The 138,878-nt window shown below is 50.5% G+C and overlaps 5 protein-coding genes across 15 annotated transcripts; 3 read left to right on the forward strand and 2 right to left on the reverse strand.

The window, feature by feature from the left end:
* Window positions 1-3,922: 3,922 nt before the first annotated feature.
* Window positions 3,923-42,826, forward strand: TMPRSS6 (transmembrane serine protease 6). Of its 3 annotated transcripts, none has more exons than XM_020879731.2 (18): window positions 3,923-4,136; window positions 9,741-9,937; window positions 14,712-14,845; window positions 16,256-16,323; window positions 16,883-17,067; window positions 17,356-17,397; window positions 21,106-21,310; window positions 24,055-24,191; window positions 25,558-25,670; window positions 25,964-26,073; window positions 34,371-34,516; window positions 34,898-34,996; window positions 35,931-36,044; window positions 37,384-37,500; window positions 37,814-37,982; window positions 39,322-39,593; window positions 41,342-41,478; window positions 42,011-42,826. In XM_020879731.2, the coding sequence occupies exons 2-18, from the start codon at window positions 9,742-9,744 to the stop codon at window positions 42,167-42,169; spliced, it is 2,403 nt and encodes an 800-aa protein (XP_020735390.2). In that variant the 5' UTR covers window positions 3,923-4,136; window position 9,741; the 3' UTR covers window positions 42,170-42,826. The 3 variants fall into 3 exon arrangements, with proteins under 3 accessions (XP_020735390.2, XP_020735392.2, XP_070310043.1); XM_020879733.2 differs by lacking the exon at window positions 3,923-4,136 and adding an exon at window positions 4,143-4,301; XM_070453942.1 differs by lacking the exons at window positions 3,923-4,136; window positions 9,741-9,937 and adding an exon at window positions 10,897-10,969.
* A 3,015-nt stretch (window positions 42,827-45,841) lies between these two features.
* Window positions 45,842-56,636, reverse strand: KCTD17 (potassium channel tetramerization domain containing 17). The gene is given in 10 exon segments (XM_020879724.2): window positions 45,842-46,727; window positions 47,658-47,680; window positions 47,682-47,749; window positions 48,078-48,152; window positions 48,346-48,415; window positions 49,763-49,888; window positions 51,681-51,776; window positions 52,708-52,799; window positions 55,142-55,250; window positions 56,424-56,636. Coding segments are annotated over 10 exon segments (924 nt in total). The 5' UTR covers window positions 56,619-56,636; the 3' UTR covers window positions 45,842-46,657.
* A 15,480-nt stretch (window positions 56,637-72,116) lies between these two features.
* On the reverse strand, window positions 72,117-83,592 carry MPST (mercaptopyruvate sulfurtransferase). 8 transcript variants are annotated; one of them, XM_070453945.1, is made up of 4 exons: window positions 83,399-83,486; window positions 76,611-77,370; window positions 75,632-76,253; window positions 72,117-72,694 (listed from the first exon to the last, which is right to left on the reverse strand). In XM_070453945.1, exons 2-4 carry the CDS (start codon window positions 76,677-76,679, stop codon window positions 72,396-72,398), a joined length of 990 nt encoding a protein of 329 aa, XP_070310046.1. In that variant the 5' UTR covers window positions 76,680-77,370; window positions 83,399-83,486; the 3' UTR covers window positions 72,117-72,395. The 8 variants fall into 8 exon arrangements, with proteins under 8 accessions (XP_070310046.1, XP_020735398.1, XP_020735397.1 ...); XM_020879739.2 differs by lacking the exon at window positions 83,399-83,486 and adding an exon at window positions 83,309-83,381 and having other exon boundaries at window positions 77,140-77,370; XM_020879738.2 differs by lacking the exon at window positions 83,399-83,486 and adding an exon at window positions 83,309-83,381 and having other exon boundaries at window positions 77,135-77,370.
* Window positions 83,593-83,671: 79 nt separating this feature from the next.
* On the forward strand, window positions 83,672-90,892 carry TST (thiosulfate sulfurtransferase). Its single transcript, XM_020879730.2, has 3 exons — window positions 83,672-83,773; window positions 84,443-85,058; window positions 90,426-90,892. Exons 1-3 carry the CDS (start codon window positions 83,678-83,680, stop codon window positions 90,722-90,724), a joined length of 1,011 nt encoding a protein of 336 aa, XP_020735389.2. The 5' UTR covers window positions 83,672-83,677; the 3' UTR covers window positions 90,725-90,892.
* A 1,653-nt stretch (window positions 90,893-92,545) lies between these two features.
* CIMIP4 (ciliary microtubule inner protein 4) lies at window positions 92,546-110,328 on the forward strand. Of its 2 annotated transcripts, XM_020879746.2 has the most exons (7): window positions 92,546-92,641; window positions 92,753-92,839; window positions 94,956-95,015; window positions 98,034-98,485; window positions 100,564-100,708; window positions 109,871-109,981; window positions 110,175-110,328. In XM_020879746.2, the coding sequence occupies exons 3-7, from the start codon at window positions 94,994-94,996 to the stop codon at window positions 110,261-110,263; spliced, it is 819 nt and encodes a 272-aa protein (XP_020735405.1). In that variant the 5' UTR covers window positions 92,546-92,641; window positions 92,753-92,839; window positions 94,956-94,993; the 3' UTR covers window positions 110,264-110,328. The 2 variants fall into 2 exon arrangements, with proteins under 2 accessions (XP_020735405.1, XP_020735403.1); XM_020879744.2 differs by lacking the exons at window positions 92,546-92,641; window positions 92,753-92,839 and adding an exon at window positions 93,280-93,397.
* The last annotated feature ends 28,550 nt before the right edge of the window (window positions 110,329-138,878 follow it).

A 138,878-nucleotide genomic window follows, 5' to 3' on the forward strand; every position in this document is an offset into this window, starting at 1 on the left:
ACAAAGGAGGGCATTGTATTTGAGTTTCTATAGCATCAAATTGTCCGGTGCCAGCTAACATTTCAAAAGTAATTTGGTTTTGGGGAGCACCAGCTCGAGCATTTTTGTTAGCATGATCTCTGGCTATATCTTGAAACCACATTGTCCATTGAAGATATTCTCCTGATTTAAGGAGAGCTTTTATTAAAATTCGCCAATCATAGGGAATAAAGGTTCCAATAGAAGACACCTTAGCATTTAGATTTCTCTAGTAAAAGGCGAATGTGGGCCATACATAGTTACAGTCTTTTTCATTTGTTTCATGTGAAAAAGGTTAATACCTTTATATTGAGGAATTATTTGCCCCTGAGCATTAGCATTTCTAAAAACGGAATGCGGAAAAATCATCGGCTTCAGAGACTTGTGATTGCAAAGCCAGCAATTCAGAGAGCCTCTGTCGCGAAGGAGAGTGAGTAGGTAGCAATTTTTTGCAAATATGAGTTTGTGCTAAGGACTTATCATTATTATCCAGAAAAGCATTCCCAGTTTTGGTGTCACAAAGTATCTCAGGAGAGTAGTCAGAATCACTAGGTTCTAGAAAAAGAGAGACTTTTGGATTTGTGCCTGTTGGCAGAGGAGGAGCATTTGGAGCAACCGGGGCAGGGCTTGTAGGAAAATTCTGAAATACTTTATGTTGTTCTAATTGGGCCTTTTGTAAAGTTTCATCATCTAATTCATATTCATGTAATAAGCATTCTGTCGTCGAATATTGGGAGGGCTAGAATTGCCTTGAAATAGCAGAATTACAGCTTTAGTGAGAGCCCACAGGGGCCAGAAATCAATTGGAATATTTTTTCCCTGTCTGGCGGCTCGTTCAACATTTTCTTTGACCCAATGCTAAATTTCTAAATCAAAACTGCCTTCAGGGAACCAGGGATTATGTTCAGCTATTGTTTGAAGGCAAGCCTCTACTCATTGGCGTGAAACCGAGAGTCCCTGAACTTTAAATAGATGATGAAGTAAAGTAGAAAAGTGAGGGGCCTTTCCAGGCATTTGACCCATGTCCTTGTACTTACCAACCCCAATAGATCCCGACCTCAGTAGGTCCTGTGTCACTCCGTCCGAAGTGCCGCGTATACCAGGCCCCTGGTATATTCTGGGTGCCACTTGTTGGGATCCTTTAATGGACCGGAACTTGGTGGTCCAGAGTTGACAATAAGAAAGTGAAAGAAGGAAAGAGGCTAATATTCCATGGGTTACGCAGCTGGCCTTCGTGCTCCAGGGAATCTGCCAGAAATAGAGAGAGAGAGAGAGAGAGAGAGAAGGACACAGGGACCCAAGTCTCTGGTGGAGTGAGGGTGCTTTACGGAATTCAGTAAGAGTGTATATACCGTATTACAAGGTAGCTTCTTCAGATAAAGATCAAAAGACCTGACTTTGCAAGTTACCAAGGAAACAAGGAGCAATAGAGGCCATAAGGCCAAAAGGCAATCCATATCAAAAGAGGGTCGTAAACAATCCCGATCACCAGATGGAAAAGCTAATGAAGGAGATCCTAAGCAAGCATCCCATCTCTATGATCTCAGTCCTGGGAGTGGCTTGCCAGCTCCTCTCGCCCCATAGGGACTGATAAGGAACAGAGGGCTCAAGAGAGATAGGAAACAGCACACAGGAATCCTCCATTAAACATTCCCTGACACAAGGGTCCCAGTGTTAAGTGTGAAATGCAGATTCCCAGGGAACAGCAAGACCTCTGTCCCTTGTTGGTGACTGTGTCTCGCTGCCTCAGGGACGAGGTGCATACTGTTGCCCCGTTGACACAGGTTTAATCAACGTTTCTTTCTTTCTTTGGACTGTACCATGAGGTGTGAGGGATCTTCCCTGATCAGGGATTGAACCTGCTCCTCCTACACTGAGAATGTGGAATCTTAACCACTGGACCACCAGGGAAGTCTGCCAGTTGACAGAGGGAAGCCTGTCTCAGTGGTGGGCAGCCCCGGCCCACAGCTCTCTGAGCTCTTGGGGAGTTGGCACACAGCCCCTGCTTTCAAACACCTCCCTTGGCACTTTACTGCCCCCCCCAAGTCAGCCCCTCCCCCCAGGCTGTGACCAATCGATGGCTGGGTGCCGACAAGTACAGAGGACTGATTGCACAAGATCTGCTTTTCAAAGACCGTCCAGCTCCCAGGGGGAAGGGGTGGTGGCGGGATGCACCAAGAGATTGGGATTGACATATATACACTGTTCATACTTTGTATAGAAGAGATAGGGATACCCTGGTAGCTCAGCTGGTAAAAAATCTGCCTGCAGTGCAGGAGACCCCAGTTCAATTCCTGGGTGGGGAAGATCTGCTGGAGAAGGGATAGGCTACCCACTCCAGTATTCTTGGGTTTCCCTTGTGGCTCAGCTGGTAAAGTATCTGCAATGTGTGAAACCTGGGTTCGAACCCTGGGTTGGGAAGATGCCCTGGAGAAGGGAACAGCTACCCACTCCAGTATTCTGGCCTGGAGAATTCCATGGACTATATAGTCAGTGGGGTCACAAAGAGTTGGACATGACTGAGTCACTTTCACTTTCACTTTTCATAGAAGAGATAATGAAAACCAACCGTATAGCACAGGGAACTCTACTCAGAGCTCTGCGGTGACTTAAATGGGAAGGAAATCCAAAAAAGAGAAGATATATGTATATGTATAGCTGATTCACTTTGCTGAAGAGTGGAAACTGACACAACATTGTAAAGCAACTATACTCCAATTTAAAAAAAAAAAAAAAGACTCCCGTTACCAGCCTGCCTGGTCCAGGGCCCCGGGCTACTTTGGAGAAGGACAGAGGCAGGGCTTGGGTTGTCTCTGTCTACATCCCAATTTTCCTTGTTCCCATCCTAAGCGCCTCTCCCTTGGAACGTTTTCTGGGAGTGGGGTACCAGGGCCTAGCAGGAGGGCAGATTGGAAGGCGGAAGGAAAACTGCCCTGGGGCTGGGGCCGATGGAGGGGAATCAAGGCTGAGGTCCTTGTCTTAAGTCAGGGTTAAGACTCGCGGGCAGGGTCAAAGAATAGAAGGAAGGGAAGGTATTCCAGACCCAGAATTCCTAACCAGCCCCTCCATGTGCCCTCTGCTGGAGCCTGAGCCAGTCCTTCTCCTGCCTGGAGGTAGCCAGCAGCCTGTACACAACCAGAAAACCCTGGTTCCCAACAAGTGCTTTGGAGCACGGTCACATCCAATCCACCATCTATGTTGCATTCCATTCACTACCACACTTGTGGTTCTTATAGTCGTATAAAAATGTAAAATTAAGCAGGTGAGATGAATTTTAACAATATATTTTATTAACCCCATATTGTAAGTTATCATTTCAACATGTGATGAACCTAAAAAATTCTTCTCAGCTATTTTCCTTTCTTCACACCCAGTCTTCAGTACCTGGTGTGTTTCTTGCCCATGTGGCACATCTCAGTTCAGACTGTCCATGTCCCAGGGGGATCAAGAGCCACATGTGCCCAGAGGCCACCAGAGTGGACAGCACAGCTCTCCAGAAACAGACTGCAATTCAAATAATTTCCAGCTAAACAGAAGATAGCATCCAACCCCACCCCCACTCCACCTTCTCCCTTCCCGTCCCCAGAGCACATGGGCCCTGGCTCCTTTGCTCTCTTGGGGCCACTGACTCCTCTGGTGTCACCTGTCCAGGTAAGGAGACCCGTATGAGCCCCTACCTGCACTGCCTGGGCCCCTGCCCAGACCCCAGTCTTTGGCCAGCCCCACCCCATGCTCCAGGGGACCCGGGGATGTAGCCAGGCAGGAACATCACCAGGCAACGGGCCTCGAGGGAGAGCTCAGATCTCCTGCACCTGCCTGCCAGCCTCCCCGGGTGCTCACGGGAGGGGTGAGGCGGGGCGGGGCGCTGCCTGCCTCCTGCCTCCTGGGTTGCCTCTGGCCTGTTTACCTGGGCTCAGTCACAGTGCTGTCCCCCACCCAGCAGAAAGCCCATGGAGCCTGGGGCCACAGGCCACAGGGGACAAGGGCCAGACACCCCGGCCATGGCTGTGGGTCATTGATCCCAGGCTGGCTGGGTGGGGGTGGGGAGACGTTGGCCTGGACAAACAGAGGCTCTGAGGCCTGTGTGCAGGCCTGGCACCCACCCGCCACTCCCAAAGGTAAGCGGGGACCTCCAAGACAGGAGATCAGGACCTAGGAATGAGCCGGTGACCGCATCCACCTGGAGAGTCGGGCCTGGTTCCCTGGGGCAGCAGCCAACTGCTCTGCTCTGAGACCTGGTCTGCTGGGCCTCATGGGCCAGAGAGTGACCGGGTGAGCCGAAGGTGAGGAGACTGTAGAACTGGGGAGAGGCACAGGGCAGTGGAGGGGCTACAGGTTCTGGGGTCTGGAAGGCCCAGGGCTCAGCTGTGGCTGGTTGCCTTTGGAGCAGGCACGGGGCAGGGGAAAGGCCTGGTTGGCCAGGCTGAAGACCCCACCCTCATTGTGGGCTGGACAAGCTGCCCCCTCCATACTCAGGTACCCCACCTGGGGTTTCTGGTATGGGAGACAGGCCCAGAGCTCCCCACTGCACTAAACAGGCAGCGGGCTCAGAGCTGAATGTAGCTCTGTGTGTGTGTGTGTGTGTGTGTGTGTGTACACAAGCATGTACCTAGCCATTTGTATATCACAGATAGCTATGCATGGACTTCAGCCTGCTTCCGTTGGTGTACATCTGTGTGTGAGTTTGGGAGTGTGTGGAAGGAAATTTCACCCTTTCCCCTACACTTGGGGACTCAAACAGAGCAGCTCATGGTGGGGGTGAACTCTAGGCCTGAATGGCCTCCCCAGTAGGTCCTAGATCAGAATCCCTGCCCCGCTCTGCTCTGTCTATCCTGGTGGAGTGACCCGAGTAAGTCCTTTTCTCTATATATATACTTTGGTTTTCCCAACCATTAAGTAGAGAAAACAAGGCTACTGGAGGAGAAATAGAACTGGATGATGTCGATGTCCAGCAGGGGCTGGCACACAGGAGGAACAACCGTCCGGCCCTAGAGAGCTCAGCCTCCCGTGGGCAGACCGAGGACCTGCAATGACCAGAAGGGACGGAGGGAGTGAGGAGCAGGTTCCGGGCTAGTGTCTAGGTTCTTGGATCAAGGGAGAAGCCTCAGATCCTGTGGCAGTTGGGGTATACCCAGTCCCTCCCTCCAAGGGCTCTCCGACAAGGGGGACATAGAGAATGCCTCAAGATGAACTGTGCATTGATGGGAGAAGCCCAGGATGCTTCAGAGGAGCACTCTGGGAGAGCTGCCAGGAGTGGGTAAGAGCTGAGCAGAGGTGTTAAGGGGCCAGGTCAGGAGGTCCAGCCCAGAGAGAAGGAAGAAAGTCAGGTGGTGAGCAAGAACTTTCAGGGTTCAAAGCACAATCCTGTGAAGCTCTTCACCCAAAGCTAGTTAAGAACCCTAGATCTGGAAAAGCTTTTTACCATCTTCATTTTCAGAATCAATCATGGGGAAGCCCAATATCATTAGGATGCAACAAAGGTCAAGTGGAAGAGGGGCTGAAGGAGGCAGAAAGAGTTGGCCAGGCCACACGTGCACCCAGCACCCTGGCTGCACGGGAAGGAACCATGTTCTGCTCTCTGAGCAGGGTATGCAGGGCAAATAGGATAAAGCCCCTGCTCCAGTACAGCCAGGGAGGAGACTGACCAAGGACACAGAAGCGTATCAGGCAATTTCAGTCCTGAAAAGATCCATAAAGAAAGATGCAGCCAAGAGAGGGGAGCAGTCAGGGAAGGTCTCAGTGAAGAGGTAACATATGAGTAAAGACTTGAAGGAGTTAAAGGAGCAGGTCATGAGGCAAGACAGAAGGAAAATCATTTCTTGCAGAGGGAACAGCAAGTGCAAAGGCCCTGAGGTAGCCTGTACTCCATCTGGTGAAGATCTGGCCAGGAGCTGGGTATAGCTGCAGCCAAGGGAGAGAGAGGACAGAAAGGTACACAAGGGCCATGTCACGGAGGCCCTGGTGGGCTGTGACAAGGGCTTTGGGCTCTGTTCTAGGCGGGGATTGTGAGCAGGATACATGGTGAAGACCACTCTGGTGGTTGTGTGGGAACTGGCTGGTGAAGGTGGCCAGATGACTGGCTGGTATAGGAGTCAAGGTGATAGATGACATTGACCTGGGTGGCGGTGGGAGCCACAGAGGTGCCAAGAAGGGGTTGGGTTCTGGGAGCAGTTGGAAGATAGAGCCACAGACTTTTATGGTGACTGGATCTAAAAGCAATGGAAGAGTCATCATATAATAATAGTAAAAGACAGGAGGCTGGGGTCATCTTCACAACTGTCAATTGTCACAATTGTCCACTTCCTGCTGGACTGTCAGCCCCAAGAGGCTGGGAATGAGGTCTCTTATATTCACCACTGTGACCCCTGGTGCCTAGCACAGAGCCTGACACCAAGCACGTGCTCAATAGACACAGAAGGGCCTGACAGCTGAACCCTGGACCCCAGAAACCAGCACCACCTCCGCGACCCAGCTCCAAGCCTCACACGTCCTGCTTCCCAGAGGCAGCAAGACGCGAAAGAGAGCACTGCACTGGGAGTCTAGATAACGGGGGCTCTACTCATCCAGTCTTTTTCTTTAAGTTTTATTTTTAAAAAAATTTAATGCAGTTTTTGCTCACCCATTCTTTTATGAACTATTCATTCAAGTGGCAGGCCCTGTGCGGGGTTCTATGAGGATCCAGAAGTGAATAAGACACAGACTTGCCTTTCTTGTAGAGAAGAGGAAACAAAGCCAAAAGCCAGGCAGACTGCTGATCTGGACCAAGGGCTGCCTAGGGGAGGGAGTGGCTTACTCTCCAAGGTCCTGGGCCCCATCGCTGGGCAGGTGACCTTGGAGCTGGCATTGAGGGGTCCCATCGTCCTTCAGGCAGAGGTTGTGGCTGTACAAAGGCACCCCTTGTAAACTTGCAGGGTGATGTGTGTGATGAAAGTAGGGCCATGGGGGTGAAGGCAGCAGCCTGTCCATGGAGGGTCTTGGGTGCTTCAGCTAGGGGTTTGAAGGTGGCTGGGGGCCTTGAGAGGACTCTGAGCAGGTGAATGGTTGGAGGTGGGCAGGGAGAGCTCTCTGCTGACAACATGGAAAAGGTGTTGGAGGCAGAGATGGGAGGCAGAGGGGGCATTAGGAGACTGCCCTGGGAGTCCAGGTAGGAGGTGATGGGGAGCCCAGGTGTGTTCCTCATCTGCCCCACCAATTTGGGCTGTGTCAGATCTTGGGTCTCACACAGGGGATTTTCTGTGATACTCAGAGTTCCCCCAGATGAATGTAAGTGTCATTAATGAGGGAGGCAAAAGCCAGGGAGTAAAGGCAGTGTTTGGGGTATGGGGGGAGGAAGGGGGCGCCTGTCTGGGACTACTCCCCTCTGGGCCTCCTGTATCAGATCTATGACCTTCTATGAGCCTCACTTTCCCCTTGGACCCTGATGATGTGTGAGGCAGTAAAGCATGGTGGTGAGGGCATTATCCTGGAGATAAATAGCATGGGTTTGCAGCCTGACTCTGCTGTTGACCAACTGCAGGATCTCCGTCAAGTTCCTCAATCTCTCTGTGCCTCAACTTTCTCATCTGTAAAATGGGGATGGATAATAACAGACTCTATCCCCCAAGAGTCCGCAGAAGGCTTACACGAGACAGTGCTTATAAAACACTGGAAAGTGAAAGTGTTAGTCACTTAGTCATGTCTGACTCTTTGCAACCCCATGGACTGTAGCCCACCAGGTTCTTCTATTCATGGAATTTTCCAGGCAAGAAGTGGGATGCCATTTCCTTCTCCAGGGCATCTTCCCAATCCAGGGATCAAATCTGCCTCTCCTGCACTGGCAGATGTATTCTTTATCTTTTAAGCCACCAGGAAAATCACTAAAACACTGGAGAAAACAATTCAAATAAATGTCAGTCGTGGTCACCTCTGTGCTCTCCGAGTCCCCAGTAGGTCCTTGGTGATCCAGACTCAGTAAAATAGAGATGCGGCTCTCTGGCAGAGGGAGTGGACTTAAGGCCTAGAGAGGGAAGGAACTAGCCCATCACAGGGCTTTCCTGGCTCTGCTCACTCCACTCAGCTCATGGGGGCAGCCACTTTCACCTGGGGTGCCTTGGACACTCTGAGCAGTGGGAAGGGCTGTCCACTCATTGCGGGATCTTTACCACCCATGGTCCTGGCCCCATGAAAACCAGCAGGGCCTGCCTTGTGTGTAAGAAGTCCTCTGGTGGAGGGGAGTCCTGCACCCAGTTGAGAATGACTAACAGTCGCCTCCTTTCCTTGCATCCATGGAGGCCATTTAAGAGATCCATGTGCCTGGAGCCAGACATCTTTGCCTGAGAAACTTCAAGCACCACAAATGAGCCCTGTTTTCAGAAACCCTTTGTGTGAAAACCCAAGACACAGCCCAAAGGACTCTTCTGCACACACACACACACACACACACACACACACACACCTGGGGATGTATTTTAAAGGTGCAATGGCCTTTGGGTTGTGGGAAGAAGAGGCTAATTTCTCAGAGGTGTGGGATCCTTGCTCTGCTGGTGGGCGGGTGAGTGAAAGGCCCTCTGGACTGTGGAAAACCTGCCCAAGAAGCCAAATAGCTCTTAGCGATTTCCTGGAGAGTTTAGAAGGAGAGACAGCTGCAGGCCTGGGGCACAGAGGGGTGACATTCAGGTATTATTTCATCATGATTTGTTATTTAACACCTCATTTCCAGGAAGTGGCCCAGAGTAGCGGAAAGATCAGGGAGTCAGACATCAGGGCTTGACCCCCACTTATCTGCTACGTAACCTTTGGTGAGTGGCTTAGCCACCCTGGGCTTCAGTTTTTCCATCTGCAAAATGGGGCTGGTTGCCAACATCAGACATTCATATTGCATTGATAAAAATGAGGCTAGGAAATCCCTGGACTGAGTTGTCGCTAAAACATTCTGGGTCTCAGTCTCCTCCTCTGTTCAATGGGTGCAGAACCTTGAAAGGCATTTGGAGGTTAAGCAAGAAAATACAAGTAGAGGGTCTACAGAGAGAGGACCTGAGGAAGAGGAATGCATGGGGACAATGGTCCTCACATCCCAGAGACCAGAGGATTAAAGGGAGTGATATCTATGAACTGTCTTGTGCAGACACTACATGAATATTAGGTTTTTTTTAATATTAGTTTTTATCTCCTTCCTCCACCCCGAAGATACTTTGGACAGTGGGGGCACAAGAAGGGTGCTGCTCCTTGGAGGGCAGTCCCTGGCTTGACACAGAGATGACTCAGGACTTCTAGGCAGGAAGGGCCAAGTAAATGAACTGCACAGATGTTGTGGAGAGCTTTGCTGTTGAGAACCAGGAGCAAGGAAAAGGCATCCCCTTAATGGAAGAGAAGCCAAGGCTAGGAAATCCCAAGAGCAGGAGGAATTGCTTTATAGAAACATTTATGCCATTTATGCACCCCAGTTCCATCTGAGGGTACAGCCTTGGGGGTGGGGTTTAAGTAGTGAAATGTCTTTCTCTCCCCTGATGCCAGATGCAAAGGTAGGGGTTCCAGCTGGCCACCTGGGGTGAGCTACTCTGAGGCGTGCTTCCCTCCTTTGGGAGCTGGCTCAGGGCCCACTTTCAATTACTGGTACCTGGCATTATGATCCTGCTCCTCCAAAAGGCAGAGGTGCTGTCTTACTTCTCTGCAAGGCTAGCATTCAGCAAAGGCTCCCTTGCAAATGCCAGGCTGTGTCCAACCCTGGTCTGTTTCCTTGCCAGGATGCCCACGGCCAAGGCCCCCGAAGCGGCTGGCGGGCAGGGCGATGGAGGTGATGGTGAAGAGGCAGAGCCGGAAGGGATGTTCAAGGACCCCAAGGACATGAAGAGAAAAGTCCGAGGCTACCTCCGCCTGGCTCCCCTGTGGCTGGCTCTGGTCGCGTTGGTTTCAGTGGGGGTCCTGCTCTGGTATTTCCTAGGTAACCACATGGGCCCCTGGGAGAGGCACCTGGGGAGAACTTAGGGTGGTCGAAGGGGCACAACAGGACAGACCAGGATTCCAGGCTCAGCAACACCTGGAAACTCACTGTGTGCCCTTGGATATGCACTTCTCTTGGAGTCTCCCTTCCTGTCTTATAAGATGATAGTGCAAGATCCTTTCTGGGGCCAAGTGCCCCTAACTCCCAGAAGCTGAGGAAGAAGCGCTCTTCCAGTTCTTGTAAACTGACAAGCTATAGGAGTGTAAGCATTGCCTCCCCTTACCTGCAGCCCTCCTGGGTTGCCCCTGGGCTTGGAGCCAACTGGCTCCGTTGGAGGAGGCCCAGCGGTGCTAGTGGTGCCTGACACCAATTAGTGTTTCTGCTCACTTGAGTCCAATCTAGCAGCTCTTCTGGGCGGGGGGACCTTGGCTCTATCATCTCTGAGTCTCTAGGACCCAGCAGGAGTTGGGATTAAGGGGAGGGGCACCCAGGACTCAGGTGTCCAGGGCAGTGTCCATGCATGCCGATGGCTTTATACCCCAGCCTGAAGACACCTGGAATTCAACCCAGAGGGAAATGGGGGCAAGAATGTCCAGAGCAGGTGCGTCTCCCCATGTCCTGAATTTAGGCCCTCCATCTCTGGTATCACAGCTCTCAATCAGTCTGTTGGGGCCCCAGGAGCAACTAGCCTCTATTCTGGGTCCATTCGTCCATCCTTCATTCATTCAGTACTGACCACCTCCTATATACATCAGCTCTGTGCAGGTTCCGGAGACAGTCCCTGCCCTCAGCATAAAGTCTGCCATGTGTTAGGACAGAGCAAGCTGAGGGGACCCAACAGAACCCTAGCAGGGACAGCCCACCTTGCCCAAGAGATCAGAGACCTCCCATTACACATTCTGCAAAAGTTAGACCATTTTCTTACTGACTGCATCTCCTGGTGGAATTTCAGGTCCATTGAAAGGAATGGGGACCCACTTTGGAGCAGCCATTGGGGAGAGCAGCCTACGCCCGACTCCAAAGGGAGTTGAGGTAGGGGGTGTTCTAGAACCAGCCCCTGGGCCAAAGCTGTTAGGAAGCCTGGGTCTAACGCTCACCCACTTGCCGTCATGCTGGGTGGATTGTGATTCTGCTTAGAACCGAGCAACGCAGGCTAAGAGTGGAAGCTGTGTGCATTTCACCACCGGCAGGAAGCCAGCATCCCAAATAGCACAGGGCTGCCAAGGCCTCCTTAGGCTGCAGGATAATTAGTCTTTAGGGGAAACTGCAGAGCACCAAGCTGGGGCGGTGGGACGGGGTGGGGGGGAGGGCAGGAACTCACCTGGCAATTGTCTTCACAGCGTCTGATTTCTCCTGGTTAGACTTCTGGAGTGAATCACCCCAATGGGGGTAGAGGATGCTCCATGGGGCTGAGGACCCAGGTGGTGAGAGCTCCTTCCAGCTGGGGGAAGGCAACCCTCTCCCCAGAGGGATGCAGGTAGACGAGCACTTTAGGAGATGTTTGAATAGTTTCTCCCATCCTGGGCCAGGTGGTGCTCTGGATATTGGGCACTGGGGAGGGCATGGGCCACAGACATGCCCTGTCTGGTCTGGGAGGAGAGATGGACAAGAGGCCTATTACACTGGATCAGGATAAGCCTGAAGTGAGGCGCAAACGTCTGGATAAGTGGCAGCCTGACCCAGTGGCCCAGGAGAGGATAGGGTGAGGGCCAGCTTCCCCAGCCCAGTGGGCCCTAGCCTGGCCCACTCAGATCCGGGTAGCGAGGCCCTTCACGCTGCTCAGCTGTATTGCCCTAGTCCTTTCCCTCTCCTGCTCTCCTGGGCCACAGTTTTATACTTTCTTCTCAAACTCTCCCATATCCGCCACCCACTCTGCCTCCTGCTTCAACAAGAAAATGGAACCACTCAGAAGAGAGGCCCCATAGATGCTCTCCCAGCTGCACCCATGTGCTCTGCCCACCACCAACTGCATGGGTGAACCAGCCCTGCCTTATCTAAAGCCAGATGTGGGACATCCCTGATAGTTCTGTGGTTAAACTCTGGGCTCCCCATGCAGAGGGCGCAGGTTTGATTCCTGGTCAGAGAACCAGATCCCACATGCTGTGTGGTGCGTCAGGGGGTGGGGAACAAACCAACCAGACAAACAAAAAGCCTTGTAAAGCCTGCTGTCCTCCCAGCCTGCCCATGCAGTGGCCCAGCTCCAGCCATGACCCCTCTCTCCTCTGGGGGCCCCATGATCAGTGGACAGTGCTTCTCTTCGCTTCTGTATTCTGTCCCTCTGGTCTCCCCACCCCCGCCAGCCATTTCTCAGATTCCTTTTGTAGCAAACTCCTGGTGTTTCAAAACACTGTGCCCTCCAGTTCCACACCTCTGTCTGGTACCCTTTCCAATCTGACTCCCTGCCCCCCACCCCCCATAACCCCAAGAGTACTTGTCACGGTCAGTGCTGAATCCGGTGGACAGTCCTCATGGCATTTGACCTGCAGGCAGCACTTGACTGGGTACCTCATCCCCTCCTCCTCGAAACACTTTCCTGACTTGGCTTCCGAGGCACCCACACTTTCTTTGTCCTCAGCTCGTGATGGCTTCTCCTCTGTGTCTTTGCTGTTGGCAGGACTTTCCTCCCCTCTGCCTCCATTTATTCCCTTACCCCTTGAAGATTCCCAAATTTGCATTTCCAGCCCTTGAGCTCCAATGTGCACCGGGAGGGTGGGGGTCGGGGGGGGGGGGGGCGCTGCTCCTCCTCCAGGATGTCTAAGGATATTTCAGACCTCACTGAGAGTTAACTTTTATAAATTGTCAGTCTGCCTTTGGAGTATATTTTGAAGGGGGCTTTAACTTTTTAATTGATTAGTACCAGTTGTTAACATAAAATGATATTGAACTATTGATTTTCATATCTCTGAGGCAATGTGTCTTTATAGACAAGTTTTTCAGAAGTTTGAGATTTTGAGAAATGATTGTAACTTTATCGTATCATCATTAGTGACCTGGACTTTGCTGGTGGTCCTGTGGTTACGACTGTTTCCACTGCAGGAGGTTTTGGTTCAATCCCTAGTCAGGGAAATTCTGCATAACTTGCAGTGTGCTAAAAAATAAAATAGAAAATCGTGACCCAAGAAAATCCTTTAAAATCAAGAAAAATGGAGAGAACACCCCAGGTGGTGGTCGTTTTATCCTTCCCATGTTTCCCCTTACTCCCCTTTTTTTACTGCCCAGCCCCCATTTGCCCGCCAGCAAACCCAAAATATACCCTGACTCCAATCACTTCTCTCTTCTCTGCGCAGCCTGGTCAGGCTCCCCTGGACCACTCACATTGGGACAGCTGCAGGAGCCTCCTGTAGGTCCCCACACTTCTGCCCTGGCCTGCTTACAGCCTGTTCGCAACACTAAGGCAGAAGGATTGTTTTGTAAAGTGAATCAAATCATCCGACTTCTTTGCTTAAAGTCTCCCATGGCTCCCATCTCACTCAGAGCAAAAATCAAAGTCCTCCCCAGGTTGCAAGGTCCTATGTGACCCTTCCCCTACCATCTTATCTCCTTCTGCTTTCCCCTTGCTCAAATCTTTGCTGTTCCTCAAACACAGCAGACAAGCTCCTGCCTCAGGGCCTTTGCACTTGCCAGTATGCTGCCTGGAATACTCTTTCCGTGGGTTAACATCCACTTGGCCAACACCACTTTCCTCCTCTCTGGCCTCCATGTTGCAGCAACCCTTGATTTCCACACCACTTGACACCTCTAACATGTTATGTCCTGTGTTCGCTGTTTATTGTCTTTCTTGTTAGACTACGAGTTGTTAAGGACAGGTTTGGTTTTGTTTTTGTTATTTGTTCACTGTCCTACCAGTATATTCCCATGTATTCTAGGCCAGTCCCTAAACATAGCAGGTTCTCAATAAATATGTGTTGAATGAATGAACAAATGACTGAATAAGGATAGAAGAAAGTCCGGGCTGTGAATCTGTTGTCTTCACATCAGTCAAAATGATCTTTGTAAAACGGAAATCTGATGACATCATCCCTGATTTTAAACCTTTCATGGTTTCCCTTGTTCATCAGGGAAAGACCAAAATCCCGCCCTGTTGATGTCTCAGCCTCTTATTACCCTGGTCTGATTGCTCCAACCAAACAGCCCCATTGTGGAGATTTTGCACATGCTATTCCTTCTGCCCTGAAGATATTCCCCTGCTTCCCCTCTTTTTAATTTACTCTCTATTCCTCCTGTCTCAGATGGAGTGTCACCCTGGCCTAGGGCTTTCCATGTCACCTCAATAGCACCTTGTGCTTCTCCTTTAAGACACCCTGGCAGATGAATCCCACAGGCTGTATGGCTACTGGGGGAAAGTCTATCTTACCCATCACTGTCAGGGCCATGTGGGGACACCTGTCTGTCTTGGTTTACTAGTGTACCCTTCATAGTAGGTGCAGCCTGGACAACACAGAGGTGTTAAATCAAGAACTTGACCTTCTGGGCCCATGTGGGTTTCTTGGTATCCATGTCCTGGACTGATCACTGGGTCAACTTCTGCGTGGGAGCCCCTGGGACACCACCCACCTGTGGGCCTCTGTCCTCCCTGGTTCCGTGGGGCCAATTTGTTACTACACAAACTCTGAATGACAACGACAAAGATGATGGTAGTGATGATGGTGCCTTGGAGGCCCAGGATGCTGGAGGCTGTGCTGAGAGTTCAGGGTGGCAGGAGAAGGAGTAGGGCACACAGGAACCATCCCCATCTACTCCCTTGGTTAACCTTTGCTGGTTTCTTCCTGGGCAGGGTACAAGGCAGAGGTGACGGTCAGCCAGGTGTACTCAGGCAGCCTCCGCGTGCTCAATCGCCACTTCTCCCAGGACCTTGCCCGCCGAGACTCCAGTGCCTTCCGCAGTGAAACTGCCAAAGCTCAGAAGATGGTAGGAAGGATGGCGGGGACGAGAAGGGAGAGGGGAGGAGCCTGATCATGTCCAGCCAGTGGGTGAAACCATCCAGAACAGTCATTAGGATCAGAGTCCTGCTCTAGGCACTACGGAAGGGAGACGGTGGAGACTGGTTGGGAAAGCTTGTGGACTCTGGGGTCAAATTGCACTTGGATTAAATCCTGATTTTGCCACTTAGTAGAAGCATGACCTTTGAAAATTAGGGCAGCATAAGGATGCTGCCAGGACCCACCCACACCCCTTCTCCTCCTAGCAATGGCTTACTGTACTGGGGATGGTCTCCCTCGCAGCCAGCACCCTGTCCAGCAGGGTGGGCTGGAAGTGCTGAGGAGTAATTCCCAGCAGCAACCCTCAGGCACAAGAGACAGAGAAAGTGGAGCCCTCAGCTGTTGGTGAGAGCAGTTCTGAAGATGCCCCCATAGTCTCTCAGGCCTCCCTCAAAGCTCAGTTGGTCTCGGCAATGCAGGAGACCCGGGTTCAATCCCTGGGTCGGGAAGATCCTGAAGATCCCCTGGAGAAGGAAATGGCAACCCACTCCAGTATTCCTGCCTGGAGAATTCCATGGACAGAGGAGCCTGGTAGGTTCCCAGTCCATGGAGTCGTAAGAGTCAGACATGACTCAATGACTAAACCACCACCTCCACCACAGTCTCTCAGAGATCCCTGCTGGATCTGCTCCTCAGCCACCCACAGCTCTGCCCAGAACCTTCACAGCCTTGTTGGCTGCCTTCCTGCCTGTCTCCTTCCCCACTAGTGTGTCTTGGAATCACCTGCAAATAAACCACTTGCCTCAGGACCTGCTTCGGGGAGACCCACCCAAGACTCTCTTTCCTTTTCTACAGAGTGGAGAGATAACAACAGTGCCTGTGTGCAGGGCTGTCGTGGGGTTAAAATGAGAGCATGTGGATGTTAGCTCTGTGCCATTCAGAGTTCTTTAAGAACCCACGATCCTGCATTCCACCCCGCAGCAGCACTGCCATTGAACATGTGCAAAGACCAACTGTCTGAGCCCCTGTGGCTGGTGGTTAGGCCTAAGAAGGGGACTCAGAAGCCCAGGGGGAGCTTCTCAGAATCAAGGAGTGATTTGCTGGAGGGGGAGAAGCCACTGGTAGTCTGGTCAAGTTCAGAGCTAGTGGAAGGGGCAGGCAGATTCTTTACCTCTGAGCCACCAGGGAAGCCCGCCTGTGTGCAGGGGGAGGGAAATAGACTGAATGAGGTTTCTTCCCTGTCGTGGCCATTACCGGCCGTGTGACCATGGGCAAGCCTCTCTATCCCATAGATTCCTCAGTCAAGGAGGGCTGTGGGAGGGTCAAAGTGTATCCCAGGGTAGGAGAGGGTTTCTGCCGAGCGTCAGGAGGGGACTCTGATTGTTTTCCCTCCTTGTAGCTCAAGGAGCTCATTGCCAGCACCCGCCTAGGTACTTACTACAACTCCAGTGCCGTCTACTCCTTTGGGTGAGTCTTCTTGCGCACCCCCCACCCTCATCAGCCTTTGCTAGAACCTTTGACTTGAAGAATGGGAGGGGATGCTGTAGGCTTCTGATGCAACATCTTCATGTTTTAAAATGGGAAACTGAGACACAGAGAGGAAACTTGGATTCCTGCATGTGACCTCCCTTCACTGAACTTGGTTTTCTCATCGATAGAATGGAAACAATGGTGTGGCAAGGATTATACTAGACAGTGACTGTGGTGTGTCTTTATCAAGGGTCTGACAGGTATCAGATGAGACCACGGAGAAGTAGTTAGGGGTGGGGAGTGCAGTGGTCTGTGGCATATAACCTAACCTCTCATGCCTCAGTTTCCTCATCTGTGAAATGGGTGGGCCTCTCCAAAGCTCCTCCCTCAGAGGGTGTTAGGTTTCCACGTGAAGATGAAGAGGGATGCCTGGCTCCGTGCCCATCACATGAGCCACAGGTGCCATCCCCCTCTAACTCCCACCAGGAACAGGGGGCTGGGTGGGGCCCACACTCCAGGCTCCTCCCCTAGCCCCTCTCACTTCCGCCTGCCCCAGGGAGGGACCATTCACCTGCTTCTTCTGGTTCATCCTCCAAATCCCGGAGCACCGCCGGCCAATGCTGAGCCCCGACGTGGTGCGGGCCCTGCTGGCGGAGGAGCTGCTGTCCGCGGCCAACAGTTCGGTCCCCGCTCCCTACCGGACCGAGTACGAGGTGGACCCCGAGGGTCTGGTGATCCTGGGTCAGTACTGGAGATGAGGAACATGGGACGGCCTGGCGAGGCCCAGCAAGCCTGCCTCCAGGGATGGGATGCTCTCGGGATGGCCCCTCCCACCCTGGGATGCTCTCGGGATGGCCCCTCCCACCCCCCAACCCCAATGGTCAGGAGCCAGGACTGAGGGGTGGGTCATGGGGGACGGTGGGCAATCAGGGTCAATCTCAGACAGGCTCTGATAACCTCTTCTATTTTTATTTTCATTTTGTTTATTTATTCTCTCTGTTCATTTGTTTGTTCATTTCCTTTTAACAGAAGCCAGCGTGAAAGACATAGTTGCACTGAATTCCACGCTGGGTACGCCACTTTGGTTTTTCCTTCCCACTTTCCTTTTGAGTTGGTATTTTTCTCGGTTTGGCTGAGTGTCAGGGATCCACATGGCTTCTCTGGGGGCAAGGGGCACTGGTCTGGGGTCACCCAAGGGGCACGATAATAGACTCAGTGACAGGTCCTGAGCAGGGCTGGGGGCCTCTGGGGGGAGGAGGTGTTGTGCACATGTGAACAAAGTGTGTATTTGCACAAAAGCGTGTGTGTTTCGTGTGTGGGGTGTGACTGAGTAGCAGATTTATTTGCACATCAATGTGATCCTGCTTTTCTCTCATGGAATTCCGTTTCTTCTGTTTTGAAATCTTATGTTTCCACTGATGGTAGAAAATAATCTTGTCGATTTGAGGTATATCAGTCACTTTGGCTTTGAAACTTGGTCTTGGAGCTCTTTCTGTCACAGGTAAGGATACTCCCTCCATCTTTTCCTTCCCTTTCTCAGGCAGTCGGGCTCATCTGTCTTCTCCTCCCACCCCATCCCATGCCCTATTGCTAGAGTCACCTTGTGCTGGAGCCAAGAGGCTCCAGTCTTCCTACTGAGCCCTGGGAATCAAAGCACTTCTTCTACTTAGGGAGGCAGAGTTGAAATCCTTCTCTGACCTTCCTGTTCTCCCATGTGGCTAGTCAAAGGCTTATTTCCTTGGTAGATGGAGGTGATGGGGTCAAAGAACAGTTTTCAAATACTTAAAATCATGATTTTCATACAAAGATATGAGCACATATCAAAGATTTGTTTAACTCACTGATGAGGGAAGCAGTAGGGTTTTCCCTCATGTCTAAAGGAGAGCACAAGAAATTAATCTGTCTATATTTATTGATATGCACCATCTAATACCACATTAGTGCACACACTGCCCTGATCCTTGGTCTCAAACAGGCCTTTCCATTGCACTTGCCTGTGCTGAGTGTTCACATGTCCCCAGGTTTCTGGCAGTTGCTTTATAATTATCTTTATTTGGTTCAGTACACGTCTAGAGCCCCTGCCCTCCCAGAGCACAGCGTCTCATGGGGCAAGGATGACAATTCAAGTCCTCTAAGTAGGCTTTGGGGGCACTTTCTCCCTGCCAGGCCCCATGCTGGCCCTGGAGACACCAGCTGACCGTGTCCTCACCCCTGCCCTCAGAGGAGCTCCGAGCCCCCACGAGGGAGACAAACACATAAACAGAATCTCACAACACCAAGTGCCAGGGCAAGAATAGAGGTCCCGGGGGCAGTGCAGAAAGGGAGCCATTCTGCCCTGGGACAGAGGTGGACCCCCGGGGCTGTGATCCAAAGCAGAGGAAGGACTGTGTTTCTAGAGGGAGGAAGGAGTGCTCCTGACTAGAGAGGTCCTGGAAGGCTTCCTGGAGGAGGGAGGCTCAGGATTGGAGGATAGGTAGGAATCTGTCAGATCCAGCCGGGAAAGGACACTCTGGGTAGAGGGAGGAGCATGAGAAAAGGGCAGTGAGGGGAACAGACAGAGCTTCATTTACTTTCTCCCAGGCTCCCTAAAGGTGTTTCTGATGATCAACAGAGACCAGAACTCCCCTGAATCAGCTTCATACAAAAAAGTGATTATTAAAGTGGCAAAAGTAAGCATCAGCTTGGAGCAAGATTGAAAGAATACAGATGTCTGGGAACAGCCGGGAACCTCTTCCCAGGCTCCCTCTCCCTTCCCCTTGGCAATGTCAGAGGTTTCTCCCTGGAGAGATCAGCTCCACAGCTGGGGTCAGGATGGCCAGGGGTCAGGATGAGGGAGCTGAGCAAGTGGCAGCAGTCAGAGCAAAGCCTGTTCCTTCACCTCGGTACCCTTCCTGGTCCTCAGAACCACGCAAAGAAGGAGGTGGGACAGGGATTAGCATTATGTCCATTTGACAGAACTCAGAGTGGCTGAACAACTGATATAGAGTCACACAGCAGATGGGAGGTGGTGCCAGAACAATCACACAGAGGGTGAACTCCCTGCACACCAGGCTGCCTCTCACATCCGGGGCTCACTCCCACATCCCTTCTGCTTCCTGGCAGAGCATGCATCATCCCTTCTTCAAAGCTCAAGGTGAGGTTTAAATGACATACTTATGGCCCAGGTTCACTTCTGGTCCTTGGAGCCTAAGTCAAGCACATTGTAGATGCTCAACAACTATGATGAGTGAATGAATGGTATAGCTGATACCTCTATGCAAGGTCTAGCACTGCATTCAAAGCTCATGGAGAACCGCTAGAGAGGAAGGAAGCACAGTGGGGGTGTGGATGCAGACAGGTGTGATGGAGAAGGAGGTGTGGAGCGAGGGCAACCAGTGGGACAGGCTACATCTGAGCCTCAAGTGTAACTGACTGAAGGGTGAGAAGTCATAGAAGTTTCTTCCCAGCTCCACCTTCTCCCTTTCCCCCACACCTACCTAAAGAAGAACGGTCACTACATGTATTGAGCACCTGCTATGTGCAAGGCTTCCCAGGTGACTCAGTGGTAAAGAATGTGCCTGCAATGCAGAAGACCCGGGTTCGATCCCTGGGTCAGGAAGATTCTCTGGAGAAGGAGATGGTAACCCACTCCAGTATTTTTGCCTAGAGAATTCCTTGGACAGAGGAACCTGGTGGGCTACAGTCCATGGGGTCGCAAAGAGTCGGACACGACTGAAGCGACTGAGCACGCGTGCATGAACAGGGCACTATGCTGAGTGTTCAGACATGCACCTTCCTTAAGCTTTGTGACAGTCTAGCAAGGATCGTCCCTGCCTCCATTCTACAGAGGAAAAAACTGAGGCCCAAGAAAGATCAGGTGGAGATTAGGTGAACCTAGATCTGCCTGGCCCAGGTCTGTAAAATGGGGACAATAATAGAAACTATTTTGTGGAGCTATTGAATGAGATGGTGAGTGTATGGCCCTTGGTTCACTTCTGGGCATGTATCAAAATGCTTGCTAAGTGCTATCTGTTTCATTCCTGCTGTTTGATGATCACTAGCTTGAGCTGACTTCCTCTACCTTGCTGCCTCCCAGCCCCACTGGAACACACTCCTTTCTCTCCATCCGAAATGCAGCCCTGAGCCCGCTCCCCTTAGTGCTGGGCCATCCTGCTGGTCTCCTGGTTTCCTTGACATTGCTCTCAGCAGCCGGAGGAGTCTGTGACCCAAGTCCGATCATGTCCCAGCCTTACCTAACCTTCCATGGTTCTCATGGCCGCAGGACGAAAAGGCTTCTCCCTTGGGCACAAGGGGGGCCCTGCCTCCCTCCTCCAGCTTGCCCTCCTGCCTCCAAGTCCCCTGACTACCCTAGCCTGCAGACCTTTGCTCACTCTGTGACACCACCTTCCCCCCTACCCCCGCCCCCCGCAGCACCGGACTTCCCTGAGAGCCCTCACTTCCGAGATATTCCCCCCAGTGTTTGTATATTTCCCTGCTGTTCTCGTTACTCCCGGGCAGTTGACTGAAACTTTCTCTAGCATTCGCCTGGTTTGGTGAGCTCAATAAGCATGAAGGGAATGAATGAATGAACCAATGAACGAATATGTGGATGAGGAGGCTGGAGATGGAAGCACTGGGGAAACAGGAACTTAGGACAGAGGGCCTCTGGGCTGACCCCCATCCAGCTGCTCTCCCCACCCAACCCCCCGGATGAGGACCTGATGGGGCCGCCCCCCCCCACACTGGGTCCCTCCTCCCAGCTAACAGGGGTCAGGGGGCCTGTCCGTCTCCCCACTCCAGGCTGCTACCGCTACAGCTACGTGGGCCAGGGCCAGGTCCTCCGGCTGAAGGGGCCCGATACCCTGGCCTCCAGCTGCCTGTGGCACCTTCAGGGCCCCCAGGATCTCATGCTCAAGCTCCGGCTCGAGTGGAAGCTGGCTGACTGCCGGGACCGGCTGGCCATGTATGACGTGGCGGGGCCTCTTGAGAGGAGGCTTATCACCTCGTGAGTCCCTGGGAAGGTGGTGGGTGGGAGGTTGGGAAGGGGGTGATGGTGTGAGGTCAAAGCCACACCCAGTGCTTTGAGACAAGGGGCTGGGTGACCCTGGGCCCTGTATTTGGCATCTGGGCTACAGTGAGGCCAGAGGGAGATGGCGAGAGAAGAGTGGAAGTGCTTGTGTACTTTGGGCAACCCCCTTCCCCTCCGCCAGCCTGTTTCCCCATCTGTAACAAAGCAGTTGTACTAGACGATCTCTAAGCTCAGCTCTGGGAGGTGACATGATCTTGTAAGAATACTCTGAAGGCTGGCAGTCCCCAACTTCTAACCCTACACTACTGCTTCCTAGCTGTGTGCCCTAAGGCAAGTTACTTTGCCTTTCTGAACCTCAGTTTGCTCACCTGTAAAATGGGTGCACAGCCATTCCTACCTTGCAGGGTTATTGAGAGGATTTCAATCAGATTCTGGGCCAAGATCTTTACATACAGTAATGCTGTCCATTATTACCATACATTTGATGTATCCACTAAACCTCCAGCAGCTGCTAGCCATTATTACTTATCATTATATACAGTTTAGCTGGGGCTAGGTCACAAAGGGCATGGAATGCAAGGGATAATTTGATCTTTAATACTTGGTAAGTGGGGAACTAATGGAAAGTTCTTGAGCAGAAGAGAAGAACTTTAGGATAAGATGTGGAATGCAGAAGACAGGCAAGTAGTGGGCCATGGGGAAACCACGAAGGGGCTGGAAGTGGCATTGGCCTCCAGGAGCCTGATCACCTCCCCACAGGGTGGGGGTGGGGGTTGGGCAGGGGACTACAGGAGGTTGGGGGAGACCCTGGGGCACCGGGCTGCTGCCTCCTCTGTCCTTCTTGGACACCAGCTTCCAAGCCCGATGGGGGGTACGACCTGCATGTTCAGGTTCAGGGCAGTCCTGAAGGGTGAGCTGAGTGAGTTCTCCCCAGCCCCCTCCCCCAGGGCCTCTGTGATTCTCCAGGCTCTGAGGCTGCCTTCTCATCTGCGGCCCCACCCACTGCCATGTGCTGACCGCAGTCTGGGGTGTGCGTAGGCTGGGTTCCTGGAGGGCTCTGGGAAGCAGAGAAGCCAGACACCAGCTGATTTCCAGGCCTGATGAGGGTGGGGACACTTCAGGGCTTTTCCTGGGGCTTCTCCAAGTGCCCCCTTCAGCCTGCTGCTGGAGAGGGGATCTGACTGCCATCTCAGGCCCTCAGAGAAGGTGTAAAATGATGGATCAGACAGGACTGGGGTGTCCTCAGACTTCCACCCCGTACCATGCGGGGGGTACTTTAGTGGTGATGGGAACACAGAGCAAGAGGTGTAGGGTGATAGGGGGAGCTGGTGGGGTCTCCATCAACCTTCACCTCGTTTTAGTTACAACAAGGGCTCAGCTGCTTAAGTAAATAAAAGAAAAGAAATCCCCAATATTACAAGTGAGGATTAAAGGCGACCTCTTATATCTTATCTCCCACCTCCTGAAGGAGAGGAGTAGTGGAGGCAGGGAGGGCGTGGTATAGGAGGGTGGGGGGGCCCCAGCAGTGAGAACAAGCTGGAGATGGTCAAAGCAGGAGGACCAGGGAGGGGTGAGCACCTCCTGGGCGAGCTGAGGCCAGGGCAAAGGACCCTTCCAGGACCCTGGGGCACCAAGACTTTCCTGGGGAAATTTCTGGGATTGTTCACTCTTCCCTCGTCAGTTGCAGGGTTCCCAGGGCTGGTGTGGATGGTGCTTCTGAGTCTGTACTTAGGTTTCTCACATTTGCCTGGGTGCCTGGCAGTCCCCCCATTGCCGTCCACTCAAACCGGTCAAGTTCAGAGCTGGCACAGGGCGGGTAGGCAGTACCTCCCTGGTGGATGCTGGCGCACCCCCTCCAGGGGAGGCAGGGTTACTAGCTTCCTAGGAATTGGTCTACTGATGAGCACGGCTCCAGAGAATTCTGAATCAAGAGGAAGTTTGGCAGAGGTTGGCCAAGAGTGAGGGAGGGGGAAACCGGGAGCATCCTACCCTGAAATGGGTTGAACGGGGTCACAGATAGCGGGAGTGCCAGCCGCTATCACAGGCAGTGCCCAGCATGGGTCCGTCTGTGCTGTGGACCCAGAGTGGGGCCTTGGCAGCTTCATGAGCCTCAGTTTCCCCACCTGGTAACCAAGCAGTTAACCTTGACAATCCCTTAAGAACTTTATCATGGTTGACATTCCTGAGTCTAGAATTCTAAGATATGGTTATTTCTCCTGCACCTCCCCCAAGCCAAGCTCTGGGTAGAGTCCTGGGGCACCCAGGGGACCACCAGACTGTACACCTGTCTTCTCTCTGTTCCAGCCAGGAGAGCCAGGAGTTAGGTATGGTCATCTGGAGGGCATGGCCACCATAGGTGCCAGTCTGGTCTCCTTGCAGGGCATAGTCTGGGCACTCAGGGGTCACGGGGATTCTGAGGGGGCTGGAGGGGTGCTGTGGGACAGGAGTCAGCAGTCACAGTGGAATTGTAAGCTCCAGAAGTCTGGGAAACCCCTTGTCGTCTCTCCCCGAGGAGCTGGGCTGACCCTTATAGGGCCTCTGGTCAGCCCCCTGGCCAGAGAGGGTCAGACACCTGCCTGAGGACACACAGTAGCCTGGCCGTAGACTCAGATGTACAGGCTCCCAGTCCCTCCTCATCTGTTCCTCTGGGCAGCCCACAGCACCCCTGGATATCCTTCCCAGGCCCCGCCCCTCCTCGTCGCCTTTCTCTGTCCCACCAGGGTCTATGGCTGCAGTCGCCAGGAGCCCGTGGTGGAGGTCCTAGCGTCAGGCGCCATCATGGCGGTGGTCTGGAAGAAGGGCCTTCACAGCTACTATGACCCCTTCGTGCTCTCCGTGCAGCCTGTGACCTTCCAGGGTGAGGGCTCAGGAGTCCTTTGGGGAGGGGAGGGGCTCAGTGGCAGAAGTCAGGGGTGCTCCTTGGGCTTGCCTTCCCCTTCTTTGCTCTGGTTGGAGATGGGGAGGGAAGGTTCTGGAAGCATCTCTGCTCTCCAAACTCACACCCGCCCCTCTGACGCCCTTTATCTCTCTTTGTTCTGGCTCCATTTCCCCCAACTGCTCCATCACCCCCTCCCCTGTCCCCCATCCTTTCTCCCTCCTCAGCTCATCCTCTCTCCTGCCCTCTTGAAGACAACCTGTGTCTGCCCTACCTCCTCTCTCTTCTCTCCCTCTTCTTGGTTGTCTCCTCTCCCGGTCTCCTCCCCTGCCCTCCTCCCTCTGAGAGTGGAGAGTGGGGTTCCCCAGACGACCCTCTCACACTAAAGGTCAGTGCATTTGTCCCTAGAGATGGTAGGGGAAGGGTTTTCAGTGGCGGGCAGTTCATGGGAAAGCGTGCCTGGGCTACCCGTCTGAGCCTTCCCCACTCTCTCCTGCTTCTGAATCCCCCTCCACCACCTGCTTTCTCAGGAAGAGCAGGCCCCACCCTTCACACCTGCCGACTCTCATCATCACCATCAATTATCATCCATCAGCCACCTCTAGGAAGACAAAGCAAAACTTAAAGTTTCTCGGGCTCCGTGGAGGGAGGGTTACACCGAGGACACACAGCCTACGCCTTTCCCTTCCTCTGCCATCAGTCTCAATCTCCTTACCCACTCCCCCTTCCCTCCCCTGGTTCCACCCCCTTGGTCTCCTGTTGGTCACCCAATCCACGGGTGACCCTTTTGGAGTCCCTGAGGTTGAAGAAGTGCCGGAGTTGGCCCATTCTCATGGGCGTCTCTGATACAGCTCAATGGGGAGGGAAAAGAGGGCTTTAGGGACCTTGGCTCCATGGGAGGTGGCGGGGAAGATGAGGACACAGCTGCTCCCCATCCCTCGCCCGCTACCTGTGTGACTTCATCCAAATTGCCCCTCTTCTCTGAACCTCATCATCTTTGAAAAGGGGAATGGTTCTTTCTCCCCAGTCCCTGTAACCACGAGGCTGGCGCAGCAGTGAACACGTCCAGTAAATGATCAAGGACTGCACAGCTGATGTCAGTAGCAAACATTTATTGAGCACTTACTACATGCCATGTCTGTGTAATCTGCTCAACTACCCTATGAAGTATGTACTTTTATTGTCCCCATTTCACAGAGGGCCCAAGCTCACGCACTCACACTCAGTCTTTAAGCTGTACTGTTTAGTGGCAGGCAGGGTGGTGGGGTTTCCACTGCCCCCCGCCTGCTGGCAGGTGCAGTGGGGCGGGGCTGAGGAACCCTCTGTAACTTCTGCTCTCTGGACCCAGCCTGCGAGGTGAACCTGACCCTGGAGGGCCGGCTGGAGCCGCAGGGCGTCCTCAGCACACCGTACTTCCCCAGCTACTACTCACCCAGCACCCACTGCTCCTGGCATCTGACGGTGAGCCCACCTACCCTCTGCCCACAGCCTGTAGACCTCTGGGGACCCCAGCTGGGAGGGGAGCACTGTCCTGCCTCTGACCCAGGCTGCCCCCTGGATACTAGTCCTTCTGGGGTGGACGGGATTGCTCCCTTGGCCATAGCGACGCTTGACTGTTGAGTGACTGACAGGCCTCAGCCCCAGCCAGCACTCTGTGTTGGCAGGCCTCCTTCCTGCTTTGGGATCCTGGGAGATGGGGCCATCAGCCCGGCCACAGCCCACGGCCCACCTAGTGACCAGCTCCTCTGTCCTAGGTGCCCTCTCTGGACTACGGCTTGGCCCTCTGGTTTGATGCCTACGCATTGCGGAGGCAGAAATACGACATGCCGTGCACCCAGGGCCAGTGGACCATCCAAAACAGAAGGTACCCACCCCTTGAACCCCTCCCTTTCTCCGCAGGTAACCTCCCTTGGGAGCTCGTGTGGAATCTCAGAGGGGCATCACGGGAAGAGGGCAGAGGTGGAGTTGGTCAGGCCTGTTGCCTTACCCTTGACCCAGTCCCTGTCCACCTCTAGCCCCAGCCTCACCTCCTGCCACTCAGAGGTCTCAGACACACATTTGTCATCAGTCACCTTGGATGTCGATCCTAGTTAGAGTGAAATGGTTTCATTTCTGTAGGTACTGTCACCCCACTGCCTGGCACCCAGAATTCTTAAATGAGATGATGCAGAGTCATAGGATTCAGTGGTGCTGGGGCACCTTTCCTAAATCCATCCCAGTTGCCATCCCTTATCCTGCCCTCCATTGTTGGTCAAAGTAAAGCAGCTTATGGGCCTCAACACTGCTTAGCCAGAGTCCACGTGACTTCTGCTAACCGGACCACTCCCCGAGGCCACCCTGAGTCACCCGCATACCTCGTGGGATGCCGGTCCTGCTCTCTGTCCTACCCTTGGCCCCCTGGTGACAGAGTTCCTGAGGAAGCATTGAGTCTTTTGGAGAGGTGGGCAGGACACAGCAGAGCCAGGCCATCCTCTGGTCAGGGTGAATGCAGTGTAATCAGTAGGATGAGGGGGGCTGGCCCCCTGAGGGCCACAGGTGGTCCTGGCAGTCGCAAAGGAGTGTGGTGTGTGGGGAGGTGGGAAATGGAGACCTTGCAGATGAGCTTCCCCTGGTCTGGAGAGAGTCAGAGAACTGGGGCATTCAGGGAGGGGATGTGTACGATGGGAGGGGCTCTGTGTCTAAATACTGTGTGGGAGCATCCCATAGTGGGAGAGGATGGCTCAAGCACAGGTCGTAACAAGGAGTGGGGTGAGGCGGGAGGGAAGCAGGGGGCACGGAGGGCAGAAGAACACCCTGCCATGGCACCATCCTTGCAGGGGTGGGGCAGAGGCTTGGGGAGAGAAAAGGGATCTCAAAGTAGCCTTGCAGAACTGGGGAGCCCCCTCCCCACCTGGGGTCCAAGAATGCCCAAGAGAAGATTCTACATCTCATTGCAGGTTGGGCCTCTGCTCTTCCTTCCAACCCTGAGATCCTAGGGGTCTATGAGAGGCTGGGATTCTAATGTGCAAGGTTCCTGATTTTTTGGTTTCATGGATTTTCAATATCAAAGATTCTAATACATTAAAATTGGAAAGTTCTGGGACTCTGGAACTCTTGGATTCTGGGGTTAGTATTCGTGTTCACCCATGCTTGGGTTTTGCTTATTGGTTGATCCTGTTGAAAAGCATCAGCCAGACAAAGGGAGTCAGGGATTGACTACACTCATTGACTTGTCACCATCCTTTCCAGGGGTTTGGGAAACTATCAGAGATTTTTGTGATTAAAAGGGAAAAGAAGCCATGCCGAGGATGTGAGTTTGAGCCTGTGCTATTTGGGGGTAATGTCAAGTGGTGTGACTCTGGCCCTCTGCTTTTTGGAGAGCAGAAGGCATCTTGTCCCATAGGTCCCAGCATGTGGGTGGCCTTTCTGGGCATGACTGCCTTGATCCTTCATGGAGTTCCCTCAGGGCCCCTCCCCATCGGCTTAGGGCCACCCAGATTGAGGATGACTGGGCTCACCCCCCACCCAGCATCAGGAGCCCCCAGAGTGACCTGGAGAGTGGTCCTTGATTCATCGTTCTCCGAATGAGGTTAACATCTTTTCCTGTTGCTTTCTCAACCCTAGAGGTGAATCTGATATCTCAAAGAGGAGCTCGGAACACAGAAGGGCCCTGGGTCTGATGCTCCTTCACATACCTCCCACCCCCAAGGCTATTCCATGGGCTGGGAGGTGGACCCCGGCATCAGGTGCCCCATTCCACCGGCTTGCTGTTCAGCACAGGGCATCAGTTCACTGGCCTGATAGCCTGTGATGTCAGCAGTATCATCATTCCATTTCCCAGAGAAGGAAATCAAGGCTCAGTGGGATTAAGTGGTACCCAGATGGGTCCAGAGTCAGGGTCCCTCTCCCATGCACACCATGGGAACAGCGGGACATACAGTGGTCCACACCGTGCTCCCCTGGAGGTCCTCCTTCCTGCCTCCCTGACGCAGCCAAGAGGGTTGGGCAGAGGTGGAGGCATTAGGTGGTAGGACTTCATGAGTTGCCCTTGGGTTTCAAGGGTGGATCACAGATGGGGAGAGTCTTCATCAAAAGGAATGATGCTGCAATGGTGAAATTTCAGGCACTGTGACAGAATTTACCAAAATTGGAGGAGTCTCACTCTCCCTAGTGTCTCATAGCACCATTGAACTACAGAAAAGTAGGCTGGGCTGGCTGTTGAAGCCTATTTTGCCCATTGTACAGGTGGGAAAACTGAAGCCAAAAGTGGACTAAGGACTTGCCCTTTTATTGTTACTTATTTATTTATTATTTTTTGGCTGCACTGGGTCTTCATTGTGACTCTCTCTAGTTGTGGCACATGGGATCTTAGTTCCTTGATCGGGGATCAAACCCACATCCTCTCCATTGGAAGGCAGGTTCTTAACCACTGGACCACCAGGGAAGTTCCTGGCCTCTTGTCCTTGTCTCTTTGTCTTGAAGTAGTGGCAAGGGACCCGGGTGTAGCTGGGTGGCAGGTGGCGTGAGGAGGGTGAAGCCTCACAGGGCCTGGTGCTCCCACCCCCCTCTCTCTTCTGAAGCCTCTTCCACTTTGGCCATCGACGAGAGGCGACAGAGGGGAGGCTGGGGTGATAAAGATGTGCTCAGGGAAGCCTGTCCACTTGTTTTTGCACGTAACTCTGGGTACATCCCGTTCCTTACCTATAAAACAAGCGGGTTAGGCCAGCCCAAGGCCCTAACTTTTTATTATTTACCCATCAGAAAGATGTCTCCCAGTAAGTTGTGTTTGTTAGTTCCTAATGAAATGTCATTCCAAGTTGGGCTGGAGGTAGAAAGAGTATAGCTATTGAAATAAGAAAGTAGGCTCAAGTCCTGGTTCCTCTCCTTCTGTTTGGCAAGGACTCACCTTTTTCAGCCTCAAGTAAAGCATCTAAAACATGGGCATGAAGCAGCCCTCCCATCCAGGGAAGAGTAACTGAAACGATGGGTAGGAGTTGCTGGCTCCTTCAGGCTGGGATAAAGCCCAGTTCAGGAAGGCACCAACCATGCGTTCAGAACTGGCTTCTGACTCTGCGCCAGGGAGGCCCTGAGCTCGGGTGCCGTTTCTTTCATCCCCAGCAACCTGGTGAGGGAGCTGGTCCGGCGATGCCTTCATAGACCTATGAGGGGCCGAGGCACAGAGAGGCAACAGCGTTCCCACAAAATCACCCAGCTCATAACTAGAGAAACCAGAGCATGCACGAGGGCGTGCGGGCCTGTGAGGGCGTGTCGGTGAGAGTATGCGCGCTCACACTTGTGCGGTCTTCCCTCAGAACCTTGGGGCAGCCGTGTCAGCTGTTCCCTCCCATAGCCAAGGCACCCTGCTAAGGGGACTGACCACTGCTGTCTCTCACCACATCTGAGAGCCACCTGGGAAGTCCCATCTCTGTCTTCGCAGACCTTTGTAAGGGTCAGGGTCCCTGGGAGAGACTCGTGGCCCCCTGCTCCGAGGCTCCTGCCCGTGTCTGAGTACGAAAGGGGATGCAGAGGTGTACCTCCAGATTGCAAGCACTGGGCAAACCATTTCCTCTAGTTCTGATCTTTTTTGATAACCATCAGCCCATGTAGTTGCTGGGAAATTCTTTGAATAAGCATTTGTTGGAAAATCTGCTTGTGTGGGTGGTAGAGACACGAGAGGTCTGGGGAAGGGTGTAGATTTCCAGGCACAGGATTTATAAGGAGGGGGACACACAGAATGGCTATTGACAAGGCGACAGAGGATAGGTTGGGGGAGAGGGGGTCTCAACCCTCAGTGCCAGCATAGTAATAAGGAGAGGCTGGCCAGGCTCCCTCCATTAGCGAGGCATCCTTGGGCATGTCACCTTCCTCCTCTGAGCCCTTTCTGCCTTCCCCCCACCTCCCTCTTTCCCCTGCAGTTTCTCCCTGGCCAACAAGGCCTCATGCCCTTTGAGTGGCCAGGAGGCGGGGGAGGGAGCTGACCTCGTGACATCCGGCCAGCAGCAGCTGAGTTTCACAGAACCCACTCTGACGGGGCGTCAATACGGCACAGGCTTCCCCCTTTCCGGGAACCTGCCTCCTGCCAGCTTCCTCTCCTGTGATGTCACTTTTCTTGTGATCTGCCCAACCATTTCCACTTCGCCGATGGCGACGGGCAGAGTCACTGGCTCCTTAAGCCTGCTGGAGCCCCTCAGGCTGGGCCTGGCTATGGGGTAGCCCTTCTGGTTTCCAGAGCTTCTATGTGGCCCCAGAGGCTCCCTGGGCACTGCTGAGGGCTGGCAATATGGAAGGAGGAGCTACTGTTCTCTGTGAGCTCACAGCTGGACGATGTCAGCAGCTAGTTTTCAAAGAAATCCCTTTTCATTCATGCCATAAAACATCCTACGGGGAGCTACCACCCCGTCTTACTACAGACATGAAAACAGAAGCTTGCTGAGGTTGAGCGAGATGCCCAAGGTCACACAGCTGGTTCACGTGGCAAAGCCCAGCCTCAGCCTCAGCTCTGCAGCTTCAGATCCAGTGCTCTGGCCACGTGAGACACTGCTGACCTCCTCTTTTCAGTGCTCGCCTTCTCTGACTCTCTTTCCCATTTAGCCTGTCTTGAGGGAAGGGAATATCTGTGTGTGTATATCCATCCATCTATCCATTCACCCACCTTCAGTCCTTCATCTATCCATCAATCCTTCCTTCTTTCCATCCATTCATCCATCCATCAATACACCAACCCACCCTTCCTTCTTTCCATCTACCCACCCTTCTGTCCATCCACCATCCAATCTTTCTTGAACTCCCTGAATTCAGCTAGAGATGCTGATATGCAAGGTTGACCGGATCCCTGCTTGCTGTCTATTTGAGGCAAGAAGCAAAATTCCCCACATTCAGAGAAGGGAGAAAGCAAGGCAGGCATGAGTACAAAAAATGGTGCCTTCAGACCCCGAGCACTTTGTAGCTGAGAGGAGAGGTGGGCTCCACAGTCTTCAGACTTTTGGCACTCCTTGGAGAGGGTGTATGGGGGTGGGGGGGCAGCATTTGATGGATGAGGAGGGATTGGAGAGTCAGGGGATTTAAACCTTCTCCCAGAAGGCACTGCAGTAAGAACCAGAAACAAAGATGTGCAAAGAGGCCAAGCCAGTGTGTAGTTCCATAAGCCGGGCTGCGTGGGGGAGAGGGAGCAAGGGAGGGAGGAGCCTCGTTAGCTGGACTATACATGCCCTGGCTAATTCGGGCAGCCTCTGATTACTTCCAGACAGTGTTTCTGGGGTGTATTTTTCAGAAGCAAGAATCTAGATCGTTATGTGAAATTAGCTGGCACATGCAGTTTTTAAAATGTTTTTAACACTGCATAGGCTAAATAGATCCTCTTTCGATTGAGTAATTTAGCCTGCGTCGCTAGATTTCAGCCTCTGCCTTGAATTCTTTCGTTCACGTCTGCTAACGAAGAGCCTTGCCCCAAAATGTTCTTAGAGCCTCTGGCCACAGCAACCATGCAGCCCTCCAATTCTTTGTAACCATAACGTTCCCCTCCCCTCCAACCCAGCTTTGGTTCTATCCCTGTCCACGGTGAGGGTGTGGGGACAATGCCCCAGGCCCCTGAACCTTGTATGTTCAGGATGCCCCTGATTTCTCATTTCCCCCTGCTCAGTATTTCCCAACCCCCAGATTCCCTGTCCACTCCTCAGGACAAGTTTCTGGGGATAGCAATCCTTGATAACTTTTAGTAAAATACTTTAAAAACAGATAGACCATATCTGCCCCTTGTTTCCTTAGCTTTGAAAGGATAAGGACCAGGTTTGCTCAGGACGCCCCCTGGTGGCACCGCATCCCTCTCTGGTCCCCCTGGGCTGGTTCTCAAAAATTTCCATCTCAGAACCTTCTACACTGTTTTAAAAATTATTGAGCAACCCAGAGAGTTATATGCCTCATATAAAAACTATATTCGTAATCTATATGTACAGTAGTAAAGATGAAAACTTAAAACATTTAAACATATTTATCATTTAAAATAAGAAACCCATTACATTTTAACATAACACAAATTATATTTTCCAAAACTAAAAACATCTGGTGAAGAAAAATATCCTCATTTTACGTTTTTGCAACTTCCTTTAGTAATTGGATTAATGGACCAGGACTGAATCCCCACACCGGCTTCTTCGTTCAGTGGGTTACTGTATCACATATCACGTAGTCTCTGGAAAATTCTACACTATTCTTATATGGGGGCTTCCCTAGGGTCTCAGATAGTAAGGAATCCGCCTGCAATGAAGGAAACCCAGGTGTGATCTCTGGGTCAGGAAGATCCCTTGGAGAAGGGAATGGCTACCCGCTCCAGTATTCTTGCCTGTAGAATCCCATGAGTGGAGGAACCTGGTGGGCTTCAGTCCGTGGGGTCGCAGAGAGTTGAACACAACTGAGTGACTGAACACACACGCACATCCTTACATAGTCTCTGGAAAATTCTACTTTATCCTTGTGGAAGAATGAGAGTGAAAAAGGTAAATTGTACCTGAGAACGATTATAAAAATAGTTTTCTCTCTGAACCTCCAAGGGTCCCCAGACCACATTTTGAGAACTGTACATTGGCATAGGGGCAAGAATAGGGTTCCCGCAGCCGGACAGTATGGCCAGGTCTGAGGGGGGCCACAGGGAACAGGAGGGCTCAGCCTCTGGAGCTCACGTGGCATGAGGGTCCAGGTGCCCACCTCCCGGTAGAGCAGGCCAGGTAGGGCCTTCTGGGCCCTGAGAAGGCTGCATTCTTGCCTACCATGGCACTTCCCTCACTGAGCCTCATCTGGAAAACAGGATGAGAACAATTCCTGTTTACAGGTGGAGCTGCTGCGACCTCAAAATCCCCATGCAATGAGGCCTCCAACTATTACTGAACCAGTAAGTGCTTGCCATGTTCTAGGAGCTATGAGGAAGCCTCTGACCCCTGGCAATTAGGGGACCTGCAGTGTGGGCTGCTGCATCTGCTGTGAGATGTTCCCATCATGCTTTGGGGCACTCTCATTTACTCTCCTGACTTTCTCCTACCTTCTCTGCTAGGGGCATTTTCACCTCTCCCCGCAGACTTTTCCACCCATATTCTGGGTGTTTCTTTCATCTGTAAAGGCATTCCCAATGGGGGTGTGCATTCCTATGATCTGGTGGGTCTGACCCATCTGTTCCGTGAGGGTGTCCCGCCTGGGAAGGCAGGGTACCCCGGGTTGCTCTCTGCAGCGGGTCCTGCCACTCTGGGGGCATGGCTGCACCTTCTGTGAAGGCATGTCCACTTGCTCTGTGAGGCGAGCTGGGACCAGTGCTGTGTGGAAAGAGCCCTCTGTGCCCCCTGCCCTGGAGTTGGGAGGATTCCTACCTGCTCCCCAAGGGGTGGGACTCCACCTTTCCATGGAGGTCTCCCACCTGCTCTGTGGGAACAAAAGCATCATCTGTGGGGGCAGCGGGGGGCACCAACAGGGATATGAATGTGCTCCCATGGTTGAGGGATGGTCCCACCTGGGTGTGGCCATGCTTGAGAAGGCACTGCCCATCACCTGTTGGTCCTGGAGCAGCACTGGTGCCCACTCATGTCCAGAGAGCCACAGGGAAGCCCCCCCAGGGCTGTGGAGACCTAGTGGGAGAGGAGGGCTTGAATAGAGAACATGGCTGTCTTCTTGCCCCACTCTGAGTACAATAGGAACATCCCTTGCCTATGGAGAGTAGATCAGTCAAGGAATTTTCCTTCCACTGACACATTGGAGCCTTTTGTCAGGCCAAGAGAGAGGCGAATTTCCCTTGTTTACAAGCGAGGAAAGTGAGGTCCAGAGAAGGACTCTGACCTGCTAGAATCTCAAGGCTCCTAGGTTGGGACTAGACTAGACCCATTCTAGTCCCCTAGACCCATTTTAGGATTCTGACTGGGACTAGAATCCAGACGATAAGTTTTATCCTGCCAGCAATGGGGAGGCATTGAAGGCTTCTGAGCAGGGCAGTGACACTGCCAGGCTGCTTTATAGATGACCCTGGGGATGAGCGGTCACCCAGGGGAGAAACCAAGACAGAGGAGGTGGGGGTGGGGCTGGGGTGCAGCTTCCCGTTCATCCCCAGCTGCCCTGTCCTCGCTCTGTCTGTGCGCCGGGACCCAGGCTGTCCTGTCCCTTGGACCAGCCCGTGTAGCCCTCAGTCCATCTCTGGTCCCCCCACAGGCTGTGTGGCCTGCGCACCCTGCAGCCCTATGCTGAGAGGATCCCCGTGGTGGCCAGCGCCGGCATCACCATCAACTTCACGTCCCAGATCTCCCTCACCGGGCCCGGTGTGCAGGTGTTCTACAGCTTGTACAACCAGACAGACCGTGAGTATGGGCAGGTCGGGGAGTGGGGGGGACCCCACAGCCCCTGCAGCTTCTCCCTGCTTCTTAGCCCTCCCTGGAAGCACCGAGAGGCTGGTCTAAAGGAGTGTTGTGTGTGTGTGTGTGTGTTCACTCATGTGCCCACACATGTGCATGAACATAGGCAGCTTTGCGTGTGCCCACATGTGCAAAGCACTCACAGGTGTTTACGAGGTATACACACTCATACATACCCAAGTGTGTGCTGTATGCCTGTGCCCAGACATGTATGTCCACATGGACCGTGTGCACAGGCACATGGGTACACATGTGAGCACACAGGAATAGTGTGTCTGCACGTGTTTTCCTAATGATGTGCGTCCCGATGGTGCTCTCTCCATCCAGCCTGCCCTGGAGAGTTTCTCTGCTCCGTGAATGGACTGTGTGTGCCCGCCTGTGACGGGGTCAAGGACTGCCCCAATGGCCTGGATGAGAGAAACTGCGGTGAGCAGCCTGCCCACCCCGTCCCTCCTCTCTCCCCACCTCCGTGCTGCTGGACTGAGCCTATCATTTCGAGATCTCCCAATGGGCAGCTCCCATTATCAGCATCCAGGAAACTCCTTCGCTGTGTTGAGATGGCAGGGTGGATGCACAGGATGGGCAAGTGTCCTCTCCAGGGCCACTCCGTGGGGCAGTGGCAGAGACAAACGGGGACCCAATTATGCTGCTTCCCAGCTCATGGCTTCTCGCCACCAGGCTATCACCCTCAGCCTTCTGCCCAGGCAGCCGTCTGAGAAGGAACAGAGCAGACGAGGGAGGACAGGACCAGGAGGAAGGCTGTTATGCAGGGTTGGGCAGGCCCAGGGTGGCCGAAGACAGGACCCTGTGTCTGCCTCTTTTGAGCAGGACCCTCCACTGCAGGGGTTCAGACTGGAGCTGCTGACTCTTCCTGGGGCTGTGCTCACTGCCAGCCAACCCTGGCAGAAGGAAATCAGAAGGGGCTTCTGACGGTCTGCAAGCCAGGATTCTCCTGGACTAATAAATCCTGGCTTCTGGCCCCCAGAGTCACCATCACAGCAACCTGCATCCCATCAAAGTCTTATACATGTGGGGAGGGAAGTAGGAGGGAAGGGGGATGTGCCTGCCTCTGGACTGATCCTGCCTTCATGCTGGGGAAGGCACCTCATATTTGGAACCGGAACATCTGGCTTCAAGTTCTCGCTCAGCCAGGTGACCTCAGACAAGTCACTTTGTTTCCATTTTTCCACCAGTGAAATGGAATATCTCACTGAGTTGCTGTGAGACTCAGGGGTAAAGTAGCTGAGAAAGAGATTTGTGATCATAACTTGGGATACCATGCATGGTCTCCAGGCGATGCAGAGTCCCAGCCTGGTGCCTCTGGCTTCCTCCCAATTGTCCCGCCTCTGTGTCCTCACAGTTTGCAGAGCCACATTCCAGTGCCAAGAGGACAGCACATGCATCCCCCTATCCAGGGTCTGTGACCGGCAGCCCGACTGTCTCAATGGGAGTGATGAAGAGCAATGCCAGGAAGGTAGGGCAGAGTATGACTAGGTATCTAGAGGAAAACCAAAGAATGGACTTGGCCAGACAACCTGGCCCTTCTCCATGCTTCTTCCACAAATGTTTCTGCCCTCTTGTCCAAATACTTACCAGCCCATCTATAAGTTTGCCTATATGTCCATCTGTCTATCCATCCATCTGTCCATCCATCCATCTATTCATCCATCCATCTACCCATCCACTCGTTCTTCCATCCATCCATCCATCCATCTTCTGGTCTCTCCAACCATTTGTCTGTCCGTTGATTCATACATCCACTCACTGATTCATCCATCAGCCTGTCCAACCACCTATCTCCCTGTCCACTAAGCCATCAATCTACTCATTTATTGCTTTTGTTTACCCAATTTCCTGTCTGTATGTCTGTTGTTCCATCCTCCATCCATGCATCCATGAATGCACATGTGCATGCATCCATCCAGGGATCTAACTACTTGTTTGTTCATTGGTACTTACATCCACTCATTTATCCATCTAAATAGCTGCGTGTCAGTCTTCTTATCAGACTATCAAACCACACATTTGTTGGTCTGCCCAATATCTTGTCTGAGTCTCTATTGTTTTATCCATCCATCCATCCACCCACCCATCCATCCCTCAGACCAGCCAACCTTCACTTGCAGACTACCCAGTGATATGCAAGGCAGAGTAAGGAAATTGAAATAAAAGGCACCGGAGAAGTGGTCCCTGTCCTCTGGGGATTATCTGATTTAAAATTTAAAAAAAGATGGGTTACTCTCTCTGGGCCAAAGCCTCTGAACATCATGTCCAGTAGTATAGGAAGACTGAAGGGTGAGGAGATGAGGCTGAGAAAACCAGAGAAGGTGGGCTTCAAACTGGGCCTTGAAGAGAAATAAATAGAGGAGGAAAGGAGACGAGGTGAAGACTGGCTGGTGGGGCAGAGAGCTCTTCACAGTGAAGGTAGTGAGGAGCAGGTGGGTGTCTAGGTGGGTCGGGGCCTGGGGGGCTGCCAGGCCAAGGTAGTGTGATGGGAGGGGCATAGCCTTGCTCTTGGGAGCCTCACTCATCTCAAGGTGGAGGCACAGTTCTGACTTCAGGTACCAGGAGCCCAGGTTTGAGAGGGGAGACATCACCTTCTCTCAAAAAACAGTCCGAGGGAGAAACGGAACGAGGGATACGGCCTGCCTCTAGGGAACCCTAAAGGAGCCTCAGGGGACCCTTTAGTGTGATCAAGGGACCCCTCCCCAGTCATCTCCTGGCCTCTTTCAGGCTCCGTCTTCCCTGGGCTTTGTTTTGGAGGCTCCTTCGGGCTCAGGGACCCACTCTGCACCCTGTCCCCCCAATCCTAGGGGTGCCTTGTGGGACCTTCACCTTTCAGTGTGAGGACCGCAGCTGTGTGAAGAAGCCCAACCCAGAGTGTGACGGGCACCCCGACTGCAGGGACGGCTCGGACGAGCTGTTCTGCGGTGAGCCCTGGGCGCTCCGACAGGCTGGGGTGGGCAGGATACCCTCCACCTGCTGGGCTCACGAACATGGGAGGGAGGGAGGTGCCCACCCTGGGGGCTTGGAGGGAGAGCTCACCATCTGTCCATCTGTCTCTTTTTACCCTGCCTCTGCCCCCTCATGCCCACCTCTCTCTCGCTCCCTCATTCTCTTCCCCTGGGCCCCTCTGTGTCTTTCCTCTCTCCTCTTCCACGCCTCCCCTTCTGGCTCTCTCTCTGTTTCTCACTGGATCCCTCCTGCCCCTGTCCCTCCATCCACCCTTGCCCCTGCCCCCAGACTGTGGCCTTCAGGGCCCCTCGGGCCGCATCGTGGGCGGGGCCGTGTCCTCGGAGGGTGAGTGGCCATGGCAGGCCAGTCTCCAGGTTCGAGGCCGACACATCTGTGGGGGGACCCTCATCGCGGACCGCTGGGTGATCACCGCTGCCCACTGCTTCCAGGAGGAGAGGTGAGCCTGGGGACAGAGGCCACGAGAGGTGGATAGGGAAGGTGGTTGCGAGGGGGTGGGGGCAGCGTGTCTGAGATCTCAGCAGACAGAGGGGAGGGTGGTGGGAAGCCCCTCAGACTTGTTGTCCCAACACTCGGGTCCAGCCCTGACTCTACCACGAACACACTCTGTGCCCTGGAAAAGGTTGCTCATCCTTGCTGTGCTCCGCTTCTGGTGTCTTGCTTTCAGCTGGGCCGGTGAGCCATTCATTTACTCCTTCCTCCATTTAGCGATATTTGCTGTGCTTCTCCTCTGTGCCAGGGGCTGTGCTAGACACTGGGGTAGAGCTGAGAACAGAATTCCTGCCCTGGTCAGAGGTCGTGACACCCTCCTCCAGATATGCCTGTCCCCCACTCCGGGGAGGGAGAGGTGCAGAGAAGCCCACAAGAAGGGCCATCTCAGCCCACCCACAGACATCCCCCCATCTCCGTGGTGGGCTGACAGCTCCCACAGCTTTCCACCTGCAGCCTGATGCCCGGTGCTCCAGACCCACCCCCACTCCGCCCCCAGCACGGCCAGCCCTGGACTCTCTCCCCACACCTCCTCCTCTGTCCTCAGTCCAAGCCGAAGGCCTGGAGCCACCCGGGCACCCTTCTGTCTCCCCCCCGCACTCAGCCAGGCAGCAAGCCCTCTCAGTGGTCTGAATGCATCTTCAGCCACTGCACATCGATGCTGCCAGCATCACCCCTGGGTCACTGCAGCAGCCCAGAGTCCAGCTCCCTTCTGCATCCTATGCCTGGGTGCCCAGGTGCCCTTCTGGGTGTGGTCTGACTACCCAGGTTCTTTCACTCCATCCCTGGCTCCCCACTGTCCACAAGGTGGAGAAAGACCTGGATGCTGACCTGGCTTACAGGTGTCTGCACAGCCCAGTCTCTGCCGATTCTTTCACACTCAACTCCCACCCGCTTCTCCTGAGGACCCACAATTTCCAGAGGTTGCTCCATCTATAAAGCATGCAGAAAACGTCTGCCAGTGCCTGGCACTGCGCTGATTTTTTTTTACATTCACAGTCTTATTGAATTCCCCCAGGAACATATGAGCAGAAGATGCTATTCCCACTTCACAGATGGGGAGACTGAGGCCTAGAGAGGTACACACACCTCTAGGAAGGGATGAAGCTGGGGCTGAAGTCAGACTCCAGGGCCAGCACTGAGCACCACCCTGCCAGCTGCACGGTCTCCCAGAGCAGGGTGGGGATGGGTGTGGGGGACCAGGTCCCAGGTGGGGATGCTGGCTATCAGAGGGATCCGGGATGGGATGGGGGAGGTGGCCACTGAGCGAGTCCCCCTCCCGCCCCCAGCATGGCATCCCCGGCGCTATGGACCGTGTTCCTGGGCAAAGTGTGGCAGAGCTCACGCTGGCCGGGCGAGGTGTCCTTCAAGGTGAGCCGTCTGCTCCTGCACCCGTACCACGAGGAGGACAGCCACGACTACGACGTGGCCCTGCTGCAGCTCGACCACCCCGTGGTGCGCTCGGCCGCCGTGCATCCCGTCTGCCTGCCTGCCCGCTCCCACTTCTTCGAGCCGGGCCTGCACTGCTGGATCACGGGCTGGGGTGCCCTGCGAGAAGGCGGTGAGCTAGACTGGGGGCAGGGGGGAGACAGGGTGGGTCTGGCTCACCAAACTACTGAGCCAGGAGGGGAGTTGGCAAGGGACCCTGGGGCTCCCCTTCTGAGTCCTGCTAGTCCTGGATTAAATGAGGTTGGATTTCATAGAAAAAAAATAAAATAAAACTTTTACTGTGGCCATGGGTCCCTGTCCCCCTGGCCCTTCCCTTCCTTGCAGAAGGGCACTTACGGAGAACCAAAGTCATGGGAGGCAATCCTGGGTGATATGTGTGGGGTGACAGGGCGGGCCAGGGACCCCATGGCCCATGGGCAAGCTCCAACCCTCTGCTCCTTGGACAGTGGAAGGTGGCAGTGTATATGTCTGTGTTGGGGGGAGACTTTTAATTATTAACACTTACCACATGGAGGTTAAACTTTAAGGGAACATGATTTCATTTAATCCATCCAACAACTCTAGTTATTGGTTATCATGGACCCCATCTTAAGGATGGGAAAACAGAGACATCTAGCATTGACTCAAAGTCACACAGCCAGGGAGGGTTGGAATAGATAATAGAACCCAGGAATGTCTGACCCCAGAGACTCTGCTGTTCCTGCTACTGCCTCTCAGAAACATGAGTTTCTGTCCTTCCCTCCTACACTGACCGGAGGTTCCTGTGTCTAGGGGCCAGCTCTTAGTTCTGTACATGACTACGGCCATGCCCTGCACCCTTCGTGGTGGTGGCTTTCAGGAGTGTATACTGTGCTTTACAATCTGGAGGTGGGTGAGGTTGAGGGATAATGTAAAGATGGAGAAGCTGAAGCTCACGTGTAAAGTGACTTATCCAAGAGGATGATAGAGAACAGTGGTCAAGCAAGGATCAGTTCACTTGCTCATTCATTCATTCAGTGACACATTTGTGAGCACCTGCTATATGGCAGGCATTGAGTTGGACAAAGTAGTATAAAAATGAATAGGAGACAGTGTTAAGAGCTGACATGGATGGGGGTGTGGGGGCAATGGCAGCCCAGAGGAGGGGTGGGCTGAGCTGAGGCTTGCAGGGTGGGTCAGCAGTGTCCCAGCAAAGCAGAAAGGCATTTTTGGTAAGAGCATAGGTGGCAACCGACCTGAGTACACCCAGCACCAGAGGGGAGCCAGGAGCAGGTGGATCTGGGTGAGGACGGGCGGGAAGGACAGGCAGGGGATCTCAGTCAGGATCTTGAGCCAGGATTCCTACTCCTGACCTGAATGAAGGTCTCGGGTCTTCGGGAAAGAAAACCAGTGTCTGGGTCCCACCCCAGCTGAACAGACCGGATCCTCCAGTGGAGCTAGGCACAGGGTGTATATTGAAACTCCATTGGGGGGGGTGTGGCGGGGCCCTAACACACATCCTTGTGGAGAAGCACTGGCTGGACAGTGAGCAGGCTGACTGAGTTTTAGGTGGGAGCGGAGGCTTGAGGTGTGTGCTCTGGAAAAGTCCCCCAGGGCTGTCACAGAGAAGAGGGGAGGCGGCCAAAAGGCCTCATGGAGGAGGGAGTGGAGGGGAGCCTGAGGAGGACTCTGGCCCTGGTGGGTGGGAGGGAGGCTCTGTCCCTATGAGCCACTTGGAGAGGAGCCAGAACAGTGTCAGTGAGGGGGAGGGCGGAGATGGGAGGGTGGGCAGAGCAGGAGCGAGGAAGGAGCTCTTGAAATGCAAGAGGAATAGCCAAGAGAAGAGCGCGGGCCCTGGGCATCTCAGACCCTCTCACCTTTGCCCGCAACCCCACCCGGCAGGCCCCACCAGCAACGGCCTGCAGAAGGTGGACGTGCAGCTGATCCCGCAGGACCTGTGCAGCGAGGCCTACCGCTACCAGGTGACGCCCCGCATGCTGTGCGCCGGCTACCTCAAGGGCAAGAAGGATGCTTGCCAGGTGACTCCCGCGGAGTGGGCCAGAGGGCGGGGGAGACGGCACTGCTCTCATCACCCAGGGCCCGGCCCTCAGCTCACAGCAGCCTGCAGCAGCCTCACGGCAAGGTGGGCTTGGCTGTCCCCACTTTGTGGATGAGGAAACTGAGGGTTGGGAGGTTGAGAGACTGGCTCCAGATTGCAGACCCCAGATCAGAAGAGACCCTGGGGGCCATGTCTGAGACCCAACCCCAGCTCTGCTCCTTACCCTCTGAGAGGCACTTTGCCCAAGTGACCCAGCAGAGAGGGCTAGATGGAGCCCACAGAAAGGAAGCAGAGCTGGGCAGGGCACTGGGACACACATTCAAGCCTCCATGACAGCCAGGCCCCGCTGGAGGACAGGCTGGGTTGGTTCGGGCTCCCTCCATGTATCAGAGGCTTCCAAAGGGGATGTGATTTTCCTGCTGTCACTCTCAGAATATCCCCAGTAGTCCAGCCCTTTACCTGAAAGTGGATTCCTTTACCCTGATGTAGTCCTGTCTCTCCCTGCCTTACAGGGTGACTCGGGTGGCCCGCTGGTGTGCAGGGAGCCCAGTGGCCGTTGGTTCCTGGCAGGGCTGGTCAGCTGGGGTCTGGGCTGCGGCCGGCCCAACTATTTTGGCGTCTACACCCGCATCACTGGTGTGATCGGCTGGATCCAGCAGGTGCTGACTTGAGGAGCTGGTCCCTGCAGAGCAGGGGCCTACCTCTTGGACTCAGACAGCCCAGGGCATCCACCAGGGTGTCGAGAGCAAGTATTCTGCAGGCAACAGGGCCCGGAGGGGACAGGAGGTGGTATCTTTCCTGTCCCCCAACCTGCTGCCCGATAATCAGCCTCAGTGAGGGTCCAAGGAGGGAGGAGGGCCATCCGCTGGTGGTCCAGACCACCCCTGAGGGCCTGGGATGGTCACCAGTCCCGGATGGGGGGGTTCTCATCCAGGCTGTCCCCTCCTCATTCTCTCTTCTCCTCCCCACCTCCTCTGCTGCTGACTTTGGGGGGAAGAGTTAAGCAGCGATCCTGTGGCTGCCAGGTCCCCCCACCACCGCCCCTGGCCCAGTGCAAAGGCTGTTGGGATGGCATCTTCTCCAGATAGCAGATTCCAGCCTTTGAAGCCCTTGGCCCAACTTGAGTGGTGGAGGAGGAAGGTGCTCCCACAGGAAGGCCCCTCAGAGTCCTGGAGACAGCCAAGTGGGCCAGCCACCACTGCAAGCCAAAGGGTGGGGAGCCTGGGGTCCAGGGTCCTCCCAACCCCACCTGCCCCTTGGGACTTCACTGCCCATTCTCACCAGGAGGTGAGCTCAGCTGCCCTGTGGAATAAAGCTGTCTGACCCAAGGTCCTGCTCTGGGGGTTGAATGGGGCCCCAGCACCAATCTCATGCCCTTGACTGAACAGACCCTTGCTATCTGCTCAGCCTGTTGGCTAAGTGTCCAGAAGGCCATGGTGAGGTCAGTGGGAGCAGGGCCTGCCTCCAGGGCAGCTGCCTAAGTCCCAGGAGCCATCCTGGGAAGGCAGTGGTTGGGTGCCCTCAGGTCAGAGTCGGACGTCCCAGGTGGCGCTAGTGGTAAAGAATCCATCTGCCAAGCAGGAGACGCAAGAGACGCAGGTTCAACCCCTGGGTTGGGAAGATCACTTGGAGGAGGAAATGGCACCCCACTTCAGTATCCTTGCCTGGAAAATCCCTTGGACAGAAGAACGTAGCGGGCTACAGTCCATTGGGCCACAGAGTCAGACACACACAGGTCAGAGTCAGGGCTGGGACAAGTGACGGGCTCCTTCTGGAAGCCTAGGAGGAAACTGAGGGGCAGAGAGCCTCCTGATCGCACCAGGGAGGGGTCAGGAGTGGAGCCTGGGGCGGAAGCCCTGTCTCTTGACTCCCAGGCGACCACTTCTCTGTCTCAGCACTACCTCTGCATTCTGCATCCCTTATTCAGCACCTCACAGGCTCTGATCACGTGCCAAGTGCTGTAGTGGGGTCATGGAGCTGCACAGAACTCGGCTCCTGATCTCGGGAGGGGTGGGATGGTGATCCAGTGTGAAGGGTTCTGGTGGAGGCAGCCAGTAACTTGGAAAGTCAGGGAGGGCTGCCTGGAGGAAACTTGAGTTGGGATTCAAAGGCAGCCAAGGTAGGGAAGAGCATTCCAGGCAGGGGAAGAGGATGTGCAGAGTCCTCAGAGTCCATGGCCTCTTAGGGAAAGTCAGTTGTTTTTAGTTGGGACAGAGGTTGGGGTTAGGGGCACAGCAAAGGAATTCTTTGCAGAATTCCTTTGGGGAAGGGCAAACTGAGATGAGATGGCAAAGAGCTTGGAGTGGAGCTGAAGATCTGATGCTGGGCACTCTTGGGAGCCACGAAAGGTTCTAGAGCAGGAAAGGGACACACAAGTGGCTTCACATTTAGAACCAACACTGACATCAGCATGGAGAAAATGGGAGGCAGGGAGGCTGGTGAGGAGGCTGCTGTAGAACTCAAGAAGAGAAGGAGGAGGCCTGGCCTGAGCAGGGCAGTGGGGATGGATACAGCACTGAAGGACCTTCATTATCCTCCAGGTGCGTTGGTGGTGGGGGTAATCTGAAGACCTCTCTCGGCTGGGCTGGTGGAGGACCCATTGCCTGACCTGGGGCACCTGGGGAGGGAAAGGCTCTGGGAAGGTATCATGAAATTAGGGTGCCTCTAGGAGGGAGGTGTCCAGGAGATAGGCAGAGCTTGAGATTCGGAGGCGGGGTTTTCCAACCACCCTGCATGGAAGGTGGTCCAGGGAAGACCAAAGAGGTAGGGGTGACACATGCACGGCAGAAGTGAGGGCCCAGAGTAGGAGGCTGAGTGCTGTGTCCAGTGGCTGGAGGGGAGCTGAGGGGGTGCGGTCTTAGCAGCCAAGGCTGTGGCCTGAGTGGCAGTGATCAGGGAGGGCCGGGGGGTGGGCCCTGGTGGAGGTGAGGAAGGGGGGTGTCCAGCACAGACAAGTCTTCCTTGGAGCCTAACTGAGTGGGAGGAAGAGGAAGCGGGGAGCCCCGGTGGGGACCTAGTCTCCAGAGGGTTTTCAAAGGGAGAAAAGATGTGGTCACTGGAGCCACGTGTGGGGAGCCCTCCACCTGCTGGGTCCCGCCTGTGGAGATGGAGCGGATGGAGCAGCTGCTATGGGGGGGCACCTTTGGGGAGGGGACAGGACGACTCCGGGGGGCCTCTCAGAGGGGGAGCAGAATACTGCCAGAGGGTACTTTGCTAAACTGCAAATTCCTGGCCTTATCCTAGTCTTAGTGGGAATTGGGGGGGGGGGGGGGCGGGGCATGTAATCTGGTTTTTAACAAGCCCCCTGGTAACCCTTTGTGATACAGAAAGTGAAGTTAACTCCAGAGAGCCACGTGGCCCCAAGAGAAGTGGTGAGGACCCCCTGGTCGTCGAGTGGGCTTGGGAGGGCCTCTGCTTAGGGGATCACAGCTTTGCAGAGATGTCCCCCCGACACCTGCAATGCTAAACTGCTGGGGGGAGGGGAGGCAAAGTAGACACTCAGTAGGACCAGCACATGGTGAAGGAATTGGCCAGGTGGGGTGGGGGCGGGCGGGGCTTTGTTGGACTCTGAGAAGATGGAGGGGAGCCTGGGGATCGTATTTCTTAGGACTTGGGGCAGAGGGTGCAGGTGACCAGAAGGTATCACAGCGGGAAGCAGAGGGGACATCCTGGGAGATTAGGATGGAGCAGAAGTGGCAGGGCAAAGCCAAGGAGCAGAGGGCCAGCTGAATGGTGAGGTGAGGTAGGGAAACTCCAGATGCCCGGAAGCCCAGCTCCCCATCCCTCAGCATTCCAGCTAATCCAGGTCTGCCTGGAGGCTGTGAGAGACTGAGTAACCCCAGGGGCAGGGCCTTAGCAGTCACCTCATCCAACCCCTTGCTTTTACCCATGAAGAAACAGACCAGAGAGGGGCAGATACTTTCCAAAGTTCACCCAGCAAGGCAGCATTGGTCCCTTGGGCGTCCACCCACGGGACAGAGGATCTGGCCATGATGCTCCCCCTCAACACATACAGGAGTGTGACAACAGGCAGGTCCCAGGACTTTAGGAAAAAGCCCCATTACCTTTGGGCTGTCTATCCCACCTTAAGTTTAGCCCCTGATCCAAGGGACTTCCCCGATGACTTAGCAGGCAAAGAATCCACCTGCAATGCAGGAGACATGGGTTCAATCCCTGGGTCAGGAAGATCCCCTGGAGGAAGAAATGGCAACCCATTCCAGTATTCTTACCTGGAAAGTCACATGGACAGAGGAGCCTGGTGGACTCATCCACAGGGTCACAAGAATCGGACACAACAGAGCACTATCCCCAGACGTGGCCCAGAGAAAGGGAGGCAGCCAGGCTGGCTGTTTCTTCAGGTTTTATTACATGACAGGGTTGGACACAACTGAGAAGCAAGTACCTGGCCCAGGAGCCCATAAACGCGAGAGGCCCCTCGCCCAGCCCCTGCCAGCCTCAAACTCTTCCCTGCGTGGAGGGGGGACGGTCCCCTTTCCCTCGTCATCAGGTCCTGAGGGGCCCCGCTGCCCCTGCTGGCTCAGTGCCTGCCTCCCTCCTGGCCAGGTCACTCTGCGCCCAGCAGTACGGATGGCGGGGACGGGGTGGGGGTGGGCGTGGGCGTGGGGAGCAGCCAAGCTGAAGGCCAAGTCACCCATCCCCTCCTTCCGATGCGGTCGACCCCCAGACCTTTCACCCCCACCAATCCCTGCATCTCTGTGCCGGGCCAGCCTGCGTTCTTCACCCTCCCCGAGGGCCTTCAGGGCTCTTGCCCCTCTTGGTAACCTCACAACAACCTTGTGAGGTAGGCAGGGCAGGATGTGACCTGGGTGACACGCAGGGAGACTGAGGCTCAAGGAGGTGACGTGACTGGGCTGCGGGGGAGCGGAGTATTCGCCATGCAGCTGGGGGCCCTGGGGGCAGGGACGTGGGGGCCTGGGAGACACAGCTGGACAACACCACACTTCGGCCACAGGCAGGCAGCTCCGCCCAGGGGTCCCAGGGCCCACCTCAGGACTTGAGAGGTCCCCGCGGGCCCCCTCCCGGACCCCGGAGGCAGGGGTGAATGACATCCCCCGGGGTGTAGACAGAGCTGACAGCGGGGAGAGCTCTTCCTCTGCCTCGGGACGGGGGCCCACCCCGTGGTACAAAAATAAAGGATTTCAGAACGGAACCCCAAGTCCCTGGAGGTGATCTGGGGCCTCACATCCGGGTGCCTCTGGCTTGTAACAGCTAGAAAATAAGAGGGGCAGGGGGACCGGGTGGGGGTGGTCAGAACACCAGGAGGGGGAGGAGGGGGTGGGACCAGTGAGGAGAGGGGAGTGCGGGGCCAGGAGAAGGGCAGAGGGGAGATTGAAATGGAGGGGGTGGGTGGGTGGGTGGGGGAGACAGGGAGAGAGAAAGAGTTAGGTGAGTCACTAGGTCCTTTCTGGGAGGAAGGAGGAGGGCTGAGGCCCAGAAAAAGTGGATTCAGAGCTGAGGAGGAGGGGCTACAGGAAGGGGACCCGGCTGGCCTGTCTGCTGGGAACCCCACGCCCCATGTTGGGCTGGGTGGTGGCCTCCTAGGAGTCCATATTCTGCCAAGACTCTGGCCGGGGGAGTGAAGGCCAAGAGAGGCTGGTCACCAGTGTCTCAGGCAAAAGGTCACGGAGAACAGCTGTCCATTTTAGAGGCAACTGTGGCCCAGAGAGGGACAGTGACTTGCCCAAGGTCACACAGCAGGTAGATAAGATGGAGTGAGGGCTTGCGGGCTCCTGGCCAGGGCTGCTTCTGCCACAGCCCGATCCTTAGCCAGCTCCCGCTGACTCCTCCTAGGCCACGGACATCCAAGCGTGGCCTGTCCTTCCCAGCCCCGCAGAAACCAGGGACCCAGTGCCCCCAGGCTGTGATTAGGAGTCCTGGGCGTCAGGGATGAGGTCTGGGCACCCGGCTTCTTGTCTCCCTTCCTTCCTTCCCAGCGTGGCTCTGGGGCTGATGGGCAGGTGGGAGAGAATCTCCTCCCCCTCTTGTCTGCTCTCAGAGCCTCACACCCAAGGCCAAGATAGGCTGAGAAGCTTGGGTGAGGGGAGAAAATCAGCCGGAAGTCCGGCTCAAGTGCAAGAAGTAAGAGATGAGCACCCTTCTGGCTTCTGCCCCTCCCTCCAGCTCCGCCAGGCTACGAACCAGGCATGGCAGCTCTGGGGGTCAGGCGAGGGGCCCAGGAGAGGCCCTCCCTGCAAGTACCACCTCAGGTCTGAGGGGGTGCTGACAGAAACCTGCAAGGAGGAAACGGGAGGAGGTGAAGCGCTGGAGCAGTGCCTCAGACGTGGCCGGCAGGGGGCGCCGAGGAGGTGCAGCTGCGCCCCTCCCCCCCGGCCCGGGAGGCAGGAGGTGCCAGAAGGGGTGCAGGAGGCGGCAGGCAGGGTGCTCTGGGATGCGGGGCCGGGGCGCCTGGGTGGAGGGCCCAGGAGGCTGGGACAAGGGCAGCCCCGGGATGGAGGTGTGAGCAGGCAGAGAGAAAACCCGGACAGGGGCAGAGAGGGAAGAGGCAGGGTGTAGGTGAGATCCAGGAGGAAGAAGAGGTGGATGAAGATGAGGCAGGACCTCCGGCGGGGAGCGGAGGAGGAGGAGGCGGTGGTGGGAGGGAGAAAAGGTTAGCGGGATCCTGAGATGACTGGGCTGCAAAGAGAAAGTGAGAGAAGGGATGGTTATGCAGGTGAGGCGCCAGGCATGCGGCTGAGCTAACCCTGGTGGGCACCCCCCGACCCCCGGCCGCCCCCGGGACCCCAGGTTCTGCAGCTGGCTCCAGCAGGGAGCGGGCGGGAGGCGCCGGCTTCTACTAGCAATCATTCTCCTCGGGGGTTGGCTGCACCTTTCTCCTGCGTATCTGCCTCCACCTGCACCTCCTGCTCCTGCTGCTGCTCCAGCTGCTCCTCCGCGCTCTGTGAACCAGCCGGCGGACCCAGGGAAGAAAGAGCGCAGAACTGACCGGGGGGCCGGGCCGGGGCCTGCTGGCGGCTGGCCCCGAGGGCCCCGTCTCAGGGTGAAGGGGAGGGGCAAGAGAAGGGGGACCTCCAGGGGAGGGGAGCGCTACAGCCACAGAAGCCGGGGCATCGTGTCCGGTCCGGGAAGCCTGGGGAGGGGCCTGGGGGAACCAGCGGGAGGGTAGGGACCTGCTGAGGATGCTGGCGGCTGGGTCCGGCCGCTATGACAGCGGTGGAAGACGAAGAGCGTGGGTGTGTGGCTGGGGTATCCTCCAGGGGCGCCCGGGAAGGCCTCATTTTAGAAGGACCAACCCAGAGTACATAGGAGGCCAGGGAAGGCCCAGCTAGGGCAGACACCAGCCAGATCTGCGATGCCAGCACCGGCTCTGACATCCCAGATTCTGAGGTCTCTCCCAGAGAGGCAGGAGCAGCCGGCTCACCCTGCACCCCTGCAAGGCCACGTCAGCCACTGGCCCCGCTGGGGGTGGGGTGGGCACAGGAAGTCACAGCACAGGAAGGCAGACAAACAGACGGGAAGCAGAGTTCCTAAGTCTTCACCACACAGGGACAGGCTTCTAGAAGGAACGCTCTCCTTTCTTCCCAGCCTGCCTGCTGCCTGCCCCGCCGGTTCCACCCTGGCTCCTGAGGCTTCTGACCAACTCAGGGTCCAGGGTGATAGGACCGTCGATCAACCCCCTCCCTGCAGCCAGCTGAGGCTGCCTCATAGGCCAGGATGGAAACACAGGATTGGACCCTGAAGGCTCCAGACCCCTTTGCGGCTGAGTCCTATGTGGGGAGCCTGCAGGAGGGGCAGAATGAACAGATTCGGCTTCCCTGCCCCAGCCCTGGTCCCTGGGAACTAAACTGGACCCTTGGATCCCAGAAGTTCCAAGCTGGTGGTCCACCCCCTCACTTCTCTAAGAATACAACCAAGGTGCACAAAGAGGATGGGACCTGTCCAAGGTCACACAGAGCGCTCACACCACGCCCAGACCCCTTGTCCAGTGCCTTCCCCCAGCGCCACGCTGCCCCGTGGCCGCCACGTGACCACCATCCAAGTAACATCTAAGTCCACTCTGGCCACACCCTGGGGCTAATTTCATCTCACTGTCCCCGGAGCCTGGGCCTAGGTAACTGGCGTGGGCAGACAGGACCATGGGTGGCATGGGATGGATGGCATCGGCTGTGATCAGGGGGTCAGGCGTGTGCAGCAGGAGGGAGAAAGAAGAAGCACAGATGGCCAGGCGGAGGGCAGCAAGGGAGGGAGGGAAGGCAGGGAGGCTGAGGTCAGGTGGGGGGGCTCACCTTGGTTTTGCGACTGGACTCGGAGCTCAGCCCGTGTGGGGAGCTGTAGAGCTCCTTGGACACCACACACAGGAACTCTGCCTGGTCCTCACTGCCATAGTTGTAGGAGGAGCCGATGTTCACCAGCTGGAGGGACGGGGCATGGGGAGAAAATGATTGGTCAGGTGGGATGGGGGGCAGGGGTGGGCAAACACTGGCACTTGTCAGGATACTGACTGTACCCTGATCTTGCTGCTCCATTTAGGCTCATCCCCCTGGCTTTCCAGAGGACACCTCTAGTGCAAAGTCAGAGTCCTCTCCACCTCCCCAACCTATGCCTCTCGTCAATTTCCAGGGCCAGCCTCCCCACATGGCTTGGCCGGGCCTGATCCTTAGAGGAAGGCAGTTATCGTTGCTGTTTCTCCCCTACTCGGCCTAGTCCCAGATCTAGCAGGCCACTTCCAGAAGCAGGCAGAGGTCTATAGCAGGCAGACTGTGCTCCTGTGTCCCGGGCGTGGCTGAAGCAGCCCCAGAACCAGGTCACAGGATGGGGTCCACATGACCTGGTAGAGCCCTATAGAATATTCTGTTTGCTCTTGGAAGCAGAGGAAGACCAGGTCACCCGTTCCTTAGGCCAGTGGTGCCTGGCATGTTTGCTCAGCCTCTGAAAGCCCATGCAGTTGCCAAAGACTCTCGCCCAGAGAGGAGAGGAAAGCAGCCCCACTTTTGGTCTGGGATCCCTAAAATAAATACATCTGCAGGCCCCTCCTGGCTGATAAAAACTGTACACACAGTGGGTCTCATTCAGCCTCCAGGGACCTTCATCCTGCAGACAGAGAGGAAAAACCAGCCCCTTTGGCAGATGAAGCCTGGAGGGGTGGTCATGTCCCACAGCCAGAATGAGTGGAACAGGATTTGAATCCAGGACACTGAGTCCTCTCTGGAATCCTACAGAGTCAAATGCTTCTAATAATTCATAGGATGCTACCTAGCTTCAATGTTTCGAGGCCTACCCTGGGCTAGAGACTTGATCCATGGTCTTTCTAATCTACACAATGTTCTGGCAAAAGAAGCACTACTAGCCCATGTCACCGATTGGGAAACTGAGGCCAAGAGAGAGATGACCTGCTCAAGGTCACAGAGCACGCCAGTGGTGAAGCCTAGATGTGAATCCAGGCTTCCAGTTCCTGGACTGGGCTTGTTCCTCCCCCTAGGCCTGGCCATCCTGGGGAGCCTGGCCTTCCTCTCCCTTCTTCAACCTCCAGGTGTGAGGGAGCTTGTGGGGCTTGTGTGGATAAAAGGCAGCCCAACCCTTCTCTTCTCTAAGGGCCAATCTGACCTTGGGTTGGCTTGCTGGCTCTGATCCTCTGGAAACCTGAGAGTGGTGTGACATCAACTGGATTACTAGGGCAACCTGTTTATGATAAAAATCTCTCCTGGCTGGTAAACTGCATCCAGACTGGGAGGAAATGCAGGACATCATTAATACCTCAAGGGAAGCTGCTGCTCTGTGCTTCTGAAGGTGGCTGTGCTTGGAACTGGGCATGGCCCTTGCAGGGACCTGGAATCTATGCCTGCAGAGTTGCTACAATAAGTGTGGCCCCCAGGGGACCTCCACTCTCCTCTGGGGATCTTGTCTCCTCTCATCAGAACTGTCGCTTGTGGGGCAAAGGCTCAGACACTTGGGTGTAAATGCTACCCAGCTCCTGGGAGGATTCCTGCTGAAGAGGCTTCACCAGAGTTGCCTTGTGGCCCATGGGGCCTCTCTTGTCTCTTCTTCCCAATCAATCTGCTGCCAAGTGTGGCCTTTCTTAATCTTGTTTGTTTGCCTTAAGAAGACTCCTGGTTAGGGGCTACAACATGGAACCTCAAGGCTGGGGCTGCAGGAAGGGAGGAGCTTGCTTTGCCTGGAGGTGTGGCTTCCGCGCGCTCCACCCACCTGCTCGAAGCGCCAGCCATCAGACATGGTGGAGACCATCTGCGTCAGCTCCTCCTCCTGGCATTGCAGCACGCGGTACACGTGCTTGGGTGGGACCTGCGGGCAGAGGGCGACGTGGAGGGCACCTTGTGGGAGTGCCCAGCATCCCGGGATGGGAGAGCACCTGCTCTTCACCTACCCTCTACCCCTAAGAAGGACAGAAGGAGGGGATGGGGTTGGGGTGGTAAGCCAGAAGCCACATTCTGAGTGACTATGATGTGCCAGGCACTCAACATGCATGATTTCACTTAATCCTTCCAAAAACCCCAGGAAGGTTCATGGAAGCTCTGAGAGGGTTGGTTACTGGCCCAAGGTCACCCAGCTAAAGAGTTGCAGAACCAGAATTGGGACACAGGTGATACAAGGGGCAAGGAGGAAGGGCTTAGGAGGCATCCTGGGTCACTGAGGCAGGTCCTCCAGGAGACAGAGCACCCCCTCTTCAAGCTCCTGGGGAGAGGAGGGCAGTGGAAGACAGTGCCTCCCTACCCATCTCTCATCCTCTACCTCTCCCCCAGGGTGGGCAGAGAATCCCACCAGCTTCTCCTACAGACTTGCCACTTAGGCCCAGGGTCCAAGCTCAGACATGCCAGCTCCAAGGGGCCACTTGAGCCCATGATATGGATGGTGTACTAATCCCCATTGCCCCTACAGGGCCCTCTGTACCCTTATACTGACTCCATATCGCCTGTGAGAAAGGGAAGGGTAGGCAGTTCTCAGCACCTCTATATGCCACAAAAGGAAATCAGGGTCCAGAGGGTGGCGTGACTGGGCCAAGGTCACACAGCAAACAGAGCCAAGGCAAGGACAGAAGCTGGTATATTTCTCCCAGTCTGGGGCTTTGCGGGGCAATCTGGGAGCTGGACAACCCCTTACAGGCCAGCTCGGCCTTCCCAAGAAAAGCTAGTTCTGCCTCTCCTGACCTTCCTTCTGTTCCCGCTGCCCACCACCCCCTGTTCTGGCCACGGATGCTGCCCCGCTGCCCCCGGACCTGTGTGACGGTGTAATCCTTTTCCTCCATCCGGTCTTTGATGATGCGGATCAGCGGGCCAATGTTGTAGAATTCCGCTTCCTCCAGGACCCCTAACACAGAGCAGCACCCCCATCACTCCCACTGCCCGCATGCCCCATTCTCGCCTTGTCCCCTCCATCCCCACCCCCTGCTCCAGTCACACTAGGGTGATGAGCCTCTTTGAGTTCAGGGGTCAGGCGAGAGGGAACACTTCCTTCTTGGGGACCCACACTTTCTATAGCAGAGCTGAGGCTGCCGTTCAACTGCACCATATCGTTGCTGTGCTGAGCACAGCGACCCGGGACACCTGCCAGTCCCCCAGTCTGGGGCTAACCAGAGGCAGCAGGCCCATGAGACTGGACCCTAGAAGGCCACAGTGAGAGGGGCCTTGGCTGACCCCTGACTACATGCTCCCACTGATGAAGCACAGGCTAAGTGGCAGGCACCATGGCAGGCATGTTGCACTCTTTACTGTAGCTCATTCTCAGCATGAGAAGTAGGTACTTTCATCAACCCCACTGAGCAAGGGGAAACCTTGCCTTGGAAACCAAGGCCCAGGCAAAGCAGTAGCTGTGCAACACCTCATACCCAGCACGCGGCAGAGGTGGGGTTCACACTCAAGTTCCTCTGCCCTCCAATCCCACTAAGTGCACGATCTTTGTGCACGTGCATCTCCCTGACCAACCACACTTCACAGTCTGCAGAGCCCATCCTGGGCTCCTCACAAGCCTCAGGGCGTTCTTGTCCTCATGCAGTTAGAGACTGTCCCCGCTTAGAGACTGAGCAAGTCCCTCTCTGGAGAAGGGGACAGCCCTTTGGACTCCCCTCAGCTCCTCAGGGCAGGGACACTTCTGGTCCTTGGCACAACTGGCCTCTGGGCTCCTGGGGGACAGGACCCACGTCTGATGTCCCTGGCTGTCCCCAGTGCTCACAACCACCTAACACAAAGGACTCGGTCAGTGCTACTGCCAGGATGCCCCCCATGGAGCCCTACAGATACAGAAACTCTGTATCACAGGTCCTTGGTGCCAGGCATGGCACTAAGGGATGCACTTATATTCGCTCCTTTTATCTTCACGGCAGCTCAGCAAGGTGGGTGCTATTGTTCCCACACCCCACAGATGCAGGCATGGGGCCACAAGGGGAGAAGTGACTTTCTAGGGTTCACACAACTAGTCAGCTTCCTGCCAAACCCCCTGGCCCCTTGGAGCAGGGCACTAGTCCTGTCTGAAGGTGCTGGGAATGCCAGGCCTTTGACAAACCCAGAACCTGTAAACAGGTGTGAGCTGTGACGCTGGAGTGTTTACCTCCCTTCCCCGTGGGAGCGGCTTTTGGGCCCAGGCCACGCCCATGCTGTCTGCTCCCCCAGGGGGCCCCCAGGAAAGCTGTGGGGCTCCCAGAGCCGATACCTAGAGTGGGCTCTGATTCTGAAGCCCTGGTCCTCTGGAGAGCCACCTGGCCTCTAGATCACCATACCCACAGGGGTCAGGAGAGAAGGCTGTGGGCCGGAGTGAGGAGGGAGGGGCCGTGTTAGACCCCTTTAGGGTACAAGCCCCAGGACTCGAGACGTCTGTTTCCCCAGAACACATCCCTAATGGAGATCACCGCCCCACTTTATATACACAGTGGATTCTCAGAAAGGAAAAGTCACATGTCCAAGCTGGCCTGGCTGGGTCAGCTGACCCAAAGCCACACCCTGTGCCCTAAGGAAGAGTGGGTTTGGCACCCACCTATGGTCCCTGCTCCAGGCTGGGGTTCTACCAAGACGCCATTCTTCCAGGCACGGCTTCCCTGCCATCTGCTGGGCCAGGAAGCGGACATCTACAGGGCCTCAGCTACCCAGCCTGGGAGGGACCAAACGCCCGCTGGGGAGCAGCCTCCCCACTCCCCTTCCTCCACCCACAGCCAGCAGTGTGCAGCAGAGGCTGTCAGATCTCGGGAAGAGTCACCCGTTCCACCTCCCTGCTGACTCTGAGCCCTCACCAGGCATCTGAGATACCCGATCACTCAAAGAAAGAGGCATACCTCTTCCCATGGCCATTTCTACCCCCACCCAGCTCACCACTGGCTTCCCAGGAAGCCAGGGGAAAGGACATCCCTGCCCCTGGCGGAGGCTGCCGGCCTCACAGTCTTCCTCTCTCTTCTGCCTATGTTTCTGTCACTTCCCCAGAAGCACCACCCAGTGGAAGCACCCAGTGGAAGCATGGGCCAGTCACCTTGGCCCTAGGTTCAGCCTGGGCAGAGGCTTTGGCATCCAGTCCTGTCTGGGATGAGAAGAAGTAGGAAACATGGAAGAAAACAGACGTCTCCTCTGGATGGGAGAAATGGCTTTGGACCTCCATGGAAGGCCCTGGCAGGCTAGAGAAGACAGGCTTAGGATGCAGGCCCTGGCCAGCCCCCTGGACCAACTTACCCTCCTCGGCCATGTCCTTGTCTAGCACCAGCTTGCCATGCCGGAGGAAGTTGAGGATGGGCCCAAAGTAGGTGGGGTCACGGTCGATGAGGTAGGCCCCCGTCTCATCCTACAACGGCAAGGGGCGCAGGCAGCAAGAAAAGAGTGAGCCCCCCCTTCCCTGCTGACCCTGCACATATCCCCACCCTTCAGTCCCAGTAAAGGATAGAGGGAGGGTGGGTGGGGGCGCATGTTTGCTCCAGAACAGAGTGGTGTGATGGAGTAAAAGGGCCTTGGGGTCAGATACAGCTAAGTTCAGATCTTGCCTCTGCCTTTTCCTGACTCTGTAACCTCGACTCAATGACTTGACCTTTCTGAGCCTTGCTCCTCTCCCCCACAACCAGGGAGAATTGTGAGCAGCCAGTGAAGTTTCAGTGGCACCCAATCCAGTGTAGGGCTCAGGGATCGTCCCTCTTAGAGGTTGTTCCCTGAAGCCAGCCCTACACCGTCTCCACCAGACCCGTTATTCTGGGGATGTTTACAAGTTTCCAAAGGAGCTGCTATCTCATTGGATACCCTCAGCCTGCAGGGAGGCTTGAGAGGGTTTCCGTGCAACTCTACAGAGAGAAGACAGAGACATCACCAGGTAAACGGACCTGCCCAAGGTCACAGCATCAGAAGGTCAGGAAATGGGAGAGAGAGGTCCTTAGAGGTCATGGCCAGGCCGGCCCCCTGGGGTTACAGACAGGAGGCTCAACTGGAGCAGGGAAGGATCTGACCCAAGGTCATGCAAGCAGTTTGCAGCAGAACCAAGATGGGAACCCAGAAATGGTGCCCCAGGCCAGCATTCCTCCCCATGAAACGCAGCTCAGGAGGAACCTGGGATTTCTCCACCCAGCTCCCTGTACCCCTAAGCCACCCACACCCCAAAGGGCAGGGAGAAGCAGACTCAGTAACTCCTGTGATGCAGGAGTCCAGTTTGGGCAGGAGAGAAGGCCCTTCGTGTCTGTCCTCCCCATAGCCCCAAAGACACAGGAGAGACCTTATCCAATAGTCTCCTGGGTGGGGAGCCCAGGGCAGAGCTCAAAATCTCCAAATGGCCCCAGCCTGGCGTTGTCCTGTTGCCAAGGCAATGGCATCGCTCACTCTCTGATCCACTTCCTTCGCCCCTCCTCCGACCAGTTCTTGCCTCCAGCTCTTAGGAAAGAAACCCAGCCGGGTTTCCAGCCCCGCGAGCAGGCCTGGCTGGATAGCCAGCAGCGAGCGAGGGATCCCCAACAGCCGCCCACCCCGTGGGCCTCACCCGGTCGGACTGCAGCTCTTCCCCCTGGCATAGGCGGCTGAGGAAGGACTTCTGCTCGCGGCACAGCGTCTGCCTGGTGGTCAGGAACACCGTGCCCCCCACGTTGAGCCGCACCCACTTGCCCCAGCCGCCCGCCCCCGCCGGCGGCGCTGCCTCACCGGCCTCCATCCTCATCTCTCTTCCCAGCGTCTGCATCCTCCAGGCAAGGAGGCTGGAGGTGGGCAGGTACCGAGCGCCGGGCATGCCGGGAGCTGTAGTCCGAGCCGCCGCGGGCGGGTGCGGCAGGAGTGAGGATCTTGCCTTTCCCTAGCCCCAGCCTAATTTGCCCTTCCTGGGAGGTCTACAAACGAGGGTCTGTTAAAGATGCTCTTGGCCAAAGTGCTCTGTGTTTGGGGAAGGTCAAATTCGAGGTCACTGGGAAAATAGTGAGTGATACCCCAAATCAGCAATCCTCCCATTCTGTCACCACATTGCTTTCCCTTTGTCCAGTCTGGGTTATCAAACAACTGACAAGAAAAGAAACTTTTTCCTCCCCCAATTTTATAGCAGCATTTACCTGTATCTGTTTTCTAATATTCTTCCATTCTGCTTTTGGCGGGCGGGGGTTGGGGGAGAAGGGAGCTGTGCTCTTTCCCCACAAAAACTCTCTTTGAGTACAACAGAGCTGGGCTTACAGTTGGCTCAGCACCTTCTATATTCCAGATGCTTTATGCATCTGTATTATTCATTGATGCCCTCAGTAGCCCTGTGAAGTTGACGTTACTGTACCCATTTTACAGATGAGGACACAGAAGCAAAGTGATTTTCTGCATTCACACAGCTAGCGAGGGTCAGGCTGGCAGGAACCCAGGTGGGTTTCAAGTGCATTTCCACCACCAAGTCCCCTTTCCTGCTCTGTGGGAAGCATTTCTAGGGAGGAAGAGTGGAGAGGGTACTGGATGAATGTCTGGAGAGTTAGGTTTTCATTCTGGCTTTTGTAGGATGAAGTGCTGGAAGACTCTCAGTTTACTCATCTGTAATTCGGGAAGGGGAGGAGGGATTGGTTCTATGGATGTACTTCTGAGCCAGATAACTTGGCGGGGGTGAGGGGGTGCTGCTATTGTGGGTTCTGCAGGGTGCGGAAAGGGGACAGCTCCTCATGTGGTTTGGGTCCTGGGAAAGAAAGGAGCAGAAGGGAAATTGTCCTCCTTTATTTATTTCCATGTAGCTTGTGGGATCCTAGTTCCCTGACCAGGAATTGAATCCAAGCCCTTGGCAGTGAGAGCGCCAAGTCCGAACCACTGGACCACCAGGGAATTCCTGAAAGCTGTCTTCTTTCGCTTCCTTTCCTTCTCACTATTTCAGTCAGTGATCTCTGTGTCACACACACAGGCCCCACCCACTGGGCAGCCTGTCCCTGTGGCGGGGCGGGGAGGGGAAGGTTCTATTATCACTCAGGTTCTGTCTCCATAAACTTTTCCCCTTGGCAGGGAGTGGATCACAGCTGCTAGACTCCTGCTCCTGGGAACTTGTGTTCCCTTAAACACGGATTCGAGTGTGATCTTGAGCCACCTCCTTTCTGAATCTCAGTTTTCCCTTTTGCGAAGTGGGAAGTGCCGCTGAAGAACACTGTCATGAAGATTCGATAATGTTGGTAAAACAGATGCCATAATCCATGGCTTGTAGTATACTGAATACATGAATGAATGAAATAGGAAATGTATCATGAACTGGCCTTGGAAGAGGAGCAGTACTGCAGGCGCTTGGTGAGTCCTCCACCATCATCAGCTGAAACAAAACCATAGCAGGGAATATGTGGTCTTCCACTTAAGGTCATAGGCAGGGAGTAACATGGTCAGATGTGTAACTTCAGTCACTCTGGAGACTGCAGAGGAGACCGTTCAAAGCCCCGAGAGACCAGCCAGGAGGGCTTCTAGGTAAGGGGTAGGGAAGCCCCAACCAAGGCAGCGTCAACCAGGAGTAGGCGGCTTCAGTGGATATTTGGGAAACAGAAGTGAAGCTTGAAGGGGCTGTGGGAAGGCAGGAGAAGGGGAGAGAAAGAGGAAGGAGGAGGGGCCATGCTGACAACCCTGGCTTCTAGCAAGAGACCATTGTTCTGCAGGTGTGATACTCAGCAGAGCAGCTTAGCCTGGAGAGGCCTGGTGGGCTGGCCTGAGCCTAGAGCAGGGAGAAGACCCCTTCAAAGAAGACCTGAAAAGTCCCAGAGCTAGAGACCCAGGAAGGCCCTCTCAGGTGGTGGCTCCAGTGAATGAAGAGGACAGGACACAGTCTGGAGAGTGAGGAGCAAGAGCCATACTCCAGAGACCAAGAGGGGGCCAGTTTTCATGAACAAGTTCACAGGAGGAGTGAAAGCTGAGAAGGTGGAGCTGTAGCATCCTGGAGCTGTGGCAACCCAGGGCTTGCCTGAACCAACCTGCTCCTGTAGGTGTGACAGAGCCGAAGCCTGGAGGCAGAGAATAACTTGCACAGGGTCACTCAGCAAATATGGAGCAGACCCCAGGTTTCCTGGGCCGCCAGCCCTCGCCCACTGGGGGTTGCCTCTCCCCAGCGAGGAGTGCAGACCACGCAGCACGTGGACAGTGTAGAGCTTTTAAACTAAAGAGGCATGTCACGGGACAAAATTCAGATCTCTCTTTAGGTAAGGTGAAATTCCTTACTGCACTGAATTATTTCACAATAAAACTGATATTTAAAAAAAAAGAAAGAAAGAAAGAAGGGCTTTCCTGGTGGCTCAGTGGTAAAGAATTCCCCTGCCAATGCAGGAGACGTGGGTTTGATCCCTGGTCTGGGAGGATCCCACATGCCACAGAGCAACTAAGCCTGTGTACTGCAACTGAGCCTGTGCTCTAGAGCCCCGGAGCCACAGCTACTGAAGCCCACGCGCCATAGAACCTGTGCTCCACAAGAGAAGCCATCAGAATGAAAAGCCCATGCACTGCAACTAGAGAGTAGCTCCTGCTCGCCACAACCAGAGAAAAGCCCTCACAGCAACAAAGACCCAGCAGAGCGACACTGGGCCTGGCCTAGAGGGGCAACTGGGTCAACCCCTCCCCGATACTGGGAGTCTCTAGGACAGAGACCAGTCTTCTTCCTTGACACTGGCTTCCGATGTGTTTTGTTTCACTGCTTCAGGGCTTCCTATGTGTCAGATGCTATTCTAAGCCCATCTCTCCCGTGTAACAGGTGTTCTCAGGGAGCCGGGTGAGAGCGGGAGCTACCATTTATGCATCTAACATGCTGGAGACTGTGTCCTAGGCATTCTGTACTGGCGGCAGCTGCTATCACTGATAAAGGGTTTATTCTGCACCAGGTCAATTCTGTGCAGAATTCTTAAAACAGCCCCATGTGCTTGATCCTGTTCCCACCTCCATCTTATGGAAGATGAGATCGAGGCTCTGAGACCCTGGGCCTTTCCAGGTGATGCTGGGAATGGCAACCAAGGGCAGATCTGTCCTTCAAGCTTGTCTCACTGATTCTGAAACTCAACCTGACATGGAGTCCCAGCACACCCTTGCACAGGCCTTCTTAACTCTGAGAATGCTGGGAGGAAACTACACCCACCTGGGTGGCCCAGTGCAAGTTTGCTTGGCTCATTGCCATCGTGGACCATCATGGGGTCCTGAAGCTGTCGCAGAGGCTCAGCCAGCATCTTTGGTCCCAGAGTGGAGTGGGAGGCTTACCCCCTCCTTCCTCAAAAGCCCCCACCTATACCTAAACACCAGCACCCCCTCAGTAAGCACTTAAAATGTTCCCACCTGAAGCAATACAGCCTCCGTCCCACCAACCATCATTCAGTGACATTACTGCTTACTGAGCACCAACTGTGTGCCAGACATTGAAACACAGAGATGAAGGCACTAGGGGTGGTCCCTTCCCCTAGAGAGGGCTTAGGATTAGAGGAGGTGGGCTTGAGAGTCTTTGAAAAAACATGGAATCCCAGACTATTCTGCTTGTAATCGTGGACTGGTACACTTCACAGTTTTATGCATGTCGTCTGAATTTAGAGGATAAAATTAAACATCCCTTAGACACTTTCTTGGGGTGATGGTTACCCTGGAGAAGGGCCAGACGTCAAATGCTTTCTGGTTACACTGCCCCCTGCTGTCCCCTTCTGGGAAGAGCAGCTCTCAGGTGCTTTTTAACATGGCTCAGAATAGGGCTTGAAAGTGAGACAGGAGAGAGAGATGGATTAAGGGGCACAGAGCTCCCAGACAGGGATGCCAGCCCAGGCTTTGTGGCTTGCTAGCTGGGTGATCTTGGCAAAATCACTTAACCTCTCTGAACCTTAGGTTCCCCATATCTAAATTGAGAATAATAGTGCCTAGCTCATGCTGTTATTGTGAGGATTCAATAAGCTAACACATGAAACCACATGAAGAGCACTCAGCACGCTGCCTGGACAAAGCCTCAGGTCCTGTGAATACTGGCTTTCATGAAACCAATCCTGCCACTCTGCCTACTGTCCTTTGGGTCCATGATCAGGGGCTAAGCCAAAGACTGCCCCTTAAGATGCATTTTCCCAGCAGCCTGGAATGAACCAGCCCAACCAACACTTCTCTGCTGGGGTTGGAGGGAGAAGCAGAGAGAAAAGCCACCCCAAATGACCCAGCCTCCAGAGCAGAGCAGCTGCCATTTCCTCATGCTAAACCCCCAAGATCTACAGGGGCCTGGGAAACTTTCTACTGCCAGACAGCTGAAGGAACAGAAAATACATACTGAAGTTCTCACCTGAGCACATCACCGTGTCCTATTTTGAATCTCCTCATTTTCTAAACAGCATCCCCCACATCTGAGGGTTTTGTTCACTTCTGCTGTCACTCCTATGACTAAGATGTCATTCATCTCTGCTGGGCTTTTTGGAGTCAGTCCTTCTCTGCCCCATGTTCAGAATGTCAGAACATTCTGATTCATCTCAACTCTTCTTTTTTTGTGTGGTTTTTTTTTTTTTTAAACATCAAATTCAATCCCATCCCTGCCTTGGCTGACAGATCTGCCTCTTACTTTGGGATAGAGATTGTTGGTTCTGAATTGGCACCTCTTCAGGTCACCTGAGGAGAAGAACAAGCTTATGCAGTAAAAGAGAGGGTGTCTTTACCAGCCAGAAATATTCAAACAGGCTTTCAGGGGCCCATGGTCCAGACTTTGCATCTCTGCTCCATGGTTTCCTGTGAGACCTCACTAATTAGTTATGTAAAATTAGTTATGTAACCTTTTCAACTCTCATTTTACACCATTTGCAATATTTATATCATAATGTTATTCTTACTTCTTAGTGTTATTACATGCAATTAATGTTATTATGATTGAGCACCTACTGTGTGCCACACCTGAGCTAGAAGTATTATTATACCCATTTTACAGATGGGGCTGAGAGAGGCTAGATACCTGGTCCACAGGCTTGAATGTCTGTAAGATAACAAGTTGGAGGAGATCATAGCAACCCACTCCAGTACTCTTGCCTGGAGAATCCCATGGACAGAGGGACCTGGTGGGTTATAGTTCATAGGGTCACAAAGAGTCAGAAACGGCTGAAGTGACTGAGCACCCACGCATTCAAGATAACAAGTAAACCAGAATGCATTTACCTAGAACTTCCTTTAATTGTCAACAAATATTCACAGAGCCTGCCCCAAGTACTGGGTTTTAGAATTCTGAAGTGGAGGTGCAGACCCTCTTACCCTTGAAGAGCTCACCCAGAGGGGCTCGTTAATGTCTGCAAACTCCAGGGGTCGCCTTTCGCATGGCAGAAGGGCAATCAAGGGTCTGTAGGAAAGGATGCCTGCCTTTCTCCAATTTGCACAGAAGTGTAGCTGAGTTTGACCCTGACACTTTCGCATCACTGGGGTCCCTGCTGAATGCCCTCAGCCTGCACGCTGGTCTCTTCAACCAGCGGGCCAGGTTGGGGTTGGGGAACGGGTGGTTAGCGGGGCTCTCGGCCTGTCTGGACTCTGCGGGAGTGTGGCCCGCGATTAGACTTCACCAGTGGGGAGTGTACCAATCTGCCTGCATCCTTGGTGGCCCTCGCAACGCTTTCCCGCCCACCCTATCCACACGGTTCATCTGCTCTTGTTGGCTTCCCTTTCCAGAAGCTGTGCTCTGGAATACTGAGGTCATGACAGTCAACTAATGTACCAGCCTCCCTCAGAGATCCCACTCTTTCCCATAAAGGTCCTTCTGGTTCCTGGGAAGATCATCCCACAGGTGGAATCAGGAGCCAAGCTTGAATCAGCAATTGCACAGAACCAGGAGCTCCTGCCTGATCCCCTGGGCTTCATGGACCACCCCCAGCCCTGGCCCCTGCTGCCAGAGAGATATTTATGAGCACATCAATGGGCCCTGCTCTTTGCCAAGCAGTCTCCTGGATTAGCTCTTTTAATCCCACTCCAACAGGGAGATTTGACTATAATTGCCAACGTACAGAGGAGGAGCCCTCCGCATGTTCTGTGCGCTCTCCTGGGCCCCCAGCTCCTCTTGCACCTTCACTCCCCACCGCTTCCTGCTCCTGCATGGCCTGGCAAGCAGAATGGGGAGTGGGGAAGGAAAGGACTGGTTTTTCTTGCCTGGTGCCCAAGTCCTCTATTGCGGCTTTGCTCTGGCCAGAGCAGTGATTCATGCGGGCTTGTTTGCCCTGGAGGATAGCTTTGAGGGTTCTTTGGAGTCCACATTTCTGGGAGTGGCTCACTCTGGGGTTTCCTACCTGGCAGAAACTCCTCCTGTTGGCTGTCTGGGGCACCCCACTGGGAACCACCTCTGATTCTTGCTCCCTCCTGCCCTACCCCACAGCCCTCTGGACAAAGTCCCTTCTGTCCAGAAGGGGCTAGTCCCTTCTAGGGCAGCACCTAGGCATCTTCTTCACTTGGGTCTTCTGTGGGTTCCCCAGAAGTCCTGGCTAGTTCATCGCTGACGTGATTCACCCTGTGCAGCCGCATCCACTGACCGCACTGCCCGGCAGCCAGCCAGGCCAACATCTCGCCTGAGGCTTTCTCAGGCAGGGGTCTCGCCCAGCCTTTGAGCTCCCTCCACCCCTGACCCCTGAATCCAGGAGACACAGCTCAAGCTCTTCAAGTGGACTCCCTGAAACCCCCACCCAGCCAGTCAACCTGTGGGGAGGAGGGGTACCCCAGGCAACTCCCACCATGGGGAGTGCCACAGAGCCCCAACAACTGCCCCTAGAGGAAGCCTCTCTGTCTTCCAACGGCTCCTGATGGCATGTCTCCTGTCTCTGCTGTGGGTGGGAAGGGAGGTCTCCTACGGTTTCTAAATTAGTTCTTAACCAAGGCGGCTGAAAGAGCTGCTTTAGATGGTCTAGCACCTTGTTTTGGAACGTGGGTGCAGTCAGCGGCCCTGTGAAACGGAATCAGAAACCTGGTGTTTGAAAAATAACACATAGAGAACAAACTTGTGGTTACCCGTGTGTGGGGAGGGGGAGGGGCAAATATAAGGGTAGGGAGGTGGGAGGGACAAACCTTTAGGTGTAAGATAGCCTCAAGGATGTGTTGTATAACACGGGGATTACAGCCAATATCTTGTAATAACTGTAAATGGAAAGTGACCTTTAAAATTGTATTACAATTTGTTTAAATAAAATTTTATTTTGAAGTAATTTCAGACTTGGAGAAAAGTTGCAAAAATAATACCAAGAATCCTGGTAGAGCTGTTACCCAGTATGTTAACATTTTTACTTCATTTGCTTTTTCATTTTCGTTTCTTCCTTTCTTGTTCTCCTGAACCATTTGGGAGTAAATTACAGAGTTCATGACCTTGCACTCAGACTCTTCAGTGTGATCTGAAAATAAGGACATTCTTTTCTACAACCACAGTATAATGATCAAAGTCAGGAAATTAGCTTTGATACAATGCCATTAACTTATCTAAGGATTTCTTCAAATACTCATTTGTTTCACTAGTATCTTTTATAGGAAAAAAAAAATCCAATCCAGGATGTATTGCCTTCAACTGTCATGTCTTATTTAATCTCCTTTGATGTGAAAGAGTCCCTCAGTCTTTCTTTGTCTCCCATTTTCAAAGAGGACAGGCTGCTTATCCTATAGAAGTGCCCTCAATCTGGGTTTGTCAGATGTGTCCTCATGATTTGATTCATCAGATACATCTTTGGCAGGGACACCACAGAGGTGATGCTGTGTTCTCAGCGAATCATCTCAGGAGGTACCCATGTCAGTTTACTCCCTTACTGGAGGTTTGTTGTTGTTCAGTCACTCAGTTGTGTCCAACTCTTTGTGACCCCATAGACTGTAGCACGCCAGGTTTCCCTGTCCTTCATTATCTCCTAAAGCTTGCTCAAACTCATGTCCATTGAGTCGGTGATGCCATTCAACCATCTCATCCTCTGTCGTCCCCTTCTTCTCCTTCCTTCAATCTTTCCCAGCATCAGGGTCTTTTCTAATGAGTCTGCTCGTTACATCAGGTTGCCAAAGTATTGGAGCTTCAGCTTCAGCATCAGTCCTTCCAATGAATATTCAGGACTGATTTCCTTTAGTATTGATTAGTTTGACCTCCTTGCAGTCCAAGGGACTCTCAAGAGTCTTCTCCAACACCACAGTTTAAAAGCATCAGTTCTTTAGTGCTCAGCTTTATGGTCCAACTCTCACATCCATACATGGCTACTGGAAAATGACAAATACTGCTATAACAAGCCACCCAATTATGCATAAGTGTTTTCCTATTGTTGGAAGTGTAACTTCAGGGGAAATTCCCGGAGGTGGAATGGCTGGTTCCAAGGTAAGGGCGTATGCAGTTTCATTTAATAGCTATGTGATTTTTCAAGCCTTTCATGATTCAGAAATAGAGAAAAGCCGCCAGGGCAGGAGTGAGAGGGTAAAGAAGGGAAGAAGGGCAGAAGACAGAATGGACAGGAACCAGCCTCTCTGGGGCTGCACCACTGCACTAGTTCTCAGAAGCCTCTCTGGCACTGAGCTTACTTGGGAACTTTCAGAAGCCCCTCTCACCTCATTCTGGACCACACAATTTCGCAGTTTATCACATGCTTGCACCTAATTACTGGGTGTGGTTGTTAGCACTCAATAATTGCCTCTTTCCTCCTGTTTTTTTCCTGCAGATTGCTACTATGTTCTTTAAAGAGAGGAAGTACAGTTTTTATAAAGAGTCCTGGAGATATGCATCAAAGTGCACACATAACTTGGCAAACCGTCTAGCCTGGTTCCATAATTCCTCACCTGTGAACAAAGGTGTGAGCATGTGTGAATGCATTCCTACAGGGCCTACGAACCCCCCACCCAGACAGAAACCCCACCCCCTCTTCTATGACCCCCTCTCCAGTTCTGTCTCACCATGATGAATGATGGTTTTGATGATGAAACCATTCCATCTAGAATTCCAGTCCCAGCCCTATCCTTCCCTAGACCTTAGGTGAGTCACCTGACCTAAGCCACCATCTTCCTTATCTGTAAAATGAGAGAAAGGGGTAATAACACCTATTTCTCAGAGTTGTTGGATTAAGTGGGTACAAAACACTTAACATTCTCCCTGGACATGGGAAGTGCTCAGTAAAGAGGAGGGATTTTTAAAAATATTTATTTAGTATTTATTTGGTTGCACTGGGTTTTAGTTGCAGCACTCAGGCTCTTCCATCTTCATTGCAGCCTGCAGGATCGTTAGCCATGGCATGTGAACTCTTAGCTGCGCATGCTGAATCTAGTTCCCCAACCAGGGACTGAACCCAAGCCCCCTGAATTGGGAGCTTGGAGTCTTAGCCACTGGACCACCAGGAAAGTCCTGAGGAAAGTTTTTTAGAGTCCCTCTTAGCCCCACCAGGATATTAATATACACATCAGACGCTCATTAAGCCCTGACTGTGTCACTGTGCTGGAGCCAGGAAGAGAAACATGAATAAGATATGCTACCCTCAAGGGCACCCAGGCAGGTTAAAGGAGGCAGGAGAGACCTGAGTAGGACAGAATATTAGTAATTAATAATGCATGGATGTCGGGCTCACTGTGCAGGCTCTATTCTCAGTGCTTGTATCAATCTGATCCTGTGAGGTGGGTACTGGATTACTCCATGACAGATGAGGAAATCGAAGCACACTCATAGCCCGTGAGCTGGAGGTCCAGATGCCTCCGGAGGCTGCGGTTTGAACCCCATCCCCTGTTGTTGTTCCACATGGAGTGAGGAGGCACGGGCCAGGGGATTCAGAAAGGGGCTACTGGCCTGTTCAGACCAGCCTCTCAGATGCAGAGCCACCTGATCCACCCTCTCCTGTTCTGTTTCATCTCTTAGATCCTCCTTGCCACACCCGTCATGGTCTGTCTGTCTGTCTGCCCCTCTCCACTAGGTCAGTTCCCCTTATGTCTTTATCCTCCATGCCCCAGATCCCAGTTCCTGAAGGTGTGTGCTGGAATTAATGACTGGACAGGTTGTATCTGTGTGTCTTTGGCATGGGGGTGGGGGTGGTGACCTGCACCAAGGCAGTGAGTACAGAGGTGGAAATCATGGGCCTGGGTGTTGATTGGCTATGGGGACGAGAAGCCAAGTCTGGAGAACTAGCTGCCAGGCAGGTCTGGGCACAGGTGACCCCTGTGTGGTGGCCACGCACACAGACGGGGACATGGGCAGAGGACTATGGGGAGGGGACTTCAGGCAGTGGACCCCAGTGGGTTGCCGGAGGCCCTGGTTCACCAGTGGTTTAAGCCCTAGAATAGTTGGCATCATCTGGAGAGTGGGCCCACCTAGAAGCAGATGGAGTCTCTGGAGAGCACGATATTAACCAGGATGGACAGTGGTCAAGGACGATCTGGAGATGCAAGGACTCGAGGACGGGAAAGTCACAGTAACTGGGGGCCATTTAGTTTAGGGGCAAACAGTGTTCACAGTAAAGTGATGAAACAAAGCCACAGAGTTCTGGTACCCTCAGAATACCGTGTCCCACGCCCCGTTAACTTTGGGGATGCTTAAAATGATAAAGCTTCAGGTGCAGAGAGCAAACATGTGGACACCAAGGGGGAAAGAAAGGGTGGGATGAATTGGGATTGACATATATACACTACTGATACTATGTGTAAAACTGACAACTAATGAGAACCTACTATATAATATAGGGGAATCTACTCAGTACTCCATGGTGACTTCAATGGGAAGGAACCCCCAAAAGAGGGGATACATATTGGAGAAGGAAATGGCAACCCACTCCAGTATTCTTGCCTGGGAAATCCTACGGACAGAGGAGCCTGGCAGGCTACAGTCCATGGGGTCGCAAAGAGTCAGACACGATTTAGCGACTAAACCACCACCATGTATACATATAGCTGATTCACTTGCTACAGCAGAAACACAACATTATAAAGCAACTATACTCCCATAAAAGTTAATTTAAAAAACTATAAAGCTTCAGTTAATCTGAAAATTTCACCTCCTCCCAAATGACTCATCCTCTGTATGTTAAGGATAATAAAGCTCCATCCTTCTTATATAGCTGGGGTTATTTATTTTCAGTGGGAATGACCTACAATAGAAAATGTCTTAGATCATTTGGAGTTCTTCCGTATCTGACACCACATCCACCCTGTATGCAATAGGGCAGTTTGCTCCCATTTTCCAGAAGAGATGACTGAGGCCCCAACTGGGAAGGGTCTGGAAAGCAGAACTTCTAGGGCCTCGAGCAGAGCCAGGACTGAATCAGCACATCACTTCATTATTCAGCCCACTGTGCAGGGTTGGGGCTCCTTGGTGCCATGATCCCTTCAGGCCACAAGCCAGAGAGTGGACAGAATCCAATGCACATAAGAGACGAGGTATGCAAACTTCCAATTGTCCCTGACTCAGAGGGGGGTGCTCAGCAAATATTTACCAAGTGGACAAAACTTTCATCATCCCTGTTATACGATGTTGCAAGTTCCTGGAACACACCCAGCGAGGTAGGATGGATGCTGGCAGAGGCCGGGACCCTGCGGGGAAGAGTTAATTATTCCGGGAGTTCAGACTTCCAAGGCAGGGCTCCAGAAGGCCCCAGGTCTTTCCTAGCCAACTCCTGAAAAGTTAAACCAACTGCAGCTCCAAGAAATCTAAAAAGACACGCCTCCGTCTCCCTTCTCCCACCCCCGAGAAGGTTACCTCTGAATTTTTCTAGATCCATGGAGAACCTTCCAGGAGGAAAAAGCCCCAGCTCAGATTAGCGGGTTCCTTGCTTGTGGGCAGGGATTGGGGAGGGAAGGATGATGGGTCTGGGGTTGGGGGTGGGAGCCTAAACCAAATCTCCTCGCTCAAAACTCAGAGCCTGGATCAAGATACTTGGCCACCTTCCACAAGCTTGCCACATGTGTATCCAAACCCTGAGTTCTACTCCCTTCTCCCCTTGATCCTGAAATTGGGAAAACCAACTCAAGTTTTCCTAATCCACCAGAGACGCTCCTATCCTGAGAATTCTAACTCTGTTTAGGCTCCTCTCTCAAAATAGCCATGTGCCCTTCGGCAAATCACTCAACATCCCTGAGCCTGTCTTTCCACTTGTGAAATGTTATTGTTCAGTAGCTAAGTAATATCTGATACTGTGACTTCATGGACTGAAGCACACCAAGCTTCTCTGTCCTCCACTGTCTCCTGGAGTTTGCTCAAATTCATGTCCATCAACTCGGTGATGCTATCTAATCATCTCATCTTCTGTCGTCCTCTTCTCCTCCTGCCTTCAATCTTTCCTAGCATCAGGGTCTTTTCCAACGAGTTGGCTCTTCACATCAGGTGGCCAAAGTACTGGAGCTTCAGTTTCAGTATCAGTCCTTCCAATGAATATTCAGGGTTGATTTTCTTTAGGATGGACTGGTTTGATCTCCTTGCTGTCCAAGAGACCCTCAAGAGTCTTCTCCAGCACCACAGGTCAAAAACATCAAGTCTTTGGCGCTCAGCTTTCTTTATTGTCCGACTCTCACATTCATACGTGACTACGGGAAAAACCAGAGCTTTGACTAGATGGACCTTTGTCGGCAAAGTGGTGTCTTTGCTTTTAACACCTTGTCTAGGTTTATCATAGCTTTTCTTCCAAAGAGCAAGAGTCTTTTAATTTCAGGGCTGTGGTCACTGTTTGCAGTGATTTAGGAGCCCAAGAAAATAAAGTCTGTCACTGTTTCCATTGTTTTCCCATCTACTTGCCATGAAGTGATGGGGGGCCCAAATGCTATGATCTTAGTTTTTTGAATGTTGAGTTTTAAGCCAGCATTTTCACTCTCCTCTTTCACCTTCATCAAAAGGCTCTTGTGAAATGAGTCTGTTGTAAAATAGATCATTTCACCATTTCTCTCTAAAAATATACACTGGGCCAGTTTCTCCATCCTGGCTGGGAGGCTTTTACAGGGCTGGAACATAATTTTCATGCTCGCATTCCCTGCCCCCAATGCTGGAAGTACAGGAGACACTCAATGTGCTGATAAAGTAAGTCTTTTACAAAATAACAGTAACACTCAATATTGACTCTGTGCCTGCCACCAACCTAAACAGTTGCTATGGATTGTCTCATTGAATCCCCATGTTGCTGAATGAAGGTATGATTACACTCATTTTGAAAGTGAAGAAACTGGGACTTCCCTGGTGGTCCAGTGGTGAAGACTCCACAAGTTAAATGCAGGGGGGTGTGAGTTCAATCCCTGGTGGGAGAATGGATCCTACATGTGGCTCACAACAAAAATAAATAGAAAATTAAAAAGAAAAAGATGGGGGCTTCCCTGGTGGCTTGGTGGCAAAGAATCTTCCTGCCAGTGCAGGAGACACCGGTTCGATCCCTAGTCAGGGAAGTGTGCCACAACTACTGAGCCTGCACTCTAGAACCCCGGAGCTGCAACTACTGAAACCTTTGAGCCCTAAAGCCTGTGCTCCATAAGAAGAGAAGCCACCGTGATGAGAAGCCCATGCACCGCAACTAGAGAAAACATGTGCAGCAATGAAGACCCAGCATAGCCAAAAATAAATAAAATTTTAACAGCAGCAACAAAAGATGAAGAAACTGAGGCTCAAAGGGGCTCAGCCTTGTGTCCAAGGTCAGGCAGTCTTGCATGGGGCAGGGGAACCGGAAGCCAGATCAGACCTCATGTGTGTTTGCCAGCACACCCAACTCCTTGAAGAGGCAGGGACATTTTTAAGAGAGAAAACGAGGTTTGTCTGAAACCAGCTGGAGAGGAAGATTCCTGAACTGTTAAATTCGGCCCCAGGGGGAAGGGTTTATGATGGGGAGATGGGGGTTCCCTCCATGTGGAGACCCCGGTCTATATTGGTCCTGACTGCTGTCACCGAGTACGGCCATTGCTCCTACAGCACTGGTGCTCAACTAGGGGGTTGTTTTTGCCTCTTGGGGGATACTTGGCTTTATCTGGAGACATTTCTTTTTCTCACAGCTGGTTGGTGCTGCTGGCATCTCACGGGCAGAGGCCACAGATACTGTCGAACACCCTCCGATGCCCAGGATGGCTCTTACCACGAAAGATTATCCAGCCCAAATGTCACTTGTCCCAAGATTGAGAAGCCCTGGGCTATGAAGATAGGGCTCAGGGCTGGGCTTTGGCCAGGTCCTTGTCTGAAATCCCTTCTTTGAAAGTACGTATTATTCCCATTTTATAAGTAAGAAAGCTGAGGCTCAGAGAGGTGGGACTTACTTTAGACCTTTTATTCAGAAAACCAGGATTCTGTCTCATTGGTTCCCCACCATCCCTGTGGACTAGGGAGAGACGACTCAGACTCAGAGGTGAAAAAAAAAGTAAATTCAGAGTCAGATAATCTGGATCTGGTTCCAGCTGTGTCGTGAGTTCATGGTGTGTGCTTGAGTAAGTCACTGCCCCTTCTGCTTTTTTTTTCCTTCTGGAGGTGCCCCCAGTACTGGCTGACACCTGGGTCTTTGCTACCAAGAGATGCCTCAGGGGCTGTTAGATGCCTGGGGGAGGGGTCACCCAGGTTACAACAGGGGGAACCTGGGGCCTTCTGACATCCATGTTCATCCTTGCACATAGAACAAACACGGAGGGAGAAGAATAGATTCCTTACCCTTGAGAAGCCTGGGGGATAAGGGTTCTTTCTCCTTGAGCAGAAAGGATCAAACCCCCTCATATTGCCCACCCCCAGGTAGCCCCAAAGGCAAGGCTCCAAGGGTGGCTCTCAGAGTCTAAAACTAGATTCCCCTCTAATTTGACTAAACTCTGCCCTTCTCCAAAACATCCTGGCTGGGCTGGAATGAGCCTCCTCAGTGTGGTACAGCCTCCTATTAAGTTCTGGAACCATATATCTTGAGATGTATTACTTACCCATGGGGAGGGGCTGGCTTTGGGTGGGACTCCAGACATAGCACAGCAGATTCACCTTAAATAACCCAGAAGTCAGAAGGGAGACCCCAGTAAAGATACCCTGGAGAGGGGAATGGCTACCCGCTCCAGTATTCTTGCCTGGGGGACTCCATGGATAGAGGAGCCTGGCAGGCTATATACAGTCCATGAGGTTGCAGAGAGTCAGACACTGCTGAGTGCCTAACATCTCCATTCATTCACGCAGCAAAAGAAGTAGAAGACAGCTGTCAGGAAGACACTCGGTCTCGGGACTGGAAGGCCTCTGGGGCCCCAGCACCGCTCAGAAGGCAGAAGGGACACCATCCTCAAGACGCTCTGGCTCCATGGAGCTCCCGAGCTGGGCATGTTGCCGTCAGCCCAGGAGCCGAGGAGAGCTGAGGCAGCCCCGCAGTCAGAATGGTTTAGCACTTAACTGTTTAATTTCTTCAACAGAAGGGAAGTGGGGCTCCAGTTCAGCACCACAAGGGCAGTTCCCCTCCCCATGTGCCCGCTGCCTCCTTCTCTGCTGCCTCCCCTGGGAGCCCACAGGTCCACAGAGTTCCTGGCCTCTGGGATGTCGCCTCAGGTACCACCTGAGTTGGAGTAAGAAACACTATCTGGTCAGAGCAGAGTCGGAACCACCGAGCTGGGTACCGCTGGTGGCTGGGTGTCACCCAAACTTCCTGTGTCCCGCCACACCTCAGTGGGTCATCCCCCGGCCCTCGGAGATGATGTCCTCAGGTTGGGCACGCATGTACCACTCCACCCAGGAGCCGTCGTAGATGGGTACATCTGGCTTGCCGCAGAGGTAGGCCCCCAGGACCACATGGCAGGCTGTGACGCCGGAGCCGCACGTTGCCACCAGGGGCAGGGACAGGTCCACCTTCTTGTCCTGAAAGAGGCGGCGGATCTCCTCAGGGCTCTTCTCCAGGCCGTCCTCGGTCAGGAAGTCCGTGAAGGGGATGTTGATAGTGCCAGGGATGTGGCCGGGCTCGATGCCTGCAACAGGAGAGCAGGAGGCAGGGAACAAACATTTGTACAAGGGTGGTAGGAATGGCCCTTGCGGGACTGAGAACCTTCCATGCAGCCACACCACTACGCTCTCTAAGCATCATCTCCGGTAGTCCACACCACCAGGAAACCCAGGCAGCCACTGTCTACAGGGATCTGTTTTACAGGAGATGCTGAGGTTAACTACTGTCCAGTGTCACACATCTAGCGAATTGCTGCCTGGGATCTGAACCCAAGACTCAGACTCCACAGAAGCCACACTTTGCCCCAGGTTTCCTGAAGACTGACTGTGCTGACAATTAGAGGAAGTTCTAGGTAAATGGATGCTGGCATACTTGTTATTTTGCATGTGTGCATGCTCAGTAGCTTCAGTCACGTCCAACTCTCTGCAATCCCATGGACTATAGCCTGCCAGGCTCCTCTGTCCATTGGATTCTCCAGGCAAGAATACTGGAGTGGGTTGCCATTTCCTTCTCCATGGATGATGGGTGTTACTAAAGGCCCTCTTGGGTGGCATGGAGATATATCACATATCGTAAATAATAGTAATACACAGTAACAGGAATCACTGTAGCTGACCTTACTGAGGGTTTACTTTGTGCTAGGAGCCCCTCAGCTGTATTTTCCCCTTTAATCCTTGCTCTAATAGTATGGGAAAGCACAGATGAGGAGATTGAGGCACACAGAACAGACTGGCCCAAACTAGTTGGAGCAGAGAGGTCCCAGAGCCTGTGCTGCCAAGCAGGACCCACTGCCTGGGAGGGGGAGGGGCATGGAAGCTTCTCTGAGGAAGCCCTAAGGGTGAATAAGATTTCACCAGGTGGAAGGGTCTGGGTGGTAGAAGCTGAGAGCATCCCAGGCAAAGGGCATCAAGCAGGCTAGGTCTCAGGCTGTGGAGGGGGGACAATGGGGACGCTGATATTCTCCACTGATTTAGATGGAGCCTGTACACACATCAGCTCGTTTACCTTGACAACAGGCCAGCTGGGCGTTTATCCTTATCTTCCATTTACAAATGAGTGAGCACGACAAAGGTAAGCATTAAGCACCCCTGTAAAGACCCACAGCAAGGGAAGCACACATTAATTATCCCACTTCCCGTTTCTCAAGTGCATCCTGTATGTGCAAACACAGAACTAAGTGCTTAACACACTTGCTCTCATTTAACCCTCACTGCACCCTTTAAGCTCCATGTTCTGCCCTGACTTGACCCACGCAGAAGCTGTAGTTTGGAGACTAGGTGACCTGCCTGGTGTCACACAGCTAGTGCAAGCCGGGGAGGGCTCTGAACCCAGGCCGGGCTCTGGCTCGCTGCCCTACGTTGCTCCATCTCCCCCACCCCCACCCAGGGGCTAAGCTGAAGGGTCCCACAGGTTCAAGGTGGCATCCCTATTAGGCTGAACCATCTCAAACTGCCACTAACTTAGGTTCAAAAAAGCTTGGCCATCAGCAGTTTCCCACAGTCATGTCTACACAGCTCTGCAGGGTTCCCTGTGTTGGGACCTTGTGAATTCACCAAACCTCACTGGACTCCATCCAGCTGCTGGGTTAGTCTTCAGGACGCACTAGGAGCATGGATGGTCCTTGCCCTCAGATCACCCTAACAGTGCTAGGACAGGGTGAGCCCAAGCTGCTCTAGAAAAAGAAGCTCCAGCCAGCCCTGATTCAGGGGTAGCAGGATCCATTCAGGGAGAGCTTCCCAAAGGAAGTGGCAAGTTCCCTGCGCCCTCCTCAAAGCAGACATGAGAGAAACGACTAGGGGATTACTGGTTGTTCAGTGCAGTTAAAGGTACTGCACTGGGGTTCAACCCCTGGCTGCCTCCTGAGATCTGAGAAAAGGTGGCCCTTCTAAGGCTCCACATCCCCTTCTATATGAGAAGAGCACCCGTCTCGAGGGATTTTTTTTGGCTGTGTTGGGTCTTCGACAGAGCACAGGGGCTTCTCTTGTTGCAGAGAACAGGCTCTCTAGTTGTGGCTCGAGCTTAGTTGCCCTGCAGTTCCCCGATCAGGGATCGAACCCATGTGCTCTGCATTGGAAGGCAGATTTTTAACCACTGGACCACCAGGGAAAGAAGGAAATGGCAACCCCCCTTCAGTATTCTTGCCTGAAGAATCCCAGGGACAGAGAAGCCTGGTGGGCTACAGTCCATGGGGTCACAAAAGAGTCAAGACACGACTCACCGGCTAAACAACCACCAGGGAAGTCCTCTTGTGAGATCATTAAAAAGCTCACACCAAAGTGGTTATTGATCCACTTCTTTGTGGGGACCCCTTCCCAACCCTGCTCCTTACAGATGTGAAGCCTTAGAATGGCCACCTCTCCCTAGATCTCAGGAAGCAGCCACATGTTGAACTCCGTGGGGAACCCAGCCCATGTGGGAGAGGCCCTGCCCCAACCAAGGCCAGCAACCACCCTCTATTCAGCTTCGGCTCCAATCTGGGGCGGTAATCTCTCTACTTGAGGCTCCTCAGTCCTGCTCTCTGCTAGCCTTTGGCCCCTCTGACGACTTTCACTCTCCACTTTCTCTCTCCTCTTTCCTGGCTCCATCATCCTCAGAGATGGTGGTAGACCTGATCAAGCACCATCTATTTGGGGCTTTCCCCCAACTGGGCCTGTCCCCTCCTCCCATGTGGCATTGACCCCCATCCATAGTACTGGGAGGGGGCTGTTTGAACTCTCACACTTATACAGGGCATTCTGGGTTTCCAACTAGTTTGGGGGTGGAGGCGGGGCAAATATTACTGCCTCCACTTTAGAATAAAGCCCAGTGAGACGACAAGAAACTGAATCTCAGCCGGCACCCCCACGCTGTGGGGTGAATCTCAGCTGGCACTTCACCACCCCACCCTTTAAGGCAAAAGTGAGGTGGGGGCAGTGCTCAGGGTGCGCCCCAGGGACTCCTGGGCGCTTCGCGCATCGGTTACCGTCTCGGGGCTCGGGCTCCGTGCCCCGGAAGCGGCCGGCGGCGCGGGCATCCACCACCTGGAAGCGCCGGGATTCAATGTTCTCCTTGATGTCCTCGTACGTCTTGATGTAGGCCGGGTCCAGCACCGCGTGGAACTCTGCGGGCTCCGGACGGCTCTTCCCCGAGCTCAGCGGGAGGCCCTGGCGCAGCCAGTTGCGGAGGCCACCGTCAAGCAGAGATACGGTGCGGTGGCCGAAGACACGGAACATCCACCAGACGCGCGGCGCCGCATAGAGGCCCTGATCGCTGGCGTCGTAGACCACCACGTGGGTGGCGGTGCCCACGCCCAGGCGGCCCACATACTCTGAGAACTGCGCCGCGCTGGGCAGCATGTGGTCATAGGGTGACGTGCGGTCGCTGCACTGGTCGATGTCAAAGAAGGCAGCGCCCGGGATGTGGCGCTCCTCGAACTCGCGGCGCGCGTCGCGGCCCAGCTTGGCCAGGTACCAAGAGGCATCGAGCAGCCGCAGGGGCTGCGCAGCCGGTGGGGCCCGGAGCGCCTCGGCCACCCACTGCGCTGACACGAGCGCGCGGAAGAGCTGCTTCGAGGCCATGGCGGTGGCGACAGTGGGGCTGCAGGCCTGGGCGACAAGGAGGAGGTCAGAAGGATATTAAGGAAGAAGCCAGTGGCCCAGGGGCAGAGGCGGGGTCTAGGGCTGGAGGGCGCAGTGGAGCCTAGGGAGGGCAAAGTCCAGGGAACGCGGAAAACCTGCGGTGGTGAACCCAAGATACAGACTTAGATCACCGGGAACCTCCCTTCCCTTGCCCTGCTAAGCCTGGGATATGTACACAGAGCAATCAGCAGAATGACCATGACCCCTTAGAGGGAGCAAGGCGATGGCTCTCACCACTGCTTGAGGCGGGGTGTATAGGGAAAGAGCCCAATTAGGAGAAGGCCCTGCTGGCTTCCCAGGTGGCCCTAGTGGTAAAGAACCCACCTGCCAATGCAGGAGACATGAGACTTGAGTTCTATCCTTGGTTTGGCAAGATCCCCTGCAGAAGGGCATGGCAACCTATTCCAGTACTGTTGCCTGCAGAATCCCATGGACAGAGGAGCCTGGTGGGCTACAGTCCGTACATAGGGTCGCAGAGTCGGACAGGACTGAAGCGACTTAGCACGCAAGCTCCCGGCACTTTAAGGCAAGTAGGGGCAAAGTCTTAGCCCCTCCCTAAGGTGCAGCTCAGCTTTGCCTGCAATCAGCCAAGATCCCAGGTAGAATTCACCCATTCGTGAAACATTTCCGTAAACAGCCTTAGGGGACTAGCAACTGGAATTAGTAAATTAATCCTCCTTCAATTCAGTTCACTCAGTCGTGTCCGACTCTTTGTGACCCCATGGACTGCAGCACAACATGCTTCCCTATCCATCACCAACTCTCAGAGCTTGCTCAAACTTATGTCCATCAAGTTGGTGATGCCATCCATCCAACCATCTCATCCCCATGTGTGCTTTAATACTCACAACACCTTACAACACTGCAGGACACAGGATAGGCTCTCAGTTATTTATGAGTAAACTCAAGAAGGTTGGTATTCTTCTCATTGTTTCCTGGAGGGGACACTGAAGTTCACAGAAGTGCACTGAAGACCAAGGTCAACAGCAAAGAAGTGGTGGTGTTTCCAGGCTTCACAGCAACTGCCAGGCAGTTCAGCAAAGTCTGATTTCACCCTTTGAGTTTCCTCTCGGGCTTTGCTGGCCTGCAATGCAGGAGACTGGGGTTCAATCTCCTGGGGAAGATCCTCTGGAGAAGGAAATGTCAACCCACTCCAATATGCTTGTCTGGAGAATTCCACAGACAGAAGTCTGGCGGGCTACAGTCCATGGGATCGCAAAGAGTTGGACACGACCGAGTGGCTAACTTTCTTCCTCTCTGGAAACAGCGATTAGGGCCTCACTCCCCACCCTCTTCTCTCCCTTGCAGGCCAGCAGTTCTGAGTATAGCAGTTTACCAGCTCACCATGACAAGTCAGCTCACAGCCTTCCAGGACCAGGCTCCAAATGTGTGGACGCCCTAGGTGCCTTTGAGCAGGTTAGAGAAAGGTGCTCCTTCTGCCAGGCAGAGGCACAGTCTCTACCAGAGCACGTGGCTGGGTGAGTGGAGTGTGAGCTGCAGGTCAGCCCCACCCACTGCCTTGGCTGTGTACCCCCCAGTGCAGGGTGCAACCTTGCATCCATTCCAAGCAGCCCTGCCATGAAGGGGAAGGGGGTGGGTAGAGAATGGAGCATTTTGTGGAGTGCCCCTGCAAGCCATGTACTAAGCAACACAGTCTTCAGCAGTCACTGGGTGGGGTTGCCTGTTTCTGAATAAGACCACTGGTGGTTAGAGATAAAAATGCCTTGCCCTAGTCACAGAGCTGGTCAGGGGCAGCCTCAAGATTTACAATTGGGTTGTAACTTCTGAGGCTAAAGCTTCCCAACCTGAAGGTCAATGATGACCAGGGCATGTGTGTCCACAGTGTGATATCTGGTGCCCAGTCCCCTCCTCAGTCTCGGTACAGCCTGGCTTTTAGGAACCATGCTGCCCATGTGACCAGGCCCTGGGAGTTAGCAGCCACAGGCCTGCTCAAGAGAGTGTAATTGCAGGACTTCCCTGGTGGTCCCATGGTTAAGAATCTGCCTGCTGATGCAGGGAACATGGGGTCAATCCCAGGTCTAGGGAAATCCCACATGCTCAGGCTGTGGGGCAACTAAGCCGGTGTGCTGCAACTACTGAGCCTGTGCTCTAGAGCCCACGAGCCACACTCCTGAGCCCGAGTGCTGCATCCGCTGAAGCCCGCATGCCCCAGAGATGGTGCTCCACAACAAGAGAAGTCACCATAGTGAGAAGCCTGAGCACAACAAAGAACAGCCCCCGTTTGCCGCAACTGGAGAAAACCTGCGTGCAGCAACAAAGACCCAGTGCTGCCAAGAAGACAGAAAAGAGACACAACATAACTGTAGAAAGTCTGGAGTTCAGTGGGAGCAGAGGGGGCACACTAGCTCAGCCTGAGGTGTGAAGGTGGGGGGAAGGGAAAATCCAAGCTGATTTGTTCAGGGTGCGGCTGCCAGAGCCTTTGCCTAAGGGGTGATCCCAGTGCCTGTGGGTTACACTGCACTATGATTGTTGAGGGATTCGGCAGGCCTCTACCTGGTGTTGGAGGAGACTCTTGAGAGTTCCTTGGACTGCAAGGAGATCCAACCAGTCTATCCTAAAGGAAATCAGTCCTGGGTTTTCATTGGAAGGACTGATGTTGAAACTGAAACTCCAATACTCTGGCCACCTGATGCAAAGAGCTGACTCATTTGAAAAGACCCTGATGCTGGGAAAGATTGAAGGCAGGAAAAGGGGACGACAGAGGGTGAGATGGTTAGATGGCATCACCGACTCAATGGACATGAGTTTGGGTAAACTCCGGGAGTTGGTGATGGACAGGGAGGCCTGGCGTGCTGTGGTTCATGGGGTTGCAAAGAGTCAGAGACGACTGAGTGACTGAACTGAACTGAACTGAACTACCTGAAGACCCCATTGTGAACCACAGTAGCCCCTCCTCACTCCTCATTATTGAGGCTCCTTGGTTTTTTCCCCAGGGATCTATTTAGAGTGGAAAGAATGCTGACTTGGGAGCCAGAACCCCTCCAAAGTCAGTGCCAGTCCCATGCCCCTCTTAACCAGGTGTATGCTGGGTGGGCATGTGAGGCACCCAGCACCATTTCCATTTCTTATAATTGAGCTTCCAATCTTCATCTCTTAATGGTGAAAATTAAATAATGGACATCAAGTGTTAGTCACTCAGTCATGTCTGACTCTTTGTGGCCCCATGGACTTTAGCCATTAGGCTCCTCTGTCTATGGAATTCTCTAGGCAATAATAATGGAGTGGGTTGCCATTTCCTTCTCCAGGGAATCTTCCTGACCCAGGGATCAAATCCAGGTCTCCCGCATTGGAGGCAGATTCTTTACCAACTGAGCCACCAGGGAAGCCCAAATGAACATCAAAGCACCACCATAATGCCCTGCACATTGCTGGTTTTAATAATCGTTAAAGACAGCTTCATAAAAATCCCATTATTTCTTCAAAGCTACTCTCATGGGTGGCCTCTGTTCCATCGTCAGCAAGTCTAGAATCGGAACTTCAGAGGTCTAAGGTCATCCTGCCACACACACACAAACACACACACTCACACTCCCTATGCTGGATTGGCAGCTCCCATGAAGAAATGTAGGAGGTAGAGGAAGTTTTGGGAGAGCAGGCCGTGTGTGTCGCTGAAGGGTGTGGACCAGGTTCCGATGTGCTTGGGCAGGCATGGATGGCTGTAGGTGGAGCTGCTCCGGGAGTCAAGGACCCCCAGCCAAACAGGACAGCCCCAGGCCCATCTCCCGGGTGCACACTGTGCTAGGGGAGGTGTAAGCACCAGGCTGCCATCTGGGATGGGCCCTGGAATAGCAGGGTCCAGTCAGACTCGACTTCTACAAGGGCTTCCCTGGTCTTGTACTACCTGGCCCCCTCTCTCCCTTGACTGCAAAGCACAAAGCTCAGAGAATTCCCTGGGTAAATGCTTATCAAAGTATTAATTTTTTCAACTTTCCATGAGACTATCATTGTTTCAACATAAAAAGATTTTTTTCCAAGGGGGATGAGAAAAGCACTCCAAGCATACATAATAGCATATAAAAAACTGAGTATAGGGGGAGTAGGGGTGTCCCAATAGCTTGCAAGAAGCAGTTGTTAGATTTTCAGGAATTAAACCAACTGGTTGTTAAACACAGCCATTTTTAAAAATTAAATTATATTCACTTATAATGAAATAGGTTAAGGACAAAGGCAGTTTTTTTGGTTTTGTTTTTTAAATATGTAACTTCAGGGATGAGCAAGTAAACAAAAGCAGCCACTGCCACGTGGGCTTCAGATCCAGGATTAACAAATGGCCTGGCCTCAATGTTACCGCGAGCCCCTGGGCAACTCTTTTCCAAGTCTTTAAAGAAGTTTCTGAGCATTTCCCCTGAAATCAGGAACAAGAAAAGGGTGCCCACTCTCACCACTACTATTCAACATAGTTTTGGAAGTTTTGGCCACAGCAATCAGAGCAGAAAAAGAAGTGAAAGGAATCCAGATAGGAAAAGAAGAAGTGAAACTCTCGCTGTTTGCAGATGACATGATCCTCTACATAGAAAACCCTAAAGACTCTACCAGAAAATTACTAGAGCTAATCAACGAATGTAGTAAAGTTGCAGGATATAAAATTAACACACAGAAATCCCTTGCATTCCTATACACTAACAATGAGAAAACAGAAAGAGAAATTAAGGAAACAATACCATTCACCATTGCAACAAAAAGAATAAAATACTTAGGAGTATATCAACCTAAAAAAACAAAAAGACCTATACATAGAAAACTACAAAACACTGATGAAAGAAATCAAAGAGGACACAAACAGATGGAGAAAGATACCGTGTTCATGGATTGGAAGAATCAATATTGTCAAAATGGCTATACTACCCAAAGCAATCTATAGATTCAATGCAATCCCTATCAAGCTACCAATGGTATTTTTCACAGAACTAGAACAAATAGTTTCACAATTTGTATGGAAATACAAAATACCTCGAATAGCCAAAGTAATCTTGAGAAAGAAGAATGGAACTGGAGGAATCAACCTGCCTGATTTCAGACTATACTACAAAGCCACAGTCATCAAGACAGTATGGTACTGGCACAAAGACAGAAATATAGATCAATGGAACAGAATAGAAAGCCCAGAGATAAATCCACAAACCTATGGACACCTTATCTTCGACAAAGGAGGCAAGAATATACAATGGAAAAAAGACAACCTCTTTAACAAGTGGTGCTGGGAAAACTGGTCAACCACCTGTAAAAGAATGAAACTAGAACACTTTCTAACACCATACACAAAAATAAACTCAAAATGGATTAAAGATCTAAATGCAAGACCAGAAACTATAAAACTCCTAGAGAAGAACATAGGCAAAACACTCTCTGACATAAATCACAGCAGGATCCTCTATGACCCACCTCCCAGAATATAGGAAATAAAAGCAAAAATAAACAAATGGGACCTAATTAAACTTAAAAGCTTTTGCACAACAAAGGAAACTATAAGCAAGGTGAAAAGACAGCCCTCAGATTGGGAGAAAATAATAGCAAACAAAGCAATAGACAAAGGATTAATCTCAAAAATATACAAGCAACTCCTGCAGCTCAATTCCAGCAAAATAAATGACCCAATCAAAAAATGGGCCAAAGAACTAAACAGACATTTCTCCAAAGAAGACATACAGCTGGCTAACAAACACATGAAAAGATGCTCAACATCACTCATTATCAGAGAAATGCAAATCAAAACCACAATGAGGTACCATTACACGCCAGTCAGAATGGCTGCTATCCAAAAGTTTACAAGCAATAAATGCTGGAGAGGGTGTGGAAAAAAGGGAACCCTCTTACACTGTTGGTGGGAATGCAAACTAGTACAGCCGCTATGGAGAACAGTGTGGAGATTCCTTGAAAAACTGGAATTAGAACTGCCATATGACCCAGCAATCCCACTTCTGGTCATACACGCTGAGGAAACCAGATCTGAAAGAGACACATGTACCCCCAATGTTCATCGCAGCACTATTTATAATAGCCAGGACATGGAAGCAACCTAGATGTCCATCAGAAGACGAATGGATAAGGAAGCTGTGGTACATACATACCATGGAATATTACTCAGCCATTAAAAAGAATTCATTTGAATCAGTTCTAATGAGATGGATGAAACTGGGAGCTCATTATACAGAGTGAAGTAAGCCAGAAAGATAAAGACCAATACAGTATACTAACACATATATATGGAATTTAGAAAGATGGTAATGATAACCCTATATGCAAAACAGAAAAAGAGACACAGATCTACAGAACAGACTTTTAGACTCTGTGGGAGAAGGCGAGGGTGGGATGTTTCGAGAGAACAGCATTGAAACATGTATATTATCTAGGGTGAAACAGATCACCTGCCCAGGCTGGATGCATGAGACAAGTGCTCAGGCCTGGTGCACTGGGAAGACCCAGAGGAATCGGGTGGAGAGGGAGGTGGGAGGGGGGATCGGGATGGGGAATACATGTAAATCCATGGCTTATTCATGTCAATGTATGACAAAAACCACTACAATACTGTAAAGTAATTAGCCTCCAACTAATAAAAATAAATGGAAAAAAAAAAGAAAGTTTCTGGCCTACTCCCAGGGTTGTTATGGGAAGTAAGTGACAGCCATAGGAGTCCCCAGTAAAGCGCCTCAGCAAGCAGGCCTTGACAAATGTTAGTTTGGTTTCACTCCAGCAAGTTCTTTGCCAGTTTGTCCTCCTGGAGCCTGTGGGTCAGTTGGCCTTCTCCCGGTCAGGGTTTATTAGTCCTCCTCCCTGTCACCAGGTGACATCACCCTCCCCCTGCCACCTAACCCCGACCCCACCCAGCGAGCCGCCCCCCAGCAGCCGCGGACAGCCGTCCTGGGGGTGAAGCCTGGGGTGCGTCTTCCCTCCTAGACTACGGCCCCTTGCTCTACTCAGGCCCCTCGGGAGAGCCCCACGCTGCGCACCCCGACGATCGGCCTCCCCCTAAAGAAAGGCAAGATCCACGCCTCAGCAGTTACCGGAGTCTCGGGCTCCGGGCTTCCGGGTTCCGCCATGACCTCGCGCAAAGATCCCCCTCCCCTCAGAAGTCCCGTCCTCCCGCCACAAACCTGCTGCGGGCCAAAGGGAGGAGACTCCGGCACAGCCCACCGCCCGGGCCACTGGGAGCCTCGGCTGCCGGCGCCTTCCACTGGCCGGGCCGGGTGGGGGGACGCCCGCGTCGCCGAGCCCCGCCCCGCGCCGCCCCCTGCGGTCCGGCTTCCTCCCCGGGTCCGGGCGGGTTCGAGACGCGCAGCGAGCCCGGGGACTGGCCGGGGGCGGGCGCGGCGCCGGGCGGGGACGCATGAAGTGGCGGGCGGCGCGTGATCCCCCCCGCGGGCGGCGGCGCGATGGTGTGGGCCGGCCGGGGAGTTGAGGGCTCCGGGTTTGAACCTGCCAACTTCTCCAGCGGGCAGGGGCAAGCGCCAGGGCGGCGGCGAGGGCGAGTGAGTGCGGCGGGGTGGGGCTGCGGTAGGCGCCCGGGCCGCTGGGGATTGGGCCGCCGGCCAAACTACCTGCGACCCTGGGGAGGGTCCCGGTGGCGAGAGCGGGGCGGGGGTGCCCCGGAAACCCTGGACCCAACTGGGGCAGAGGGCACCGGGCTGGGCCGGACGTGGGCATTTAGGACGCGGGCGACCCCAGGTTGCTGAGAGGCTGCAGGAAGGTTTGCGAGGCGAGAGGCGCGGATGAGGGCGGCTGCGGGCCTCCAGCGGACCATTTCCCATGCGCCCACTCCCCTACGCTCCCAGGAAGGGGTCTCTAAGCCCAAGATGCATTCTCCTCCCATCTTGGACATCTTTTCGCTGCTCCTGGAGAATCCTGAGGGAGAGTATAGTAGCTTCTAGGGCCAGACGCCCTCCCAGCCAGCTCCTCGATCCCCAGCCCTCTCGCTCCACCCACTTCTGCGCGGGCGGGGGGCGCAGGGAGCGGCGGAAGCAGGCTTTCCCTAGGGAATCTGCAAACCTAACCCACTGCACACCCCAACCCTGCCGGGTTGCCATAAACACGACACCCCTGGGGGAGTGCAGTGGGGGGAAAGCTCCTCCTCCCAGGCCCCAGTCCACTGCACGGACAGTCCTCACGCCGATCTCTTTCCTGGTTCCCACCCGCGCCAGGTGCCACGGAGAGCTGACACCATGGTTCAGCAGGTGCTCTACCGAGCGCTGGTCTCCACCAGGTGGCTGGCGGAGTCCGTCCGGGCTGGCAAGCTGGGCCCTGGCCTTCGGGTGTTGGACGCGTCCTGGTACTCGCCGGGCACCCGCGAGGCCCGCAAGGAATACCTGGAGCGCCATGTGCCCGGCGCCTCCTTCTTTGACATAGAGGAGTGTCGGGACAAGGCCTCGCCCTACGAGGTGATGCTGCCCAGCGAGGCGGGCTTCGCCGACTACGTGGGCAGTCTGGGCATCAGCAACGACACGCATGTGGTGGTGTACGATGGTGACGACCTGGGCAGTTTCTATGCGCCGCGGGTCTGGTGGATGTTCCGTGTGTTTGGCCACCGCACCGTGTCCGTTCTCAATGGTGGCTTCCGGAACTGGCTGAAGGAGGGCCACCCGGTGACATCTGAGCCCTCACGCCCAGAGCCAGCCATCTTTAAAGCCACGCTGAACCGCTCCCTGCTCAAGACCTACGAGCAGGTGCTGGAGAACCTAGAATCAAAGAGGTTCCAGCTGGTGGATTCACGGGCCCAAGGGCGATACCTGGGCACACAGCCGGAGCCAGATGCAGTAGGTAGGTGCCCCGTAGGGGGATAGTCCCTGGGGAGCAATGCACATGGAGAGATGGGGAGTAGGATGTCTGGGACCCTCTCCAGGTTTTGCCCTCAGCAGCCCCCAGGAGGGCCTCCTTCTTTCCATCTATAAAATGAAAGGGGAGTGCCCAACCTAAGGTTTTTCCAGTTGTGATGCATGGTAACGGACACATGCCTTCCCGTAGCCACATGCAAAGGCACAACCGAATATCTGTGTGGAGTGGCATCAGCAGAGGTAACTGACAACATATCCACCTGCATCCATGCCCACGCACTAGGTCCCCAACATGCTCAATAGTATCCATGAGCCACACAAATACCGCTGTACAGAAGTCTCCTCAGGACCCCGTGAGTTCTTCAGAAATTCTTAGCAACATGAACAGTGCTATTTCCCAGCCCCCCCCTCCCTCTTCCAGCTCTCCCAGACCCCCTGACCTTCCTTAGGTTGCTTGCTTAGCTTAGTGGCAGAGTCCAGAGTTGAACCCAGTACTGCCTAGTTTCAAACCAGGATGCAGCACCGTCCTGCCTCACCCTCACCTCCTGGGGCCAGCAGGGAGCCCCTTCGCCAGGCATCTCTAAGGATATGGCTCATGAGTCCCCTTCTGTAGACAAAGAGGGAGGGTTCTACACTGGTGGAAGTTGGGGTGGGGTGAGTCTCAGAACTGCATTCTAGAACCTCCTAACAGGACCACAGAGGTCTTGCCATCACCCTCCTCCTGAACACCTCCGGTGGCCGCGACCTCACTGCTCTCAGGGCACAGGATGGCCTGGAGGTGCTGCAGCGCTGTCCTCAGGAAACCTCTGTGGAATCCACCTCCTGTGCAACATTTGGACTAACTTGTTGAAAAGTCTCTTCCTTTCTGTGCCTCTGTGAAGAGCATTGTGAAAGCCACTCCAACACTCTTAGAACTGGAGGCTATGAAAGGTCACCTCTCTGCTCAGAGGGGAGGCTGTGGTGCACAGAGGAAGGTGTGTGTCAAGGCCACTTGGGTAGTTGGAGGCAGAACCAGGAAGGCACAGGACTCTGTCCTCCCTGTGGTAGCTTTCTCCAGGACTGTGTTTTTCCTGCCCAACTTGCTCTCTAAAGGTCTGAAGTTGAAGATTCAAGTTTGTTTAGCTCCTGGCACCAGCTCCTGCAACCCCCTCCTGGCCTTGGTTCAAGGCACCTTCCATTCCTTGGCACTTGACATGCCACTGCAGGGAGGAGAGGTGGAATTGTTTCTCTAGTTATCCCCCAGCTTGCCCTGAAGCAAACAGAATAAATGAGCGGAGGGCGTAGAGATGCCGGATTCGGCCTCCATTTTCCCACTTTAGAGATGAGGAAACTGAGGCTCAGAGAGGGGGAAAAGCCAGCTGCTGCAGGTAGGACCTCCTGCAAGCCCCCGATTCTAAAGTCCTGGCTCCTGTCTTGTAGCCAGCTTCTCCCCTCCAGTTCCCATCTGGAGACCAGGGAGTATAGGCCCCAGTTTGAATCCTGCTCCTCCTTTATGCTGGGACCTCAGTCAGTTCATTGCTCAGCCTCTCTGTGTTCCCTTATAAAATGAAAAGAGTAATGCCAGCCCTACCCACCTGGCTATGTATTTATTAATCAGCAATGGCTGGAGGTACTTTGAAAAGGATGAAGAAAAGTGCAAAGCCTGGGGCTATCTGTAAAGCCTCTCTAAGAGGGTTTGCTGGCCTCCTGTACAAGACATTAGGCACATGAGGCTCTGCTGAGCTCATGGGATCAGGGAGGCACCCCATGGGCTCAGCCATCCGGATATAACACCCAGGGGAGTATGTGTGGCAGGCCCTGGGTGTCCCTGGAAGGAATGACCCCCAAGAGGAGCTGGAAGCAGGGCCTTAGAAACCCCACAGCCACTTTCTGCCCATTTCAGGCAAGCAGCCTCCCACCTGGCCTCAGCTATGTGCTCCCAGTACCTTTGGTCCTGTTTGTAAGAGGAGAAAAGTGAGAGTCGGACAGACCTGAGTTTACATCCTTGTGTGGAACTTAGGTGTGGCCTCAGGCCTGTCCCTTCACCTCTGAACCCTCCTATTGAACGCCATCGCTGACCTTATAGGAGGAGCCTTAGGAATGGGAGAGAACAGAGTTGGGAGTTGATCCAGCTCAGTGTCTTTATAAACCTTATTCTCTTTTTCTTCTCTCTGCTTGGAAGGAAGTGGGGTCCATGAGGGTCAAGAGGGAGAACATTGACCCCTTAATGCATGCTGTTAGTTGCCGGACCCTTTATATACATTCTCCCCAGGGCAGCTGCAGCAGGGGAGGCAGGTGGGGGTTCCAAGTGGTCCCACTTTGCAGGTAGGGAAAGGAAGCAGAAACTTCTGCAGTGAGACACTGAGGCCAAGACTCGACCCCAGTCACAGGATCAAAATGGGGTTATTTCCCAAGGCCACACTGCTGTGTCAATAAGCACGGGGTGGTCATAGCTCCAAAGTGTTGCTTCATATTGCTTCATGGGGTCATGTGACTTCTGCCTGTGTGTCTTCCCAGGGCTGCGGACTGGGGTAGGAGGGGGTAGGGGGTGCCAAGTTGACTCCCAGCAGGCAGGGCTGGGGGCTGCCTGCGCTGGCTTCCTTGGTGTCTAGGAGGAAAGCAAGATAGAGCTACTCAGGTTTTCCTGGCCTTGAAAGCCCCTTATCAGTGACCTGCGGGATGCTAACTTGCCAACTGGACTTCCATCTTCTTGGCCAAAGCTGGAACACCAAGTCCCAGACCTCTGAACTGGTCATCACGAGAGGTCATCTCAGCCCGCCTCAGCCGCTCTTTCTAGGAAGGCTCAGGGTAGTCAGAGTGCACAGGCTTTGAGGCTGGACACACCTGCGTGCACATCACACCTGTGCTGTGTGTCATGGGGCGAGTTATCTCACCTCTCTGAGCCTGGGCCCCCTGTGAGTGCCAGGAGGCCCATCTGTATGGTGTGCGGACTGAGGAAAAGTTGTTCAGATAAGCCGTCTGGGTGCCTGATGCCAGAGGTTTGGCCTGGTGGCTGGGGAGATAGCCACAAGCCTGCAGGGGAAGCTGGGCCTGGAGGAACAGCAGGAGTCCTTGCCCCTGGGTGCAAAGTGCCTTTCCCCTAGTTGGCTGGTCTCCAGCCAAGTTCATCCCAGCCCTCCCCCTACGCAGGCAGCCAGTTTCTGCTCATTTAAATTCCTCCGACAGGCCCTGAGCACTGGCTGGCAGAAAGGGAGGGCCTCCAACTCCTGAGGCTTGCCCAGGGTGGGGGCCAGAGTCTACAGAACACCCTCTCCACCCCTACCACCACCACTTTTTTACCCAGCAGAGGTGTCTTTTCTGTAATTAGAAAAAAACAATAAAGCTGTTTCATCAGGGATGGGTGGAAAGAAATGAAACAGCATTCAGAACTCAATAAACACTGATGTTTTTTAATGTACTTCATCCAGCCCACTACCTGGGTACGGAATCTTTTTTTTTTTTTTTTTTTTGCCTGCATGGGATTTCAGTTCCCCGACCAGGGCCCCAGCAATTAAAGCCCAGAATCCTAACCACTAGGCTACCAGGGAGCTCCCTGAGACATTTTAAGTTGGTTTCTTGGAAAAGAACACCCTTGGAGCCAACAGACCAATTGTGCCTCATCGGTAGGGTCAGTTCACATCAGATCTCAGATCAAAATTTCCAGACAAAAGGATGAAATCACAACAGGAATAAAGTGTTAGTCGCCCAGTCATGACTCTTTGGAACCCCATTTACTGTAGCCCTCCAGGCTCCTCTGTCCATGGAATTTCCCAGGCAAGAATACTCAACCCATAAATCACTATAATTTAGTAAGTCAGGACATCTATAGTCAATCAAAGGAACTCGACTGGGCCAGCAACATGGCGCAGAGAATTTCAAATTCTCTCTGGCCTTTAGGTGAGGAGAACGGGACACTGTTGGCATGATTGCCCTCCTCATGGGTGCCCAGGTTGTTAAGGTCTTTTATCTGCGGAAGCTGACTTCCCCACAAGCCTGTGAGATAGGTGTGGTTAGCTCCTCATTTCCCAGGTGGAAAACTGAGGCTCAGACATACAGGGCACAGCTGCCTTCATGCTGCCCCAGGATGTGCCCTGGTTACCCTGGTCAGATCTGTCTGTCACGCTGCTGCCCACCTGGTCCTGCCCCACAGTCTGGGTTAAGCAGGGGCTGTAGGAGACAAGGAGGCCCCACTCCCAGTGGGCACTCCAGTCTGCCACGGTGTGGGGCGCTTGAGGAAGAGGAGTGACCAGGGCCACGCTGGGGGCTGGACCTTGGCCTTGGCCTTGCATGTGGCATCAGCTCAGCCATGGCCGAGTTCCATTTGCCCCACATGGTGGTTATTCTGAAGCCCAGACTTGGCTGAGGGGCCTGACTAGGTGTAGAGAAGTTTCTGGAATGAACCCTGGAGCTAGCCTAAACCCCTATTCTGCTTCTGTCAAAGGCTCTTAGGGTTGCTAGGAAGGTCCTCAAGGACCACAGGGCCCCCACGCTCACCTGCCCCCAGGGTAGGTGGGAAAGTGATGGAGAAGCAGCAGCACCTGAGGGCGGTGAGCCAATTGAGATAGTCGGTGCTTTACCCTTGACAGCAGCCCTTCCCCCGTTACCCATGGGGACACAGGCTCAGAGAGGTGGGGCCTCTTCTCTGCTTAAGGTCACTCCTCGGTAAGTGGCAGAGCTGGGATTTGAACTTCCGTCTAATAACAGATCACAGGCTCTTTACACATTGTGGGCTTGACAGGAAAACCAGGGGACTCGGCACAATCCTGGCCCTGCCTTTACCTCGCTGTGTTGCCTCGGGCTAGCCTTTTCACTTTGTCAAGCAGCAGTGTACTCCTCTGTAAAACAGAGCGACCTTATATTTAGTGAATCGTGGTTATATATTTAAACTCTATCTTCCTTGCTAGACTGTAATCTCCCTGAGAGCATGGTCTGTGTCTCCCCTTCACCCATGTTCTTAGCAATTAGCACACCCCATAGCATTTACATTCCTCATCCCATTTGCTCTTCTCCACAGCCCTATATTATAGGAATGTAACACTGAGCCCATTTGACAGATGAGAAAACAGGTTCAGAGAGGTGAAGCAATTTGCCCAAGATAAAGGTTAGTAGATGGTAGAGCCGAGACTCTTCCCTGTCCTCTCAAGCAGGTAGAATAAACCTGTATCAGGTAGATTTGGTGGGGGGTGGGAGTGGTGGTCATGAGCATTGGATGTAGCCAGGGCTGGAATAAATTGAGCTCTGAGAAAGGCAAGGACGTAATTTTTTGTTTGCAAAGCTCTCTATCCTCATAACCATTTGATTCTGACCTCCAGGCCCACTTCCCCCAACCCCCTGTGCTGCTCCTAACCCTGTCCTGTCCTCTGCCTTCGCCCAGGACTGGACTCAGGTCATATCCAAGGCTCGGTCAACATGCCTTTCATGGACTTCCTGACAGAGGATGGCTTTGAAAAGAGCCCGGAGGAGCTCCGTGCCATGTTCGAGGCCAAGAAGGTGGACCTCGCAAAGCCCCTCATTGCCACATGCCGGAAGGGTGTCACTGCCTGCCACATTGCCCTGGCCGCTTACCTCTGTGGCAAGCCCGATGTGGCCATCTACGATGGCTCCTGGTTTGAGTGGTTCCATCGGGCCCCCCCGGAGACCCGGGTGTCCCAGGGGAAGGGTGGGAAGGCCTAGTGGTGGCCTCTTCTCCCCTTGCCCACAACTCCTGCCGGTGGAGTGATCCGGCATGGCCTGCAGCTAATCTTTACCTCCTCAGCCAGGGAAATTGACAAGTTTTTAGAATTAATGTGTAGAGTGCTCCTTTCCCCAAAAACACTGGAATAAACTTGGCCTTTTCAAGTAGCTGTGTGTGCCTCTTTCTCCCTGGTTCCATCCTTGCCTTGTACTTCCTTCTCTTTCAAATTCCTTAGAACCTACCAAGGAAGGAAATGTCACAGCAGCCCCCACATTGGGAATATCACTTTATTATTTAGTTTTGGCAAAAGAAGTTGCCTGTTGATGGCTGTCAGATGGAGCACACCAGGACCTTACCTGGAAAGGGTATCAGTAAGCCAGAAAGAGGGTGAGCCCCAGGCTTGCTGGGGGCCACCCCTTCCTGCTGTGGGTCCAGCCCTGTGGGAGGAGGGGGTGGAAGAGAAGACAACTGGTCTTCCACTTGAAATGAGTGTTCAGAGCAGTGTCCCACAGGCCCTGGGGTCTTTCAGAAGTGGTGATGCTCAGATGATGCTCAGTGAACCCAACGTTCACTGCAGCATGCTTTACAATAAGCAAGACATCGAAGTAACCTAAATGTCCATCAACAGATGGATGGATACAGAAGATGTGGTATGTATTATATATCCAATGGAATATTGCTAAGCCATAAAAAAAGAATGAGATAATGCCATTTGTAGCAACATGGAGGGCCTGGAGATTATCATACTAAGTGAGGTAAGTCAGAGAAAGATAAACATCGCATGATATCACTTACATGTGGAATCTAAAAAGATAAAACAAGTGAACTTACTTACAAAACAAAAACAGACTCACAGTCCTCAAAAACAAATTTATGGTTACCAAAGGGGAAAGGTTGGGGGTGGGGGGCAAATTAGGAGTTTGGAATTAACATATACTGACTTCTTAATGTAACATAGGTAATCAACAAGGACTTGTATATCGCAGGGAACTCTACTCAATATTCTTTAATAACCTATATGGGAAAGGAATCTGAAAAAATAAATATATGTATAACTGAATCACTTTGCAGTACACCTGAAACACAACATGATAATTATATGGTAGTATAAAGAAAAATTAAATTAAAAAAAAGTAGATAGGCCAAAGGAAGGTGGTCTCTACCTTGGGTGTCTTTCCTGGCTCAGAATAAGACCTTTCGAGGAGTGATGAGGGGAGAGACCAGAGAAACAGATTCAGTCCCTGGGAGAAGGTCTCAGAGCTCTGGCATCAGGAATCAGGAAGCTGCGAGAAGACAGTAACCTTGGGGCTTAAGGGGAAGAGAGGAGATCCTCGCTGTTCCACCCCTGCTCTCATTTTGCTCTGATCCCGCATCCCTTTGAAACCAGCTCAGACAGCTCCAGGTACATCTTTCTTTTCCCTCCCCACTCCCCTTAACCTACTTTATGCTCAGAATCACACCTGGGCCTTTAATAGTCTAGTCTCTTCTAACTGGTCATCAAGACCCAGCTCAAATGGCCCGTCTGTGAGCCCCGCATCTTTTTCCCTAGATAAAACTAATTACCCTCTCTTCTTAACAAATTTGTAATCCCAAGAACATCCTTTACACTTGATGGCATCTGAGCCATCTGTGCCTAACATGCAACCAAACCTATGAAGAATACTTGGGACACTTTGAGTGGATGAGAGAGTGAGCAATGCCTGGAGGCCCCTGCTGCCCGCTCAGTCCTGGCTCTCCCCGGCCTCTGTTGCCCAGGGTGGGCTTATCAGCCCTCTGAGGTAACAGAGCCCTGTGAACAGTGATCACCATAGCAACTCCAATGGACAGGGTGGGCTGCTCCCCAGCAACGATCCACTGGTCTCCAGCAGCAGTTGTGTGGTGCAGATCTGCACTCCTGGGCCTCGGCACACACCAGGGCAGTTCACATGTTTTCTGACTTTATGAGAGTGGACAGGCGAGGCAGGGACCCTGAGGTGGGCCAGGAGTCTGCCAGGACACGGGGCTTCATCTTCTTTCTCTCTATGCAGAGCTGCTTGTGAGTGGAGCTCCCAGACCGCAAGGGATCTACTTTCCCTCCCTCCTTGACCAACGTCTCTTGGGATCTTTCTCTCCAGGTCAGAAACTGGCAGTGAGCCTATACTTCTGTTCAAACCACTCCAGGCCACTCTGGACTGGGGGTGTCCCCAGAGCTGATGGGGAGCTCCAGTGGGCATATTGGGGGCGGGGGGTGGCTGGGGATGGGGAACAGGGGCAGGAGCAGAAAGAGAACTCCAAGAAGACAGGAGGGGAGCTTGGTTTCAGCACCACCTGCAAGAGGTCCTGTTTCTTTTCTGAGCCTCAGTTTTTCCCAGTTTTGAAAGAGGGTGAGTTAACACATTCTCCAAACACCTCACTGAGTCCTCGTGAAAAGAGGCTAGACTCCTAGATGGGGGAATGCTTAACACATGAGCTGCATTTGTCATCTCCTGCTGTATGATAAATCACCCCCCAACTGAGTGACTTAAGACAACATTTATTACCTCGTAGTTTCTGTGGGTCAGGAATACAGATTAGCTTCAATGGGCCATCTGTCTCAGGATCTCTCACAGATGGTGATCAAAGTATTGGCCAGGGCTTCTGTCTCATCTCAAAGGACAGTTAGTGAAGGACCTCTTTCCATGACCATGCCCAAGGTAAGACTCGGTCCCTCAGATTGTTGAACTGAGTCACATTTCTTCTGGATCTGGTAGCCACAGGCCCTCAGTTCTTTGCCATGGGGGCCTCTCCAGAAGGCAGCTCACAACACAGAAGCTGCTTCCATCAGCATAAGAAGAGCCAAGGAGAGTCAGAGAGAATGTGAACAAGACAAGTCACAGTCCACCTCAGACCATCCGCCAGCTTCTGATGACAAGCATCCCTTCCAGGACTTCCCTGGTGGTTCAGTAGTTAAGAATCTGCCTTGCAGTATAAGAGACATAACTTCAGTCCCTGGTTGGGGAACTAAGATCCCACATACCTTAGAGCAACTAAGCCCACAAGCCACGACTAGAGTCCACTTGCTACATAATGCAAGATTTCGCATGATGAAATGAAGATCTTGTGTGCCACAACTAAGACCCAACACAGCCAAAACAGAAATAATTTTTTTGTTTATTTAAAGGTAGCAAGTCACTAGGTCTAGCCCAGACTCAAGGGTTGAGGGGAAATACAGTGTATGAATAATATGAATACCAGGGGGCTAAGGGTCATTCAAAGTCATATCAGAAGCTGCACAATCACCAAACAATTAAGTCAAAATTAACAGGGGTGATTTTCTAAGAGAATACAATTCTTCTCGTTCTTAACCTCTCTGAGTTTATTGGCGGAGACCAATTCGCTGGGTGACCCGACAAATCACACCCTCTGAGTCTCAGTTTCTTTATCTGTAAAATAAAGGGATTGGATTAACTAATCTCAAAGACCCTTTCCAGCTCTAACTTGATGCTTCTATGCTTTCCTTATTAAAAGATACTTACCACTTAGATCTAGGTATTATCCATTATACAATAAATCCTTTTATCCTATTCATATTACAAATTTCACAAAAGTCCTTTAAAAACACATGCAAAACAATAAAAGAATATGAATAAGGAAAAAATTCACTTAGAAGAAAGGAACATAAACCTGAAAGCTGCAGAGGCTTTTGAAGATGCCAGCGCTGGCCCTCAAATTTGACCCAAAGGCCTGTTCTTTGGAAGAAAGACAGAGATTATCCCAGGGTTAATTCCTGCTCTTGGCTCTCCTCCATGTTGGCCAAGCTGGTTCCTCTTTTTGAATGACCAGTTAGTAAAAACAGACAAAATCCTATTTGCAGAAGGCAAGTAGTCCCTAGGATGGGGGGCTTGGGGCAATGCCCCTCCCAGCTAGGTGCCTGCTGGGGGCCCCTAGAGAGAGTTGGGTGGTAGAGATGGGGGAGAAAATGGAAAAAAAAGATTGTAAAGGAGGAGGAGGAACCCCAGGTTCCTTGAGAAAGAAGTACTGGGAATGGGGTGACCCAGACTGCCAGGGTCCAGGAAGCAGATCCAGTGCCAGGGATGATGAGTGGATGGAGCAGGAGGCTCCTTGGTGCCAGAGAGCCCTGGAGGCTGCACAGGGAGCCCTCTGATCAGGGGCTGGGCAGATGGCCACCGGTCTCCCTGTTCAGCCCTCCATTCATCTTTGTTTACAGAGACTTGTCATTTGAGATGACCCTGTGTGTTTCTTTATCTGCAGGACTAAGCTTGGAATTACCTGTTCCACAGCAAGAGCCAATGGAGCTGGGCCACCTAGCAGGTAGGACGGGCAAGCAGGGACATGCTGAATGCATGTGCAGGGCCTCTGGAGGGACCCCCTGAGGACAGCAGGGACCAACCCTGCCCCCTCTTAGTCTTGCTTTGTCCCCTGGACCTGCTGTGTGGCCCCGACTTCCTTGAGGCTTCTATCTGAAGACAGAAGGAAGAGGAAGGGCGCAAAGGATTGCTGATCCCCTCCCATCTGCCGGGTCTAGGGATTATGACCCCACCTTAGCGTCCCCTCTTGTAACCAAACACAAGTTCATGTGCCCATGGCACAGTGAAGCCATATAAACTAAAATATCAGAGTTTGGAGCAGAAAAAAGTTCTTTACAGGGCCAAGCAAGGAAAATGGGTGGCTCATGCTCAAAACCCCTGAACTCCTCGATGGTTTTCAGGCAGATTTTGTAGGTTTTGGGGTGAAGGCTGCAAGGTATATGACTTCCTTCTGATTGGATGGTAGTGAGGTAACAGAATGGTGCTCTAGGAATCTTGTGCTCCAGTCTGAAGTTTTCATACTCCACCAGGGTGGAGACCTTAGTTCCTGCAGAAAAACTCAAAGGTATCCCTTGAGGAGAAACTAGGATCCTGCTTTAGTCACTGCCTTATTGTTTTGTTTTGTTTTTTTCTGGCTGCACCACGCAACTTTTGGAGTCTTAGTTCCCTGACCGGAGATCGAACCTGCAGCCTCGGGAGTGAGAGTGTGGCGCCCTAACCACTGGAGTGCCAGGGATTCCCTGCAATATTTTTTATTATTTATGTGGCTGGGCTTCCCAGGTGATCCTGTGCATAAAGAATCCGTCTGCAATGCAGGAAACACAGGAGATGAGAGTTCAATCCCTGGCTCTGGAAGGTCCCCTGGAGGAGGGCATGGTAATCCACTCCAGTATTCTTGCCTGGAGAATCCCATGGACGAAGGAGCCTGGTGGGCTACTGTCCATAGGGTCAGACATGACTGAAGTGACTGAGCACACACACACACATTGGCTTTCTGAGCCAGGGGCAGGAGATATGTTCCCAGCCATTGCAGCTCTCCTAACCCTAAAGGGTAAGTGGAGGGTGAGCAGGCAGTTAAGATACACTGTGTTTAGAGGAGGCAGGCAGTAGCACAGCCTGGGAGAAACAGGAGTATGGATCCTGGAGACCTGCCCGCTTCCTCCTCACCATTCTCCTTCCCACCGTCATCACCCCCGTGGAGCTGAAGTCAGAATATCCTGTTCTTGCCCCTTTGTTCTCTGCACAAAAGAGGAGAAACCTGTTCCCCCAGATCAGACTGCCTTCCCTCCATCCTCTCTTGTGGTTCTGGCTATCAAACAGGCAGCCAAGAAAAGGGCACCTCTGGGGACAAGGTTTCCAGGATGGGGACAGTGATCCTTCTCAAGAGAACGGAGGCAGACAGCAGTAAGAGCACGCAGCACCGGCCTGATCACCATGGCCCTCCCTTGTGCTTGTGGGGAGATGGAAGCCCAGCTCAGGGCAGGGCTCCTCCTGAGCCCACGGGGCTGTGTGTCTTTCAGGAGCACTGGAGGATCCATCCAAAACACTGTGGAGGGACAGCTATCACCTGAGACTGAGGATTGTGGGGGGAGGGGGCAGAGACAGACCTGTCTTCTGTATTTTGCCCAGTAAGAAGGTGTTTATTATATACCATGTGTGAAATGCTACGTAAAATGTGTTGTAAGTCACCGTCCAGTGGGTTGTAAGGTGAACTGTTACTTACTTACGGATCATTAAGAAAGAAAACATTGCTGGTTAGACCAGAGCACATTGATTGTCAGATGCAGCCGGATGTCAAGGATGCTAACAGGAGAAGAAAGGACATTTCAGAATTGATGAGCTGCAGGGTGACCCTGGGTCTGATACCCCTGCAGCCATCTACTCATTCACTGGCTCATCGATGGGTGCCACCAGCATCTCTGATGCACAGGGTTCTGGTGGGTGCTAAGGGGAGGCCCAGGACCAACTCACCTGTGGACCCACTACCGTGACTCCCCTCCCCCATCAGGGAGAGAAAATAACAGGGTTTGAAGCTTACAAGGATGGTGAGAGAGGAAAACCCAGAGAGATGCATGGAGCGTGCTGGGAACAGAGTTGTGGAGTTGAAAAGGAGGCGTTGGCTCCACCAGCTTGGGGTGGGTGTCAGGGAGGACTTTCTGGTGGGGCTGAATTGGAAAGAACCTGGAGGATTTTGACTCAGAAAAGGAGGGGCTGAATTTCCAGGTAGCAGAACCAGTCTGAGCAAAGGCTGGGAGGTCGGACCTCATGAGGTGGGGAAGGAGTGGCAGTCTGGCTGGAGCCGGGGGTCAGGGAAGAGAATGCGACCTGCAGGCTTGGGCAGGAGATTCCTGGGAACTGGAAGTTAGGGTAGGAGTGGGGATGGGGAGGGGGGAGGGGAGAGGTGGGGTGTGAGAGCCCGGAAGTGGCTGGGATGACACCACTCCATGAGCTGGAGAACAGAGGAGAGAAGTGGGGTTGGGGAGCAGCTCTAAATGGGGAGCAAACACCAGCCCAACCCAGTTCTAGTACTTGCTAGCCGTGTGACTTGGCCAAGCCCAAAGATGTCCTCTGCCAGCTTTCACAGTTGCTCACGGATTGTTGGAGGTCAGGGGTTGGGGGTGGTGGATGGAGGGGGTTCAAAGTACAGAAGGGAACTAACCAAAAGGAGTCAGTTCACTAAAGCACAGAGGGGTCACCTCCTTTCTGAAGGTCACACAGCTGGCCTCAAGGCTGGTCAGGCTGGGGCTGTAGCCCCTGTGGTCAAAAACAGTGAGGGCTGCCTTGTCCAGTGACACTTTTCAGGCTCCTACCTTCTCTCTTGGCCTCTCTCCTGATTTCTCACCCATGCTTCTGTCTCCCATGACTTCTTTTCATCTACCCCCTAACACCCCACACCATCTTTTTTTTCTACTCTGGGTTGTCTGTCTGTTCCCCCTCCCCACACCCATCATTGTTTTCCTACCCTCCACTTTCTACATCTCTCTGTCTCCTCTCCTTCCTTCCCTGTCTCTTCCCTTTCCAGGTACAACCACTCTGACCAGGGCCCATCCGAACAACAACAAGGAAGGCCAGCAGGACACGGACCCCTGGAGAGCTGCCCGTAGCCCTTTGGATACCTCCAAGCTCAAGTACCAGGCCCCAGTCTCCCCAAAGACATCCCTGTACCGAGGAGACAGCCCCCGAAGCAGCTCCCTGGGGCGGGCCTCCCTGGAGGAGATCCCGCCTCCACCCCCTTCAGCTGTCAGCCGGGGATCCCCCTGGAGGGACTCAGACCCGGAATCCCTGAAGAAAGGGAGCTTCAGACCCTCCTCGAGGGACAGCAGGGCTTCCTTACGAGAAGGGGCTCAACCGTGCCAGACGCTGAAGGAAGACCCCATCTCGGAGGCCCAGGGCCAGAGCGGCAGCAGCATTCCCAAAAACATTCGTCACAAGTTTGGGAGCAACGTGGTGGACCAGCTGGTCTCTGAAGAGCAGGTGCCATAACGGGGTTCAGGAAGCTAAGGGTGGCAGGAGGGTCAAGGATGGAGATGGGCAATGAGGACCCTGAAGGAAGTGGCTCTCAAGTACAGAGTCCCTGTGATAATATCATCAGAGTAGTGTTTACCGCACACTTGCTATGGCCCAGGCACTGTGCACTGTTCAGTATTCACATCTGACCGTTCAATTTTCCCAGTAAGGGAGATGCTATAATAATCCTCATTTTCAGATTAGAAGCCCAAGCTTTAGCAGGCTTAAGTAAATTAACCCAAGTTAAACAGGATCCAAACTGGCTGGCAGATTCTGGAGCCCTGGTCTGTAATGATTTTGCACTTAACAAGATTTATGTTAGAATTAGATGCTTTTAACTTAAGTCTCCTCAAGGGGACAGGAGTAACTGGGAATCAGAAGATTTAGGTTTGAATCCTGGCTCTGCCCCTGAATCCTAGGAGACTTTGTATCGCTACTTCTTCTCTCTGGACCCAGTCTCTACATCTGTCAGGTGAGGCTGACTAGATCAGGCTGGCAAATAACAGCCTGAATTCACGGCAGACATCACCAATCGATGCTGGTGCTTTTCCCCCACTTGATACATCATTGCAGGAACTCAGTGCTGATCAACTGAAAGTTGAGAGAAAATTTACCTGCCTACCTGCCATTTCTGGCCAAATAGAGATATTTTGAGGCATTTTGAGGCATATTTTCAAAGTCACCATCTCAACCCTCATAATGGATACACTGTAGAGCAGGCTAGGCACTAGTCAGTTTCTTTTTTTGCTCTTGTTCAGTGGCTAAGTCATGTCCGACTCTTTTCAACTCCATGGACTTCAGCACACCAGGCTCCCCTGTCCTTCACCATCTTTTTGAACAAATGATAAATCTGGAGCTCAGAGAGGTGAAATGATCTGCCTGGGGTCACACAGAACAAGTAGAAGAGCCAGGGTCAGAAAGGCTATGGGTGGGTCCCTTTCTACTTTATCATCTTAAGATGGGGTGACCCTTGCACCTGTTAGTCTGGGAGGTCAAAATCCTAAACCCCCCGCTCCACTTGGAGGGTCTTGCCCCAACTTGAGGTTGGCAGTATGGTCACTATCTCTCTCTGCCCTTCTTAGCTTAGGGAACATGCCATTTCTCTCTTTGGTCATCATTGTCTTGGGCTTAAGTCAAGAGACCTGTGTTTTGCTTTGTTTTATATCCAGCTGTGACCCAGATCACAAGTAGCATTAGGCCAGCAAATATTAGAACTGGAAGTTACTTCAAAGACCACCCAGTTCTGCCCCAACCCTCATTTTAAGAGTAGGGGAATTGAGGCCCAGAGGGGAGCAGAGACTTGCCCAAATTAGCAGCTGGTATATGGCAGAGTTGGGACCCAAACCAGGTTTCCTGGCTCCTAGGCCTGGGCTCAACCACTCCTATCATTGTAGGAGGCCAGTCAGGGCTTCTTTCTCCAGCTGTATGCTGGGTTGAGTCCCTGCCCTGAGGCCCAGTTTCCTTATTTATAAATTGTGGAAATAATACCAGCTTATAAAAATGTCCCCTGGTGATGTTCCATAGGGCTTCCCTGGTAGCTCACACGGTAAAGAATCCCCCTGCAATGCAGGAGACCTGGGTTCGATTCCTTGGTCAAAAAGATCCCTTGGAGAAGGGAATGGCAACACACTCCAGTATTCTTGCCTGGAAAATCCCATGGACAGAGGAGCCTGGTGGGCTATAGTCCATGGGATCACAAATAGTTGGACAAGACTGAGCAACTGACACGTTCACACTTTCAATGTAGGGAGATTGAACGTAGGGAGTTCGGTTGAACACAGGGAGACTGAATGTAGGGAGTTTTCATAATCTTTTTCTTCCTTGATGCCTGAGGCCCCTGTGAAAGCTGAGGTGGTATGGGGGGGTGGAGGGCCTTCAGCTATGCCATCTCCCAGCACTGGGAGTTGGTTGAAGGCTGCAGGCTTAGGGTGGGGAGAGGGTGGTGAGGGCAGGCTCCAAGGGAGGAGAAGTTAGAGGGGAGATATGGGATTCACTTTGCTGCCCTACCTTTTGTCTTCTCTCTCCCTCCTTCCCTTCCTACTTAGGCTCGAAAGGCAATTGGGGAAGCCTTGGAGGACCAGAAGAGGGCCAGCTCATGGCCCAGCAGGATCCAGAGCCCCACGGAAATTACCTCCATCTTTTCAGACTACTATGATCTGGGCTACAACATGCGGGCAAACTTGTTTCAAGGTCAGGCCAAAAGACAAGTGTATGGGCTATGAAAACCCACAGCCCTCAAATCATTGGGCCAGGAAGGACCTGTATCCCCAAAGGAATCTAAGACCCCAGGATACATCCCCAGGGACACTTGTTTCACAGCCACCAAGGGCCACCTGTATGCCAGGCCTTGTACCAAGTGCTGGGAATGTCCAGTTCCCTGGCAATCTGTCCTCAAGGGCAGATGGTCCCTCCCAGTTGGCAGTCAGCCCTACCTCCCCGCTGTACCTCTGGTGTCCTAATCTGCCAAGAGGAGGCCAGTGCATCTCTGGTCTGGCCTACTTTGGTTACAGTGACAGTATCAAACTTCCTGTGTTCAAAGTTCAGTTTAGCCAATGGGTGTGGCCTCAGTTAGGATCCTTAACCTCTCTGAGCCTCAGCCAACCTTCTTGGTTGTTGTTGTTCAGTTGCTAAGTCATGTCAATTCTTTGCGACCTCATGGACTGCAGCATGCCCAGCTCCTCTGTCCTCCACTGTCTCTTGGAGTTTGCTCAAATTCATATCCATTGCATTAGTGATGCTATCTACTCATCTCATCCTCTGCCTCCCCCTTCTCCTTTTGCCTTCAATCTTTCCCAGCATCACAGTCTTTTCCAATGAATCAGCTCTTTCCGTTAGGTGGCCAAAGTATTGGAGCTTCAGCTTCAGCAATAATCCTGCCAATGACTATTCAGGGTTAATTTCCTTTAGGATTGACTAATTTGATGATCTTGTAGTTCAAGGGACTCTTAAGAGTCTTCTCCAGCACCACAATTTGAAAGCATCAATTCTTCATCACTCAGCCTTCTTTACGGTTCTTCTTTATGTACTTTCTTGGTACAATGGGGCTTATAACATGACAGGATTTTATGAGGAACCAGCTTACTATCTGATAGGCCAGTATTTTTATTTCCTAGAGCCCAGCAGGGGCACCTCCAGGGCAAAGTGTGGGTCCAAGGCCAGGACATCTGCATTGAGTCCTGTGGGCCTCTGAGGTCCTATTTGTCAGAGGAGTACCCCTACCTCCATCTCATAGGCTGATGGGAAACAATTTTCCAGGGCTTCTCGGTCATACAAGGTAGATCTGAAACTCAAATCTAGGTTTTTCTTCAGCCTGCAAAGCCCCAGAGTCTTTTCCCAGTACTTAGTCACCTCTCAAAATATGACCCTGTTCCCAGGGGTCTAACTGATTGCCTGGATGGGGGTCCTCGGTCAGCAAGGGGGAGCTTCTCTCTGTCCCCACATTTCAGTTTGGCCATATTGCAAAATATAAAGTCTTTCTAGCCCCCTTCTTTCCTCTCTCTTTACTCTATGCCTTCTCAGTGTCCTCAGGGCCTGGCAAGCCTCTTACCTGGCTCAGATCCTCATCACCCAAGAAACCAGACAACCACTAGAAAACTTTCTGAGTTTTCCTTTGAGCTTGAAGAAAGGGTAGTGCTTGGGGAGAGAAGAGAGAATACAGTCTCAGATTGTCCCTTTCTGAGTCTTGGAAGTCGGTCTTCCATTGCAACTGTTACTCAATAATTTTATGTGTGTCTTTATATGGTGATGCCTACATACATTTTAAAGAATGATATAAAAAGCATCTGTGTATACTTTACCTAGGGCTTCCCTGGTGGCTCAATGTAAGGTATCTGCCTGCAATGCAGGAGACCCCAGGTCGGGAATAGCCCCTGGAGAAGGGAGTGAATGACAACCTACTACAGTATTCTTGTCTGGAAAATTCCATGGACAGAGGAGCCTGGCCAACTTCAGTCCATGGGGTCACAAAGAGTCGAACATGACTGAGGACTAACATGCACATGCACACTTCAGCCAGCTTGAGAAACACAATTGCGCCAAGGGAGCAAACCCATGGAGCCAGTGCAAACTAGCTTGCATCAGCTTCTAAGAGCTGATTGTTAAATTTTACCAAATTGTTGATATCGTGAGCTATCTTACAATTGGCCATAGTCCTACAATTGACCTTTGAACATAGAGCAGTCAGGGTGTCAACCACCACCCTACCCGCACCCCCAGCACACAGTCAACAATCCAAGTACTACTGTCTCTGCCCCCAAAACAAAGGAATTGACAAATGACTCACCCAAGGGAGGACGCTGAGATAGTTGAAACAGAATCAGGACTCAAATCCTAGTTCTTTTGATTCCATGTATCGTGACCCATAACCAAACACAAACTTCCCCTACACCTAGTTAATTTTCAAAGATCTGTAGAAGGAAAATGCAGGTACTATATTTATTGAAAAAAAAATACACATATAGGTGGACCAGTGCATTTCAAACCCATATTGTTCAAGGGCCAACTGTATTGACACTCCAGAAATTGGCAAGGGCTTACAAATTAGGGCGTTGCTTTCTGCACCCAGCAGAAAGCAGACAGGCAGTGTGCCTCACCCATCCATCCCCCTCCATCCGCCTAGGTTGGTCTTGGCATTTGCTGCTCCAGGCTGAGGAGGCACCTGTGGCTGGACAGGAGTGGGAGGGAAGAAGCAGGCTAGGTGGGGAAGGCCTCAGGAAGGTCTTTTCTCTTAGTGAGGTAAGAAGCCAAGGGAGAATGTCATTGACTTAGAGTAAAGGATGGCTCCAGTTGCTGTGTCGAGAACACAGGGAGCTGGGATAGAAACAGGGAGACCAGTGAGGAGGTGCCTGCAAAAATCCAGGTGGGGTAAATGATGGGGGCTTGGTCTAGAGAGCAGGGCTGCTGCATTTTATGACTCTGATGGGTACCATTGTGCAAGAATGGGCTTCCCAGGTGGCTCAAGTGGTAAAGAACCTGCCTGCCAACGCAGGAGATGTAGGAGATGCCAGTTTGATCCGTGGGGTGGGAAGATCCCCTGGAGGAGGAAATGGCAACCCACTCCAGTATTCTTGCCTGGGAAATACCAAGGACAGAGGAGCCTGATGGGCTTCAGCCCATGGGATCACAAAGAGTCGGACACAACTGAGCACGCACACACATTATGCAATATGGTGGCACAGGGAGGTAATGGTGAAGGTGATCTGATGCAGAAGGAGCCTGGCTATTTGTGTAAGGCAGGGCAAACACAACACACTAACCGATGGATTTGGGGCGCACAAGAGGGAATAAATGTTGATGTCATGGTTTTTGACCTGAACAACCTAAAGGATGAGATTGGCATTTACTGAGATAGAGTAGGGTCCAGGAGGAATGGCTTGAAGAAATCCTATGCCATGCTGAGTCATGAAGACAATCTTTTATATAGTCTACTAAAATATTTAGTTTTGGTTTTCACACTGAAGTCTTTAATCCATGTGGAGTTTATTTCTGTTTTTAGTGTGAAGCAGGGATTCATTGTTAATTTCTTGTTGGTTTGGATTACCAATTTTCTTAGTACCTTTTACTGAATAATCTCATCTTTCCCCCCAGTGACCTGCAGCGGTACCACTGGTCTCCATCAAGTTTCCTTATGTGCATGGATCAGTTTCCAGGCTCTCTATTCTGTCCACTGGTCTAATATTACACTTTTAATTATCAGGGTATTAAAAGTGGCCTGATATCTGGTTGGGCTGTCTTCACTCCCCACCCCTTCACCACCACCAGCAGGAACAGCTAATGTCTTAGCTTATTCTAGGCTCTTTGCTCTTCATATAAATTCTAAATCAGCTTGTCAATATCCATGAAAAATCCTGTTGGCATTTTGATTGAAAGTATTGATACAGTGAATCTACAGCTCAATTTAGGGGCAGTTGTCAGTTTTATGACAATGAATTTTCCAATCCATGGGTATGGTCTACAACCCCGTTAATTTAAATCTACCTTCAAAATGTGTCAATAACACTTTATAATTTTTTTTCTACAAAGATTACACAACTTTTTTTTAGACTTGCTTGAAAAATCTTTTATTTATCTATATTTTTTGCTGTTTATTGCAAATAGTATCTCTTTAAAAATGTGATTTTTTTCTAACTTTGTTGCTTATATACACAGAGGCAATTTTAATTCTTGTACATTAGTCTTACATCCAGAGGGCTTACTCAGTTCACCTGTTAATTCCAATGATTTGTTTGTAGATTCTTCGGGGCTTCTTCTTTTTAATAATAACAATGGCTCTATTTATGTGTAGCATGTAACATGAGCCAGGCACTGCTCTAAGTACTTTATATACATTTTAATTTTCATAAGAACCTTAGGCAGTATTGCTATAATCTACCCCTGCCACCTTTTTAAGATAGAAACAATGACTTGCTTAAGGCCACTTGGTTAAATAACTTGCTTAAGGCCACACAGCTAGGAATAGTCAGAGTTGGGGTTAAACTCTGGCAGCCTGGACCAGAGTTCACATTATTACCCACGAGGCTCTATTCCATCTTTGTACCATCTGTCCCAGCTTGTTTGTCTGGGACAATGGTGCAAGTAAGCAGATATCCTTCTCTGCTTCTTGATTCTAATGTTTTACCATTAAATCCAATATTTTAAAAAGAATTTGAAGGTACCTTTTATCAGTTTGAGGGTTCCATTTATTCCTAGTTAGCACTTAAATTTTTTAAAAAGTCGTGCATGAGTGCTGTTTTGGTTTAGTTTTTTTCACTGCACTGCTTGGCTTGCATGGAAGAGTTCCCCACCCAGACCCTCGGCAGGATGGAGTCCTAATCACTGGATTGCCAGGGAAGCCCCATAAAGTTTTTCTATTTTTGTCTGAGTCTCACATCTTAGTTCCCCGACCAGGGTTGGAACCATGAACCCCACAATGGGAGCACAGAGTCTTAACCTCTGGACCATCAGGAAAGTCATACAGCTGTTACTTAGATGCTCATATGATTTTTTTCCTTAGATCTGTTGAAGTGGCAAATTATAGTAACTGATTTTTAAATATTAAACCAAACTTGTATACCTGCATTTAAATTAATACAGATGCATTATCAGGCTTCCTGGGTGGCTCAGGGGTAAAGAATCCACCTGCCAACACAGGAGTCGAGGGTTCAATCCCTGGGTTAGGAAGATCCCTTGGAGGAGGGCATGGTTACCCACTCCTTGCCTGGGAAATCCCAAGGACAGAGGAGGCTGGCGAGCTACAGTCTACGGAGATCACAAAAGAGTTGGACATGACTTAGTGATTAAACAACAGACGCATTATTTTTTTTTAATTGTAAAGGCTGTCATGTAGAAGAGTGTATAAAGTCTGTGTGTAGAGTATAAAGAATAACAATAACTAGTTGTGTGCCACCTCCTGGGTCAATGGGGGGCTTTACAGGGACCTCAGAAGCCTCTCTTGTATTTCTCCCAGCTGCCTCATCTCACTTTTGTTTGACCCTTTTTTGTTATTGGTTTTTGGCTCATGGCTGTGAAAGTGCTGAGTCCTAACCACTTGACTGGCAGGGAAGCAGCTGTTTGACTCTTGTTAACAATCCCTTTGCTTTTCTCTATGGTGTCAGACCTCCTGGGCAAGAGACCTTTGAGTACAGACCAGAAGAAGTGGGGCTTAGCCTGTGGATTGCGGGGGAAGAGCAGGCAGGCACAGGGGCCATGCTAAGGACACAGGCTCTTTCTGGCCCTTTTACTGGAAGCCACTGTAGGATTTTGTACTAAGGAGTGACTTCTGTTTCCAAGGATCCATCTGGCTGTAATGTTATAGGAAAGAACCCAGAGGGGCAAGATTGGAAGCAGGGGGATCAGTGAGGAGGACCAGATCAGAGGCAGGATTGAAAATGGCTCCAGGCTGGTCCTCTCTCCACTAGCTCATACCTGGGTCACGGAAACACATGCATATACGTCCTTGCACTTGAGGGATTATGCCTGGCTCACTCTTATCTGGGGCCAATGCCTCTTGTTCCAAGCCTTGGTGCTTTCGGGCAAACTTTCGGGCAATGTGTCAAGCTCCCCAAGTGACCCCAGGAGTCATTTCACAGCTCAGTCTGTTATCTGATCTCTACTAGCCTTAGGGCTTCAGTCCAAGTCTCTGAACATTGTGTTCTGTAAGCATTTAAATCGATACATACCAAACACCATAAAAATCACTTTAAAAAAAAGTGGATTTCTTTCTCAATAGCATCATTAGAGAACACGACCTGTAATGATTGCCGTCCTTTCAAATGTGGAGCTTTATAACCCAACAGATGGTCAACTTTTATAGATAATCAATATATATTTGAAAATGATTTGAATTCAGGATTCTGTATTTGTTCAATAAAGCAGGCTTGCTAATTATTCCTATAGAAATCTTCGAATTCCTTGTTAATGTTTTTTGTTTAATCTATTAATTACTAAAAGATGTACCTTCAAGTCTTTCCCTATGATAGCAGCCTTGTCAATTGCTCTTTGTAGTTCTGTCAGTTTTGCTTTACCAATTTTGTGATTATTCCAGTACAGCTAATTTAGAATTATTATGTCACCAGAATGAACTGCAGTTACTTTTATTTCTTATAGTGCTTTTGCTTTACAGTCTATTTTATCCAATATTAATGTAGTATGACTAGATTGCTTTGTGATTTTGTGATTATTAATCCTTTTCTGTATTTCCATGTTTATTCTCTCTTTGTGTCCTTTTGCTTTAAATGTGCTTTAAATAATATATATCTTAAAACATCTATAGCCTGATCATCTGTTTTTTAAACAGCTAGTCTACTCCATTTATATTTATTTTAATTACTATAGATATGGATTTACTTGTATGGTCTTATTTTGTACTTTATGTTTGACCTAATTTTTCTCTGCTGCCTTTTTTCTCCTTCCCTTGTTTTAGGTTTGAGTGAGCTTTCTTTTTCCCCCAATCTAATTTTTGTCCTTATTCTTCCTATTCTCTCAGTGGTTATCCTTGACTTTTTTTCTTTCTGGCTGAACTGTATGACTTGCAGGATCTTAGTTCCCCTATCATGGAAGCTCATTACTAACCACTGGACCTCCAGTGAATTTCCTATCTTTGACATTTTTACATGCATAGTTAGCAAATTCTAAAGTCAATCAAGCTATTTCAGCTTTTCTGAACAATATAAAGGTGTTAGAATGCTTCACCTTTATTCTTGCCACCCCTCCAATATCAGCTAACGTGTGATTATTTTACAGGTTTTTTTTTACTCTACGTAAGCAAAGTAGTTTAAGCTGTGGATTCTGGAGCTGCAGGATCCGAGTTTGAGTCCTCCATCTTTCACTTACCAGCTGTGTGACTTTAGACAAGTGACTTAACCTTTCTGTGCGTCAGTGACTTAAACAACAAAACGGGGGTAATAACCACACTTCTTAGGGTTGTTGGGAAAATTCAGCGAAGAAGTTCTGTAAAGCTTTGAATGAAACTGTCTGTGCTTAGCACCTGCTAAATCTTCAAAAATACTTACCTGTCGCAGTCATTATTTTGCTCCATATATTCAATATTGGTACTGTTGTTATAATTGATGTGTATTTAGATTTATTCAAGGTTTTCAATATCTTTGCCTACCATCCCTTCTTTTACCTCAGATTTTCCTTCTGGGATTATTTTTTCTTTCTGAATTATGTTGTTTAGAAGATATTTGGGGTGAGATTCTGTTGTTGGGTTTTTTGGGTGTTTTTTTGCTAAGCTGTGTGGCCTACAGGATCTCAGTTCCCCAAGCAAGGATCAAACCTGTGTCCTCTGCATTGGGAGCACGGAGTCTTAACCACTGGACTGCCCAGGAAATCCCTGTTGTTGGTAAATTTTAAGCTCAGAAAGATTTTTATTTCATCCTATTCTTGGAAGAGTTATTGTAAACAGTTCGAGATTGTTGATTTCTTTTTGTCAGCACTTTGATGATGCTAATTTATTTCCTTCTCACTTGGATGGCTAATTAAACGCATTATTGTTCTCTGTAAGTAGTCTGTCTTTTCTCTGTGGCTATTTCTAAGATTTCTTTGTCTCGGGTATTCTAAATTTTACTTGATTGTACCTAGGTAAGGAATTATTTTCGCTTAAACTGACTGGGGAATTGTGATTCCTGAATCTAAGGATTCATGTATTTCATCAATTCTGAAAAAATTCCAGCCACTATCTTCCCAAATATTATCTCTCTGTTTTCTCCACTCTCTCCTTAGAGCTACAGTTAGACATATGTTAGGCCTTCTCATTTAATCTTTAACAGTTTTTTATTTTCCACATCTTTATTTCCCCCCTCTATGCTGCATTCTACTTAATTTCTTTAGATATTATCTACTAGTTTACCATTTTTTCTCATCTGTATCTAATTAGCTCTTTTACCTGTCTGTTGAATTTGTTTTTAAAAGTTATGATGTCAATTTTCAAACTTAAAGAAAAGTAGAGAGAAGAGTTTAACAAGCAGATATTGTACTTACCATCCAGCTTCAATAATTATCAATATGCAACTAATCTTGTTTCATCATTTTCCTCACCCACCCATTCATTCCCACCCCAGATAATTCTGAAGCAAATCCCAGGCCTCTCACCGTCCATCACCTTTCTTTTTATTTTCCATCCATTGTGTGTGCGTGCTCAGTCACTTCAGTCGTGTCTGACCTTTTGTGACCCCATGAACTGCAGCCCACCAGGCTTCTCTGTCCATGGGGTTCTTCAGGCAAGAATATTGGAGTGGGTTGCCATGCCCTCCTTCAGGGGATCTTCCTAACCTAGGGATTGAACCCATTACCTTTCAACTATTATATTTCATTTCTGAAATTCCATTTGCTTCTTTTATTAACCTGTCTGTTCTTTCTGGGTAGTTTTTTATTCTTTGCTTATGTTTTTATTCTCTTTTTCACAACTTCACACATTGAATGACAATAATTTTATATTCTGTAAGTGATCATTCAAATCCTTGTGTCTTTTGGAATTTGGTCCTCTGATGATTTTTCTGACTGTTGATCATGGTAACTATTTCCTTATGTGTGTTTTAACTTAACACACAGACCTCAATGAAAATATAGGTACCAACTGCCACATGCCAGCTGCTCCAAGGAATGTAATCTTCCCAATATTGTGAGAACATTTTATTCTTTTGAACAGATCAAGAGGTCAAAGCACTGAGAGATTAAAATCTTATCTGAGGCCATACTGTCCATAAGTGATGGACCTTGGGTTTGAGTCCAGGCCAGCCTTCCTCTGCCTAACCCTTCCTATCCTCTGCCCTTCCACAACCCATGATCCACAGGGGAAACTGACACCCAGATATGAACCCTGGAGTACTTGACCTCTGTTGACTTGGGGCTTCTTTTCTTCATGGGGTTCCATAGGGGCCCCACAGGAGACGAAGAGCCTCATGAAGGCTTCCTACACCCCCGAGGTGATTGAGAAATCAGTGAGGGACTTAGAGAACTGGCATGGCAGGAAGACGGATGATCTGGGTAGGTGGGCAGCTGGGGGTGGGGAAGGAGGGAACTCCCTGGGTAGGGTATGTTGGCCTAAGGTCCTGAGAGAAACCACAGCAGCGGCTAGAGCCCTGGGGTGGGCCCGGAGACATATGGGTTGCCACTGGGACCTGCACACTCCGGAAGTCCTCTTGGTGATTTGTGCTGGCTCCTTCTCTCCTCTCTGCAGGACGGTGGCACCAGAAAAATGCGATGAACATGAACTTGCAGAAAGCACTGGATGAGAAAGAAAAGAGCAAAAACAAGAACTCAAAGTAGATACAGCCCAGGAGAGGTGCCCTCCGCTCATAGAAAGTGCTAATAAAGAAAGGCACACATCCGAACCTTTCTCTCTGCTTGGCTCCTCTCTTCAGGTTGGGGGAGAGGGCAATGTGCAGTGCTGGAGAAAGCTACTGAGAAGGGACAGAAGCCCTAACAGTCCAAACTACCGTTCCCTCCTCGCCCCACCCCAGCCTTTCCCCCTGGGGACACACACACACACACACACACACACACACACACACACACACACGGGGTGCCTCACCAGGGGCGAAGGGCTCCTATAGGGGACCCCTGCTGGATCTTACTGCACGGCCTCCCTAGCACGGCCCCAATTATTTCCAGACATCTGTTCCTTCCCCAAGATCCAATGGACTTCAGAGGGACTGACCACGCCTCTTCCAATCCAGGGGTAATTTTGATTGGTCTTCAGGAATTCTAACCCTTCCTTCTACACACAAAGTGATTAGTTCAGAAAGGGGTACGTGATTCAACTTGGGCCAATGAGATGCGAGAAAAGGTATGGGTGTGTGGAGCATTCTGGGAAATTCTTTTCTCCACTTGGAAAGCTTGCGAGCCTTCCTTGCTCCTCGTGTGGTGAGAGAAAGGTGGAGAGCAGACAGCTCTTGTCAGATACCCTATGACTAAAGGAACTGCAGACACTGCAGCACAATCTGGTTCCCCATGACCTCAATTAACTCGATCCTCCTGGCCAACAGTTTCCCCCGCCACACCCACCGCCCACGCCCTCTGGACTTCTTATAATGTGCACCTGGGCATCTTCTCACTGTTTGAGTCAAACTTATCTTGAACCAATAAGGGCCCCTGGTAACAAGAGAGGAGGGACCTCGAAACTGGGGCACCAAGGAAGAATTCCCAGAGAAGGGGTTCCAGGTTAGACAGTCATGCTTTCCATCTGATCCCGAAGCTTATAACCTGATGGGCCTCCAAGACATAGCTCTCCCCAACGCCCAGATCACTGATATGCACTGAACCAACCCCAAACCTAGGAGCTTAAAATGACCACAGTCATTTATTTACTTAGATTGTGCAGTTTGAGCAGGGTTAGAAGGTATGGCTCATTTCTGCTCCATGGGGCAGCTGCTGTGAAAATGGCTGCTTCTCTCACATACCCGGTGCCTCAGCTGGAGGCCGGTTAGGCATCGCTTTTTCTTTGTTGGAGCTCCACCTCTCCTTGTGGCCAGCTTGGGCTTCTTCCTGGCATGGTGACTGTGTTCCAAGAAGGAGTCTCTCAAAGAGACAAGACTCAGTGTGTTAGAACTTATGTCTTAACACTGGCTTGTTAATGTCCTTGTGGCCAGAGACAAATACAGTCAAGTCAAGCTTCTACTGGGAGGTGGATAAACAAGAGCATTCCTATCAGCAGAAACAGTTCGCTGGGGACTCACCACAGTAACTGTCTACCACAGTGACCACCATCCTCTGGAAAAATCAAAAGTACATCTTTGGCAGAAAAAGGGGGAGGGCCCCTTCTTCCACAAAAAGAAGTGACATCTTTAAGGTAGGATTGGATGTAGTACAGTGAGGTGAATTTGGCTTGATTTAATATTTACTGCATACCTGACTGTGTAAGACATTGAGTTCAGCTCAACTTTTTAATATTATGTACCTGATTTCTGCAAGACACTGTTCTTGTGTGAGAAAAACTACATTTCATCTTTCAGTTCAGAGCAGTTCAGTCACTCACCCATGTCCGACTCTTTGTGACCCCATGGACTGCAGCACGCCAGGCTTCCCTGTCTTTCATAACTCCCGGAGCTTGCTCAAACTCATGTCCATCGAGTCAGTGATGCGATCCAACCGTCTCATCCTCTGTTGTCCCCTTCTCCTCCCACCTTCAATCTTTCCCAGCATCAGGGTTTTTTCCAAGGAGTCAGTTCTTCACATCAGGTAGCCAAAGTATTGGAGTTTCAGCTTCAACATCAGTCCTTCTAATGAATTTTCAGGACTGATTTCCTTTAGGATGGACTGGTTGGATCTCCTTGCAGTCCAAGGAACTCTCAAAAGTCTTCTCCAACACCACACTTCAAAAGCATCAATTCTTCGGTGCTTAGCTGTGTTTATAGTGCAACTCTCACATCCATACATGACTACTGGGAAAATTATAGCTTTGGCTAGATGGACCTTTGTTCGCAAAGTAATGTCTCTGCTTTTTAATGTGCTGTCTAGGTTGGTCATAACTTTTCTTCCAAGGAGCAAGTGTCTTTTAATTTCAAGGTTACAGTCATCATCTTCAGTGATTTTGAAGTCCCCCAAAATAAAGTCTGTCACTGTTTCCATTGTTTCCCTGTCTATTTGCCATGAAGTGATGGGACCAGATGCCGTGATCTTAGTTTTCTGAATGTTGAGTTTTAAGCCAACTTCTTCACTCTCCTCTTCACTTTCATCATGAGACTTTTTAATTCTTTTTCACTTTCTGCCATAAGGGTGGTGTCATCTGCATATCTGAGGTTATTGATATTTCTCCCAGCAATCTTGACTCCAGCTTGTGCGTCATCCAGCCCATCATTTCTCATGATGTACTCTGCATATAAGTTAAATACGCAGGGTGACAATATACAGCCTTGACATACTGCTTTCCCAATTTGGAACCAACCTGTTGTTCTATGTCCAGTTCTAACTGTTACTTCTTGACCTGCATACAGATTTCTCAGCAGGCAGGTCAGGTGGTCTGGGATTCCCATCTCTTGAAAAATTTTCCACAGTTTGTTGTGATCCACATAGTCAAAGCAGTAGAAGATGTTTTTCTGGAACTCTCTTGCTTTTTCGATGATCCAAGAGATGTTGGCAAGTTGATCTCTGGTTCCTCTGCCTTTTCTAAATCCAGATTGAACATCTGGATTCAATAGTAGCTATTGAATAGCTACTATCTGCTCTGTCTTCTCAAAGCCTGCCACTGTTTTATCAATTAAGTCTGGTGGTGGTTTAGTTGCTAAGTCATGGCTGACTCTTGCGAACCCATGGATTGTGGCCTGCTAGGCTCCTTCGTCCATGGGATTCTCCAGGCAAGAATACTGGAGTGGGTTGCCACTCCCTGGTTCCTTATCCAGGGGATCTTCCCAACCCAGGAGTTGAACCCATGCCTCCTGCATCGTAGGCAGATTCTTTACCTATTGAGCTATGACTTTGGCCACCTGATGTGAAGAACTGACTCATTGGAAAAGACCCTGGTGCTGGGAAGGATTGAAGGCAGGAGGAGAAGGGGATGACAGAGGATGAGGTGGTTGGATGGCATCACCAACTCAATGGACATGACTTTGAGCAAGCTCCAGGAATTGGTGATGGACAGAGAAGCCTGGCATGTTGCAGTCCATGGGGTTGCAAAGAGTCAGACAGGACTGAGTGACTGAACTGAACTATCTGCTCATCACATATGGCAACTGAAAAAAAAATGAGCCATCTAGAGAACTGTAGCTAAAGTAGACCCCACCCTGTTCTGATATAAAAATTATAATATGCCAGATGCTTATCATTGCATGCCAGATGCTTTACACACATAGCCTTATTTCATCCTTATGCCATTCTCAATGCTACTATCATCCTCTTTATGAAGAAGAGGAAACTGAGGCTCAGAGAGACCAATGAAATTCCCCAGCAGAAAGCTGGGGTTGGGGGGCGGCGGTGCGGGGAAGTTCAGGAAATTCTGTCCAAAGTTGTTTTCTGATCTACCAGACAATCATAGATACTGAGGGCCATAATCACTTGGCTCTGTTAGCCACCATAAGGCACAATGGTATGAATTAGTACAGTTCCGTCCTTAAGGACATCAGTCTGCAGAGAACTGATGTGGGAGGAGCTGGCCTTGAGGCTCATCACCCATCTGACAAACACATACTATGCATCTATCCTCTGTCCAGTACTGAACAATAAACCAGAAGTTCAAAGATAAATAAGACATGGCGCCTGTCCTCAAGGAGTCCAGACTCTGGTGGAGAGATGAATCAATCAAAGACGCTCATAAGTTTTACACATGCAGTGAGAAGGTCATATGGAGCCAGTGGAAGCACAGAGGTGAACCTGGGGTGGGAGAGAGGTCTGGGGGCTCATAGATGACCTCATAGAAGAAGATCTTGAGGTGAACCTTGGGACATGAGTAGGTAGGTTCAGGTGGCCTGGAAGAGATATAGCATTCCAGACTAAAGGTACTGTGTGAGCACAAACCTAGCATGCTTATTTGGGGAGCTGCTTATTTGTTAATCTTGGAGGGTAGGAGTCCAAGGTGGGGCACAAAAGTCAAGGGGAAAAGGGTCACAGAAAGAGAATCTATACTTGGATGGGACTGTGCCTTCTGAGGGTTTCTGATGTGAGATCCAACCCTTCCTCCAGGAGCTTAGAGTCTGGCTGGAACACAAAGGGCTGATAATGACAGAAGCAACCACATAGTCAAGTTGAAAAGATGCTCAATACCTCCAATAATTAGAGAGATCATTATGCAAATTAAAACAATAAATTCATAGAGTTGGCAAACATTAAAATGCAAGTATAGGTGAGGAGAGAAATGAGAAGTCACATACACTGATGAATCATGAGTCCAGAACAGCAAGGAAGAATTTAGCAAGATTGAAATTAAATTTTACAACCTAGCACTTCAATTTCTGCATAGCTTAGAGAGACTCTGGAACATGCACACAAGGAACCTCATGCAAAGATATTCATTGCAGCATTGTTTGTAACAGCAAGACAATGCACAGATCTGTTAGGAGGAGAATGGACAAGGCGGGTAATTTATGACAATGGAAAGGGCTGAACCACATCTACATACATCAGCCTGGAAAGATCTCGCGATATATCATAGTGGGTGGAAATGACAGTCTGCAGAATGAGCCTTACAGTATGAAATGTGCCATTTCTGTAACCTTCAAAAAGCATACACCCAACAGCTTCATTGCTCATCAAAGTATGGAAGGTGGATTGAAAGGATGCTGCAGAAATTCAACTTCACATTACATTTGTTTTGTTTCTGTAACTGCTTTGTTTCCTATAACTGCTGGTGAGAGCTGGCAAGATGCCCTCTGAGAGAACTCAAATGCTCAGGAAGAGCCTCTGAGTAACAGAATGTGGGGAAGGTGATTTTAAGTTAAACGAGCAATTTCAATTTGAAATTCAAAACGAGCAAATGAACAAAGACATTTTATGTCTTTGCTTCAGTTAAAGATTTTATCTCCGGACATTAAGAGAAGCCCTTTTTAATTAAACATTGAATATTTTGGAGAGAGAGAAGCTGCAATCTTGGCAAAATAAAACCTGCACAGCTTTTAAAACTTAAATGAGACCTTTGTTTCACTGGTGCTGTTTCCAACAGGATTCCTTGTTCATTGTGTTTCTGAGGTCATTAGATGGTGGTGGTGGTTTAGTCGCTAAGTCGTGTCCAACTCTTGCAACCCTGTGGACTGTAGCCCAGAGGCTCCTTTGTCCATGGGATTCTCCAGGCAAGAATACTGGAGTGGATTGCCATTTCCTTCTCCAGGGGATCTTCCTGATCTGGGGATCGAACCTGGGTCTCCTGCATTGCAGGCAGATTCTTTACTGACTGAGCTATAAGGGAAGCCCATTAGATGGTAGATGTGGTGATTCTTAAGTTTCTAGGAAGTACAGGGACCAGGTCTTAAGTAGCATTCGTGCATAGAATGGAAAAGTTATTCATCCTTCCATTCATGCAGGACTTCATTTACTCAAAGTGATTCAGATCTGTCTTCATATTTTCTCTGATATTCAAGTACCACCTGAGGGAGGAACCTATAAAAGCAACTTCCAATGCTCTATCCTGGGACTCAGGCAGTCTGCTCTACCTGGCTGTTATCCTAGACCAGCTCACTCCCTGGTGGTAGTGTCTCTAAATTAGAGCAAAGTACTTAGACCTTAGAAATCCAGCATGTATGTGCTAAGGAGGGCACCCAGAGACCATTTAATTGCACCTTTCTAACCATGTATTTCCTGCTCTTCATTCATAGCTCCATTTTATAGCTGTGGAAGCTAAGGCCCAATTAAGTGAATTTCTGTTTAATCTGGAAGTGAACAGTACACATGATCGGCTTTGCAAATCCAAACTGTTAGTAACAGTCCAGAGTGGCTGGAAGAGGCTTTCTGCCTTCTCCCTCCAGGAATCATTGTCTCTGTGGCAAATGGGAGCTAGCAGGAGCTGTATTAAGTCCCAGCTTTCCCTGTGGCTCAGCGGTTAAGAATTTGCTTGCAATGCTGGAGCTGCAGGAGACCTAGGTTTGATCCCTGGGTCAGGAAGATTCCCTGGAGAAGGAAATGGCAATCCACTCCAGTATTCTTGCCTGGAGAATCCCATGGACAGAGGAGCCTGGCAAACTACAGTCCATGGGGTCACAAAGAGTCAGACATGACTGAAGTGACGGCATGCATGTATGCATGCCCGCAGTAAGTCCAGAGGAAATCTAAGAGCAACAAGAGACTCTGCAGCCACAAGTGACTCTCTTGCTGGGCTCTAGTCCCTGGGAAGATCACCTTGCTTATCAGAGACTCATTCTCATTTACCTCAGGGGAAATAACACCAGTCTCAGGACTGTCTGAGAAAATGCACGTCCAGGACCAGGTACAGTGCATAGCCCTCTTTCAGGCATGTGACAAATGCTTATTCTTTTCTTTCAGGTCTAGGTTTCCCAACTATGTTTCCAGAAACACTGGGACATATTAATAAGTATGATGTAAAGGATTGCCCCATTGTCAAATGGATGATGCTGATTTAATTTTCTTTTTGTGCAAGATTTCTTAGGACCTGGAGTATTTGAAGATTCATTGTGCCACTGCAAATTATTGCCTAGTGTTCACTGTTTTCCATTGTGCCTAGCACAGACAGAGCAAGCCACCGAGAGCTGTGACAATAAAACTGATTTTATTAAAATTGCAGGTTCAGAAGCTTGGGGAATCATCTGGGGGAGAGGAGCCTTGTTTTTTTTTTTTTTGTGGAGGTGGGGAGTGGTGGTGGATGGACTCATGTGTCAACCAGGATGCTCTGTATCAAGGCCAAAGGGCCTGGCCTTCTCCCTCTGGACAAGCCTGCAGGCATCTCATCTGGGGAGCTTATAAGTAATAAGAGAAGGCATGAGCCTGTCCTTAGGACAAGGGGGTGAGATTCATGGTGATCCTGTGTGAATTAGGCCTCGTGAGGGATAACGCAGCCTCTCCTCCCATTCCCGTGCTGCTGGCTTCACTGGATTACAAGCTAGAGGGTGACTTGCTCCAGGTAGTGGCCAGAAGGCAGGCCTGGATCTCCCCCATTCCTAATCTCTTTCTGGGGGACTTGCATTTACCAACCACCTAATATGTACTGGGTATTTGGCACCAGTGCAGAGACAGAGATGAGTTGTCCCTATGTTCAGAGGGCTTCCAGGCTACAGGGTGATAGTAACAGAGGGCAGAGGGAATTCCTTGATGTCTGGTGGTTAAGACTCTGCCTTGCAGTACTGGGGATGTGAGTTTGATCCTCGTCAGGGAACTAAGATCCCACATGCCATGGAGCAACCACGCCTGTGCAACTGAGAGACTGTACACTGCAATGAAAGATCCTTCATAGTGCAACAAAGATTCTGCATGCTGCAACAAGACCTGACATAGCCAAATAAAATTAAATAAATATTCAAAAAATAATGGAAGACAGAGATGAGCAGAATACTAAAGAGTGTAGAGGGTAAGCCCTGAAGTTTGCTTTTTTCTTCTTTGCAAAGCAAGGGCCTGATTTAAGCTTTTATTACAGAGGCATCCACTTGAAAGATGGAGATCACAAAGAAGCACATTTTGCAGCCATAGGACTAAGAAAAGAGCCATGCCACCCCCCATCCCCTACCCCTCCACTGAGTCTCCTCAGTTTTAGAGATCTTGATTGATTTCAATCGCTATTTGGGTCACTTGTTCTCACACTTTAAATTTCCCTGCTTATGTTTTATATTCACCAATAAACAGTGCCAACTTAAAAAAAAAAAAGCACAATATGAGAGTTGTGAGTTAAGTTTTATTTGGGGCAAAATGAGGACTATAGCCCAGGAGATAGCATCTCAGATAGCTCTGAGAAACTGTTCCAAAGAGGTAAGGGGAGGTCATTATACATGTGATTTTGGTAAAGGGGGAATACAGGCAATCAAGCACACATTTTTTACAGAAGGTTGCTGCTAGTCATGGTGGCTCAGCTGGTAAAGAATGTGTCTGCAATGCAGGAGACCCTGTTTCGATTCCTGGGTTGGGAAGATCCCCTGGAGTAGGAGATGGCAACTCACCCCGGTATTCTTGCCTGGAGAATCCCTGTGGACAGAGGAGCCTGGTGGGCTACAGCCCATGGGGCCAGCAGAGAGTCTAAGAGAGAGACAACCGAGAGACTAAGCACAGTACAGTACTGCTAGTCACGAGGAGAAAGCATGTCACCAAGACGTGTCCATGAGCATGTACAAGAATCAGGCTCATAAATTGGCCCGCTCCTGAAAATATTTATCTGAAGATCTGTTCTGCCAGTTTTCCCAGAGCTCAGAGTGCCTCATTTCTGTCCTCTGCCCTGAACTCCTTTCAGAGGGCATTGAAAGTCAGCAGCTGCAGCAGCAACTGATTTAATAATCTTAGTAGAGGTGGATGGCAAGTGCCAATCTGTAGTTGACAAGAATGAACACCCAGAACCTTAGCCCCCCACCTTTGACCCCAGTAAAAGTAGAAACCCAGGTCCTCCTGTTCTCTCTCTCTCTCTTCCTCCCCAGGAGCTTGCCCTCTGGCCCCACCATACTGTGTAATTTCCAGGTCTTGTAAGTAATAAGGCTTTATTTTCTCAGTGTTTCCTGATGGTTATTGCTGAAGGGGGCCTTGCAATTATAATAAGAATCACAAGGGCTTCCCTGGTGGCCCAGTGGTTAAAAAGCCTCCATGCAGTGCAAGGTCTGGGAAGGCTCTGGTCTGGTTAGATCCCTGATTTGGAAAGATCTTGTTATAGCCACGCGTTGCAGGAAACAAACTCACTCAGAAGGACAATGCAGATAGTGAGTGCAGTTTATTACACCGGCGTGCCCAAGGCAGAGTCTCCTCTTAGCCAAGTACCCCGACCAGCATTTGTGAAAACCTTTTATACCCCATGTGTACGTGTCCAAACCCACCACCCTAAATTCCTTGAAACTTACATAACTTACATAACTTGAAACTTACATAACTTCAAAGGAAGGGTAAATACAACTACAGTAACCCCATCATTCATGTGTTATGTGTTCAGACAGTTAATAATCAATAAGCCTGTGGTCACGTTCCAACCAGTTAATAATCGATAAGCCTGTGATTACATCCCGATAGATACGGAAAAAAATTTATGACCTGTCCGGAGGCAGGGGTGATTACGGTATGTTTCCTCTTAGGCAATGAGTAACCTGGATGTGATCTTCAAGATTCTCCTGTTCAGAGGGAGTCTTATTCTTCCATTGTCATTCCCACAGGCGCTAAGCACAGAGTTCAGAGTCCACTGAAGAGGTGGTCATGCACGACCAGCACGGACAAGTCTGAGATGGAGTCCAGGCCCTATGAATTCCTTCTTCAATCTCACATGCTTTGAAGCAACTAATCCCATGCTCCACAAAAAGAGAAGTGTTTGCCATCAGAAACCCACACACCGCAATGAAGAGTAGCCACAGGGGGGAAAAAAACAACCTAAAAGTTGAGAGTTGTGCTATATTAGGTGGATTTTCTGAGAACTTCAACCCTGGGAGACAGACTCTCAGATCCCTCTGAGGAACTGCTCCCCAGAAGTAACAGGGGCGCGGGGGGGGTGGTGGGGGGCGGGTGGTGGCTCTCCTGGCTATAGAGGGGTTTTTTAACAAAGACTAGGTACCTGGAACATCAAAAAATTACCATTAATTAAAGAAAACCAGGTATCTCAAGTTAAGGAATTTAGCTTTTCTCTGTATGGGAAGATACCAGAGTCTGGACTCACTGAAATCATTCCTTTGATATGCACCTTTGATATCTAGGGCCAATATCCTGTGCTTTCTCATCCTGAATCCCCTCAGGGCTCACCGTCTGAGCCGCTATAGTGGTTGACAGATGCAACATTCTTTGTTTGCTGATAGGCAGGCAACATTTTTCAGTCACAGATCTTAACCTATGATCCTTAAGTGATATTCCCTAGGTTCTTGCTTTCCTTTTCATTCTATTTACCTATTTACCCTGTTGCCCAGGGTAAGACCCACTCCTCAGCCTCCTTGCAAGAGTCCACCACAGGAAAGTTGAGCCACTGTGGAGAGCCTCTGTGTCCCTGGATTTAAGATACTAGAAACCCAGGCCGACTCCATTTAGAAAATAGCACTGAGAGCTTTACATATATCAACTCAATCACAATGCTCCTTCAAAGTTGTTTCCATAAATGGTCCCATTTTACAGATCTGGAAATGGAGGCACAGAGAGGTCCATGCAGTCGGTAAGTGGTGGAGCTGGGGTTTGAATTCTGGGGGTCTAACTCTGAAGTCCTTGCCCTTAACCACAAGTTACATTGCTCTGGAGAAATGTAAACAGTGGTTTCCTCAGGAATTAGTGTGCGCATGGGGTGAGTCTTCTAAAATGTTTGTATCTGAGTCCAGAGGAGGAAGTTCACACAGGGATTTTCATGTTGGCTGCTGATCCTTAAATTCTTTCTGATAGTGGAATGCCAGTGATCTTTTAAAAGCTGAGTGAAGGAGGAGGCAAGCTCTCAGTATTTGATCTGAGTGAGAGCCAGATAATGTCAACAAGGAAAATTGACCTGGGTAAATTGTTTACAAGCAACTGGGCATGCAGGGAGTCTTGGAACTGTGGCCTGAAGTCAGCAGACCATGTGCTCCATCCCTAAAGAGAAACATGAAAGCAAAGGCTGGAGGGACTTTAGAAAACCCTCGCATTCTCTTAATTAACAGATGGGGAAACTGAGGTACAAGGAATCAAGTGAAGTGATGACCTCTCGGTGACCTCCTTATCTTTGCTAACCCAGCTCACATTGGCAGGCAGAGCTGGGACTTGGGTCTCAGGATTCTCCCTTGGGATGCCCGACTCAGCCAACAAACAGCTGTGAGCCCCTGGGCAGGCTGCTCTGAACCCTGGGGTCCTCATATGTAATAACAGGAAAGTCAGAGAACAAATCTCCTCAGGCAGCTTGATGGACAGAGGGTGGTCAACGGCTCCCTAAATGTGGTGGTCAGTAGCAGTGCCTGGCCAGGGTAGGTGCTTGATAAATGCTATGCAGTCATTTTATCTTCCACGTGGTCTTGCTCCCCAGAAATCATTAAAAAGCAAACAAGCAAAGAAAGAGGAAAAATGGTAAAAACTCAGCTGGGAAGCAGAAAAGCTGAGAGGGGATATGGAGGGTGAGAAAGAAGAGCTAGGGGCCCCCTCCTTGGCGTCTGAGTGCAGCTCAGCCTGCAGGAGACAGATAAACACATGACCCATTACCAGGCTGCCTGGGCCCTGGTCAGCTGACTGAGCAGAGAGAAGTTCAGAAAACAAAAACACTTCTAGAGCAGTCCCTGGGGGTACGAGGCTTGGAGGGCAGCCTGAGTTTGGGGTCCTCAGAAGCAGACCCAGGGGCAGGGATTCTGTGAAGGGTTTACTCAGGAAACAAGAGAGAAATAAAATGTACATTATGAAATGTGTAAATTATCACACGGACAGCTGGAAAGAACTTGATTCCCCCAAGGAAGTCTGGGAAGCATCTGGACCCTGTGCCTCGGAGTCACCCCACTGAAGGGTGGGGGCAGGCTGTGCTCTCCAGGGGCCCCAAGTCCCTCGTCCCTGGAGCCTTTGGTGAGCTCTGTTCCCAAAGCCAGAGACCATCCTCTGTCCTGTGGCTGGGTGCCCTGGACAGTGAAGATGGCGGCAGTGTGTTATCAAAGGTAAACAGAGCCTAAGGTTTGGGTCAAGTCAATGTGATGAGGCTGGGGGCTGGAGGCTGGCAGTTGTGGAGGCTAAGACTCTGCCCTCCCAGAGTCTGGGAAATGGGATTGGCCTCCCTGGTGATTGTGTTTCAAAGAGATGGCTTTCAGACGAATGGATGAGGAAGCTGTGGTACATATACACCATGGAATATTACTCAGCCATTAAAAAGAATTCATTTGAATCAGTTCTAATGAGATGGATGAAACTGGAGCCCATTGTACAGAGCGAAGTAAGCCAGAAAGATAAAGACCATTACAGTATACTAACACATATATATGGAATTTAGAAAGATGGTAACGATAACCCTATATGCAAAACAGAAAAAGAGACTCAGATGTATAGAACAGACTTGTGGACTCTGGGAGAAGGCGAGGGTGGGAATGTTTCAAGAGAACAGCATCGAAACATGTATATTATCTAGGGTGAAACAGATCACCAGCCCAGGTTGGGTACATGAGACAAGTGCTCGGGCCTGGTGCACTGGGAAGACCCAGAGGGATCGGGTGGAGAGGGAGGTGGGAGGGGGGACCGGGATGGGGAATACATGTAAATCCATGGCTGATTCATTTCAATGTATGACAAAAACCACTGCAATGATGCAAAGTAATTAGCCTCCAACTAATAAAAATAAATGGAAAAAAAAAAAAACCAAAGAGATGGCTTTCATCTGGGTCCTTGAGGAAGCCACTCCTGGGTTGGAGGAGAAACACAAACATCTCAAAGGCGCAGAGGAGGAACTTGTCATGTAAGCTCTTTCTGGCAAACACTCTAAGAAAGGGAGGGCAGAGACCCATGGTTGGGTGTTGGCTGCAACAGATGGCAAATTCTCCCAGCAGCTATGTTTTCTCAGGCAGGCCTTTGAGTGGGAAATTTGGTATCATACAAGGGGCACAGCCTTAGGTTGCTAGAAGCTGGGCTAGAGTTTGGTTAAGTCTCTTAATGTGGGGGTTTGTATGGAGTTATCCTCTGAGAGTTCTGCAGTTTTCGGTGGGCAGGCCCAGATGCACCTGTTGCGAGTGTTTCGCAGGAAGCCAGCTCATTTACCATTCCCTAACAGTCCAAGTCACAGACCTGAAGCTCCCATGTCCTGGAATACAGAAACCTGCTTTCTCTCTCACACACACAAATACACCATCATGGTCATACACAGTTACCTGAACAAATGTGTATTCACAGACGGCTCAACATCAGCATGATGCCTGCACACAGATACGTGTGTTTGCACACACATACACATATGAGAGATACAGAAAAGCATCGAAAACATTCACACATCCAGATTCAAGTGTGCAAACCAGGACAACTTCTTCCTTGTGCAACCTATGTGGTCACACAGGGCATTACAGTCAGAGGGGCCCCCACTTGGGGGCAATGGCCCCATTGCCATGCTTTTGAAATGTTTAATACTTTTGAACAGATGCACACACATGTGCTGTCTATCTCATTCTGTCTCACTCTTTCCTCCCATCTTGTCTTCACACTGGAAGTTCCCACAAAGCTCCGCTGTCAGCCTGTTAGAATGAAAACTGCACACTGCCGCAGAAGGGGCCGTCTCTACCTATTGTATTTGGAGTCATGTCTGATGATGACCTCTAGGTGGCAGCACCAAGCCGAGTCAAGCCTTATCTCTGGCTGGAAAGGAAAGAAGGGCCGGGCGGGCAGAGGAGGAAGGTGCATCCACCCTTTTCCGGAAAGCTTGGCGATTTCCCAAAGCAACAGATTCTCAAGGTTTACCCATTTCATTCTTCTACGCCTATATTTTTATCCAATCCATTTTTTCTCATTCACTTTTAATATTTTTCTTTTTTTTTGTTTCTTACAATCTTCAGATTACAAATGCAACACATTTTGCCCTAATCACACAGGATAGTGATAGTGTTGAGTTGCTCAGTCTTATCTGACTCTTTGCGACCCTCTGGACTGTAGCCCACCAGCCTCCTCTGTCCATGGGAATCTCCAGGCAAGAATACTGGAGCGGGTTGCCACACCCTCCTCCAGGGGATCTTCTCATGGATGAATGGATAAAGAAAATGTAGTATATATACATAGTGGAGTATTATTCAGCTATAAAAAAAATAAAGAAATCCTGCCATTTGTGATAACAGAGTTGAACCTGGAGGACATTATGCTAAGTAAAGTAAGCCAGACACAGAAAGACAGATGTCATATCATCTCACTTATATATGGAATCTAAAAAACAGGACTCACAGAAACAGAAAGTAGAATCATGTTTGCCCGGAACTAGGGGTGGGACAAATGGGGAGATGCTGGTCAAAAGGAACAAAATTTCAGTTATAAGATGAATAGGTTAAAAAAAAAGATGAATAGGTTCTGGGGATGTAACTTACAACATAGCGACTGTAGTGTCTCATATTTATTGTTGTCTTGAAATTTGCTAAGAGAATAGGTCTCAAACATGGTTACCACCTGAGCTGATGGATGTATTAATTAACTTGATTGTGATGTTCATTTAACACTGCATAAGTATATATATTTTTTGCATAAGTATATTAAATCATCATGTTGTGTGAAGAAATCACACAGTACCACATAAATACATACAATTTTTATTTGTCAACCATGCCTCAATAAAACTGGGGGAAATACTTTGGGCTGATGAGGTGTGGCAAAGCCTACTGGAGGTGGGGAAGCCTCTTTTCCATCAGTCATCCAGGGACACGGAGCTGCACCGCAGTGCAGATGTTCAGCAGCACGAGACAAAAATATCTAATGAACGTGCAGAGCAGAGCATCTGCTCAGAATGCATCGTTGTTAGGACAAGCTCATAGCAGGACATAACTTGTGATAATGTGCAAGCACTTGGCAACTGATCAAGCTAGCTGGATCTTTCAGGTGTGATCTCCCCACAGTCTCTGCAGGGGATACTAAGGGAAGGTATGATTTACTGTTGGAAGATAGGATAGGAGAAATCAGACGCTTCACTGAAGGACTCTTCTGTAAAAGAGTGAAAGTGAAAGTTGCTTAGTTGCGTCCAATCTTTTGGGACCCCATGGACTATACAGTCCACGGAATTCTCCAGGCCAGAATATTGGAGTGGGTAGCCGTTCCCTCCTCCAGGGGATCTTCCCAACCCAGGGATCAAATCCAGGTCTCCCGCATTGCAAGCAGATTCTTTACCAGCTGAGCCACCAGGGAAGCCCAAGAATACTGGAGTGGGTAGCCTATCCCTTTTCCAGGGTGTCTTCATGATCCAAGAATTGAACTGGGGTCCTCCTTCATTGCAGGCAGGTTCACTACCAGCTGAGCTAACAGGAAGGACTGTTAGCATCACCTTAAGTCCTTCTCTTTAGTCTTTTTGCATCCATCTTTCTCTCTTTCCCTAAAAAAATTTACTTGTTTATTTGGCTGCCCCAGGTCTTAGTTGTGGTACACAGAGAATCTTCCATCTTCATTGCAGCATAAGGGATCTTTAGTTGTGGCATGCAAACTCTTAGTTTTGGCATGTGGGATCTAGTTCCCTAACCAGGGATCCAACTCCGGCCCCCTGCATTGGAAGCACATAGTCTTAGCCACTGGACCACCAGGGAAGTCCCACTCTTTGCATCACTTTCTATCAAGCAAATCACATGCTCATAGAGACCTTTGGAAGTGTGTTAATCCCTGCTTCAGTGGTGAGAGGAGTGCAACCTCCTTTAAAGTCTCTGGTGGTTTTTTGCAGACCAGGGATGATGTGGGAGATGCTACCTTTGTAATGGGCTCCCTGAATTCAGTGGGGCTTGATGGAGTCCAGGGGACATGGAGGCTAAGAGGAAGTACTTGTAAGGTGGGTGTAGGTGCTAACTATTCAGCAGAGCTGAAATAGTGAAAGGATAGTATAACCCAAGAGGGCTTTAGCAGAAGTTAATTGGTCATAGTGTACTTAGGAGTGATGTAGTTGGGCAGCCTAAGAAAGTTTTAATCTGTATGCATGAAAAAACTCCTAATGGACAGGGATGTGATTTGAGTCACCACACTAAGGAGATTTGCCCCCTCATTCAATTGGGCTGGCTCATAGAACTGAGGTCCTTGATTGAAGGGAAAGGTGGGTCCTTTCAAGGAAGGACCCTGCCACACTGCCCAACATGTATATGGTAAATGTTTCTCCTAGCCTTCTCCAAAGGAACTGAGCATCAGGGAAAGGGGAGGACCTAGATTTTTTTTTTTCCTGGCTACTCCACAGGGCTTGTGGGATCTTAGTTCTTCTTGCAGTGGGAACATGGAAGCTTAACCACTGGACTGCCAGGGAAGTCTTCAGACTTTTTGAAAATACTGGTCCAGGAACAAGGGCCAGAACTGGGACTGAACTTTCCTAATGGCCCATTTGCAAAATCTGTGTTCCTGTCTCTGCGATATTGGGCTTTGCTGGTTTAGAAATCTAGGTTACTGAGGGTGAAATGATTCTAAGAGGGGACATCAGACAAAGGTTCTGCTGTCCCAGAAGCTGAGGCTGCACCTGGCCACTAAGTGAGCCATGGTCCTGTTTGACTCATTGGTTGTGACGCTCAAGGGAGAAGATTGCTATTACACCATGGAAAGGATCCAGGCCTTTTTGTGATGCCTCTTAACATCACATGCTCAGTTGCTAGGTTGTGACCTACTCTTTGCAACTCCGTAGACTTTAGACCACCAGGCTCCTCTGTCCATGGGATTCTCCAGGCAAGAATACTGGATTGAGTTGCCATTTCCTTCTCCAATGCATGAAAGTGAAAAGTGAAAGTGAAGTCATTCAGTCATGTCCAACTCTTGGCGACCCCATGGACTGTAGGCTACCAGACTCCTCTGTCCATGGAATTTTCCAGGCAAGGGTACTGGAGTGGGTTGCCATTGCCTTCTTAGAAGCAACAGATTATTCCTGTGTTATTTACATGATCCCAGAGGAAAGGCAAAGATGGAAGGAAATCTTCCCAATTAAGTTCAGTGCAGCTGTCACATTCCTAAACTGTGGGAAGAAAACACATAAGCCCCTCTTGAGAAAGAAAATCTAAGGTCAAGAAGATGAAGGTCCTTTTTAGAGTGGAAGTTTGACAAGCTGCTAATCAGGAACAGGCTTGCAGCCAGAATTACAAATGGAGGGAAAAGCCTGAAAACCAATGCTTTTTTGCTTTACCTGCTTTATCTGAACTCAAACTCACCTCCCAGAAAAAACTGAATTCCTCTGGTGCTCATGAGCATATTCATTTACTTTTTATTGCTCATATTAAAACTCTTTGAATAATTCAGTTGTTTCAAAGGCTTTGGAAACATTGCTCAGGCTAAATTATATAATTCATGAAAATTGATGATAGTTCAAAAGTTATGTCAGTATACATAAATGATTCAACAGCAAGCTTAGCAAATTTCTTGAAGTAGCACAATATTTAGAAAGCATGAAGCCTCAGCAAATGATTGCATCATTAAGAGAGTCCTCTCTCCTTTTTTTACTGGAACAATTTAAAAATACTTGATATTTGACAGCTTTTTTTATCCTGCAATCTAAATGTGAAAGCAATGCTTTTTTTTACTTATCATCTTTTTTTTTCTCCATATTCCCTAAATTTAATAAAGCTGGCACAAAAAGAGATCTATAGATTTACCAGAATTATAAATGCAGACATGAAATAATGATCAAGTATTGGCAAATCAGATCCAACAATGTTTCAAAGGAATATCTGACTGAGTAGAATAATTCACTCACACAGTGCAGTGATAGTGCCAACTTAAGAAATCAATCAGTAGAATAAATTAAAGGAAAGACCCTACAAGTAGCTTCCATGACATTAAAAATCTCTCCATAACCCATAATCCCTGGTGGGTTTCAGGTTCCAAGGGACTGTCCCACCACTGTGGCCTCTGTTGCCAAAGCAAATCGTACTCAGCCAAATGAAACAGACAAGGAAGACTATTTAAGACTATTGCAGGGGGTGGTCCTAAGATGGCAGAGGAATAGGACCAAGAAACCACCTTCTCCCCCACAAATTCATCGAAAGATCATTTGAACTCTGAGCAAATTCCACAAAACAACTTCTGAACACTAGCAGAGGACACCAGGCACCCAGAAAGGCAGCCCATTGTCTTCAAAAGGAGGTAGGACAAAATATAAAAGATAAAAAGAGAGACAAAAGAGTTAGGGCCGGAGGCCTGTCATGGGGAGGGAGTCACGAGAGAAGTTTCCAAACACCAGGAAACCCTCTCACCGGAGGGCCTGTGGGGAGTTTTGGAATCTCAGAGGGCAACATAACTGGGAGGAAAAATAAATAATAAATAAATAAAACCCACAGATTACACGCCCAGTGGCAACTCCCAGAGGAGAAGTAGTCCAGATGCTCACATCCGCCACCAGCAAGCGGGGGCTGAACAGGGAGGCAAGGGCTGCATTGCTTAGGGTAAGGACTGGGCCTGAATGCCCTGAGGACAATCTGAGGGAGCTAACGTGAGATAGCAACCCAAACTGTGGGATAGCCAGAGAGAGAGGAAAAAAAAAGAGAAAGAAAACTTTCACGTGAAAAGCTCTAACCTAAAGCACTGCCGGCCCACTCACAGAACGAAGGACTCAGCGAATACCAGAGGAGAGCTAGCCAGCTGTGGACTGGCCCATCCCCCGCTAGAGGCAGGGATGCAGGCAGGCAACAGCCAGAGCTGGAAGGTAAGGGGCAAACTCCGCCCGAGAGACGGCATCCCCTACCAAACTGCGAGCAGGCTCCCAGTTGCTAACCAAGTCTTCCTGGGATCCTGGATGGTTGACATTTGCTGGGAGGGTCGCAGCCAGAGATTAGCGCCCCAGAGGAGACACATGGCACACCTGAGTCAGCGCTCCCACTGCGCACCCAGGAAACCAGGCGGCTGGGACCGAGGAGGTGATAAGACTCACCATCCGACCTGGGGAAAGTGCGCTCACCAAGCACCTGGCCACCGGAGCTGCTCGGACCTGGGAAGGGCACAAAGCGCAGGCCCAACTGAGTCTGCGCCTTTATGGAGTACCTGAGAACCTGAACCTGAGAGGCTTAGACCTGGGAAGTGCACACAACCCAGGGCCTGCTTTAGACAGTTCCCCTGCAGAGCAACCTGGAGCATGAGCAGTGTAGACCAGGAAAGCACACACGTCGTGAGCCGGGCAAACCCAGTGTGGCTGAGACACTGCGAGCACTCCCCACACACACCAGTGATATTTGTTTGCTGTGTTGCTCCCTCCCCACAGCACAATTGAACAAGTGAGCCTAAATAAATAACCACCTTCTTCCCCTTCTGTCAGGGTGAAGACACTGAAGAGACCTGCAAACAGAAGAAGCCAAAAGAAACAGAGGGAACCGCTTTGGAAGTGACAGGTGCAACAGATTAAAACCCTGTAGTTAGCACCAACTACATTGGAAGGGGCCTATAGACCTTGAGACGTATAAGCTGGAACAAGGAACTCTCTGAAACTGAACTGACCACACACTGCCCACAACAGGTCCAGAGAAATTCCTAGATATATTTTTACTATTATCATTTTTAAAATTTTAAGTCCTTTATTTCTCCTTTAATTTTTATTTTTATAACCTACTATTACCTCGTAGAAAAAGACCCTATTTTTATAGCAAATTTCATATATATTTTTTATAAGTTTTGTGATTTGGTTTTGTTTTTTTAATATTATATTTTTGAGAGTCTAACTTCTATTCTAGATTTTTAATCTTTGCTTTTTGGTATTTGTTAGCACTTTTGTACCTTTAAGAATCCAATCTTCAGTACCCATTTTTACTTAGGAGTGTGATTACTGGCTTGATTGCCCTCTCCCCCTTTTGACTCCCCTTTTCTCCCCCAGGTCACCTCTATCTCCTCCCTCTCCCCTCTCTTCTCTACCCAACTCTGTGAATCTCTTTGGGTATTCCAGGCTGTGGTGAACACTTAGGGAACTGATTACTGGCTAGATTGGTCTCTCTCCTTTTGATTCACCCTCTTCTCCTCCTGGTCACGTCTATCTCCCTCCTCCCTCTTCTCTTCTCCGTGTGACTCAGCGAACATTTCTGGGTTTCCCTCACTGTGGAGAATCTTTCCTCCATTGGGAGGAATTAACCTAGATGTTTTATCATCGATGCTGAATGTATGGAGAAGTCTTGAGGCTACTGTAAGAATAAGACTGAAAACCAGAGGCAGGAGGCTTAAATCCAAAACCTGAGGACACCAGAAAACTCCTGACTCCAGGGAACATTAATCAATAAGAGCTCATCCAAAAGCCTCCATACCTACACTGAAACCAAGCCCCACCCAAGAGCCAACAAGTTCCAGAGCAAGACATACCATGCAAATTCTCCAGCAATGCAGGAACATAGCCCTGAGCTTTAATATACAGGCTGCCCAAAGTCACACTAAACCCATAGACACCTCAAAACTCACTACTGGACACTTCATTGCACTCCAGAGAGAAGAAATTCAGCTCCACCCGCCAGAACACCTACCCACGCTTCCCTAACCAGGAAACCTTGACTTGTCACTCATCCAACACCACCTACAGGGAGGAACCTCCAAAATAAAGAGGAATCACAACTGCCAGAATACAGAAAGGTCACCCCAAACACAGCAATCTAAACAAGATGAAAAGGCAGAGAAATACTCAGCAGGTGAAGGAACATGATAAATGTTCACCAAAGCAAACAAAAGAGGAGGAGATAGGGAGTCTAACTGAAAAATAATTCAGAATAATGATAGTAAAATGATCCAAAATCTTGAAAACGAAATGGAGTTACAGATAAATAGCCTGGAGACAAGGATTGAGAAGATGCAAGAAATGTTTAACAAGAACCCAGAAGAAATAAAAAAGAAATAAAAAATCAATAATGAATAATGCGATAACTGAGATCAAAAACACTCTGGAGGGAACCAACAGTAGAATAACTGAGGCAGATGATAGGATAAGTGAGGTGGAAGATAGAATGATGGAAATAAATGAAACAGAGAGGAAAAAAGAATTAAAAGAAATAAGGACATCCTCAGAGACCTCTGGGACAATGTCAAATGCCCCAACATTCGAATCATAGAAGTCCCAGAAGAAGAAGACAAAAAGAAAGGCCATGAGAAAATACTTGAGGAGATAATAGTTGAAAACTTCCCTAAAATGGGGAAGGAAATAGTTACCCAAGTCCAAGAAACTCAGAGAGTCCCAAACAGGATAAACCCAAGGTGAGACACCCCAAGACACATATTAATCAAATTAACAAAGATCAAACACAAAGAACAAATATTAAAAACATTAAGGGAAGAACAACAAATAACACACAAGGGGATTCCCATAAGGATAACAATAGAAACTCTTCAGGCCAGAAGGGAACGGCCGGACATACTTCAAAGTGATGAAAGAGAAAAACCTACAACCCAGATTATTGTACCCAGAAAGGGTCTCATTTAAATATGAAGGAGAAATCCAAAGTTTTACAGACAAGCAAAAGCTCAGAGAATTCAGTATCACCAAATCAGCTCTTCAACAAATGCTAAAGGATCTTCTCTAGACAGGAAATACAGAAAAGGTGTATAAACTCGAACCCAAAATAACAAAGTAAATGGTAATGGAATCATACTCATCAACAGTTACCTTCAATGTAAATGGGTTGAATACCCCAACCAAAAGACAAAGACTGGCTGAATGGATACAAAAACAAATATGCTGTCTACAAGAGACCCACCTCAAAACAAGGGACACATCCAGACTGAAAGTGAAGGGCTGGAAAAAGATATTTTACGCAAATGGAGACCAAAAGAAAGCAGGAATAGCAATACTCATATCAGATAAAATAGACTTTGAAATAAAGGCTGTGAAAAAAAGACAAAGAAGGACACTACATAATGATGAAAGAGTCAATCCAAGAAGAAGATATAACAATTATAAATATATATGCACCCTACATTGGAGCACTGCAATATGTAGGGCAAATGGTAACAAGTATGAAAGGGGAAATTAACAGTAACACAATAATAGTGGGAGACTTATTACTCCACTCACACCTATGGATAGATCAACTAAACAGAAAATTAGCAAGAAAACACAAACTTTAAATGATACAAAGGGCCAGTTAGACCTAACTGATGTCCATAGGACATTTCACCCCAAAACAATAAATTTCACCATTTTCTCAAGTGCACACGTAATCTTCTCCAGGATGGATCACATTCTGGGCCATAAATTTAGCCTTGGTAAATTAAAAAAAAATGAAATCATTCCAAATGTCTTTTCTGATCACAATGCAGTAAGATTAGGTGTCAACTACAGGAAAAAAAAAAAAAAACTATTAAAAATACCAACATATGGAGGCTGAACAACACGTTGTTGAATAAACAACAAATCACAGAATAAATAAAAAATGAAATCAAAATATGCATAGAAATGAATAAAAATGAAAACACAATAACCCAAAGCCTATGGGACTCAGTAACAGCAGTGCTAAGGGGATGGTTCATAGCTATACAGGCTTACCTCAAGAAACAAGAGAAAAGTCAAATAAATAACTTAACACTACACCTAAAGCAACTAGAAGAGGAAGAAATGAAGAACCTCGGGGTTAGTAGAAGGAAACAAATCATAAAAATTAGGGCAGAAATACATGCAAAAGAAACAAAAGAGACCATAGCAAAAATCAACAAAGCTAAAAGCTGGTTTTTTGAAAAGGTAAATAAAGTTGACAAACCATTAGCCAGACTCATCAAGGAACAAAGGGAGAAGAACCAAATCAACAAAATTAGAAATGAAAATGGAGAGATCACAACAGACAACACTGAAATACAAAGGATCATAAGAGACTACTATCAGCAACTATATGCCAATGAAATGGACAACTTGGAAGAAATGGACAAATTCTTAGAAAAGTATAGCTTTCCAAAAATGAACCAGGAAGAAATAGAAAATCTTAACAGACCCATCACAAACATGGAAATCAAAACTGTAATCAGTAATCTTCCAGCAAACAAAAGCCCAGGACCAGACGGCTTCACAGCTGAATTCTACCAAAAATTTAGAGATGAGCTAACACCTATCCTACTCAAACACTTCCAGAAAATTGCAGAGGAAGGTAAACTTCCAAACTCATTCTATGAGGCCACCATCACCCTAACACCAAAATCAGAAAAAGATGCCACAAAAAAAATAAAACTACAGGCCAATATCACTGATGAACAATCCTTAACAGATGCAAAAATCCTTAACAAAATTCTAGCAAACAATCCAACAACATATTAAAAAGACCATACATCATGACCAAGTGGGCTTTATCCCAGGGATGCAAGGATTCTCTAATATCTGCAAATCAATCCATGTGATACACCACATTAACAAATTGAAAGATAAAAACCATATGATTATCTCAATAGATGCAGAGAAACCCTTTGACAAAATTCAACATCAATTTCTGATAAAACCCTCCAGAAAGCAGGAATAGAAAAAAACATACCTCAACATAATAAAAGCCATCTATGATAAACCCACAGCAAACATTATCTTCAATGGTGAAAAATTGACAGCATTTCCCCTAAAGTCAGGAACAAGACAAGGGTGCCCACTCTCAATACTACTGTTCAACATAGTTTTGGAAGTTTTAGCCACAGCAGTCAGAGACAAAAAAGAAATAAAAGGAATCCAGATTGTAAAAGAAGTAAAACTCTCACTGTTTGCAGATGATATGATCCTCTACATAGAAAACCCTAAAGACTCTACCAGAAAATTACTAGAACTAATCAATGAACATAGTAAAGTTGCAGGATATAAAATTAACACACAGAAATCCCTTGCATTCCTATACACTAACAATGAGAAAACAGAAAGAGAAATTAAGGAAACAATACCATTCACCATTGCAACAAAAAGAATAAAATACTTAGGAGTATATCGACCAAAAGAAACAAAAGACCTATACATAGAAAACTATAAAACACTGATGAAAGAAATCAAAGAGGACACAAACAGATGGAGAAATATACCGCATTCATGGATTGGGAGAATCAATATTGTGAAAATGAGTATACGACCCAAAGCAATCTATAGATTCAAGGCAATCCCTATCAAGCTACCAACGATATTTTTCAGAGAACTAGAACAAATAATTTCACAATTTGTATGGAAATACAAAAAACCTTGAATAGCCAAAGCAATCTTGAGAAAGAAGGATGGAACTGGAGGAATCAACCTGCCTGACTTCAGACTGTACTACAAAGCCACAGTCATCAAGACAGTATGGTACTGGCACAAAGACAGAAATATAGAGCAATGGAACAAAATAGAAAGCCCAGAGATAAATCCATGCACCTATGGACACCTTATCTTTGACAAAGGAGGCAAGAATATACAATGGAAAAAAGACAACCTCTTTAACAAGTGGTACTGGGCAAACTGGTCAACCACTTGTAAAAGAATGAAACTAGAACACTTTCTAACACCATACACAAAAATAAACTCAAAATGGATTAAAGATCTAAATGTAAGACCAGAAACTATAAAACTCCTAGAGGAAAACATAGGCAAAACACTCTCCAACATAAATCACAGCAGGATCCTCTATGACACACCTCCCAGAACATTGGAAATAAAGGCAAAAATAAACAAATGGGACCTAATTATACTTAAAAGCTTTTGCACAATGAATGAAACTATAAGCAGGGTGAAAAGACAGCCTTCAGAATGGGAGAAAATAATAGCAAACAAAGCAACTGACAAAGAATTAATCTCAAAAATATACAAGCAGCTCCTGCAGCTCAATTCCAGAAAAATAAATGACCCAATCAAAAAATGGGCCAAAGAACTAAACAGACATTTCTCCAAAGAAGACATACAGCTGGCTAACAAACACATGAAAAGATGCTCAACATCACTCATTATCAGAGAAATGCAAATCAAAACCACAATGAGGTATCATCTCACACTGGTCAGAATGGCTGCTATCAAAAAGTTTACAAACAATAAATGCTGGAGAGGGTGCAGAGAAAAGGGAACCCTCTTACACTGTTGGTGGGAATGCAAACTAGTACAGCCACTATGGAGAACAGTGTGGAGATCCCTTAAGAAACTGGGAATAGAACTGCCATATGACCCAGCAATCCCACTCCTGGGCATACACACCAAGGAAACCAGAATTGAAAGAGACACGTGTACCCCAATGTTCATCGCAGCACTGTTTACAATAGCCAGGACATGGAAGCAACCTAGATGTCCATCAGCAGATGAATGGATAAGAAAGCTGTGTTAAATATACATAGTGGAATATTACTCAGCCATTAAAAAGAATGTATTTGAATCTGTTGTAAAGAGGTGGATGAAACTGGAGCCTATTATACAGATTGAAGTAAGTCAGAAAGAAAAACACCAATACAGTATACTAATGCATATATACTAAAGGTCCATCTAGTCAAGGCTATGGTTTTTCCAGTAGTCATGTATGGATGTGAGAGTTGGACTGTGAAGAAAGCTGAGTGCCAAAAAATTGATGCTTTTGAACTGTGGTGTTGAGAAGACTCTTGAGAGTCCCGTGGACTGCAAGGAGATCCAACCAGTCCATCCTAAAGGATATCAGTCCTGGGTGTTCATTGGAAGGACTGATGCTAAAGCTGAAACTCCAATATTTTGGCCACCTCATGTGAAGTGTTGACTCATTGGAAAAGACCCTGATGCTGGGAGGGATTGGGGGCAGGAGGAGAAGGGGACGACAGACGATGAGATGGCTGGATGGCATCACCGACTCGATGGACATGAGTTTGAGTAAAGTCTGGGAGTTGGTGATGGACAGGGAGGCCTGGCATGCTGCGATTTATGGGGTCGCAAAGAGACAGACACAACTTAGCCACTGAACTGAACTGAATGCATATATACCCTGCATGCGAGATAGCAAAAGAGACACAGATGTAAAGAACAGTCTTCTGGACTCTGTGGGAGAAGGCAAGTGTGGGATGATTTGAGAGAATAGCATTGAAACATGTATATTATCGTATGTGAAACAGATCGCTAGTCCAGGTTCGATGCATGAGACAGCGTGCTCAGGGCTGAAGCACTGGGATGACCCTGAAGGATGAGATGGGGAGGGAGGTGGGAGGGGGTTTCAGGATGGGAAACACATATACACCCATGGCGGATTCATGTCAATGTATAGCAAAAACCACTACAATATTGTAAAGTAATTAGCCTCCAATTAAAAATTAAAAAAAAAAAAGACTATTGCTAGGGGAGAGAGACTAGAACCAAATGTAAACTCAATTTTCCTGAAACAAAAAGGGCAGGAGGGTTTTTAAGAGTTTTCCAGAGAGGGAGCTCATTTGCCTGTCTGTGTTTGCTAATTGGCTTTACCCAAAGAAGAAGCAAGCTTTCTCCTATTGAAAGTCAGAAAGTAGCTTTACAATTTGAAGCATGGTGCCCACTACAGTCAAGCACCTACCTCTGCACAGTAACCAGGAGAGAGAGACTCAAGTTCTTTCAGGATGACACTTCAAAGGGATAAGAGCCAGGTCCTTGAGTAAGACAGTTCTGGATTGTAAGATTGGGAGAGAGAGAGTTAAGATTTCTAAGGAAAATGCCTCAAAAATAGGGAGGTCAGAGCCTAGGGTCAAGAAGCTGGTCTAAAGTTTAGTTAATAATGGTTTTTTTTAATTGATCTGATTAAAAAATAAAAATTTACTACTGCTTCTCTTGTTTTTTCTTTTTTTTTTTTTTAAGTCTCACAAATATCAGTGAAAATTCTAAGCTTGGAAGCCATGTATGCAGAGAGAAATAGGGAAGCAGAGAAGAGCACTGAGCAGTAATAGAGGAGGAAGTGTCTCATCACTCATTAATCAGGGGGAGCCAAGAGGAAGTCTCCAGTAGAAAGGGGTCCCACTTCCAAGTGTGGGACCAGAAGCACGTCAGGAGCTGTGGAGGGGCAGAACAGGACAGGTCTGATTCTCTAGTCTTTTAGGACAGAGACTCCAGCAGGAGAAAGAAGGTAGGAATTCAGGTGTCAGAGGCTAGCATCCAGTCGCCCTAGCTCTCAGGAATAAGATTGGACCAAAGGATGAGATCAAATTGCCAACATCTGCTGGATCATCAAAAAAGCAAGAGAGTTCCAGAAAAACATCTACTTTTGCTTTATTGACTAGGCCAAAGCCTTTGACTGTGTGGATCACAACAAAATGTGGAAAATTCTTTAAGAGATGGGAATACCAGACCACCTGACCTGAGAAATCTGTACGCAGGTCAAGAAGCAAAAGTTAGAACTGGGCATGGAACAACAGACTGGTTCCAAGTAGGAAAAGGAGTATGTTAAGGCTGTATATTGTCACCCTGCATATTAACTTATATGTAGAGTACATCATGTGAAATGCCAGGCTGGATGAAGCACAAGCTGGAATCAAGATTGCCAGGAGAAATATCAATAACCTCAGATACTCAGATGACACCACCCTTATGGCAGAAAGCGAAGAAGACCTAAAGAGTCTCTTGATGAAAGTGAAAGAGGAGAATGAAAAAGTTGGTTTAAAACTCAACATTCAGAAAACTAAGATTATGACATCCGGTCCCATCACTTCATGGCAAATAGATGGGGAAACAATGGAAACAGTGATAGACTTTATTTTCTTGGGCTCCAAAATCACTGCAGATGGTGACTGCAGCCATGAAATTAAAAGACACTTGCTCCTTGGGAAAAAAGCTATGACCAACTTAGACAGCATATTAAAAAGCAGAGGATTACTTTACCAACAAAGATTCGACTAGTCAAAGCTATGGTTTTTCCAGTAGTCATGTATGGATGTGAGAGCTGGATTATAAAGAAAGAGCTGAGCACGGAAGAATTGACGCTTTTGAACTGTGGTGTTGGAGAAGACTCTTGAGAGTCCCTTGGACTGCAAGGAGATCCGGTCAGTAAATCCTAAAGGAAATCAGTCCTGAATATTCTTTGGAAGGACTGATGTTGAAGCTGAAACTACAATACTTTCGCCACCTGAAGCGAAGAACCGACTCTTTGGAAAAGACCCTGATGTTGGGTAAGATTGAAAGTGGGAGGAGAAGGGGACAACAGAGGATGAGATGGTTGGATGGCACCACCAACACAATGGACATGAGTTTGAGCAAGCTCTGGGTGTTGGTGATGGACAGGGAAGCCTGTCCATGGGATCGCAAAGAGTTGGACATGAGTGAGTGACTGAACTGAGCTGAACTGAACTGAACTGAAGGATGAGAATGGAGGTGTGTGAGGTCAAAAACTGCTGCCTAGGGCCAGGGCTGGTCTTAGGATGGAGCATGGATCACTGCCTCCAGGTATGCAGTGGGAGGAAGGAGGGAATGGGAAGGTGGGGCACAGGTGACTCAGTCAAGGGGAGAAGAGGACCCACCACTGGGCACAGAGAGACCTGTATGGACAAATCCTACAAGTGTAGCCCAAGGCTCCGAGCTGCTGCTAATGCAGTGCCAGTGGGCAGAGGTGGTGCTGATAGAGGAGTCAGGAGGCAAGAGGCAGGAGAGGTGGGTGTGGAGGGCTGGGCTCAGAGTGGCCTGCCTGAGCTGGGGCCCCGCCCAGCCATGGGAAGCCTGTGACCCAAGCCCTGATCTGGGGAGCTGTCTTATCCTCTGTCCAGTCAGCTATCACCATTGGCAAGGACCTGTCGAGGTTTCAGGGTGAGTCCAGGTCTGCATCCCAAGTTCCTAGCTTCAAATGCACAGATCTTAGGGGCCAACCTTCCTCTTAGTCCTGACCTTTCCATTGTTTCCTCTCTACCATAGAATTTGATTCTTTGAATTAATAGCCTT

This window comes from Odocoileus virginianus, chromosome 23 (genome assembly GCF_023699985.2).
Source record: "Odocoileus virginianus isolate 20LAN1187 ecotype Illinois chromosome 23, Ovbor_1.2, whole genome shotgun sequence".
Classification (NCBI taxonomy): domain Eukaryota; kingdom Metazoa; phylum Chordata; class Mammalia; order Artiodactyla; family Cervidae; genus Odocoileus; species Odocoileus virginianus.

Coding starts and splice junctions, on each gene's coding strand:
- TST (XM_020879730.2), top strand. CDS start 83,678: ATGGTGTGGGCCGGCCGGGGAGTTGAGGGCTCCGGGTTTGAACCTGCC. Junction 83,774..84,442: donor CAGGGCGGCGGCGAGGGCGA/GTGAGTGCGGCG, acceptor CACCCGCGCCAG/GTGCCACGGAGAGCTGACAC. Junction 85,059..90,425: donor GCCGGAGCCAGATGCAGTAG/GTAGGTGCCCCG, acceptor GCCTTCGCCCAG/GACTGGACTCAGGTCATATC.
- CIMIP4 (XM_020879746.2), top strand. CDS start 94,994: ATGGAGCTGGGCCACCTAGCAG. Junction 100,709..109,870: donor GCGGGCAAACTTGTTTCAAG/GTCAGGCCAAAA, acceptor GGGGTTCCATAG/GGGCCCCACAGGAGACGAAG. Junction 109,982..110,174: donor CAGGAAGACGGATGATCTGG/GTAGGTGGGCAG, acceptor TCCTCTCTGCAG/GACGGTGGCACCAGAAAAAT.
- TMPRSS6 (XM_020879731.2), top strand. CDS start 9,742: ATGCCCACGGCCAAGGCCCCCGAAGCGGCTGGCGGGCAGGGCGATGGA. Junction 14,846..16,255: donor CTGCCAAAGCTCAGAAGATG/GTAGGAAGGATG, acceptor CCCTCCTTGTAG/CTCAAGGAGCTCATTGCCAG. Junction 17,398..21,105: donor TGCACTGAATTCCACGCTGG/GTACGCCACTTT, acceptor TCCCCACTCCAG/GCTGCTACCGCTACAGCTAC.
- MPST (XM_070453943.1), bottom strand. CDS start 83,344: ATGGCGGAACCCGGAAGCCCGGAGCCCGAGACTCCGGTAACTGCTGAG. Junction 76,254..83,254: donor GGGGGAGGCCGATCGTCGGG/GTGCGCAGCGTG, acceptor CTTGTCGCCCAG/GCCTGCAGCCCCACTGTCGC. Junction 72,695..75,631: donor GGAGCCCGAGCCCCGAGACG/GTAACCGATGCG, acceptor CTCCTGTTGCAG/GCATCGAGCCCGGCCACATC.